General features: G+C 42.5%; 3 protein-coding genes and 1 long non-coding RNA gene across 8 annotated transcripts in view; all 4 read left to right on the top strand.

The window, feature by feature from the left end:
• The window catches only part of LRRC8C (leucine rich repeat containing 8 VRAC subunit C), a 16,094-nt gene extending 9,143 nt beyond the window's left edge, over positions 1-6,951 (top strand). Inside the window, exons 2-3 of the mRNA XM_015870066.2 lie at positions 299-440; positions 2,563-6,951. Of these exons, the coding sequence (XP_015725552.1) occupies positions 303-440; positions 2,563-4,833 (2,409 nt within the window). The 5' untranslated portion in view covers positions 299-302 and the 3' untranslated portion in view covers positions 4,834-6,951. The remainder of the gene's footprint in view (positions 1-298; positions 441-2,562) is intronic.
• Positions 6,952-16,348: 9,397 nt separating this feature from the next.
• LOC116653796 lies at positions 16,349-25,039 on the top strand. Of its 2 annotated transcripts, XR_004308254.1 has the most exons (4): positions 16,349-16,737; positions 17,080-17,369; positions 17,964-22,308; positions 23,125-25,039. It is a non-coding gene; the product is annotated as an uncharacterized LOC116653796 (long non-coding RNA). The 2 variants fall into 2 exon arrangements; XR_004308253.1 differs by having other exon boundaries at positions 17,080-22,308.
• Positions 25,040-28,790: 3,751 nt separating this feature from the next.
• Positions 28,791-74,279, top strand: LRRC8D (leucine rich repeat containing 8 VRAC subunit D). 2 transcript variants are annotated; one of them, XM_015870241.2, is made up of 3 exons: positions 28,791-28,966; positions 37,887-38,019; positions 69,044-74,279. In XM_015870241.2, exon 3 carries the CDS (start codon positions 69,046-69,048, stop codon positions 71,614-71,616), a length of 2,571 nt encoding a protein of 856 aa, XP_015725727.1. In that variant the 5' UTR covers positions 28,791-28,966; positions 37,887-38,019; positions 69,044-69,045; the 3' UTR covers positions 71,617-74,279. The 2 variants fall into 2 exon arrangements, with proteins under 2 accessions (XP_015725727.1, XP_015725728.1); XM_015870242.2 differs by lacking the exon at positions 37,887-38,019.
• Positions 74,280-89,306: 15,027 nt separating this feature from the next.
• ZNF326 (zinc finger protein 326) lies at positions 89,307-109,245 on the top strand. Of its 3 annotated transcripts, XM_015870245.2 has the most exons (14): positions 89,442-89,458; positions 89,931-90,005; positions 91,418-93,024; positions 95,162-95,288; positions 97,352-97,757; positions 100,431-100,629; positions 101,155-101,189; positions 101,987-102,074; positions 103,196-103,310; positions 104,467-104,614; positions 104,835-104,934; positions 105,484-105,614; positions 106,334-106,429; positions 108,526-109,245. In XM_015870245.2, the coding sequence occupies exons 3-14, from the start codon at positions 92,976-92,978 to the stop codon at positions 108,688-108,690; spliced, it is 1,659 nt and encodes a 552-aa protein (XP_015725731.1). In that variant the 5' UTR covers positions 89,442-89,458; positions 89,931-90,005; positions 91,418-92,975; the 3' UTR covers positions 108,691-109,245. The 3 variants fall into 3 exon arrangements, with proteins under 3 accessions (XP_015725729.1, XP_015725732.1, XP_015725731.1); XM_015870243.2 differs by lacking the exon at positions 91,418-93,024 and having other exon boundaries at positions 89,307-89,458; XM_015870246.2 differs by lacking the exons at positions 89,931-90,005; positions 91,418-93,024 and having other exon boundaries at positions 89,308-89,458.
• The last annotated feature ends 27,788 nt before the right edge of the window (positions 109,246-137,033 follow it).

The raw sequence follows: 137,033 nt of genomic DNA, 5'->3' as shown, positions 1-137,033 counted from the left end.
ATCTGAGATCATGGCCAGCGTGGAGCTGGAGGGATGCAGAGGCCATGTTGACCCTCTGGTGGGGTTGGAGGCAGCATGGGGCCAGTTTGTCTTCCTGCACACACAGGGCCTCGGTGCTGCCATGGGGCCCATTGAGGTGGGACTTGTCAGAGGGACTTGGCGGGAGGCAGCTGGGGACCTGGTGCCACTTCGTGTCGAGGGTGGGTTTCAAGCCTTGCAGAAGGACTTTCTTGCTATCTCTTGTGGATGGGGAGCACTGGCTGCTGGAGGCTGAGTGCTGTCCTTGCTCTTTTTCCAGGAGGATGATTCCTGTGACCGAGTTTCGGCAGTTCTCCGAGCAGCAGCCGGCGTTCAGGGTGCTGAAGCCCTGGTGGGATGTGTTCACGGACTATCTCTCTGTGGCTATGCTGATGATCGGCGTGTTTGGTTGCACACTGCAGGTAAATTGGCTGGGGCAGGGCTGGGCGGCTCTTGCAGAAGTGCTGGGAGAGCGGCGGTGCCATGGGTTATTAATCACTTGAATTTGCAGCAAACAAAGCCAAATTTACAGCTACCAGGATTAAGGCTGTTTAGGCAGAAACATTGAATGGCACAGGCCAGACTTTTCACAGCTGCAAATCAGTAGAGCTGTGCTAGGGCCAGTGGAGTGGTGCCAACTTAGATAAGAGCTGTTGGTTTGGCTTGAGCCTGGATGCCTGTTTTCACCACAATTTGGCATGACAAAACAGGTGATCAAATTAAGTTCTCACACATTACCACGTTTTTGCTTAGGAGCTTGAAAATACGCAATTCTGTAATTTCTGTTCTTTCTTTATTTGACAAACATCGATACTTTTATGTTTCAGAGTGATTTGAAATGGATGTGCTTGTTTTATTAATGCCACCCACAACTAATATTATGCTTCCTCCATTCCAAAGCAGCTCCGAGCATGCTTACATGTAAACAGTTGACATTACTGTCACTCACTGTAGCTAAATTTTGCTAAAGAGCCAAAAGCTGAAGAGAGATGGAAAATACTGTCTGGGATGGACTTCACACGAGCAGACAGTTACAGTACTAGCTCAGACACGGGTCTCTCAGTTTTTGGCAGGACTCAGAAATGGAGCTCTCATACTGACAGAGCTCTTATGTCAGGAAGGTTTTGCTCTTCATGTGGCATAATATTTTCTCATACTGTGTCCCAAATTTCATGTGGAATCTACTGTAGTTTTACCTGGATTCACCATTTCAGATATTTTCACTGAAGAAGATGCAGTATCCATGTTTAAAAATGTCTCCTGTACAGTGCTGTATTTTCCATTAACAGCAAAATGTTTGCTTAAGCACACGAAGTAAAGCTTCTCTTGTTTTTAAATATACCTGCTTGGTTGGATGAGGCCCACTGGAAAACACTGTGAGGAAATGCTTCAAACTTATTCCAACTTACTACCAGAAGCATGAATCCAGGGTGTAAGTAACGGTGTCTATCAGAATAACATTTACAGGCAAAGATTAACAGTAAGAGTTTCTGAAGTGTCGACAGTTACTCTTAGAAACATGTAGTCTCATCTCAGCATCTCCCTGCACCAGGGCAGATCATCAAGGAGGATCTGTTTTGGGAAGCTCTTATTGCATACTCTATTCTTAGTGCTTTCAGCAACCACCATGTCAAAGGGTACATCCACACTACAGAAGAAGGCACATTCTTGTTTTGGGCTTATCCCAGTTAGTCACTCAGGGCAAATAGCAGAGCTCCTTGTTTTGTCACGTGGATTCATGTTTTAAATTCATATCTCTGGGGACTGTGGCAAGTAACTCAGGCTTATCCCAAATTAAACCAAAGGTGGTTGGTCCCTAAAAGCAATCTCACCTGAGTCTGCCAATGGGGATGGACAGCCTAAATTAAGGAAGTTGCTCTTTTTTTGTGTTACAGACAGACTCAGGAGCAGATGTACTTTATTCCCACAGGAGTGTTGTGGGAAAACTATATGAGATGCTGAATGTAAAAACATCCAGGTGCATATGCGTAAAACACAATTAACTCTCTAAGTATCCCTATCTGTCCTTACTAAGACTGAAGATAAAGAATGTACCCATGCAGATGTGCTCACGTTGACTCTTTGTCAGCCACTTTGGATGTTATAGGCATCACTGTTTGAGTGTAAAGTCACACAGATGCAGCTGCACTGCTTTCAAACCTAAGCTGTCTGAATACCCGTGTAGCACTTTGATAGGGTGAATACACACAGCAAGAACAGTCTGTCTCTGCAGAGAGCAGTGCAGGAGATCCCTTTTGTGAAAACATTGCCCATGCTTTTCCTTTTTCTGGTTTATCTCAATACCCTCTTATCCAAATAATGGAAAGCTAACCATCGTTGAAAAGGGGTGACCTAGTTCTTGGCGTATAGAACAAGTATCTTCTGGGAATGACAGCAGTAATAGTTATCTCAGACTGTGGGACCAAATGCTAGGCTATGGGGTGGAATGCCTAACAGCTGGAAGAACTCCAAGGACAGTTGCCCAGTCATACTGCCATCACTGTTTGTACATCAGTTTAAAAGATACATTTTTGTGTGTTTCAGGTCATGCAAGACAAGATAATATGCCTTCCAAAGCGACTACAGCCTTGCCAGAACCAATCTAATACTTCACATGTAATTAGCACAATCCCGGATACAACCCCTCTTCCTCCACCCAAGCCATCAACCCCTCCAGCCACAGTTGAAATGAAAGGACTGAAGACTGATTTGGACCTTCAGCAATACAGCTTTATTAATCAAGTTTGCTACGAACGTGCCCTGCACTGGTATGCCAAGTACTTCCCTTACCTTGTCCTTATACACACGCTGGTCTTCATGCTGTGTAGTAACTTTTGGTTCAAATTCCCTGGATCGAGTTCCAAAATTGAACACTTCATTTCAATACTTGGGAAATGTTTTGATTCTCCGTGGACAACCAGAGCCTTATCTGAAGTGTCAGGAGAAGACTCTGAAGAGAAGGATAACAGGAAGAACAACATAAACAAATCTAATACTACCCAACCGAGCACTGAAGGCACTTTGGTCAAGACACAGTCTTTAAAGTCAATCCCTGAGAAGCTGGTTGTGGATAAGGGAACACATGGGGCATTAGACAAGAAAGAAGGTGAACAGGCCAAAGCACTGTTTGAAAAGGTGAAGAAATTTAGACTGCATGTTGAGGAGGGGGACATACTCTATGTCATGTATGTTCGCCAGACTGTACTTAAGGTAATTAAATTCCTTATCATTATTGCTTACAACACAGCACTTGTCTCAGAAGTTAATTTTACAGTTGTCTGTAATGTTGATATAGAAGACATGACAGGATACAAGAATTTTTGCTGTAATCACACAATGGCACATCTATTCTCTAAATTGTCATACTGCTACCTGTGCTTTGTAAGCATCTATGGCCTCACATGCCTTTATACTCTATACTGGTTGTTCTATCGCTCACTGAAAGAATATTCCTTTGAATATGTACGGCAGGAGACAGGAATTGATGATATCCCAGATGTCAAGAATGACTTTGCTTTTATGCTTCACATGATAGATCAGTACGATCCTCTCTATTCAAAGAGGTTTGCTGTCTTTCTGTCTGAAGTCAGTGAAAATAAGCTGAAACAGCTGAACTTAAACAATGAGTGGACTGCAGACAAACTAAGGCAGAGGCTACAAACGAACTCCCATAGCCATCTGGAGCTACAGCTTTTCATGCTCTCCGGATTACCTGACACAGTGTTTGAAATTACTGAGCTGCAGTCTTTAAAACTTGAAATCATTAATAATGTAATGATACCAGCAACCATTGCACAGTTGGACAATCTCCAGGAGCTGTCACTGCACCAGTGTTCAGTGAAGATCCACAGCGCTGCCTTGGCCTTTCTGAAGGAGAATCTCAAGATCCTGAGCGTGAAGTTTGATGACATCAGAGAACTTCCACACTGGATGTATGGCCTCAGAAATCTGGAAGAGCTCTATTTAATTGGCTCCTTAAGTCACGATATTTCCAAAAACATTACATTGGAATCATTTCGGGAACTTAAAAGCCTTAAAGTCCTTTACATAAAAAGTAACTTGTCCAAAATCCCGCAGTCTGCAGTTGATGTTTCAAGTCACCTGCAAAAATTGTGCATCCACAATGACGGCACTAAGCTAGTGATGCTCAACAACCTGAAGAAGATGGTCAACTTGACACAGCTGGAACTGGTTCACTGTGATTTAGAGCGCATACCTCACGCGGTCTTTAGCCTTCTCAGTCTCCAGGAGTTGGATTTAAAGGAAAACAACCTCAAATCCATCGAAGAAATAGTGAGTTTTCAACATCTGCGAAAACTGACAATCCTAAAGCTGTGGTACAACAGTATAACATACATCCCTGAGCATATAAAGAAACTCACTAGTCTCGAACGGCTTTCCTTCAGCCATAACAAAATAGAGGTTCTTCCATCCCACCTATTCCTATGCAACAAAATCAGATATTTGGATTTGTCTTACAATGACATTCGCTTCATTCCACCTGAAATAGGAGTTCTGCAGAGTTTACAGTACTTTTCCATTACTTGCAACAAAGTGGAGAGTGTCCCAGACGAGCTGTACTTTTGCAAAAAACTTAAGACTCTGAAAATTGGGAAAAATAACTTGTCTGTCCTTTCACCTAAAATTGGTAATTTGGTATTCCTCTCCCACTTGGATATTAAAGGCAATCACTTTGAAATTCTCCCTCCGGAACTTGGTGAATGTAGGTCTCTGAAGCGGACTGGTTTCACTGTAGAGGACGCTTTGTTTGAAACGTTGCCTTCTGACGTCAGGGAACAAATGAAAGCTGAATAACCAGCTTCTTCTTGCTCAGTTTTACAGAAATAACGCTTCTACCAAATACCCTGTAGAAAGTGCATACTCCGAACATGCATTTAGTTTGTTATCGTTTCTTTGCTTTCTTAAGAAGTCCTTTCTGTACAAACAAATTTGGAGTAAGGAGTACATATATTTTTAAAATAAAATTTTCTTGTATTTTTTCACTGTTTTAAGATATTTTTAAGTTTATTTTGCCCTGACAACAAGGGTGTTTGTAACTTAATTTTTACTAGCAAAAGTAAACGGTTTTATCTGCTGAGATTTTTTTGTTTGTTTGTTTTGTTTTGTTTTGTTTTTTTCCCTTTGGTAAATCCCAATAGGGAAATTGTATTTCAACTGTATGCTTTGGATTGCATAATCTGTAACAGGTAATTATATTGTCTTCCCGGTTGCTGTTAATCTTGTAGGATGTGGTCTCCATCAGGTAGTCCTGCAGGTGCTGAATGCCTCATTCCTTCTTTATTTTTTGGTGGGAACTGAAGGTGTTCAAGATCTAACAAGATCTGGGTTGACTTCCCTTTAACTTATGACACTGTTTTCTCAGATGGTCAAAGCAAGTTGATATGGTTCTTTCTGTACAAGGGCTGGAGGTATTTTCATAGGTCAGAGGCAGTATGCAGAACTCCTCCAGGGACTTTTGGGAAGTGTAGTCTGTGTCTGTGTTTATGTGCTGTCCGAGCAGGAGGCACTGACTGTGATTTCTGCACCCAAGATGGAGGAGTAAGGGCACAGGTCACAGAGGAGTCCCTACCAAAATGATGCGAGCTGAAGATTTTCTGAACAACGCAGAGGGATTCAGCTGCCCATTTCCTGCTGGCATGAATGGAAAGGGTGCAGTGAATCCACACTGTTGGAAAAGTCAACCCCGGGAGGTAAAACACTACTTTCAAAAACGCTGTACCCATCCTCCACTTAATGTCTGGTCCTGCAAGGGAGAAAGTGTCCTCTGCATCTCTCAGTCACTTCCCACAGGGATGCTTGGCACCGTGCAGGACCAGGATTCAGAAAAAGTGCAATCGTCTTCAGTGAGTGAACCTTCTGGCAAGGAAATGACGTTATTTTTAGCAGTGAACATGCTCCTTATTTGAGCTTTGGCATTACATTGCCAAGCCCAACACAGGAACATTTGCAGATTTGCAAAAATGGGATTCAGTGAATACATTAACTTTTTCAAAGTCTCGGCCTCCAGAGGACAGTGATGAAGGCTCTGGTTTCCTCTCGCAGATAGTCATTAAATCAGAAATCATACACTCGGAGGTCTGTCTGCTTTTTAAAATAATTTAATAGTCAATGGAGTCTTTAATGGATTATGCTTCAAGTTGGGAACTTTGTCCTCTGAAACTGTCCTGTTCTTTATTTATCCAGCCGCTTGCTTTCTTCTAGGCAAGTTTGGCAGACACAGTCCATGATAACTCACGTGCTGCTCGCAGGCTAATTTAAGCTAATAAAAAATAACCATATGATAGCAAAGTATTTGGCTGGGAGATCTTTTCATTCTATCCAGCAATGCACATTTGAGTCAGATGCCAGCACTGGATAAATGCTTTGTGAGAATATCTAGGAGTCACTACTTCTTTCTCTAGGAGACAATGCTGTTTATGAGTTGCAGATTGTTCCAAGTTCTATAACTGTTTGACTGTTGTTGGGTTGGTTGCTCTTAAATGTTTTCTAGCTGCAATCAAGTGTTTTGAACTACCGTCATTCTGAGTTCTTGAGCTGATTGTTGTTTTGAGTCAGACGTACACAGGTGGGAAGGCAAAATGAATATTTCCCCATTCATTCAGGGTGCGATGCACTGTCTGATAAGTGGGTTTGCCCCCAGACCCAGCGAGTGATTTGTTGTGCTTGAGTGTGTTCTAGAGAAGGTCTGTGTGATTAATCAAAGTTGGGTCAGGCATGAAAGAATTAAAATGATTTTTTTTTAAAGTGGTTTGATTTACTTCTATGAAAGAGCTATAACTGATGTAGCTATTGCAAGAGCTACTCTTACTCATATATGGAATGCACTTATTGGAGCAGCTTGGCAGTATACGTATATTCTAAATGTATTTCACTTTGATGTAATGCGGGGGAGAGAAATGTTTCGTTACTCATATTAACCTAATTATGTAAACCAAAGTGCTGTTGTCCCTGATGAATGTAAACTGTTTAAAATGTCCCAGTAATCGGTGGAGCTGTACAGTTATCTTACTTAGATTTGAAATATGGGATTGATTACATTTGAAGTTTTTTAGAAAAAAAAAATCTTTATATTCCTAGATGTCGCATTTTAAGCCTATAATTTATTTTGTGTCTAACGTTGTTCCATGTGCAGCGCTCTGTCTTCTGAACGGAAATTATGCACACCTCGTAACTGAAGGCTGGAGATTTGTTCTGTGCTCTGTTTTTAAATACATCGTGTAGAGGATATGGGGGTTTTGTTTGCTGCTGATTATATTTATGCCAGTGCAATCCCTCATGTGGACACAGTTACATGAGTATAAAGTGCCTTGTGCTGGTATTTCCTTATTTACCTTCTGCATAGGAATAAACCTTACCAGCCTAAGCACTTTCAAGCTAATAACTGTATCTTCCCCAAGGGTTTGGTCTGCTGGGACAGTGAATGGAGCAGCTCGCTGCCCCTGAGGAGGGATTTCCTTGGTGTCCTTCCTCCTGTGCTCCCGTTCCATAGCATCTGACTGCTTTGATATGCCTTTATGGCTCTGGTGCTTGTCTGCTAACTGCACAGGACAAATCAGCCTACTGAGCCAGCAGAAAAAAGCCAGTAAGAAAAAAAAAAAAGGAAAGGGAGGGGGGACATGTTTACTGCAGGCTCAACTCTCTGAAGGATTGATGGACAATCGGGTAGGAGCAACGAGGAGCTGGGGCTGCAGCCAGAGTCTGTGCCAGGAGCAGTCGGATGGGTCACTTTGCTCAGCACTTGCAGCGCCATGTGTTGTGTCTGTAGCAGAGTCAGGTGGCGTGGCTTTCATGGGTAGACAGCCCTCGGGCTTGTGGAGGATGAAAAATTATCAGATCACTGTTAAACTGAATGAAACAAACTCAGGTAGCTGCACTGCTGACTTTTCTATACTTACTATCTAGTCTGTGGGGTGTATTTTCCAAAACTGTATTATAGTATTTTAGAAGTGTGTCAGCTCAGAGAAGATTGTTTCCTATTTCTGTATGACCTCCTGGAAAACATATAAAAGTGCCATATTTACTCAGTGATTCATGTACTGCTCATATGTATACTCACGTGCAATTGCATACTAGAAGAGTTTTCTGTGAACTATAATATTTGGCTTGGAATAGGTGGACTTTTTGTGGATAATGCTTCAGGCATGGTTTGTATGAATTCATATAACTAATTACACTAATCAGGTGCCTAATAACTAATACAATTGCCAGAATATAAGAAAGTCATTTAACATTACTGCTTAAAAATAATACAAGTCTTCCTTGGTAGCGGAAGCAGAGGGGACAGAGTGCCTCAAAAATAAGAATGCAACCTTAACTCTGCATTACGCGTGAAAAACAGAACTACTTTGAGGTCAAAACTGGGTGGTGGGCACTTCCCCCTTTGTCACATTCGGGATGGGTATAATGCTGACCTTATGCATCCAGCCAGTTCAGCAGCTTCTGCAAACTGTGACTGTAAAGCACCCGCTCCAAGTCTCATATCACATTTCTGGCACTTCCACTAATTCTTGTGTTGAGTGGTGACAGGTTCTGTAAGAACGCCAAGGAAAAGCTTCGAGATTTGACCAAATGGACAAACACCTTAATTCTGTAGCAAGAATCTTAATTTGCCAATAGACCTGCCTAGTGTTACATTGCAATAGAGTGCACCCAGGAAAAAAAAAAAAAAAAAGAGAAATAAAATGTTCTTTTATAATAATGAGCATGGTGAGACTGAAATGTGGTTATTTCTTGGGAAACACTTTGTTTCTGGGCTATCTATAGATTGAGTAGCCATCCTTCAGGTTTGATATCTCGGGAGGGAAGTCGGGAAAACATGCTTGAGAAAATATAGTTATGTGTGACAGGATTTGCAGTGACACAGTCTGGCTTCCTGCACTCCTTCCTTCCCATGGCTCCCAGCTTGAGGGCACACAACAACATTATGTAGCAAGGAAGTGGAGGGCCAGGAGAGCTGGTCCACTCCTTGCAGCCCCGCAGGAGATAGCATCTCGGGGCCACTCCCATTGGGATGGGCATGGAAGTGCTGGCCAAACGGCCATGGGGTCCCTGGGGCAATGAGGCCACCCTGTCAGTGCTGATGTCACCTGTTCTTTAAGCACTGTGGTTGCAGGACAAACTCAGTGGAGTGAGCTGAGCTCTGACAAACCTCATCTTTCAGTTTCCTTTGCATGTGTTCAGGGAAGGGGGACCTGAGGCAGCACCTGACCAGCAGCAGCTTCGCATGCTTGACAGCAGACTGCAACACAAGAGCCAGGCTGTCCTTCACATTGCTGCTGGGAGCTGTCAATAACCACCCTGGAGGGTTTGTTTGTAATATGCTGCTTGTGAAAGTGCAGACAACCAGATCACCTGTCCTCTTCTCATTTGGAGAGTGCACGAAACCCTGAGGTAAAGAACAGTGTTGTTTCTTTTTCCCTTGTGATTGTCTGAGAAACACCCCTCCTGTCAAGGGTACAGACATTCCCGTTGCCATCTCCTTCCCAGTCAGCAATGGGAGAGATGGTCCTTGTGAGAAAGCCAGGATCACTGCCGGAGCACAGAAGCAGGACCAGGAGTGCTGGCAGGGATGAGCTTTCAGCTTCCTCCTGCAGCTGGGGCAGCAGCAGGGCAGGGCCAGGCAGGCTGTCCTGCCATGGGGGTGGCTCGATGAGGCAGGTCCGTGCAGGCTGACCTCCACCCACCAGAGCCCGCACAACCTCAGGCTCTGATCCCCATTTCCCATCCCATGTGCTGTCCTTTCTGCAGCCGAGGACCTGGCAGTCAAACCCAGGCTGCACCTGCCCTGTCCCCACTGGGATAAGAGAAGGCCTGTGTGCTGCAGGCAGACGTGAGGTTTGGCAGAGGTGCAATGGGCAGCAACTGGCCCAGTTTCCATACAAGGAGTTCAGCCCATCATGAGGACCTTGCTCCAGCCCTCTGGCTCCAGGTGTGCATTTGAAGGAGTTTGTCTGGCACAGAGGTTTTTATCACTGTCTCAATACTAAATATGCTGTCCTGTGACTGGGCTGTGGACAACTGCATTTGCTCCGTCAAGTAAACTCTGATACAGGTCGTGGTTTGTAGGGCCATGGTGGGTCCTTGCTCTTGGTCTGACTGAAGGTGGTTAGGCCTGAAACTGTCTTCTTCCAATGGGCCAGTGTGGGACTGGACGTACCCAGGGGAACCTCAAGGAGCACTACAGTCATGACCAGAGGGATCTGGTGGCTCCTGGCCAGGGCAGAATTCCCAGGTACTACCATGGGCAGTGCTGGCAAGGTGCGCAATCCCAGGGTGTGGAGGTAAAACACCTGCATTGCAGACAAGCTCAAACCTTTCTGCTGTCAGGAATGATTTTATCAGTCCATCCTCTCCTCTGCTGCCAGGGCTTATGAAGCTACACACCTAAACTGGGGGAGGGTCTGAGCAGCACATCCAGCAGCACTGTACATGTGGCATAGTAACAGCAGTATGGGCAATGGGAAAGGCAATGGCCAGATGGTGCTTCCTTCAAAACCGTTTGAATATCTACAGGATGGCTGGGATTTGCGTGTCTGTGTTCCTTTACAATGCTACCATGGCTGGCACATGACATAGGTGGACTTTTAGTTGCTTCCAAAGACTGGCAGGTCCCTCAGCACAGCATGGAGGTAGTGAGGGAGTTCCCTAGGAGAGCCAGATGCAATGAGAGCCATGGAGTACATGGAGACTGCAGCCAGGACTCTCGCTAACACATGTGTTGTTGCCAGCATTGCTTGATCCTGCAGAACATGCACCGACTTGATGTGTTGTGCTTTTGCATTTCTGGAGTAAGAGGGCTACTCATCTGCCAGAGGTATTTTTTTCACATGAATTTTATGGAGTGTGGTAAATAAGCATTGATGTTGTGTTGAATTAAAATTGAACCCTTGCCTCTTGCCTGTTGGGGTCATGTGGCACTGCTAGGCTGGCTCATAGAGACTGAATACAGTTGTATTTATTCAGTAAAATACTTTGGCAAAGCTATAGCATCCTGCTTCCTTACTGGGAGAGGAGAGTTGTTCAGTGAGCAAAGAACTCCAGGGTTACCCTTCAGAACAGTTGCTGGCTGCAGCTAAAGGCTTAGTGAGATTTTTACAGCTACGGAACAAGTTGCAAACCAAAACAAAGTGCAAAGTAATCCCCTTGGCAGGCAGTTACTTTGGGAAGCTGAAGTGTCAGGAGCTGGTGAGCTCTGCAGCCCCTGTGCCAGCATCTGCTTGAAGATGATGCTGCAGTGAAGCAACTTCCCTGTCCCCTTGGCTGCAGCAGCTCTGCACTGTGGGCGTTCAGCAGGAAGGAACTGCCATGCTCAGTGGGGTGGGATTTATTGTTGTCTTTAAATACTGTTTAATGCAAAGTAAGCCTCTGGGGAATGTTACCCCTGTTGTTTTAGCAAGCTGAAGAGTTTCTAACAAGCCAAAGACCTGAGCATCTGTTTCATACCTTCAAATAGAAGTGTGATCTCCTGAGCCATGCTCTGCAAAGCATGCATACACCCAGCGGAAGAGCAACCCAGCAGTTCAGATCTGGGGCTGGGTTGGGCAGCGCCTGCTCCCCCTGTGCTCACGACATCTCCATGCCAAGGGTCTCCATGTGAGTGACCTGATGCACTGCCATGGGAGCCAAGCCCTTGCTTTGCCCAGGGCAGTGACTGTTTCTGAGGTACGCTGCACCAGTGTGCAGGGGCTTTGTTGGGACTTTGGCTGCTCCTGGGCTCGTGTTGATGATGCAGGGAGTGGGGAAGTGGCAGAAGTAGCAGCGTTGCCATGGCAGTGAGGCAGCAGGGTTATAGGCACAAACCGCTTTTCCTTCCACTTTTTAGTTCACTGGGAGCCAACACAAAGGGCTGCGATGCCTTGGGGATGCAGCAGGATTAGGCTCAGGCAGCCCCAGTGCTGAGATGCAGCATGGCCCTGCTTCCCCAGCACCCAGTCTGCCTTTAGGACATCTGGAGCTTTCATGTAGGGAAAAATGGTCTGTATTTACCTAAGCTTTTTTTTTTTTTTTTTTTTTCCCCTCCAGTTTTGCAGCTGTAACTCCCATTAGGAAGGCTGATTCCTGCTGATAAGGGCAGGAAGCAAAATCCTTGCTCCCAAGGGAAGTTACACCTAAATATGAAAGATATTGATGCTCAAAACTTGGAGATTTAAGGCCTGATTGTTTCTGTGTCCTAGATTTTGCAAAAGATTTACTGACTTCTTTCAGTTTTTCCCAAGAAATAAACCTGACTCCCCCAACAGGCTAGATGACCGAAGTAGTGCATCTCCTGCAGCCAGTCAGGCCGCCTGTGTGTCCTAATTCCAGCGAGGGCAACATGCCTTAACAGACCAGAAATGATGTGGAGAGATCAAGTACAGGTGTTCCCACTGGCAGTGTCACCATAGCTCTCCTTCACACTGCCTGAGGTGTGCTCATTCTGCCAGGAGCAAGCCCTGACCTTGTTTCTGGCTGCAGATATTATGAGCAGGGATTGGAGGATGAGGAATGGTTGCTGGCTGAGCCATTCAGTAGTTTCCAGCTGTATGAGGCTCAGTGGCATCGACAGGGATTGGGTCCCCTGATCAGACCCTTTGGTGGGAGCGCTGCTCCCTCCTCCTCTTCCTCTCTTATCCCTGGCTGCCACTGGCTACAATGGGATGCTCAGTCCTAAGTGCTTACAGCCCAAAGTGCTCACAGTCAGACACTGCCCTCCCTGGGTGCTGAAGAGTGCTTGATTCCAGCAGTTGGGTGTAACCCTCTGTAATGCACAAACCAGCTGAAAAGTTGCAGCCAGGATTTTGGTATGGGTTCAAATGCTGCCCAAACAAAAGTGGACAATGGCCCCCAGATCATTCATTAATAACCGCCGCATGGATGTTTTCCCCTGACAGGAGCAGAGACAAGTCTTAACTTCATCTAAATCCCATTTAATCAGCTTTCCAAGACAGCCTTAAAGAGAGGCTGGAAACCCAATCAGAATCCATCCATTTTGTGCAGTGCTTGTTTAGAATTTATGCTTGCAAAATCTGCCCCAATGTGTGAGCGTACCTTCCTCACAGAGAGACTGCCTTAACATCATCATTCTGTTAAAGATCACTCAGCTGTTACGGATCTGTGCTAACGATGACTTAGAACCAGGTCAGCAAGGAATTCAGACAAACGGCCCCAAGCTGCCTCTATCCCATGTACAATTCCATTTTTCACACTCTTTGTGCCTGCAGCATAGCAGGCTCTTTTGACTCCTGCAGTTACGCGTTTACAGTTGCTTTGGGCCTCCAAATACACCCGGCATCAAACTCTCTCTGACTGTGTAAGAAATGCTTTCAGTTTTAGGAGCTGAAACCAAGTGCCATTCCTGCTGCGCTCTGCCTGCCCTGCAGCTTTGTGCTGGTTTTGGTTCCATCTCGATATGTGCTCAAGTGCTTTGGTTGCCTTCCAAGACAGCCAGGCTGACTCGCAGCTCCTTAATAACATGGTGTCCCTGAGCACTTTGTTTTCAGGTCTTTAATGTATTATTTGCTATGGATGCACAGAGAAATGCAATAGATGCCAGATTTATTATGCCTTACGGAGCATTCTGTGAATTTTTTCCTCATTGCAGTCCACATGAAGAAGTTTGTTTATATTGCAGAACTTCAAAGTGTTTGAATTCAATTTTGCTTTTCCTTTTAAGGCTGTGTAAGGGAGAGGTGAGACCTCAGGGTGTGGGCTTCAATTGTGTCACGGAGGGGCAGACTGGGGGCTATGGGCACTGTGGAGCCCAGGGGGAGGTATGGGTGGGACACTTTCATTGTGTAATGAATTCCCATCTGACCCAGATGGTAACTGCATTTACACCAGACACCAGTTAATCTGATGATAGGAAAGGTACCAGTTGGATATTAAGGAAAGTTTCATCTCAGAAAGAGCAGTGAGGCAGTGGCACAGCTGCCCAGGGAGGTGGTGGAATGGATGTCCCTGAAGGTGTTCAAGAACTGTGGAGATGCAGCACTGAGGGACATGGTCAGTGTTCATGGTGGGGAGGGGTTGGACCTGATTATCTCAAGTACCTTAATGACTGTATGGTTCTGTGAAATGCAGCTCCAACTCTGACCCAAAGGTGATTTCTACTCCTTCTTTACTGCTTCCAATACCACTCTGACGTGTGTCCCTTGTGGGGGACACACACATACTGTCTAGCTGACCCCAGCAGCTCTGTGTGACCATGCAGATGCTGTAGCCCACCCTTTGCAATGCAGAGCTACATGGGCATCTGCAAAGGGCAGAGCTGAATCCTGCAGGGAAGAGGAAGGAGGTTTTCCTGCTGCTTTTAGTTTCTGTTCTTTCTTTTTAACTAAATTCTGAAAGCCATCCAGGGGAACCTCCTATCCTTGCTACCATTCCTCTTTAAACCATTCTTTTTCTCCTCTACTTGCTTTGAAGGATGTTTTATTCCCTCACCTTGTTTCTCAGAGCCCCTCCTTTTCCTGGTTGCTCCATCACTGAGGGTAAAAGAAGTCCCAAAACCCAAAACAACAACAACAAAGGAAATAAATAACCCAGACTTACAGGAAAAGGCCAGCTATTTCTGAACTTCCTCTGCCGGGCTTTATTTCTGGATCCTTCTATACCCAGTGCCTTCTGCCTCCTACCTGCAGGGCCTCAACACTCTGACATCCTAAGTGCTGTGCCTGGGGAAAGAAAGGGGCACTTATGCTGCTCTTAAAAGCAAAGGAAGAGCCTTGACTAGCTGAGGAAGTGTAACCTCTCCTGGAGAGGTGCCAACCCAGAGGATGGGTTCTCCTCTAAAAGATGCTGGAGACATCTTTTGCAAGCTCCCCCTGCTTGCACAGAGTGGAAAATATCTCCATCAGCTGCCAGATGGGATTCACGCAGAAGGAAGAAGGTGGGTCTAAAAGCAAGCTACAGGGGCGGGATGAAGGGCTGCACCTTCCTCCTCCTTCACGCTGCAGGAAGGATGTGAGGATTGAAAAACAGCTTATTTTTCTTGAAACAAATTGCAAATAACTGGAGGGCTTGAAGTGCCTGATCTATTTATAATAAAGCCAGTGGGAGGTTTAATTTGCTTATTTTCCTAACACTTAATAAAATATCTGGCAAACAGAAGTGAGAAAAACACTTACACTAAAAATTTTGCCTTCCCAGTTTTTCAGCAAGCCCTCAGCTGCAGCTCTGCTCATCAGTGAGGATCTGCAATTCAGAGCCTCGAAAAATTAACGCTCCAAAATAATGATGCTAAACGGGCTGCAAGGCCCATTTCCTGTCATCAGAAAGCAACCCCCAGCCCTTCCAAGGTAACTTCAACAAATGTTGTTTATTTATTTATTTAAAGGAGGAGTTCTTACAGAAGAGCCAATCCCTTTCCATCTGAGTGCAGAAGCTGACACAGCACCAGGGGAGCTGCTATGGTGAGCCCCAAAACGTGCTGAAATTCTGTGCAAGGAAGGAGACGTTATGAGCAACTATGTACATTTACAGAAGCTTATGAAGCATCTCAGAGCGTTTAAACCAGGCAGAGGAGCTTTGTTTCTACCACGTGTGATTTTTCCCTTCCTGTGTACCAGGCATGGCTCACAGAGAAAGAGGGACTGTTGCATCAGAGCTGTGAGGGCTGTGCTGCTGCTTGCTCCATGATGGAGCGGAGCTGTGGGGCTGTCCGTGTTGGAGCAGGTAGGCTGGGTTTTACAGTCATTTGTCATTGTCTCTGTGCCGTGCTCCCTTGGGCCGCTGTTTCTCGAGTTCTTCCTCCAGCCAGCGGTTCCCACACTCTCGGCATTTTTGTAATGCAGATGAGTGTTACTCTCTTTCTGCGCAGTACTTGGAAAGCGCAGAGAAACGTTCATCTCCTGGGGGCAGGAAATTCCCAAAGCCCCCCTGCTAGTGGCCTATGATCAAATCCTGGCAGGCCCTTTGGCCCTCTGTCCTGCTTTCTCTCACTCACCTGACATTTACCCATACTTCCCATTGGTGCTGCAGCAGCTGAAAGGCATCTGGTCAGTGTCAGCAGTTATCCGCCTTTTTTCTTCCTACTGTGCCTCGTTAACGTATGCTCACTAACTCAATTCTGTTTTGAAATGAAATATATAAGAAATTAACTGGCAAGGCTTCAGCAGCTGCCAGAACTCCGGGGGAAAAGAAATCCATGAGCTAATGGAGTTAGCAGCAACGCAAACCTGGACACAACTACAAATTGCTTCAGCACATGTGACCCTGAAAACAGAGAGAGGGTCAAAGGAACTGGGAAAGCTGGGAGGAAAGCAGGGGCATTGCCTCTGGTGTATTGCACAGCTGAGTATTTCCACTGCCTTTTATTTTTTCTTCCCTTCTTTATTCTTTTTCTTTGGGGTGCAGGGGGGAGCAGTGTGGTGGGAGGAGGACATTTGACATAGATGTTCCCTAGCACTGAGGAAACAATTGTTGTTTTAAGACTGTCCATCTCTGACCTCAGTGCTGGGGCAGGTTCCTTAGTGTGCTGCAGCTACACAGCTCTGGCCTGGTGCTGGCAGGCATCCCTTGTAATGGGGACATCCCACAGGGAGCCGGCGGAAGGCTGGTTGCAGCCCAGGTGATCACAGTCAGCACTCAGAGCCCTGGGCTTCATCAGCTGCTGCTCATGGTTCCAGCTCCTGTGCCCTACCCAGCAGCTTGAGAGTGTTTTGGTGCAGAGAGATGCTGCTCTTTCCCACCTAGTTTTGTGTCTGGCCAAAATGGAGAACTCAGGTACCTGTAGGTTGATGGTATATGGATGTGCTGCCCAGGACAAGCATACAAATGGTGCAGCACAAGGGACAATGACTCTTTAAACAATTTGGCTGCAAAGTAGCCCTGGATCAGCAGCTCTGCAGCAGCTCTGCACCTTGATGTTACTGTGGGTTGTTCTTTTTATCTTGCTGATTGTAAAAGCAAGAGCAAAGCTTTTCTTAAGGCTTTTTTCTTTTTTGTCCTTTATTTTTTTATTTTTTTTTTTCTTGGAGGAAAACAGATGGTCCAGTGCTCTGCAGGCACTGTGAAGATAAGTGAGTGTCCTTGGCCACAAAATGAAATCTCTTGTTTTTTTTTCAGGTCCCGCTTCCTGCAACACTTGCCTGGCTCAGCACTGAGTCTGTGTGCTGAGATCTGGTGCTGTGTGCTGGGCACAGGGAGAGCTTTCTTAGTTGACTCCTCCTGACTGACTTCCCAAGGCAGGAGTTGGAAACCCCCACAGCATCAGGGTTTCCGTACAAGAGATGCTGTAAATCCCAGTGAATGAGGCTCAGTGTGGAGTGATTATTTTCAGATGCACTGCTACCAATCTATCCAGAGGGACTCTGGGCATCACCAAGAAGACTCGGATAACACAGCAGGAGAGAGAGGTACAGGAGTCACTTAAAAACAGGAAAAATATAATTTCAAAATAGACTCTTCTGGATGTAACTTGAAAAATAAGCAAGTAGAAAATATGAAAGACATGCAAATATCTTCAGGTTTCTAGTTCTTTCAAGAGTGATGATGGTTCAGGTGGGTGATAAGCAGCTATGGAACTAAACTGCTAAATCGAGGGGAAAAGAGAATGTATGTACATATGTACGCACTTTGAAAGACTTATGCTGAATTATAAATACTATTGAATCATAAAATATAGAGCTTGTCAGTGGTTTCTGTCGAAGATTGAACATCTGATTTCATTTGTTCACAGCACAGCCTGTATGAGCTATCACATTAAAACCAGATAGATGGGAGAAAGATACCACAATATCCTGTAGGCTTTAAAAAAGAAAAAGAAAAATTAATGGCAGTTGAGTAATTATTAATGGGAATCTCAGCATGGGTAGGTGTATGCAGCAGGTTCCTCTAGGAATCAGCTCTTTCCATGCAGTCATCAATAGATGTGCTGCAAGAGGCATGGTTCTTTCTTCTCTTATATATGCAGGAATATTTATCACTGTGAAGGCTTATCCTTATTGCAGGACAGTGGGGAGGTGCCACACTTATAGGCACAGCCTGAGGAGCACGGAGATCTGCCCAGGAAGGAAGAATAGCCGCGAGCAGCTCAGGGAAGGTGGAGGAGGAAGCAGCTCTGACAGAATCAGTGACCTGCATTCTCAGAGCACTGAATTACAGGAAGACTTGGAGTCAGAGCAAACAGACAGCAAATAAAGCAGAAAATCAGATTAAGAGTGTAATGAGCAACTGGAAGTCCTTCACCCAGCAGCCAAAGCCTTCTTCTAGGAGGAGAGGGATGGCACTGCCTGAGAAGGCAGTCAGAATTGGGATCAAGCTGGAGAACAACAGAGGCTTTGCAATGCACTTAGGAAGAAATCTGGTTGAGCCAGCAAACATTTGTCAGCTGGACAACATGCAGGAAACAAACCTCAGCATGTGGCCAGGCAGAGATAGCTATTCTGCTCTGAAAATACAGAGGAGGCACAATTATTCCTTGACTCTGCAGACTCCTGTGCTTCTAAGTCTGTGCAGCCTCACTGGGTAGGAACTGGGTTATACAGTAACTGTGCTGTTATTAAGTGTGATGGTATCAATTGGGCTTCTCTTACTGACTTCCATAGACTACTGCTGAAAAGAAAGTGGTGTGAGATGAAATCATTAATGCAGGGACATAAGTGGATTTCTAGCAGCAAGTGGAAAACTGAATGGGGCTCTACCAGGCAAACACCTTTCTGCTCTTGAGGGTATGTATGTATGTTTGTGATGCCCAGGAAGTCTTTGAGTTATCCAAATAACAATGATGTCCAAATAACCAAAAGACCTACAGGAGAGGCTCATGGTGCAGAATCCTACAGATCTCTGCATTATAACTGCTGCAAACTCTCATGTAGATATGTGTATTCACTGGAGAGATTTCTATGTATTTTGTATTGCTTCTGTTCTTGGATGCAAAGAGCAAGTCAAACCAAGGTAATGTCATCTGGATTCAACATGCATCAGAGACAGGGGCCATGCTTGTTTAAAGCAGTACCTTGAGGGCAGGTTTCTTTCATCTTCAGTGAGCAGGGTGCACTGCTTGGAGCTAAGGGCTTCCATGTGCTGTGCTGCCCATGGCCTTTCTGTGCGTTAGCCTGCAGCTGCCCTTTGTCCTGCCCAAGGGCCACTCAGCTCTGAGAACTTGGGGGAGCTGTAGTTTGTCCCTCCAGGGCAGGAGAATGCAGTGCTGGGTAGCAGTGGAGGGTTGGTTATGTGTGTCCTGGTTAAATGTGTCCACTGGAGGCTGCTCGTGCTGCTCCCTTTGCAGAAAGTGCCTGAAAGTACTGAAGCTGAAGCCATGCATGACCCCAGGGAGGATGTTCAAAAGGACTGAGAGATCCACTTCTGCCATCCCAAGACTGACAGACGTAACTGAGGTGGAGTACAGACACAGAATGATGAGCATGGGGAGACCTGACAGCAGAGCAGAGTGCTGTTAGTAAAACCTGCTAGCAAAAGGCTGCAGGTAGCCATCACCTCATCATGTAATGCTCGCATTAAACAGGGGTGCTCTGTCTCTCAGGTCACTCATGTAACACCTGAGGTGGTAATGCTGCTCTGTTCAGCCACAGAATCCTGCCTCCGATAGCACCAATTTGCACCCCCTTCTCGTCTGTCACTCTGCAAAGCATCAGTACGTAGAGTTCCAAAAGAGGGGAAACAGAATATACAGAAGTTCACTAGGAGAGAAATAGTCTGTTTGCTCAGATGTTTTACTTCTCTTCCTTCTGCCGCTCTGAATTACCTCTCTCCAGTTCTCCCTATCTGTAGAGGAAGATACTGGTGTCCAGTGTTGTTTTAGACCACCTTAGGTGCCACCTCTACCCTCCAGCAGCTGCTCCTGCATTGCTGAGTCTCCTTAGGCACTTTGCTGGGTCTGGCAGCTCCATGCTGCCTAAGAAATCTTGGGTTGCCTCAGGTAGTACCAGGCACCACTGGCAGCTCCTTCTCTTTTTTTCTATGGCCCTTTTCTGTTGTTTCTCTTTTTGGTTCAATCTGAGCCTTGGTGGCCCAGGAAGTGGGAAGATGGCTGGTGTTTCTGTAGAACTGCAGCTGTCAGCAGTGTTTATGTTGTAGCCACAGCTACTGCAGCAGTGCAGCAAGTGGAGATAAGTGGTGCCAGCTGGTTGTGGCTCGGAGTGTTCTCCTTCCTCTCCCTGAAAGGAAAGAGCAGGAAGGAAAATGATAAAGCAGAGAAGAGCTCATTCCAGCTGTGGATTCAGCTGCCTATCACAAGCAGTAACCGTCAGCACTGGAGGGCAAAGGCCTTGCACAACATCTTTCCTTTGCTTCGGTGGATGTCCAGAACCCACTGGTGAGTAAGGACAGAGGTCTGAATGGGACAGATCCAGTGAGGATCCCCTGTGAGGGAAGGACTTGCATAACAAGTCCTTGTCACCTCCTTTATGCTCAATATTAGGAAAATTTTTATGATAACTCCATTAATGATATGCGGTTCTTTCTCTGCTCCTCTTCTCTTCCCTTATGTCCCTGCTAGTCTTTTTGAATGTTTAGATGTGCAATGCTTTCCCAACCCAAAAAGTAAAAACAGAAAGAAAACCGAGGTTAAAAACCCAGTGTCACTCTGCAGCTCAGCCCTGATGTAGCACCAACTTAACGGCGCAGAACATTTTCTCCTCTGGCTGCCTGTTATCAGCAATGGAAACAGGAAAATGTTGCTTTTTCCAGACCGTCATCATGAATCCTCTGAGCAGCAGTGACGGATGCAGGAGCGCGATGGCACAGCGGCAGTGTCCCCATAAGGCCTTGCCTGCCTGTGCTGCGTGGGGGGTTGTGCAAAGACTTATCGGATAATTTGTGAGCAGCTGTGACCCAGACAAAGAGCAGTTGTTTTCCCACTCCTTCCCTGCATCCTGTGAGGGAGGTGGGATCCTGGGCAGGGATGTAGGGGGCAAAGAGCATGTCAGCATGCATCTTCCTAAGGCATTCTTCATTTGTTTTGAAGAATTGTTCTCCCTTTTCTGTTAAAGCATATGGTTAACAGAGAAATCGGCTGCATTGTGCCCTAAATCCATGTGGATGCTATTTTTTTTTTCTGATGCAATGAAGCATTCAAACAGTGTATAGCTCCCTATAATGTGGTCTGATAGAGCATCTTCTGTTCGCCACTGTGTATGTGTTTCTTTGATCACTTTGTGACTAATGCAATTGGAAACATATTCCAAACACAATGATGGGAAGAAAGAGAGGCCGAATTTCCCTTCAGTGCTTGCCATGTGATTATCTTTACTCATGCAGCTTTCTGTGATTCTTTTGCGTACAGCTACTCACTGAGTAGAGTGTCTCCCTGCCTTTTTGACATTAAAGGAACCAGAGTGAAGTTTTCCAGGCTAGCAACAGAAATAACACTGCGTTTCTTAAAGCAGACCTTCTGCAAGTGAGGTTTGTGAACACTGCTGCCATGGGTCAAGGTCTGCTTCACCTCCACAGAGGGAGCAAACCATGGCCACTGACCCTACAGTAACCTGCCTCACCTCCAGCTCTTCCAGCAGCAGAGAGGTCTCCCAGGCCCTGTGTCACACATGCACTATTCTGGCTGTTGACCTGTGCCCTTTGTGACACTGTGAGGCAATGGTTTATCAGAGGCATGGTGAAATGCTGCTACTTACCCTAAAAATTCTAAAGACAGAAGGTGAGTTCCTAAGCCCAAGCCGTTCTGCGATTTGATGATTCTATGATCTTGTGTCTCCTGTGGTTCTGGTGCTGTCAGCGGTGCCTCCTCATCTTTCTGAGGTGTTGCTCTGCTCACTCTATATCCAGGAACTCCATATAGGAAGAACAGATGCAAAAAGTGAGACATGGATGAATGAAAGGGATCTTCAGCTTTAGTCCAAACCTGTTTATCAAGCTGAGATTTCATCCCAGACCATTACAATCTCAACCAGGCACAGCAGAAATCACTTCTTCCTTCCTGTTCACGCAGGCCTGGGCAAAGATGCTGCACGTTGTTCGGAAGAATAAACATCAACCAGCATCATGGACAGCTCATTTCTACCGTCATCACTGATCTCAATCTGTCAACTGCTTTTGCTACTTCTTATTTCTTGGCAAAGATACCCAAGCCAAAGTTCCTTTGGGAGATGCAAAGACAATAGAAGGAAGCATTTGCCTGATGGCTGATGTTGCCGCAGAGCTGGCCAGCGCACATGGAAGTATTGAATTTGTGATGGAAAATGTCATGGGAAAACTGCAGCGATAAGACCTACGTTTTTAAGGATCCCTGTGCTTCCCAGTGCACGGTCCAGTCCTGGCTGGAATCAGCCTTTCTTGGCAAAGCTCCCACCTGCAGCACTGAATGGTTTGGGGACTCAGGTAGGGTAGTTCATTGGTTGCAGTAGATCTCATACTTGCTCTGTTTTCTGCTCCTGAGCCCAACTTGTCACACAGATTTCTGACAGGGATGTTCTGATGTGGAGCTTAATTTAAACCCAAAATACTGTCTGTCAGATCTTCCCTTTTCTAGACCATGGAAGGAGCTCTTCCCTCTATGTATTTTGGCTTTTCTCTCTTTCACCAGAAACATCCTCATTCAGACACAAGTGGTGACTGCTCAGTGCTTCTGCTGCTTGTTAGGCTGTCAGATTCCTTTGTACCGAAGAGATCCTATCTATGCATGAAATGAAACTCATTTACAAAAGAATTGAAAAACATGGGTTCTCTGGGGCTGGGGACAAGGCTGTGGGACTGTATTACGCTCTGGTGGATGCATTTCTTTTTCTGTAAACAAGCTCTAAGTGGGAGATGCTGCATAGTGGAGCCAGCTCTTCCCATAACAAGTGTTGCTCTGAGACCCACCGTATGTGAAGGCCTTAACTGGGAAATATTGTTATGGACCACACTTAACACAGGAAACCTGCTGAATGTTACCTACTCAGCTGATATCCATTGGAAAACCAAACTGGTTTTAGTGTAGATTTGGAAAGATGCTGTTAGTTTATATACGTTCAGGTTTATTGATCTGTTTTCCAAGCAAAGGTATCAGGAATAGAAGCAAATGCAGATCAGGACAGTGTATCTGGGTACAAGCACAGCTCCCTTCACACCAACATTATGAGTAGGGTTGTGCTATTTTGAATTTCCATACCTATCTCTCCACTGCTTCTGCACCAGCTTTCATTTCTTTTGCAGATGAACACGTACGGGAAAGATCTGTGTGGTTTTAAAAGGGAAAGACAGAAATGCTTGTTGATAGCACAAGGACGAAGCTGCAGACATTAGTAAGGACATGAAAGGGGAAATGAAGGATGAGCTGGGAAGAAAAAACTGCTGAAAGCACAGGTAAGAAAAGCTATGGAAAAATGAGAGCTGAGAACAACAGCTCAGAAAGAGATGGGATTTATTTCCAGAGATTTGGAAGAAGGGAAGACTATGGAGCCGTCAGCTTCCCCCAGACCAACTATCATCACAAAACGGTGTTTGGAAACTAGGCAGGTAACAAATGTTCTCAACTACTGGAATTCGGGAAAGAGAAGGTGATAAAGCTAATTCCAGAAGCATTCAGGATGTTGTCCTAAGAGACGGTGAGGATACAGAGCTGGAAATTTGGAGCCCAATTCTATGGGTAACGGGGCAACACACTGTGCAATAAGCATCTATAAGAGCTCTGCGAGCAGGCTTTAAAAGACCCAGTAATTGATCATCTTGGGGGCCAGGGATGTTGCCCGCTCTCCTCCCTGCCTCCCGCAGTCTCGCAGCGCCGTACTCGGGCCGCAGGCCGCCTCGCAGCCGGGCGCTGTGGCTGCAGGGGGCGCTCGGACCGAGGAGAGGATGCCCGGCTTCTCCGCGGGGCTCCGGCAGGGAGCGCTGCCGAGCCGGGCGGGGACGGTCGGGTGTATCCGGGCACGGTGCGGCTGGGATGTGAGCGCTGGGTCGGTGTTACAGAGCTGCGAGGAGGGGAGAGGATCCCGGCGGCTCGGGAGTGGCTGATGTGTATAGAAATGGTACGAGCCTGGGGTTTTGTTTTCTCCCCCAAGGAAAACGGCCTGCGCTGAGCACTGTTCGAATTCATTTCAGAAGATTTCAGTGACATTTTGGAAAGCCAGAGCCGTGAATTCACACCAAAATCAAAGCCGTGCAGCAAACATGCCTTGTAGCTGTGTAATGCACCCGTGCTGGAAGACAATGGCGGCTGTGGCTGCATGTGGGGTGGTGGCGGTGCCAAGCGGCCCCCACGGCCACACAAGGCCACGCTGTGGCTGTGACTCGCTGGCCACAGAGGGCTGAGCCGGAAAATGAATGCTGTGGTCTTCCCATGGCTCCTCACATGGCCCTGGGCTGCACACAAGCGCTCATGATTCACTCCGCAGTCTCTGGGCAACCCAAAGGAGAACCACCCACTCGCTGTAGGGCCTGGTGTCAGCAGGCACAATTGCTGTGGCAAAGCAAAGCCTTGTTCTGAGCTGAGGCACAGCCAGATCCTCCTTCTGCCCATTTCTGTATGGTGATAACACAAAACAGGAGGCAGTTGGGGCTGGGCAGGTCTGCATGTTACTGTCCTGTGGTGGCTGCACAGCGCTTGTGGGCAGTGAACCCACAGCCATGTAACGTGGATCAGTACGGTAAGAGCTTTTTCCGATCGTGTTCTGAAGGAAAACACAGAGACGCAATGATTTCAGACGCCGGCTTCCCATTGTAGCACATGTGCAGTGCTCTCAGATACACAGAAGAAGGAGATGTAGCAGGTTGTAGAGGAGTGAGCTGGCTGGAGCCCACATCCCTACAGGTCCCTTTTTAAGCACCCCTGTTTTTAAATACACTTTCTGTCTACAGAATGACTGGAGATTTCTTTGCTCCAAGGAAAAATAGGAAGGCAGGAAAGATGTAGCATGTAAGAAATAAGTTATACACTATTCCCTTCTTTTATTATTTTTTTTTTTCCCCATTTCCCCCCCCTGTTGTTTTTGCCTGGTCTTTCTCAAATCTTTTCTTTATATTAATTTTCCAATGGTCCAGCAGGGTGAATCCTTAATCTCCAGCCATCCGATTGACCGCGATCAGTCATTTGCAGGCTCTCAGCACTTTGGGCCCTCACGTATGTTCTCTCCTCCTGCTGTTCAGAAAACCCTGCCCAGCTGCACACCTCATTGCAGGCTATTTTAGGAAAACTTCTAAAGAACAAAATCAACAGGATCTGACTATTGTGACTGTGGGGCTGGGAAAGTAAAGTGCTAGAAAGGTATAGCAAAGCACTCAGAAGACAATTGACTTGTCCTTTCTCTAAATACCAGCATTTTCCTAGATCCAGGCAGGGCATTTTAGGTTTTGCATCGTGTCATTTGTACGCAGCACCTCAGCCATTTTACACAGAAAGCCAATTGCAATCTGAAGAGGGAAGAAAGGTTTTCCATCGTGATTTGAAGAAAGAAATAACAGACTGAAGTGTGTGGGGGAGGCAGGGGAATAGCAGGTGAATAGGGCTGGGCAAATTGTGCCAGCTAAAACTTCCTTTGGGCTCACTCTGCTAATTCAGGCTATCGTATGTTTTAACGTTTATTTCTTATTCAGCCTTCATGGTTAGTGTTTAGTATTTGTGGAAACGAGCGTGAGCAGGAATAGTAAAGGTCATAGAAGGAGCTAAGTGTTAACTTAAAGAAAATGGGAAGAGGTAAGTAGATTAAGCAGCTTAATCCAGTCCTGCTGGACATGGGCTGACCTCTTCCAGCCCTCACTCCGTAGAGCTGAAATCACTCATCACCACAGTGATGGGACCTGGCAGATGCCAACTGGTTTGCTGAGGAGAGCACTTAGATGCCACGCTGTTAGGGTTGTGCTCGGCTGAGGACACAGACCCTGCTGTGGGATGACCAAGTGATGTGCAGCCCAGTTCTTGCTTCTGCCAAGTTAAGGCCCTGCTCATGTGAGCAACGAGGGTGAAGGGCAGGTAATGGTGTCTGCCTGCAGCAGAGCTTCCTGCTTTACTGCTATGCCTCCTTTCAACTGAGATGGCTCTCCAGGCTTTGTGAATTTATGGTCCTTTATTGGTGCACCCCAGAATGAAGGAAACCAGCCACCAGGTAATATATCCACTGGATAAAAAGTGAAAACTCACACAAACTAGATTTTCAGCAAAATTTGGAGCAGTGAGCGTGAATTGTTGCTCACACCTGCTGCTCTTTTTCCATGGTGTAGGTTCCAAAGGTTGTGGTACTCATTATGAGTAAGGTCTCAAGTCCCAGTCTTCATTCCATCTCAGAAGGCTGTGCTGCACACTGAACAAGTGACTTCCTACTATCTCAAGCAACATGGAAGAGTGGCTGAGCATGCTGTGCTATTCTGGACATAGTAAGAAGGGGAAGGAACTGTGTTTTATCTACAGTAACCATTCTCACATTGCAGAGTGGAAACACCTCCTCATCTCAGCACAAAGAGCGTGCAAGGAGAGCATCCTTTTCCAACCAGGAAGCTCTGAAGCCAGGAGTGAATCACACACCAAGCACAATTCATGCCTTGCGAGGCATCTACAGGCAGCCATATCCTCACCCTCTGACTGCACTGGATGTTTGAAGAGGAACAGAATAGAAAAGTGTCTCTAGACAGTGATAATGCAGGCCTGAGTAAGTCTATGAGGTGGAGTTATAGAGTAGCAAAGGAATCTGGACTGCAGGAAGCAGGGTAAATAAACTATGAATTAACCTAGTGTGGTAGGGACAATGCTTTTACTGTGAAAAATGATGCTTCTTTGTTTCTCTTGGGCACCCCTGGGACTGTCAGTATAAACTGCAGCTGAAGGAGAAGTCAGAGCTCTCTAAAGCCCTGTGCAGGGCACACGGTGCTGCAGGCACCCACTGCTCTTGGGCTGCTTCTCCTGGCAGCAGCCAGCTGCAGGCACAGGCAGCGCCGGCTCTTGCCAAGCTCACTGGGGTGCAGGGGTGGTAAAAGAGCTGCCAGCATATTGCCTAATTTTGTCTGGCAAGTCAGACTCACCACAGCTGCCTGGGGCATAGGGGTGGCAAGAACGGCAGGTGGGTGGTGGCATGGGGAGCACAGCGGTACCTGATCCCTGCAGCACTGCTGTCTTCCTACCACCGTCCTGTTCTGCAGCACTTGCAGACCCTTTTTATTGGGATATGGTGGTCAGTTCCCAGTCAAAGTGACCCATTCACCTTCTTTCCCTTGTTTAAGCAGGAGCTTTTCTCTCCAAGCTTTGTGCGTTCCATGAAGACAAATTATTGTGCCTCTGGACAGGGAAAAGGCAGTTCCCTGGGCTCTCTCCTTTGTTGCCATCTGCATTGCTTCTCACATAAGCGCTTCATCTGCCTCTTTGAAGTGGTAACGTTTCCCTTCATCTTAAATTTGTCTCAAATTTAAAGCCAAAGAGCCACTGAGTCCCTACTTTTGGCAACATCCATTCCCCGTGAGCACCTTCTGCTGTCATCCCCAATGCATGCCCACCCCAGGCTGAGCATGGGCAGCTGCTGGGAAGCTTGTGAGCAGCAAGCCATCCAAAACACAGCTCCTGCATCCAAATGTAGACATATGCTCAGATCAAAACAACAAGAAGGATTTTTCATTTGTGAAGGGCCAACTCCAAACCTGTGCTCAGCAAGGTGTCTGTGATGGCCAAGGGACAGCAGATTCAGCTGGTTTGGACCAACTTTGGCATTTTTTCTTCTGCTTTAGTTTGCCTATCAGCTGCCTGCAAGTCAGGGTTTCCTGGCCAGCAGCTCTCAGTTACCTGTTTTCACTGGCCTTGATGTTTAGCACATCAGAATGCTTTTCTCCCTCTTAATCCCACATCAGTGGGATCCCACAACTGCAGATATGGGGTGGGCTGGGCACTGGGTGGGGGCTACAGTAGATGAATAAACAGGGAGATGAATTCGTTCTGCTGAGGAAACAGAGAGGTCTGAAAAGCTGCCCAAAAATAACACAAGAGCTGCTGATCTCAGAGAAGAAAATAACTGAAAGCTCAAATGAAGGTATTGAAAATCAAAGCTTAAAATAAATGACAACCCATTAGACTAAATCTGAACTGTGCTAAAATTCTACTGGATGAAAAAGCTGCTATGGAAATAGTGCTGAGCAGCTGGGAATGGGACGAGCTGCCCTGGTTTCCTTCGATCTCTGGAGCTGAGTGCTGCTGAGGAGTGATTCCATTGCAACCCTGGATACATCCCACAGATACTGAGATGGGGAGGGCTGAGACTGATTAAAAAATGCTGCTAGGAACATAAAGGCAGAGGTTCTCAGTCTCCAAGGGGCCATAGAGCTGTTCTGAACCAGCACGCACTGGTTGTTTCCCATCTCCTCCCGTTCCTACAAGTCATAGGGAAGGAAATACAATTTGGAATGTCTGTATTTTTTTTTATTATGTTTTAAATTCTATTCTTGATCACGTTCAATAATAATTCAAAACGGGATGGGTCTAATCCAGTTTTAGTTGAAACAAACAAGCGAGCCAACAAAGCGGTGCGGTTCTGGTCCCTTGTCATTGCCCAGCACAGGGCACGGAGCCTTCCCAACTGCAGAAGGTAAGAAGGGCTCCAATAGTTTCCGGTGTGAGACTGGGGCTCGGGGCAGCCGTAGATCCAAGAGCAGTATTTTTATTTATTGATCTATTCATTTTTTGTTTTAATCACCAAACGCAGAGTTTGAAAGCATCGCAATGAGGTGAAGCGGCGTGTAACAGCTCCCTGCCCCGCTCCCCCGGGTCCCACCCCCCAGCCGTGCTCCCGCGGCACCTGAGCGCGGCGGGGCCGTGCCGGGGCGGGCCGTCACATGCGCGGCGCGGCGGGAGCCATTGGTCGCCGCTGAACCGCGGGCGGCGCTGGAGGCGCTGGGCCGGGCCGCCGGCAGCCGGTGCCGTCCGTGCGCCGGGCCATGCGGGTGCGCGTCGCACGCGGGGAGCGCGCTGCAGGGCGCCGCTAGGAGCCGAGCCCGCACGGCCCGGCCTCCCCTCGCCGCCCGCAGCCGTCCGCATGGCAGAGCGGCGGGAGTGAGCGCCGCGGGAACCAGCCGGAGCCCCGGGAAGGTGCGTGTCCGCGCTCGGCTCGGTTCGGCCCGAGGGGTCCCCGTCGCCCCCGGGTGCGGCGAGGCGGGCGGCGGAGTCCCGAGCGGGGGCGGCGGAGGGACCGCGTGGGCAGCCCCGCGCCTGCTCCGCGGTTTCCCGGCGACCCGTTCTTTCTTTATTACCGTTTCATTTTATTTCTCGTTTTCTTTCTGTTATCTGTAATTCCGCCTTCGGATCGGCCGGGCTCTGTCTGCCCGCGTTCCGGGGCTGCCCACGCCGCCGTCCCTCTGCCGGGCCCCGGGGCGCGTCCGCTGCGGCTCCGCGGGGCAGCGCAGCCCTCGCCGGGCGCCGGCTGCGTTTTCTCGAGGCGTCCTCCCCCCGCTCCCCTCTCCCCGGTACGCGGCGATACCGATCTCTCCTTCCTCCGTGAGCCGGGCGCAGCCTCGCGACCTCCATTTCCCCCGGCCCCGTTGGAAGCGCCGCCGTTCCGGCGTCCCCCGAGGGTCGGTCCGGCGGTGCAACGCGACCCCTGTCCCCCGCGGCAGGTTGCTGGGGCTGGAAAATGGAGGGCGGTGGCGTTGAGCGGCCCCGCCGTGCGCTGGGGACGGCTCCGTGTACTTCCTGTAATGGTGGTGCTGAAAGTGATGTGCTGCTCGGCTCCGCCGCCGCCGCGGGGAAAGGAACCACCTCGCCGCTCGCGTTGGGTGCGTGCCGCTCACCGGCATCGTCAGCTGCGGCTTGCAAAGCGACACGGGGAAAGAAGGGTTTTCTAGGGGGCGGTGGGAAGCGGCCATCCTTCATTTCTAGGACTGGAGGTGGGGATGGCTGTGCCCCCTCGTTGGGGTCCTGGATCGGAGCTATCAGAAGGCGTTCGCAGCCCAGGCAGGGCCGAGAGAGCCCCTTCTGTTTGTTTCCCTCTTCAGAGAAAGAAGAGAAAAACGCTTCTTCAACTTGGGAGGAAGGGTTGGTGGTACGGGCAGCATAATTTGCACTTGATTGCCATCTTAAATGAATGCAGCAAGGCTTTCTCCAAGGCCAGGGTCGTGTTTGTTCTCTGTGATTTATAGATTCCCATTAATCTTTTGTTGTTGCGTGAAAGCAATTTATGGGGCTCTGACCCAGGGATGTGCTGCCCTGGCTGTATTTTCTGTGCTGTGCACCATTTTCTTTGATGTTTCTGTGCGAGCGTTGCCTTCACAATCACAGTAAACTCATTTGGAGCTCTACTTGCATCATGCCCGGCATGAAGAATGCTTCTCTGCTATGTCTGCTGGGTCTGTGCTTTTGCACATAATGAAAAGGGAATATTGAGATCGATGCTGTTATTTGCAAGCAGGGTCACTGTGATACAGCCTCACGGAGCCTACTTGAGGACAGGCAGAGCAAGGAGCAGTGCTGAGCAGCACTCCAGGCTGTGGGATGCGGATGTGAAGAGGGATGTGGATGTGCAGCAGGTATCTGCCCCAGGCCCAGCACCTCGGGAGGCAGCAGACAGCTCTGTGCTGTGCTCAGTGCTGGGTGGGAGTTGAAGCAGCAGAACAGCAGCTGAGAATGCCAATGGAGGAAACAGTGCGTGCGTTCCTGTGGTCAGGAGCACTTGCGGCCACGTGTGCTGCGCTGGGTGCGGTTCTGCCAGAAGTGATTGTGCTGAGGCTCCTGGCGTCCAAGCAGCTCTTGTTGCTTCTCTTCATCTTCCTATTGCTCCTGTGCAATGTGTTCAGGTCCCATTCAAACCCTGATGAGGGTAGCACACATAGATAGATACCAAACCAAGCGCTGTGTTGCTGGCTGAGGTTCTCCTCATGTTGCCGGCTGTGTCAGCGCCTCGCTGGGCTGCCAGGGAAGCAGTGCTGGCTCGGCGCCTCGGCTGGGTCTGCTGTGCCTCCCCTGCTCCTCTGGCTGGGGATGCTGCTGATCGCAGGGCACTGATGGGTGTCCTGTGGTTGAGGCCATTTGATCCGTGGGGCTGGTGATGGCTGTTTTACTCAGAAGTGGTTTAGTTACTAGCGGTGCCGTGGGGGATGCCAGGAAACTGTTTTCTCAACTGGTTGCAAACAGAGGAGAGTGCTACGTAGTTAGTGGTGTGGCAGGTGGTTTTGTTTTTGTTTTGTTGTCAAATAATGAACTTGAAAGGCTTTTCTCCTTTTCAAAAGCACAATCTGTATCTTCAGCTAATCCATGAAAATACCTTTAATATTCATAGAGCACAGCAAGCAGTATCTACCTTAGACTCAAAAATCAAATGGAAAGAATAAAACATTAAGTTTCCGCAGTTTAAATTTCTCTTTTATTTTGTTGGATTGAAACTAGACTGCGCTGTTCTCCTTTGGCTTGTTTCGTTTCCTTTTTGTTTTATTTGATTCTATTGTGTTTTTTTTTATCTCTTTGCCATGTGGAGACGATACCATTATGCTATTGATATACTAAAAGAAGTGGAAATAAATTCAAAGTTTCTGGGGGAAATTATGTAAGGACTTATTTGTGCTTTTGCATAACTGGCACATTAAACTCTTTTTTTTTCCCCCTAACAAGCAGTGCAAAGCCTGTGGACTTCACCGTGCAAAGACTTGTGGATATGACTAATTTTCTGCTCATGTACAGTCTCACGAGCACGCCTGCTTGCAGGAGGCTCTCTGGGGTCACGGCAGCGCTGCTTCATCTTGGAGTGTTTTCTCTTGGCTGTGAGTGGGGCTGGACCTGGAAGTATTTACCAGAAAGAGGCTGAAACACAGAGAAGGGTGCCTGTGAAACTCTATTTTCTAGGAACTACCAGCGTTGCATTCATAAAAGCTGATTATGGTTTTAAAGCAGGTCTGCACCTTGTACATTGAGGAGGCTTTGAAACAATATTTTTCAAAGTTTGGCTTTCCTGCATTGGGGATGGGTTTGGCTGGAGATCTTTTGGTCTAAGCAAATTGAGTGCAATTTTCTTTTAGCTGTGTAACGAAGAATAGGTACTGATTGCTTGCCAAACAATGTTTCCCCTCAGGGATTCCATACAAATTTAGGAAAGAACAAAGCCAGCGTTTCTAGTGTTTAACTTGATGAGAATCATCCTGGGGTTTGGCACGTTAAAAAGCAAAGTGCGTCACAAGTCAGGTTGGCACTTTCTAATGCCATCCGTAATACTCATTTCCACATCACTGAACTTACACTGCTTCCATCTTTCCCTCACCACAAATCTCTATAACAAAAAGATTTGAGTCTCTTTTTGGTTGTTTCTATATTTTTTTCAATGATATTCTTCCAGCCTGGCTCCCTCCAGGGGTGGATAGAGGAGGCAGCTCAAAGGCTGGCATGGAGTGCCTCCCTGAGTGCTCAGGAGGCATCCTTGGAAGGAGGGGGCTTGTTTTCTTGGAGTCATCCAGCCTTTTTCCCAACACCTAGAGGGAAGCAGTGCTACGGAAGAGCGCTTGTCTGCACCAAGAACCTGTTTGTTGGCACTGTGTTAAAAGGAACGCCTCCCCTTTTCTTCCTTCTCATGCGTAAACCAGGCTGTGAAAGCATGTTGTTCACGTAGTCCCAGAGCTGTTCTTAACTGCAATTTTACTTTTTTCTACTTGAGCTCATTCCTTAGAAGTGTTTCGTTCTGAGGCTGAAGTACTTGTGATACTGAAGGTTTCTGAAATGATCCCTGTATGAAATACAGCCACCCTTAGGGAAGGGAAGGAGGGAGAAGTTGTTTGTTTTTCAGATTTTATTTTATTTTTTCCTTGTTTGAGGCATCTCGGTGAAGTAGAAAAGATAGCCAGGCTGTAGGTGTGTGGCATCCAGCAGAGGGTGAGAGTAGCGATTGCCTTTATTCCCTGTGGTCCTGCATTTTGTGTTGTCTGATCCTCAGGAGAAATGGCCCAGTTCTTGTGACCTGTCCTGCTCCTTCTTAGCATTAAGATTGAGCTCTCTCTGTGTGTGGTCTCTCCGTTAAACAAAGTTGGGCATCTCAGGTGTTCTGTCTCACAGAGGGTTGCCTTGAGCCAGGAAGCTGCAGTGGAAGATTTCTTTGACCCGAAGAGCAGACATAACAGATAAATGTTATTGCTACCTGTTGTTGTCAAGTGGCTCTTAAAACTGAAAAAAAGGCATAGTTCCCATACCAGAGTTTTAAACAGCCTTAATATAAATCTCTTTCTCCTTACTTGCTCAGAGTCCAGGTTGTGTCTCTGCATTTCCCCAATGCTAGGACCACATCTGTGACTGCCCCATGCAGATGTCCCTTGTTGTGTTGGATGCATTATTTCTGTTGCCCCCTGGATCTGGCAGACATGAGGAGATTGACGGTAGACAGTGTACCCCCCATCCCTGCTGAATAGATCCACTGCGAGAAGATTGGCCCAAATATGGTGACTCTTTATAGCCTTTCCAGTGAAGCAGCAGGGCAGGCTCTTTCCCACCCCCACACAATTAAGCGACTGTAAAGCCTCAGCCAAGATGCAAAGAATGAAGTCCAAGGGGAAAAAAAAACACACTAGTCAGCACTGAGATAAGTTTTTTCTATAAAGTTGTTTGTGTTGCCCTTGGGTTCTGCAGGAGATGGGGCTGCCACACCTTATGTGTTTTCAAGCCTGGCTGATGCCATAGATGCCAACATGCCCCTAAAAGCAGTGTTGGTTTCTTGGTTTGCTTTTGTAGGTTTTGTGTGAAGAACTTCATTTTTGCTGCAGCTTTTCGAACTTCCGATTATAGCTGTAAGGAGAAAACATTGCATGTGGTGTCTGAGTGATGTGTCTGTTCTTCAGCCATCACAGCATGGGAAGGAAGGGGCACCTACACACTTCCAGTTGGTGTGAGTTCTTAAAGAATGCCTGTGCCCATGATAGCCCCGGTGTGAGCTTGCCAGAGCTGTGTGCTGGGGGCAGAGAGGGTTTGGTAACCTTGTAGTACTTTAAGGTCAAAAGAGAAGCCGGTCATGCTGAGGAGATTTTGTGTGTACTTTATGTGTATGTGCTAAGTTGATTTTGGCGTCTTCTGTCAACAAAAGGTATAGGCTGTGTTAAATACAATGATTAATAAGAACCAGGCTTATACAACAGTACTTTGCTAGTCACTGAAAATAGATTCTTGGTTCAAAAGCTTCTTCTGTGAATATTAATATTTTATACGGGAGTATTATGTAATAGACATTTTGTTGTCTTTGCAGTCTTGCACAGAGGAGCACATCTTCCACCTTGTGTCATTCTGGTTGTTCGGTGTAAATTTGCTCATTAAACCAATGCAAATATCAATGAATAGTTTTTTTAAAAGCCCATCTTGCATATCTGTACGTGGGGCTCTGTGTACAGACCATGGGAAGGGAGGGCAGGAATCAGGATCAGATGGTCACTGCCTGAAAATGTGAGTGAGAAGTGGGAAGGGTAATGGGTGTGCTGTCCATTCAAGCTCTGTTGTGGTCACAGACACTTTCTGCATGCGTTAACAATTGCTTTCATTAAGGATGCACAGAGGAACCAGACTTCACGCTTAGTCTGACTGCTGTTTAAAAATACAGCCTCACAAATCTACGTAGAGTTCCTCTCGGTGGCTGCCATCCAACTGACTGTCTGTCTAATTAAGTTAAGAAATAATGCTTGAGCTACCTTAGCCTGAAAGAGGAACTGACAAAAGGAACACAAAACTTTTTATATGTTTGAGCTTTTTTCTTTTTTGGCCCCTGGAATGAGAAGGCAGACACAGAGCTGCAGGGCTGGGTGCTCAGTGTGAACACCCCAGTGGGCAGCAGGTAGCAGAGGGTCTGATAAGGGCTGTGGGGAGGAATGGATCTTGGGGGCAAGAGTAAGCTGAGAGTGAGACTGAGGTGTACAGATAAAATGGGAATGTGGAAAGTGTGGCAGTTTGGACAAGACTCCAGTGGTTGAAAATCATGGTTATGTTTTGTATTTGTTTGGTTTTAGTGTGATTTGACTGAAGATGCACCTAGATTGAAAGGAGAATTAATGAGCGTCCATATTGGCATCAGTTGGTTTAACCAAAATGGATATTTTAAAGGACCTGCTGTGCCAGTGTTGTGGTAGAGCAGGAATGGTAAAGCATGCGTGAGAATCAGAAAATAGAAACACCAAATAGGTGTTTGAAAATGGAAAAGATAATAGCAACAGTGTGGCAAAGGCAAGGAGATGGCAGAATCATTGAGGTAAACATTGAGTAAACGTACAAGGAAATCTTGAAGCATTAGACTGTGCATAATCCTCTGTATGTGTAAAGCATGCTTGTGCTGCTCGTGCTGGGGGTGACTCCTTCTCCAGTAGTAGGGCTGTGTGCTTTGGTATGGGTGGCCAAATCCTGCTAAGTGAAACTAGTCCGGAAGCGTATTGCAAAGCAATATAGACCTGCGTGTAGACTTACACATCCATTACAGCACATTTAGCTGACATGTGTGGGCTTCCAGGTTGGACTGTTAAGAGCCTGGTTTTACCCCCACCATATCTGTACTGTAAAGCTGCAGTGTCTGTGTGCAGGGCAACCCAGAGCTGCAGGCAGCGTGTGGGCAGTGGGGCAAGGACAGACACAGTGCTGCTCCTCCACTTCCTCTCCTCCCATCGCTTCCTCCATCTTGGGACTTCCTCAACGGCTGCTTGCTGACTGAGCTGGTAAGGTCTTGTACTTTGCCTGCTGTGCAGTAAAGGACATTAGCACTAGAGCTGCCACCGGCAGCCCCCGCTCCTGCTGTCTGAGTCAGTGCAGCAACAGAGCATCCTGCCCACTTCCCCAGCGGGTCTTGGTTTGCTCTGTTTTATTTGCCTTTCTTGCTTTGGAAGCAGCAGGAGAGGCATGAAAAAGAAGGGGCAGATGGTGGGGAGCCCCTGAAGTGGAGAGGTGGTGTAGGAAATGCTGCAGCAGAGCTCAGGTGTGGGCTGGGAGCAGAAGCAAGGCAGTTCCTGGCCTGGCTGCAGCAGGCTGCTCACCCCACTGCCTGCCTGCTGCCCCGGGCCCTGTGCTTCACCCAGGCACAGCTGGGGAGTGGGTGGGAGCCTCTGGAGCAGCAGGGTGGCCTCTGTCAGCTGGAGTGGGTTGTGAAACCTCACTGGGAGATAGCAGCAGAATCTGGTATTTATCTGGTTGGGTTACATGCTGCTTTTGACAATGCTTCTGGAGTAGGTTTCTGCGCTGGCTTGGGGGTTTTCTTCACTCGTGGTAGTGTGACATTTTTCCTGTGTGGCGCCTTGTTGTTTGTCTTTCTCATGCAGCAACAAGGGAGGAAGATGGCATTTTAACCAAAGCAACTGTCAAATGTCGGCTGCTGGTTGGGCGCTGGGAGAAGTGTGGAACTGAGAATTACTCGGTTGTTGTGAAACTCAACCTCATAATGAGTGAAACTGCTTCATTTGTAGTTATTCTATTAACTGAGTTCTTTTCCCCAAGATCTGCGATTCTTCCCCCAAAATACTGTGACTTCTCTCACTTTTCATTTTTTAAAGCAGAATTCACGATAATTTGCTCTGCAAATGTGTCATCTGATTTCCTTCTATCACTGTGCTAGCAGCGATTGTTTCTCTTCTGAGCACAAGAAAAGTAGTGCTTTTATTAGTGGGGAAAAAAACACATTTGATTGAGTGACTGCACAGATGGAGCTGCACGTTAGCTGCAACATATAGGACATGGTGTGTAGTGGTGGAATGAGCTGCACCAGCGATGCCCAGTGGGGTGATGCCATAACCTGGTGATCTATATGGCATTTCCTATTTTAGTATTAGTATTTCTATTTCTTTAACCAAATCTTATTCCTGAGTGGTTTTTCTCGTGATTTGTTTCCTTCCACCTTTCTTCTTGGTGTATTCCAATTGGTCTGCTGCTTCTGCCCTGGAAAGGGGATGAGGCAGGTGGTAGACCTCAGCTGGCTTTCAGATTGAAATAGAACTTGTCTGTGAGGGCTTTCCTTCTCTTCATACTGCACTGTTGTGGTCTTGGTGCTTAGCCTCTGCTGACACCTATCCTTAAAGGCTGATGCGTTTTCCATAAACACAGTGCTCTTGCTTTGTCAGTGGGAACTGCCTTTGCCTTCTGCTTTTAAGAGTGGATTGTTGCCTTTGGCATGGCTGCAGAGGAAAGGCTGATGTACGGCAAACCCTTCTGCTGTGGATCTGTGACCTCGCCAGGGAGGTTACAGAAACAGCCAAGGGGAACGGCCCCGCGGCCATCAGAGCGTTCTCTGTCAGAGCTCAAGTACGCTCCAAAGGTCTGTCCTGAAACTGCTCACTGCCGATGTTTGTGTTCACTCAGGGCTTTTTTTCCCATGTATTTAAAAGCAACAAAAAAAAAACAAAAAAAACCCAAAAAAACAAAAAACCTCTGAAGCCTCTGTTTCTGGTGCTGCAATGCGAGTTCTCCCAAGAGACCACTTGGCCACTTTGCAATCCCCAGCCCTTGTGATGGAGGGAAAGGAAAGCCCTTGCAATGTCTGCCCTGTAATTACCTGGTGTTCTTGACAGGACCTTCCTGTCTCCTTATGCAGGTCCCTGTGTGCAGCAGGGCCTGGCAAGCAGCTCCCTGTGGGCTGCAAGGTGGGCTGTGCTGGGAGTGCAGAGGCTCTGGGTGCTGGCTGTGGAGCAATATCAGCACACCTAGCAGCTTGCTCTGTGTTGGCTAATTGGAGGCAGTTACCGTAAAATACTTGATTTATAATGAGGCACACTTAATAAGCAGCAAATGAAAATAAATACTGATGAATAACGTGCCGACACGTGGCTGCTGGCTTTGCTGAGCTGCTGCTTTCCGTCCATGGACTCCGCTCGGCTTGAGCAGCTGGAGGGGACCAGAAGGCAACTCATTTAGGATATTTCTGAAATTATTAATATGAAGGTGTGCTCAGCCTTCCCCAGAGACCAGGGGTTGTGGGGAGAGGATGACTAATGTGCTACTTCTGTGTCGTAGAGCAGTGTTTCTGTGACCCCCTTGTAGCAATACGTCACCTGCCTGCTTTGATTCACATCTGTTTGTTTTTGCACAGGAAGCATCCGTGGCACTCCTCAACATGAGCCAGTGACCAGCAGCGCCTGGCGTGGTGTCACCAGAGCCTTCTGGAGCCACAGCTCAGCCCAGCTGCAGCCAGAGGAGGGAGGAGGAAAGCACAGCCTGGTCAGGTATGGGGCTGGGAGCGGGGCAGGCTGCCAGATGCTGACCTGAAGTGAGATTGTGAACGATCCTTAATTTAGAAAAATAAAATGCAGAGCTCTGTTCCTTAAGAAGTGCTGCAGATGCCACACCGTGGCCCAGGAATGACATCTACATCATCCCTGTGCCTGGTGTGGATGCGTACTGTAAGCTTCTTTCTGTACTGGATTGGAGGTGAACGTAACCAGATGCAGCTTCATGCTTTCTGGGATATCTGATTTAGATATTCAGTGTGTGATGCAGCCCAGTGCTTGCCAATACCTGTATCAAGGCTCCGTGTGGGTTGGAAAGAATTGGCTGGGAATGCTTGTAGTGAGTGTTGAATGCTGAAGAGTGATTTCATGTCTTGAAGGACAGATATTTTTCTTTAAGTGCCAGCTTTCAAGAAGCACTAAGTTGTATGGTACAGAAGAGCTGATGAGTTTTAGGACAAAACCAACTGTCAGCTCGATAACTGTTTTTTTTTTTCTTTTTTTTCTTTCTGAGATTCCCTTAACTGTTCTGGGAAACTGGTATTTATTCTTGTGTGCACATCTTTCAAACTGTCATACAACCAAGGGGCTTTGTTAGGCTCATCTTTGATAAAGACAGTCAGAGGAGTTCAAGGTTTCGGTGTACTGTTATTTTTTTTCCTTACATAACTGCACTTTTCAGTTGATGTGGAGCTCCTGTTCTGAGGATCGTGTTCTGAAATGTCTCGTGCATGTTCTCTGTGCACATCAGCGATTCAGGAACAGGACTCGTGCCGCTCACACAATAGTTGGGACGACCACAGCCCACAGTCCTCTTTTGGAGGAAAGTATTATCTGAAGAGGCACAGTGATTTTCACCTCGGGTGATACTTTCTTTCCAGAAATATCAGCATCTGTCCCTTAGATTGTTCGAATTCATTACAGTCACAGATTGATGTTACTTTTTATTTATTTATTCCATGTCAAAAAAGTTGGATTTTTTTTTTTTAAGATTATTCATTTTGAACAATATTCTTAGTGTTTTTGGGGTGATTTCCAGCTCAGTCTGATTACATCTTTCCTGGCATGGTTAAAAAAGGGGAGGGAGTCTTTCTAGCATGCTGTGGGGAAGCCTTCGCTGTTTTGTCTTGGGAAATAGGAATTAGCATTTATTTGATTCAACAATCAGCTTCCTGCTTCACAGGGAAGAGATAGAGGTTCATTTGCCTGCAAACATCCCTCCTGTGGAGCGTCTTTGTCAGGGAGATAGAGGAAAGCTGGTAGTCACTGGGGAAATAGCTGCATAGCAGGATGAAGAGGGATTACTGAGGCATTACTAGAAAACATATAGCTATGTGCAGGACCTCATGTACTCCGCAGACAAGCTGACCTAAATTCTGCAGCCAAGCCTTCCTGGTTTCTGTATTGATGGGATGTGGCAGGCTGGATGGATAACCCGCAGCAGATCTGTGTTTGAAGGAGAGAAAAAAAAAAAGGGCAGGAGAGAAATTTATATTTGAGTGTAAACACAGACAGGGCTGTCATTACGACTGAGCTTAATCTGCCTAACACTTAGGGTTTTTTTTTTTTTGCTTGTTTCTTAACCATCAGTTCTCAATTTTTAAGTACTTCTCATCAGAATGAAACTGTAGTATAGGTATTCTCATTAGGAAGAGTGGAGAGGTTCTTTAATCCTGGATTTAAAGTAGGTGGATGGTTTTACTCATTAGAGGCTTTTACAGATGGTTTAGCAAATAAGTGCTCGTATGCATCTTATATCAGTATATCATTTCAGTAGAGAAGCAATTAACTGGCCTGACACTTAATCATCCCTTGGAGGGTGTATGGAATAGGATTAGTATTTGTTTGTCAAAAAATGGAATATCTTCCATGTATGTTTTGAGGTTATATGTTTATCTCTGAAGGTTACTATACACAAAAGACCACATGGGAAATGAAATGCCACCTGTGTCAAAGTAAAGTTGTAGATTCTGACCTGCATGCAGAGCTCTGCTGCTGTTACTGCTTATGGTAGGGCTGTGACTTGGCAGTTTGGTTTCTATTGGCACAGACCTGGTGTGATGGCAGTATTTGTTTCCTCCCTTTTTCTGTGGAAGGAAGCTATACTGATGCAATACTCTCCTTCCCCTCAGCCCTCACACATGCATGCTTTTTTAACGTGCCTCACCACTTCCTCCTGAGGTGCCCCTATGGCAACAAGGGACTTTTCAGCTCCTGCTGCTGGAGCTGGGTTTGAGGAAAAGAATGGTTTATGAGTGCAGGAAAAAAAAAAAATTGCAGCCACTGGAAAGGTTTCTGCAGTAAGGTATTTGCTGGCAGAGCTGGGAAGCCTTCCCCTCACCAAAAGAGGAGAGATTCTTGACTGGTACGGCTAAATCAGCAAAACATTGGTGTGTCAGGGGCTTTACTGTGCAAGTGTTCTGGTCTGGTGACTGGGATCAAGTGTGAGTGTAGTATATACTATATATAAATTGACATCTGGAAACCTATTTCACAAGAGTGTAAGCTTTAAGCTCTTTTGAATTTAAGAGGAATTTCTGCAGCTGCAGACTGACGAGGTGCCAGGGGAAATAGTGATACCTTCAAACACGGCTCGTTTATTTTAAATCACATTTCACTGATGTGCTTTTAAAAACAGCTTGTTTGTATGAACTATTTGTTTTACTTTATGCTCACAGCAAGTGGCAGTGTCATTGGGAGTAGAATGAAGGGGACCTGAGGAAGGCAAAGAGTTTCTTGGTTGTTTTCTTCCTTTATTTCTTACTGCAGCACTGGTGAGCAGGGCACGCGTTGTCCCTCAGTGTGGTGTAAAACAGAACATGAGCTCTCTGGAGGCAGGTAAATCGAATGGATTTACTTGGTACACATCAGCTCAGTCTGTGAGCAAACTGTAAGTGCACTGATATCACACTTCCCGTTCAGAAGTAATGTGAGTCAGTGTGCACTGAGCTGCACACCGAGTACCAGGGTCAGCAGTGCTTGGAGTCCTTGGTGCTCCATATGCTGGAGCTGTGAGCCTGCAGCAGGAGGGGATGGTGGCAGTGGCTGCTTGCTTCTGAAAATAAAGGGAATGTGCTCTTGCGGTGGCTTTGACTGTGACTCCCCCGGGGCTGAAATGTGTACTGAGGGAGATGTATGTTTCTAAGTGACCCCCAGCTCTGGGATGGGGCTTTGCTGGCATCCTCACCATTCTGCCTACTCCTGTGTTATGTGGCCATTGATGTCAGCCATGATGTTGGTGTTGCCTGCTGGTTGGTGAGGTGCTGGCAGTGCAGTTGTAGCCAGTTCCAGCCAGCTACTGCTGGGTCAGAGCCAGTCACACTCGTTGTTGGAGCCCACACTGCTGGGCAATAGGCAGGGCAGCAGGCAGTGAGGCCTGGGCTGCTCTGCGGGGCTGTGGGGCACTTGGTGGCCTCATGGAGACAGAAAGCTTGGCTCCAGCACATTGCTCTGCCACTCCACTCCTCAGAGGAACAAGAAACACGGTGAGAACAGGCTTGTGGGTTGGGATAAGGACAGGAAGATGGCTCACCAGATGCCATCACAGGCAACAGGCTCATCAGAAGGGAGATTAATTTTATTTATTACACGTTGATAACAGAAAAAAACAGTGAGAACTAAAAGCACCTTCCTCTCATCCACCCTCTCCTACCTCCTTCCCCCAAATGGCACAGGGGAATGGGGAATAGAATTGCAGTCAGCCCCTAGTGCTTTGTCTTCGGTCACTTTCTGCCCCTGTTTCATGTGGTGTCCCTTCCATGGGATGCTGTCCTTCCAGAACTGATCCTGTGTGAGCTTCCCACAGGCTGCAGCTCTCCAAGCACTGCTCCAACATGGCTCTGTACCACAGGGCCCATCCTTCAGGAGTGCTCTGCTCCAGCATAAGTCCCTACAGGAGTCTGCTCTCTGTGGGCTCTACGTCCTTCAGGCCACATCTGTTGCTGCACCATGGGCACTTACATGGCTGCACATGGACATCTGCTCTGCACAGTGCCCAGGGGCTGCAGAGGGCAGCCTGCTCCTCTGTGGGCCTCTCCTGGGCTGCAGGGAGCTTCTGCTCCGAGCCTGGAGCACCTCCTGCCTTCCTGCTGCACTGACCTTGAAGGCTGAGGGCTCGTTTATCTCTCATTTTCTCTATCTCTCTTTTTATTTTTTTCTCCTGGCTGCTTTATTTCAGTGCTGCTGTGGTTTAGCTGTAATATTGTGTCACTCTGTTCACAGTTTTTCCTGGGCTCCTTATGGAAAACTTTTGCGTTTAAATAAATAATACATTCCTTAGTTTTACTTATTATTTCATGTGCTAGAGTTTGTTTGCAATTAGAACATTCTACTGCCTCTAGTGATTAAATATAATAAACCTGGCTTTTGCTTTCAAGTTTCCAAACTTTCCATGCATCGAACTTTGCATCTCATGTAGTAACTCTTGCTCAGTGTTTTAATGTGAGCTGTAGAAAAGTTTTCTGTGCATAGTTAGAGGCATCAACCTCTTTCCCATGCCCTTAACACTTCCCCAGGAGCTGGGCAAGAGGAGTGTGAGTGGTAGAGCAGAGAGATGTAGGATGGGACAGCAGCCTGGAGCCAGGAACATGGGTAGTGTATTGGTTCGGTGCTGTGGATTCTGCTGACCTGGGATGTGTACCCAACGTGAGACAACCTGGCATGTCTGGCTATTAGCCTGGTAAAATAATCGGACTGCCAAGAATTCCATCATTTTGTTAAGCATCATTGGAGATTTATGGTATGTTCATTCCTCTTTAATACAGCTGATTTAAGACATGCAAATATGTTTCTAGCATTCTGGCTCCTTACAACTCTTATAATTTAACTTTTTTGTTTGTTTGTTTTGCACTCCTCTTCTGTCTGAACCAGAGTTCAATCAGAAGGCAGCATTGGAGGAGAAGCTCTGTTTGTTCCACTCAAACAGTATGTGTAGACTGTGGGGGGTGGGAAGATAAGAACTGGTATTCTCATCCACAAGCATATTCAGCAAAGCTAATTTCAGCTGTGTTCTTGTTGTAATTACTGGAGTTATACCAAACTAAAAAGCCCCAAGCCTGCTTTTCTTAGACATCTGGCTAAATCCTTACAGTAATGTCCTAATGAGGGGAAGAACTGCTTCAGTTTTCTTTATATATTGGATAGATTTACATACATAGCTAGTAGAATTAAGGTGTTTTTTCTACACAGTCACAAGTTACTCTTGTTTGTATGGGTTGCTCACATATCTGTCATAGTAGGAAGAGACAAACACTTGAAATAGAAGAACATGATGAGGCAAGGGCTGTCATGTGTTGGGTATATATTTTGTGCCTTGTGTGCTGGGGCTCTGACCTATGAGTGAAGCAGTGATAAACTGCAGTAGCTGGTAGAGGGATTTGGTGTGCAAGAGCAACACCTGAAGCAACCTTTAATCCTTTATCTGAAACGAGACAGTTTAAAGGTTTTTGTTCCTCTAGGAGGGGCTGGACAAGGAAGGTGTGAGCTGCACACTGCATGGCAGCATGATATTCAGTGGCCAGTTCCTTGACCTAGTCAGCAGTCATATGATTTAGTTACCTTATTTGACCCGTGGTTTTCTGCAAATGTTGCAGTAATTTTTTTGAGTATGTATTAATTTTTCAGAAATAGTCAATATAACAAGAGAAGCCACAGTTGCTAATAACATTTGAAAACAACAACAACAAAAAAAGCAAAAGACGAGAAAGCCCCCAGCAATGAGTTATAATCTGATCAACAAGAGAGCTGCTTGCAACTGATGGTACTCACTAGAGTGGAGGTAGGTTAGGAAAACCTGACAGCCATCTTAGATTTTTGAATGAGGACCAAGTTGTTCTTTGTGACTAAATGTTCCGTGTAGCCCTGTGGCTTGGTGTTACTTCTAACATTAAATGGCTGAGTTTCACAGCTTGTCACAAAAGGCCTTGGGGCATACTTGGTTTTCTGGATGGTTTGATCAAAGATATGATGGAACCAGGCAGGCCAAGGGGTCAAGGCGCTTCAGAAAGAGATCCTCTTGAAAAATAACTCTGTGACCTTTTTGAGTTGGAGGTATCCCCGAGGTAAGTTGTTTCTGATTGATCTGAGGCCAGGGATATGAGTGGTTCTTGCTTATTGAACTGCACTGAACATGGATTGATGTGTGGAGGGTCAAAAGTCTGGGTGGGTTAGCACTTTCTGAAAGAGTTTTCTGAAGTTTGGGTTAAACAGTGATACTGGTATCTCTTTATTTATTTATACTTTGGAATATCACATACTGAAGTAAATGTGCATGTAGGAGATGGGCATGTTTTCTTTCTGTATGACTGGAGGTTACACCAGCAATGTGTATCTTGTTTTCAGAGCAGTCACAGACCAGACCTCAGGAGCTGACTCACTGCTGTTTTGCAAGCAGGGTTTGCTTTTCTTTCATGTGATTCTGCATTTTTCCATTCTCCAGTCCCTGGCAATTTAGATCTTCCCTAAGCGTGCTGGTGTCAGAAAGCCTGCTTCCTAGCACAGAGCCTCATCCTGTCTGCATGGTTTGTACTCTGCCTGATTGATACCAGCAAACCTACTGTTTGCTAGTTTTGTTCCTTTATAGATATGCCTTTGTCAGGTTGTGCTGCAGGGCATTTTCCCTGTAGCCGTGTAATATGATGATTAAGAAATGACTATTAATCATTTGGAGGGGGGGGGAGAGGGTATTGTATTTAGTTTGATAATGTTATAGTCTTACTTCTGTCCGCTTGCTTTCAGTTTTCCCTACACAATGATTGAGACTTTTTGTCTTTCAGACTAAATGACTTGTTAGACAGGTATTTTATGTGGGCTCCTGTGTTGGGATACTCTGGGAGGACAGGACTGGGAAAAATGGAAGGGATGGGGGAGGGCATGGCTCTGTACAGCTTGTGAGTGTTCAAGTTACAATTTCTGGTGTGCAGCACAGCTTGAATTATGGCACTGGATTCTACTGACTTTTAAAACCACTGAAGCTTATTCTTATGCTGTGGTAGCACTTTATTTACGGTAGTACAGCTATTTTCCTATGATTTATAGTAACTTTTTATTGCTTCCTTTTACTTGGTTCAATTCACTTGTGTTTGTTTTGTTTTTTACTGACAGCTTAGGAGAAGTTAAGGTGCCAGAAATCTTCAGCTCTGTCATCTTTTTGTTTAACTAAGAGCTTTTCTTTAAATAGCTGTGCACAAGTGTGTAAATCAAGCTCCCAGCAGGTCTGCTACCTGTAATTCATGTAGCTCTGCTAGAGCAAAGTAAGAAGTCCTAATTGTTTTAAGTGATGTTACCACAGAGCCTGCGTGGCTGTGAAACTGATGAGCGTCATGTGAATTTCACATTACTTCTGTATGATGGAAATTGAGAACATCAATGTGGGTTGCCAGGGGAGATATTCCCAGGGAAGCTATACATGAGAGACAAGAGAAGAGAACCCAACAGAGATTTTGTTATTTACTTGTATATTCCTTTTCCTTTCACTTCACTATAGCAGAAGGGGAAAATGGAAGCCATTCTGATGGAAAAAGGGTGGTGTGATACCACTATTCCTGATAGTAGCCTTGAGGTTGTGGAGAGAGGAGAAACTATAGGAAGCTTTTCATTTCCTGGGAGGAGTTTCACATCTGGTACTGATAAGCGGGACACGGATAGGAAGGCATCAGGCTGCAGAAAGGCAGCACCTTCCCGCAGTGACTGGACTTCAGTCTGGGTGTTCCTGCAGGAAACTCCACCCTCTCATTCCCTATCTGTCTGGTATGTTTTCTAAGCCTTGATGCTGTTCTCTTGTTATTGCTGGCAAAGAAACTTGGTGTGTGGGGGAGATATGCAAATGTATTGCGACGTTCTGATATAATTTTAGCGTAGGAAAAGCAAGCTCAGTACATAGGTGTCTCCAGCTGAGCTCCAGTCATGCAGCTGAGTTTACAAAATAGAGCTGCTAACTCTGAAAAAAGGTTTAGATGGATGTGGAGTGTAGGATCAAGCTCTTAATTCTGTAAACATAAAAAGCGACTCCTGTCAAGTCATGTTTCCATAAAGCTTAAATTCCTTTACAGACAATTGGAACTGTCTGCGTGAGTAAAAGAATGGATTATTTAATGGCATGTTATTGAGGATTTCTGGTGATGTGAATTTTCTCATCGCTTCCAGTGCGTGCCATCACAAGGAGTGTACTGCTTTTCTGTCAATAAATGAGGCAAGCCTTGTCTTCTTTTTTCTCTCAATATGAAAATTCTAAGTATTGATTTTCCTTCTTCTTTTTTTTTTTTTAATATTATTTTTAGGATCAGTGAGAACATTTTTCCATTGCAGAGAGAAATGAAGCTCCTGAAATTCTTTTTCATACGCAGGTTTAAGTATTGCTCTCAAGAAGGCGGCGCACCACTGGAATTGTTATCTTCTCATAACAGTTTAGACTTTGGTAAAGAAAATAGATGAATCACTGTAGAGATTTGACGGCTGAAAGGATTGATTAATAATTAATTTAAAAGCAAAAAGACCTTTCCTTTGTGTCCCAGATTTCAGCCACTCAGAAGATTTTCACATGTGGTTTAGCATTTGAGTGCTATGGACATGTTTGTTTTGATGGCCTTCACTAAACTGCAGATGTTGGATTTTTTCCTTTGCTTTTTTTATGCACTATTTATAAAGATATAAATGTCAAATTTGTTCTAAGTGTTTCTATGAGGTTACAACACCTTGAAAGAGCCAGTGTGACACCCATTATTTTAAGTGCGAGGATGAAGGCTTATTCTACCTGTTTCATAACCTTTTTGGGTGGCACTGGCATGCTCGTTGCTTCCTGGTTTCCTTTGCTTTTCCTCACCAAACATATGTTTTGTAAGGTCTGTGTTGAGCTGGACTCCAACAGGAAAGCTGGGTTAGTGGTAAAACTGGGGAACGCTGCAGACTGCAGCGTCACCCTAACAGGATGACTGGAAACTGGCCCTTTGAATTCAGTTAAATTAGCTTAAATAATCTTGACTTCACTTTTTCAGCTACAGTGGGCCTAAGACAAGGGGTCAATCCAAACCAGTTCATCAAAGGACAGAAGCTTCAGCATCCTTTTGAAATCATTTCTGATGTACTCAGAGTGCTTCTTCCCCAGGCAGCCTTTGATTTGAGGTGCTCATGTGACTGATCCTAGAAGTGGCAGTAAGCTGAGTTTTGTCTTTCTTTTAGTAATTAATTGTCCTGTGCTGGGCACTTTTGATACAAAATATTGAATATCTTGTGTGCATAATGAGCACAGGTAAAGGCATTTGTTTGCTGATGGTGTACAACAGAAACACACTCCAATTTTCTTTCTCTTTTACTTATCTATAACTGTAGATAATTAATTTAAATCTGTAATAATTTTAATTTAGTTTGTTACTATCATTCATAATTTACACCTAAAATGCTTTGTAAAATTCAGTTCAGCAGTTCCTCTTGTCATTAAATCCTCAGTTATGTCCTGGCTTTAGTCTTCTGATCTCACTCCTTTAAAAAGGGGGATGGCTGTCAGATATTTGGCACTGAGACGTAGCTACAGCCTTCTGGTGTTGGTATTTATGACAGTGCATCTTGTCAGATACACAGTGTGCAGCAGCTTCTCAAGGCCTGAGTCTGTGAAGAGCATTCTAGGTCTTCTGGCTGAGAGACCCTAAAGCCTGTTTTAACCATGAACTTCAATTTAGCCAAGTTAGGAGTTAAGATTTAGTTGCAGTGCCAGATGAATTCTTCATAACACTCATTATGTTTTGTACATCATTACCATGAATAGGGTGAAAAGGAAAGGGAGAGTGTGCAACACTGCTTTGCAAGCACAGCATTGGAATTAATCTCTGGTTTGGTAAGAGCAATTGTTTTGTCTTTGTAATAAACAACAGCTTGCCTTGATACAAAGTAAAGAAGGAGTTGTGGTGTTGAATGGAGTGGAGGTGGGGAAGATGAAGGCATCTTAGCTGCGGGGAATGATCTTTAATTTTATCTATGAAACTAGCACTTGAACACCTTTATGTGTAAATGCCATGTGCAGGGCTGAGCAGATGTTCACCTGCTGGGTCTCAGAGGGAGGGCGGGGGAGCACTGCGCTCTTTGGGATTCTTGGAAGCACTGGATGACTTCTTGGCTTCATGAAGATAAAACTTGTTCTGGTCAGGGAAATTTGGCAAGAGGTGGGAGGGGAGAAGGATGTGTGTGACAGGGCTGTTTTTACACTGTGGAAGGAAGAAGCGAGATCTGGAATTCACAGCCTGACATTTCTGAATGTGTAACGTAAGCCAAAGGAAGCTGGTGGGTGCTGACACAGGGCTGATTTGCTCCTGTCTGTCAAGTGATGTGGACAGCAAGAAAGCATTGGGCTCTGCTTGAACTTAAGGGGCAGCTAATGGTGTGAGGACGCTGCTCAGTAGGAAACATCACGAGGTGTTCTAGGCTGCTCGGGGTGCTCGCATCTGAGGGCAGCAGTGCTGCTGTGCTTGGTTCCCAGCTCCAGAGCTGTTTCTCTGCTGTTGGAAATCTCCTAATGCAGAGAAGGCCCTAAACAGTCATAGTTGCAATCACATTTGTTTTTCCTGTGGGAACAGCTTGGAACCCCTGGAAAAATGAGATAGGGATGCAAGGTGACCTGTGTCCCCTCCAAACCTTGATTTCTCCTGCCTGCAGACTTGCCTGTTGGGAGAGATGTGTGGCTTGAGCAATAGGATGGCAAAGGGGTGGATTTGGCTGCCAAAATCTCCCCTGGGAAGTGGGCCCCACCAGAGGAGCTTACCTGGAATGCTTGGTCCAGAGATTGTAAAGTAAGAGTTCACTTTATACAAGTATAAAGTGAGTTTATTTGTTTTTAATGAACTGCAAATAGTTGGTTCCTGTATTTTTTCAAACCTGGCTCCAAGAATGTGACTTGTCACGGGGAGTCACATGCATCAAGAAATCCCAGACAGTAAGCCTGCCTGCATTATCTAATGCTTGTCTTTCTCTTATTCTTGTCACAATTGTTGCAGTGATGAGAAGCCTCTTTTGATGATCATTCAGCCTGACTGCTCTTGTATGTTTTGGTGGTGAGGGTAACAAAGCCTGTGACCTTATGCAGGAAAAAATAATACTCTAAAATATTCCTTTGACTTTTCTAGTGAAATCATTTTTTGCCGTATATTTGTGTTAATAGCAGTTGGCTTTTAGTTAACAAATACAGTGCCCTATGAAAATAATTGGTTATTAGGATTGGACCGGTTCCTGTGATGCCCTTAGTGCTGCGGCTTTTGCTGGCTAGCTGTGACTTTGCTCATGTGCACAGCGGAGTTGTTTACATGCTTGGAATATGCTAGAGGCAAGGAGAAAGGAACGGCCTTAATGTGATGCAGCTAGATGCTCTGTGGGGGAGGCCTCAGCTGTTTGTAACAGGATCAAATGTTGGTCAGTGTTTTGGGAAGAATGAGGTTACTGTTTATTAGAAAACTTAAGAATAATATATTACATGTTTTCCAGCCGTCCTGAAAACCGTGTATTTCTGATCCAGTTGAGGGATGTGTCACTCTCCTGTATTTTTGAACTCTGAGTGTCAGTGGTGCGCAGTAGAAGCATCTATCCAAACCACTCCTGGTTGTCTCTGGCTGCCTCTTGAAGCCACCTTTGGTACAGAAACAAGGAGGTGCCAGGTTTTCTTTTGTGAAAAGCCCAGTGATTGTAGTGTTGAGGGTGCTGCTGGAACATTGTGACTACTGTTGGGTTTGTTTTAAAGGTAGCTGTGAGGATGTATTGGCTCTGTAGAATAAGAAAACGGCCGTTCTAACATTAATGTGAGAAAATGGCTTATTGCAAAATATAAAAGCTAGAAGGAGAAGATGGAAGAAACAGCTCTAGAAGACTGTAGAAAACAGCTGAAAACCTCCTCCTCTCCCTCCAGAGCTATTTTTTGTCAGTGATAAAACTGTGGGATGAGCAAAGCTGATTTGTATCTGCAGCAGGTCGTGGCTGTGATCTGAAAACGTATCCCCAGGAAAAACAGCAAGTGCCTGTCTGCGTGGGAGGGAGCACACCAAGTCGAGCTGGCTGGCTCTGAACCTGGAGTTCCTGTTTGCTCTGCTTTCTGCCATCTTCCAGGTGATGCTTAAAATCTCCCAATAAGGTCCATAAATCGCACTGCATTCTGCGCTAGGCTGTTCACAGCCCATCAGTTGTTGGGTGGCAGGCTGGGTTTTCAGCAGGGCAAGTTGTGAGAGGAAGGAGTTGAGGGATGCAGCTTGCAGGGAAAGGGTGGGGGTGGGGAGGGAAGGAATGGAGAAGTCTTGGAAAACTGTGTCAGAATTAGAGGCTTCTAGAACTAAGGCTGGGGCCTGTTGGAAATCCCTTCTCTAAAACAAACCTGACAAATACAGAGTCTTGTATTCATTTACTGCAATTCAAGCTCGTTTTTATGGTTGTGTGGTTTCTTGCATTCTTAGGCTGGTTTGGTGTTGAACCAGTAACATGGCGCATTGTGTTGTCTGGGCCCATCTCCCAAGGGTGGTTTTTTGAACAGTTACTCCCCAGTAAATCCAGTGTGTGGTTCCGGAGTTAAGGGCTTGCCTTCACATGCCATTGAGAGATTATTCAAGTCAGCCCCAGGTGTGAATTTCATATGGATTGCTTTACATCCAAGGCAGTATAATTGAGAGAGTTACTCTGATTCTGAACAAGAGCTCATGAAGATGGTCTGAAGCAGTTTAACTGATCCATTTTTTAATTTATGTGCGTTTTGTCTCTTAAGAAGTAATCCAAAGTACTTTGCCGCAGACAAAGCCTCAAAGTGGATTATGTTACGCTGGAAGGCTGCTCATAAGGATTTGGGAAGGTTTATGTGGACATAGAAGCATTATAACTCAAAAATAGTGCTTACATTTTAAAGGCACTCTGTTCTTTCATCTGAATTTAATACTCAGGCAACTCCTTCTGGCTCAGCTAACCTTAAGCAGAAATTATGAGAGGAATGTGGACTGACTTCAGTCTTTGCAACAGACCTTTGAAACATTTGTTATGACTTCTTAAAACCATCATTAACTGTGTGATTACTGAGAGTTTCAGTTGAAACTTCCGATGTTGAATCTTTCTAAGTGAGTAGAATGCTGGGTTCCTGTGAGAGTTTCTGAGGTGATGGACAAGAAGATAGGGGAGTCTGGAGAGGTAAAAACCCTCCTGGACTGACAGCCTGACCTGAGATTCTTGTAATCCCTCTGAAAGTTTTTTAGATATCTGAACAGTAAAAAAAGGCTGAATGTTTTGGTATTGTGCTTTTGCCAATGTGTGTAGTTTTGTTTGCCTTCAAGCCTGAGAAAAGGGGGAGGTAGAATCCAGTGCAGGGAGTGTGCGCTTCACAGCCTGAGCTGTCTGAGCAGACTGATGGCTTTGAATGCTTGCTGCCTAACGCCGGGGTAATTTGTTGCAGGAGGTATGGACAGGGTTTTCTATTTTGCTTATCGGTGTACTGCTGCAGTCTCTTTCCCCCTCCTTCACCTTCCCTTCCCTTCTGCTGCTTTAATAGGAAGGGTAAAAGGCTGAATTACTGTAGGAGTTTTTCCTTTGTCATTTTTGGTTGTTTAAAATAAGCTGTGGTGTTTGTGCAGCAGTACCTAGCTTTCTTCCTTTTTGGCCACTGAGCATTGGCATTTGCTAAAAATCATAATGAATTTCTGCTCTAACTGAATGCTTATAAAAAGGTGCTTGTAGGTGTCATGTGGGGTTCTGGATTATATAGAGAAATCCATGCATGCTGCAGTGCAAAATTATCTCAATAGATTGTCGCCATGCTTTAGGATTTATTGGATATATGAATAGTTAGCATGTTTATTTAAATCAAGTTATGCTGGAGACTGGAAGGTTCTGAGTGTTTTTCCTACTATAGTGGCAATTACAAATCCAAATGTTGTGGTTTCCTTGCTGAATATATTAAGTTTTATTGCCCTGTTAAATACTAGGTCCTAGAGGCTAAGGATTGGTTCTGTACTAAGGTTTAATCCCACTGTGTGTGCAAACCAGGGTAGAAGGTGTCTCCCTTGGGTGGATGAGGAATATTTCATCTACGCGCAGTGTGTGCTTTGTGTTGCCTTTCTTCTCCACTGAGGCTGCTGCACAGTATTTTCTGTTGTAGCACTGCTCTGGGAATAGGACTGAGGCCAGTTCCTTTTGCACTGCTCATCAGAAAAGCAGCAGATGGCTGGTAGCGTGCATAAGCTTTTAACCTGTTCAGGCTGGTGAGGAAGGGCCTGTATGTGTGTGTTGTCCGCTTTGGTTGACTCATCAAATTAGTGACTTGCTGAATGCAAGATAATGAAACAGATTGTGCAAAAAACATAAATATCCTTTAATACTCCTTTGTATTTATGAAGGTGCATAATGTGATATCTTGTCACTCTAACAGAAGACGAGTTTAACATCATAAGGATTTGATATTCTAGGGATAGGCATCTAAATTAGCAGTGCTGTAACTCAGCTGTTAAGAATAGCATACTGGAAAGTTTGTTGGCCTGCAGACAACAATCTTTTAATAACTGTTGACACAGAGGGTCTCAAAATTAACGGTGTCAGAGTAGAGAAGGGGAGGGTGGGGTATCTGTGTTAGCTGTATTCCAGACAGGCTGACATTAATCCTCATTAAGGTATTGGAAAAGTTAAAGCAGTGTTGAGTTGATTAAAAAAAAAAACAAAGAAAAAAAAAAGATGTTATACAGTCTAATGCCAGCCTATATCAGTTCATAGGAAACACATCTTAGTGACATGCTGGAAAACACATTTGACTTGGGAAAGGGATTTGCGTGAGATGTAATTCAGCTACATCTTCCAAAGGCATGTGATGCAGCTGCAGGGAGACAGTCCTTCCCTTGAAGGCCACTGCTGCTCCCTGCCTCCTTCCTTCTGCTACCTGTAGTTCACTTCATCAGCAACAGCTGGGGTAGCTGGCTCGGACTTCAGTGTCCCCCTCTGAGGCTCCTGTCCGGGCACGTCAGTGCTATGTGCTGTTGCAGAAGTAAATGAATTAAGAACTGACTAACTGGCATTTAACGGTTAGTCACCGGTGGTGAATCATTATCAAATGTGAATGCTTCCAGAAATCTGTTTTAAGGGGTTGAAATGAGGTGAAACTCTACTGAAGCTTTTCATCATGTGTCTGGAGACAGGGATGGGGTCTGTGCTGATACAGCCAGCAGGTCTTGCTGCTGTAAGCAGTGGTGTGAGAACAAGGCTGTTTATTCAGAGGACTTTGCGCTGTGTGAGTGAGTAGAAGCAATGGACAACAGGAGATGGGAGCAGTGCTGGAGCTGTGTGTGATTCTGGAGTTGGAGCAGCTTCTTTTTACAGAGTGATGGAACAGGCTGACCAGGGGAGTTGTTTAGTCTCCTCCAGAGATATGCAAAATCCAGCTGGATGCTTTCCTGTTGGGAAGGCAGGGGTTGGAGCTAGGTGATCTCCAGAGTCTCTTCCAACCTCTACAATTCTGTGATTCAGTGGAAGTGTCATGTTAAGCACACGAAGATTTGGTGTACAGTTTAAATTAGTCTTCTGGTCTAAATGCAGCAATAGTAAGAGTGCAGTGGTCTCTGTTGTTCTCTTGGCTTCAGTAATTCACAAATGGAACTATAACAACCCTGATAAGTAAGATGTTCCTCATAGGCTGAAACAACCAAGCGCCAGCTGGCATTGCTTGGTAGTATATATTGCATAGATCTATCAATACATGTGAAGCATATTGGGTGGATGGTGCCTCTTCTGTTAGATGTTCTGAGAGCCCTGGAATAAACTGTGGTCCAAAAGTGACCATGTTCCTTAAACATGTGGTATGGCATCTTATGGACTCTTACGCTACGAATGAATTCCTATCTGCAAGGTGAATGAGCCTGTGTGCAACAGTGTGTGAACCGTGCTCTCCTGCACCTGGAGCTGGTCCTTCTTGCATATAACTAGGTTTGGTATCTTTGTGCTGCTCTTGTGAGAAAATCTGTCTGATCTTTCTGCTCCTCCTGTTGAAGAGGAGTGACAGACACAAGTAGAATGAATGGAGTATGTGTAGTGGGAGGCCTTGGAGTAATGAGATTATAGACAACAGATTTTTTTTTGTTTGTTTTGTTCCAAGTTTTCTCTATGACGCATGGTTAACCTCTGGACCTCTCTGCCACATTATATCATTATGGGTAAGAGTTAATTTGATCCTAGAAAGGATTAGAGATCTGAGCGAATGAAATTGTTTGTGAATTTCTATGAATAATGTGATTTTGTAAATTATTGTTTTAAGGTTTAAAAACAGTTGGCAACTGTGGGGTCTAACATAGTGGACAGATTATTTTATAACTGTTTACTAGGAAACTTATTTTGATGTAACATCTGTTTCTACCTACTTCCAACAACAGGAACTGGTGATTCAGAGATCTGTTTCTAAATTTAATATGAGAAAGAGCATAATGTTGGATTCAGGAGCATTGAGGGTGTGTGTAGAAGAGAAGCTGGTGATAAAGGCAGAACTCACCCTGCATGAAATATGTCATTGTGCTTCTGATTGCAGTGCACAGATGCTGATACACAAACAGGATACGTGCGTCAGAGTAACAAACTGGTTCTGAGCATTCAGCTTTTTGGTGATAGTTCTGTGCAATGTCACTCCATTGTATTTAAAGTAATTGATCTACAGAAAAAATGCACAGTCTTTATTTTGGAGATTGATGTCTTTACAAGTGAATGAAGGAAAGGGAGTAAAGCAACAAGATTTAAGATGTGGAAGGAAGAAGGTCTGGCTGTGGTTTTTGATAAGCAAAAGTCTCCAGTTTCCATTATTAGCTGCCTCCTACATTTGCTTCTGTGAAAGCTTCTGTCTTTTCTTAAAAGGAGTTACAAATGTTTCCAGCTTCATTGCTCTACTTTTTTTTTTTTTTTTCCTTTATTTTTCCTCCAAAGGGTACATGCAGGCACGCACATGCACAAACCATAGCTTTGTTTATGACAATTGCATCTGGGAGCTACTAATGGGCAGAAAACCTTGGCAGGCATGTATAGGCACAGGCATAATGCCTTCTAAGGTTTAAAATTTCAACAAATGCAGGATATCAAACTCTCCAGCCTCTTGATCCTCTCAGGTAGGAATGGTTATTTTATGGTCATGCCATTCCTGGCCCAGATATGGGATCTGTGAGAGGACTTTGCTTTGACACTGTGTGCAAGGATGAAATAAACAGCCTAGTAGTGATACCTACTTACACTGCCTGTCTAGCATTGAATAGTACTCCTCTGGCAATGCAATCAAGTGGAGAAGCCGGAACTTTGAAGCATTAAAGTCATAGATGCTCTGAAAAGCAGCATCAAGAATCACAGGCTGAGTGTGATGTTTTGTAGAACTTATATGAAGGCTGCATTTCTCCCCGTGTACGGTCACTCTGACACAAGTTAAATTCTTTGTTGCAGAAAACTCTAAATATTTTGAAATGCCAAGTCTGAAGCACAAATGATATGTTGGAGCAAAAGACTCCAGTGGGATTTTTTTTATGAGATGGATTTTATTTGTTAAATGGGTTTTCAGTAGTTGTTCAGTACATGCTATTGTATTGCTTGCGTGATGTCTTACAGTGTCACTGGTCTGATCTGGACTGTGATGACTGCATAAACTGCATCATTTGCTAACTGTGGAAAGATGGCTGGATCCAAGAGACTTTTGTGTGTGTGTGTATTTTATAGTGTAATTGTAAATTGTAAATTCAAGATCTTCAGTTAATGCCAAAGATTAGTGGTATTCATAGTTCTTGATGTTCTTGTCTGCCCACAGGAGTTCCAAGAGTTGAAGGAGATCACAGAGGAAGCTGAAGTTGCTTTTGTATTTTGTTTGTGAGCAGGAAGAATTGAAATAAGTTATGTAGTCTTAAGACATCTTGAAAACTGAGACTTTTAAGTGGACTTTGAGCTTCTACCAAGGAACATGCTTCTGGCATTCTGCTTTTGTGTAGTATAAGAAAGAAAACTAGAAATCCTTTGCCTTTAATTTATAGAGAAATAAATGTACTTTGCTACTATATATGTTGGCCACGTTGGTTTCTAGTACGCAGTTGTGGTAATTCATAGTTTATACCATGTGATTTTCAGTGACTTAAATTACTAAGAAGAAATAGTTTGGCCTGTGTTGATCGGTGAGATGGTGTTACGTTTGGCTGGGAGACCTTGTCTCGTAGCTGGAGGATCAGGCCTGTGGCCTGTTGTGGTTTTGACAGTGACAGATGTCTCAGGGCAGGCTGGTGGCTATAGCATTGGTGTAACAGGAGAATCTGAGTTCACACTGATGGTCCCTTGCTGACCTTTGCCTTCCTAGATAGAGTTATAGGGCTGCTAATCATAAAGCTTAAGTGCAAGTTTGAATTTTTCATGTTAAGCCTATGCTTTTGCTCATTGCAATGAAACTTTCATTTTGATTATGTGTTATACAGTGAGGGGGTAGAGGGATTTTTATTCAGACCTCTGTTCAAATTGCAGCTATTCACAAGCAGCAACTCAGAAGAAAGAGGACATTGTATGTAACTGGCTAATTTCAAATGTGCCATCATCACATTTCTTTTTGTGTTTGCTGACTGAAGACAGTAAAGATTACTTAATAAATGACTCACAATAGCATTATTACTCTTATTTATATAACTAAGATCCTGTAGTCTAAGTTTGTTGGCATTTACTTCCATGAGAGTTCTGACTTTTGGTGGGGGTTTTGTTGTTTTTTTAAAGCCACTTCACGATTACTCATTTTGTTCTTTTTTTTTTTTTTTTGTATGTATACAGCCAATTGTATATATATCATTATAGGGATGGCAGTAAAGCTTTATTACAATCTATCTTAATTTGACAAAACAAGTGTAAGTGAATGTGGCCTGCTTCAGCATGTAAGTCTATGGTGAGGGCTGAGAGCTCTTATTCCCAGATTAAGCAAACATGGAAACCTACTTGGAAAGCATGACTGCAGCCCATGAGGCCCTTCTGCTGCTGAAAAATACATGCAGCGTCTCAAATAGCTAGATATAAATGGTTCTGAAGTGGATGGGGTGAGTGAGCACTGTTGCAGGCTTACTTTTGAACCGCAGGGAACATACTGATCTGAGTTCCTAGCTGTAAAATGTGTGCGTGTATGTAAGTAGCAAAATTTTCTACTAGGTTATGTCCTGCAGTGAAATCTTTGCTTAAATCGCTCCATGAAACAGAGTCACATGATAAGGAGTAATTCCAGCACACTGCTAACACTTTTAAACTCTTTTTGAATGCCTTAATTCGTGACTTTTTGGGTGGACAAAATGTTGCTAATAGAGAAGATAAAAGGATTTTGTTTCTAGCCCATGGCATAGACTTAAAGGTTCTTCCTGTTACGGTTGGTCAAGCTTGAAACTACTGCTTCCCTCAATTGTCCTGACATGTTATACAGTGTGAAATCTGGCGCAATTCAACTGAACTTTTTGGCTGTAATCTTTTGGAGGCAGGATACTTGGATTGCACAATGTAAGGCCTCGATACGGAATAGGAAATTGAATCTTATACAGTCTAAGTATTAAGTACTAGCAGAGTGCAGGTGTTTGTCTAAAACGTATAGTTTTTGGTTTGTTTATGAAGGAACTCTCATCAAGACCCAGGGCTGAGCCCTACATAAAAAGGTAGGATAAGGAGCACAAAACATACAATACCATTATTGTGAAAGGTAATGGCATCTGATGCTTGGTATGATGAGACAGAGAGAAGACGCCCCTAGTGAGTCAGGAAGAGAGTTTGCCATAAAGTTCTGTTATATAAAGGATATTTTAACCCAGCAGTAACTCTGGCTCTCATGTTGGAGCAAGCAAAGCAGCAAACCAGTAGGCCTATTTTGGGACAAGGCTTCAACTTTGCACTAAACTTAAAGAAAGATGCCTGTCTGACTGATAACCAGCTGTTGTACTGGCTTTTCCCTTTCTCTACTTCAAACCAAGTTTAGCAGCCGTACCGTGCCTGCTTACACGTGGTGAACAAAATACAACTTTGGAATTCCTGAAAAGGAATTCTGTGGTCCAGAATCAGTTCACTGTGAATGTGGCTGTGTCCATGTGCAAAAAACCCCTTCAGCTTGCAGTAGAGATTGGACCTTCTTGCCAGTATCACATTGCATGTTGTTACCATGGGACAGATGGCAGCAGGGGGGTCCTTTGACAAAATGGTGACTAACATGGAAATGCATATGAAAAAAAGGTATGTAATTGAGTTCCTCTGTGTGGGAAAAATGGTACCCACTGACATTCCTTGATGCTTACTGAATGTTTATGGAGACCAGCGAATGTGAGTGCAGTGAGGCAGTGAGTGTTGCCTTTCAGCAGTGGTGGCAGCAGTGTGAAAGACAAGCCGTGTTCTGGGTGGCTGTGCATAGCTGTCACACTACAAAATGAAGAGCATCTCAATGAGCTCATCTGTGTGAGCTGAATATTGGCTTCCATGCACTGAAAACAGTAGTGGCAACGTTGGAATACTTGCAAAGTTTGCACTAGGTGGGTCCCATGAATGCTCAGACCGAAACATGAAGAATACTGTGTGCAAGTTTGACAGGCCATATTGAACCAATGTGAAGTTGAATGTGACAGTTTCTTGGATTGCACCGTTACTGTTACTGAGATATGATATCATCACTACAAGCTGGGAGTCAAAATGGCGATCTGTGGAGTGGTGATGTGTGAATTCCCCATTGAAGAAAAAACTTGAGACATAGGTCTCAGTGGGTGAAGTGATGTGTACTGTCTTTTGGGATAGGAAAGGGGTGATCCTTCTGGATTTCCTGGAACTTGGATAAACCATCAACTCTGACTGCTACATCACAATGCTGACAAAGCTGAAGGTTCAAACTTCCAGAGTCAGGCTAGAGAAGATGACAACCTTTTCTTTGCGTCACAGTAATGCTGGGCTTCGTATCAGTTTGAAGACCATAGAGCACATTGCCTGTCTTGTCTGGACTGTCCTACCACACCCACCATATAGTCTGGATTTGGTGCCTTCTGACTTCCATCTGTTCAGGCTGATGAAAGATGGACTGTGTGGGCAACATTTTCTCAGCAACAATGCTGTCATAGCAGCTGTGAAACAATGGGTCGCTTCCGCTGGTGCAGATTTTTACGAGCATGGCATGCAACCTCTTGTTCATTACTGGCAAAGGTGCATAGTTAATGGCGGTGACTATGCTGAAAAATAATGTCTTGTAACTGAGAATTTGTTCTATCAAATAACGTTGTTGTGCTCTTTGTTCTAGTTTCCGTGGAAATAAATAGGAGGCATAACTTTTAGAGCAGCCTGTGTGTGTATGTGTATATATATACATGCATACATATGGAAAAAAAAAAAGATATCTGTATTCTTGGTCAAAGACAAGTTGTTGCAGAACTGTGATATACATGAAATGGATGGTTTTGTTCATGGTTTGGTTTGGTCATGACAAATCCTAAGCTCTCAACTGATGGTTATAGGAATGTAGTCATATGTTTATTATTGCAGTATACCTAAACTCACAGGCAGCCATCTGGGTGTACAAGAGGAGATGGCAGGAACATACAAGTAAAGCAACTGGCTGGTTTTCCTGTTATTCTTCACTAAATTCATGTTTTAAAAGTGCCAGTCAAACATAAGAAATAGATCTGGTGATATCTAAGACTACTTGAATGATGTGATTGAGTTCACTGACTGGGCACTTTGTGGCCATTTGGAGTTTACTTATTGCTGAGTTATTGATTCAGATGCAAACAGGGTGCTGAAGTAACCCCTGTGTGTCTCCTGATAGTTGCAGGAAGAGAACCTTTCTCCCAGCTCAGTGTGAATCTAACTGTATGATGAGCTTGCCTTGCTGTGTACTCAAGCTTGCTCAGAGCCTTCTGGGCTCACTGAGAAAGTTGCCTTGGGCTGTGTATGGAAACAGTGGCAACAACAAAAACCTGGCTAATGTGTTTTCCTCCAGCAAGAGGACTACTTTGCTTTTATTTCAAGAACAGCTGGGGAGCAGCAGTTGTGCTGCTATAAAGGATGAGTAATTTGCCCAAAACTAGTTCAGGAATCGAGCACCTGGGGCGAGGGGAAAGCATTGCCTGCAGAAAATGAAGAGCTACATTAGTGACCTGATTAGTTGCCCATTTGGTCAGCCAGCCCGCTTACACATCGGTTGTAGGAGTCAGTCGATAGGATGCTGTGTGACTGGATAGTTTTGAAGGCGGCTGCCAATGTTATTGTGCATGTATGGTCATGGGTGTGCTAAGGACAGGAAAAGAAGCGGGAGTTGTGGTGGGGCATCTTTTCCAGGAGGCATGTACTTGGTGCTTTCACTTGTGCTGGGCTGAGCAGGTAGCTGGATGTGGGGCTGGAGCAGGAGTAAGATATACTCACAGATTGGCTAGAATCACATTTCTCCTTTCTGCTGTTTAACTGAAGTATGTACTCAAAGTTTTGTTGTCCTTGATACGGCAGAAGCGACTGAAAAAGGTAGGTTTCAAGAATTTTTACACTTAATGCCTTTTTCTTGAGATAGCATCATCTTCAAGCCAGTAGAAAGGAGGGTGGCTAAGTATAGAGGAAATTTGTAACTATAAACAGGTTTGTCTGGATAATGACGTTAAGCCTTTTCAAAGATAGTGCATTAAATATTAAGATTGCCTTTATTTTTAATAACATTGTTATTCCGCCTTTTTTTTTTTTTTTTTTTTTTTGGAAGCCTGGTGGTTTTTGTTTTCTTGCTTTGAATTTTACAGCCTTGAACATGCTTGTCATCGCCTAACAAATAATCACTTTTAGATTGTAAGACTTCTGGGGCAAGGGTTGTCTGCCCACTCGCTGCTGGAGAGCCCTCGGTGCAGAGGTTACAATTCCAGCTGGAGCATTTGGGTCAAACCATAATATAAACTTAGCAATAGTAAATATTTAAATTGGAGGCTGAATTGGGTATGTTGGTGCTGGTGATTGGCAGCAGGCAACACAGTTGAGCTTTACTAAGCCCTTTTGCAGAGCTGGAAGCTTGCTTGTGGGTATGCTGCAGTCTCAAGAAAGACAGTCTACGTGTCCTTTGAAACTTTTATTTCTGTGTTTAAGGCAATGTTTTGAATGGGATTTGAAGAAAATCCAGCATAAGAAGAAAGGAGGTGTTCTGAATCCATTAGCAAAATTTCAAAGTGACAGCCTCCAGGTGATGTGTGGTAGTGTAATTCTTATTTTTATATTCAAGTACTGAGACTGAAGTACACACCCTGAACCAAACAATTATGGGACTAAATGGACTTAAGTAAATAGCTTACTTCTTACAGAAAGGAGCTTAAGTTTAGTCGAGGGAAAAGAAATATAGTAATCTTAAATCTCTAGGAGGATAAATGGAGCTGAAGGCATTTTGTCCTGGCATGAAAGCACTGAAGTTTCAGCTATTGGAAGCTTGGCAGGAATGTGAAGACATTAATAAGTCACAATTCATCTCTTGTTAAAGTTCTTACACAAGAAATCACCGTTGTTACCCATCTGACCGGTACGTCTGAAGCACAGAAGATTTATTTGCTTGATAGAGAGTAGGTAGGGATGGAGCAGCCTATCTGCTGCTGTCGGGTGTCTGCCTGGGGGATCGGATGGGGGCTGCAGTGTGGGGGGAGCAGGGTCAGAGGCTGCTCAGTGGTTGTCCAGAGTACTTGGTGTGACGTGGCTTTACAGCTACTCCTGGGCTTGAGTGAGGAAGTCGCTTCTCCCAGGGGAGAAAAGAAGCTGCGTGATGTTTAAGTATTAACATAGTCTGTATTTTGTCCTGTTAAATGTGCTTTTGTATCCTGGTTCTCAGCTGAGCTGGCACACCTTCGCACAGATCTTGGCAGGAACTGAGGAACTCTGATATGCGAGTAGGAGACTGGTGTTACATGCAGCTTTTTGTGTTACTGAGTGCTTTTGTGTCCATGTGTTTTAATTTGCCTTTGTTTCAGTTGTTTGTTTTTTTTTAGTTTAATTTAAGTGTGACCCTCTCCTACATAAATTCTTGCTAATAGAAAGTGCCAGTGTGGGCACTTTAACTACAGTACTTCATGTGTGTGCAAATCATATATGAAAGTTTTGTTTAATATGTAAACTGGTGAGAGTCACAGTGTTTGCTTTTCTGTCTACAGAGATGAACTAGCTCAGGTAGGCAACAATGGACTCTGTGCTTTCGTTAAAGGAACTTTTTGTCTGCTCTTGGCTCTGGATGTCTGTGAAGGTGTTGTAAATGTTCGAGTGCAAGGTCACTGGCACATCCATTAGAAGTAAAAAGAAGGAAAGTATTCATTCATAATAACTGGTGTTAGTTACTCAGTAAACCTGCTTACATTCTGATGGAAATGTGGTTTGGAAATGAAGTAAATCTAGACGCTGAGGTGCTATGAGTTAGAGTGGAGGGGTTGCTCCCCTCTGAAGAGGGGCTTTTAAAGCCTGCAGCAGCATGAACATCAGTGATGCGTTTTGTTTTCTTTGGTAGGCGTTCCTTCTCTTTCTCTCTGTAAGTTTTGGGTGTGTAGTTAAAAGTACTAATATCTTCTGTAGTAAGATTTGTATCTTCACAGGCTGTGGCTTAAAAACACCAAAGGAGCAGCTCAATGCCAAGTTTAATTTCTTGCAGCTTTTGAAGTTGCCCCAGTTCCTGGCGAAATCCAGAACAAGATGAGACAGACTGGCAGTGTGTGTGGCTGCAGACCAGAAAAGAATATTTTTCAGAGGAATTGCATGAGTCACAGAGTGCTGTTTCTACCTGACATCGAGCAATTTTATATAACAATCTTTGTAGCCGCAAGGACATACATATGTAAAAGCAAATTTAATGTATTGATTTGTTTTGTCTTTCAGATTTATAAGCTAAAATTAAGATTTCATTATAATTTTTGTCTCTTTCCCTCCCAATTCTTGTAATGATTTTTTTTGTGACTGAAAGTGGTCTGTAGGGGCTGGAATCACAAGATGTGCTTTTATTTTGGTGTAGTTTGCTTCTGCATCTTGATAAATTCCCAATGTGCTCTGGCCAGTAGAAGCGCCAGATGTTTGCTGTGTTCCTGCACTTCTGATGTTTGTCGGGAAAACTGCAGAAACGTCACTGACAAGATATGAGGACAGCAGATTTTGAAAGGACAAAGGAATTAAACATTTAACACTGAAGTGCAAGCAGCCGTTATGGTCTGTGTTGTGTAATTGTTACGTTTTATGTCCATATTGGCACAGGTTAAATCAAAACTTTGAATTGCATTTGAATAGAAGTGCTTTTTGTTAAACTGAGTTTTGTGTGCACAAGTTAAGCTGTCTTGTTGGGATTACTAGCTTGGCTACGTGTTAAGAATTTGTGAACTGAGATAGGAAGCATCTGCTCACTGTTCTTGTTTTTAGGTAAAAGAGAAAATGCTTTTTCAAGTTTGATCCCTGCCTATCTGTCACTGTCTCCATCACTGGTGATGTATCAGCCTTAGGTAAAAGGAGGGTGGAATTACCAGATGTCCTTTTTGATTTTGCATCTTGTTGAATTCCTGGTATCATGTGAGCAGTGGTGCTACTAGCTGCAAGCTAGGTTTGGTGTGGGTGTATGCAGCTATGCTAAGGCATAGTTTTGCCTTCATCCTCAAGGCCCATTTGTTACTCTGCTCTAGAGTTTCTATAGAGAACTGTATACTGCAGAGAATTCATGTTCTCCATTAGGGAAGAAATTGCCCATCAAAGTTCTGTGCGCTCAAGGACTGTTGCTTGCAGACATGAAAAGCATAAGTTCCTGCTGGGTCCAACCTTCGTTGGACAGTTCTGGATTCCTGCCTGTTGCCCTGCTAGGTGATTTGCTGTAGAATGGTAAGAGTACATGTAATTGTCAGACCTGAGCTGTATACCAACTTGTTGAGGCAAGCTCTTCACTGGCTATGCAGAGGGATGCTTGAGGACCACTCTTATTATCTGCTCATTTCCTTTTCCCGGCTCCTCTCTCAGAGCCTTTGTGGTTTCTGATGCTACTAACACGTGAGCAAGGAGCTCAGTGTTGCTGGATGTTCACCTTGGGATCTCTCTGAGCTTTTCAAGGTCGGCAACTGACTAATCATATTCTGAAGAGGCAGAGCCCCTCATCTGCATCCAGAAGCCTTGAGATAAATGTGACTCAAAACGTAAGCTTGCACTTTTGGTAAAAGCAGCTCCTCTCTTAGAAGACCTGTTCAGGAATAGCACAGCAGGCTGAGTGGGAAGTGGTTCATTTTATGTGCTCTGTGGAAACGGAACTCATACGTGGCAATTGCCAACTTAATTGTGTTAATGGCCTTTGGGTGCTTTTAGGAACTACTCAGCAGTGCAGTGTTGGACTTCTGTCTTGAAAGTCATCCTTAAACAGACCTGGTGATTGGTAATGAGGAAAGACTGAGGTATGATTTGAGAGTTTATTGTTAGGGAAATTATGGCTGGTAATACTGCTTTTCAAATACCACATTGATTACAAAACCATCTGTGTAGGAGTGATGTATAGCACTAGACTTCCAAAGAGCTGATAAACAAGGAAGATTGAGTATAAACACTTAAATAGCAGCATCCAAAAGTAGGTTAGAGTGTTATACAACCAGCTTCGATGGGCAGAATTTTTGAAGATTTTAAAAAAAAAAAACCAACAAAAAAACCAAAAATGAATCATATTTTTGTAAATGGGTACTAATTTGAAACTAGTTCTCTAAAGTGAGAATTTCTGTCTCCAGCGTACTGAGGCCTAATGTGTATGTGCAGCCTGAGAGGAATCGTGTTTTGTTACTTGTTCATTTACCGAATAACTGTTGATCTGGTCAGTATTTTACGTAAAGATGACAATTTCCAGTTGTGGAAATGATTTACAGTCTATATCAGACAGATGATATATTCTGTTTCAGTCAAAGTCCAAAATTATAATTGTGCAATTTGGACAGTGGGGTGAAGAAGTGGAGGGGATGTGTTGGTGGTGGTTTTTCTTGTTCTTTTATTTCTCCATGTGTTGAATGGTGCTAATCCGTCCTCCTCCTTAATCATGCAACTATCAAATAACAGCAGCATATTTCTCCTTACATGTGAGTGTATACATTTCACACATTTAAAAGGCATTGTGAAATTCTTGTTCTGTTGCTGAGAACCTCCTTTGCCTTTTATTGCATTCTCTTTATTCAGTTATCACTAATGATGCACACAGGGCATCGTGTAGTGGTACACCATCTCTGAAGTTCTACCTTTGGGTTGAAGCGCTGTTAGTTTTAAGTCATGTAACTCTTCCCATAGCAATTTGCATAGCCTGAAGTATAAAATAGATAACCAGGGCAGATGCTGTATGTGCAGGATACATTCATTTAGTTCTTTGTGTGAGGCATTACATTATGAAGACTCTGGGGCTCCTTCCACTTGTCTCTGTGAGACGAACAGACAGGATGGTGCCATGGTGGCAGTGGTTGCAGCTTGTCTGTGGATCTGCTGGTGCTCGCTGCCTCTGGCTGGAGGCAGTTCATACTGTGTTTGTGGCACATCCAGGCCCAGCTGTCTTTGTAGGATACTGCAGAAGTAGAAAAGCAAAGGAAGTAGGAATGGTTGGTAGGAAGAGAGTAAAATATACAGAGGAAATAAGTAGAGCTCTATGGTGACTTGATCAAAAGCATGAAAGCAAAGCCTTTCAGTTATGGGAAAACTTTTCTTCTCTAAGATTTCCTGTGGGAAGGAAGCAAATGATTTTGGACAGGGCACTATTTTTTTCTTTATAACTAGAAGTGTGTTGGTTTTGTTTTGTTATTTATTTATTTTTTATTATTATTCTTGAATTCTTGACCAGTCGCGGTGACAAAGCTCATTCAAGAATCTTGTTTCTTGAGACAAAGTGCTCTTGTTCAGAGTCTTGGGAACCTGAGAGTGAAATGTGCTGTGATTCTGTTTTTATTTGTTTGTTTTAACTTTGAATTTGCTTTAACTTTAAAGATGCTCTTAAAGCGGGAGGGCCAGTGAATTACAGGGTCAGACAGATGAAGTTTTATCAGTAAGTACAGGAAGAAGTAGGATGTGGATAAACATTAGAGTGACATACCAATCTGCTGCTTCCTTTTCCTCTAATTTATGTGTTTAGGTTGAAATATTTTTTAGGAAATAACCCCAATACGTTCACTTTGTATTTCAGATTTTATACTCTGAAATAAGTTAGAAAAATTCAATAGGTTAATCACATTCTGAGTTCTATTATTGCTTTTCCTTATGATTAATGAAAGCGTGACTTATGAACTTCATTGTCACCCTTGCTGATTTTGCGTAGCATGTAACTTAGAACAATTGTATTTTGATGGTTAGCTCTCACTGCAGTTGCTTCTTTCTGTAATACAAACTAAACAAGGTGGTTTTAATTTTAGAGCTCAATCTCATTTTAGCAGTGGAAAGGGGGATAGGATTTCTCTGCTTTGAGAATTTGTTTTTCCTCCTTAGTAGGTAAGAAGCAGTTGCACTTAGAGCAATTATATTAGCTTATATAAAACAAAAGAGAGATGCCCCAGTGGCTGGCTGGAGGTATTGGATCTGGATGTTCTCCTAGAGAGTCACCCAGGTTACAGAACTGGAGACAAAGGGTTTCGGAGGAAAGATTGTTTTCCTTAAAGTAGAAGTCTTAATTTGTGTAGCCGTGCAACTCTGCATGTTGTGCTGTAACAGGCTTGAGATAAATTTCTTCTAATACTGAACTAATGTGCTATTCTAAAAGGAGACTATGTCCCTACATTCCATATTGGGAATTGAAAGATGCTTCTCTCCAGGAACCACAGTTTGGGTCTAGATCTCTGTGCCTTCTGCTGATGCTCAAGGTCTGTTTGGTGCCTTGTGAGTCACAAGGATGTGTTTTTACTGTGAAAAAATCAGGCATTTCATCTCCTTAGTACTTACTGAGTTGCCTGCTTACAGTTTTTGTGCTGATGTTGTGAATGGAGCCCACAGTGGCCGTGAGGGGAGAAGATAGAGAACAGCAAGTCACAGCTCATGCAGTCAACCACATTTCCAACAGTTTGCCTCTTACTTAGCTATGCCATTCCTATGGCTGGTCATGAAACCCAGCCCCAATCTAACACCCATGAAAGGAGGTGAAAATGAGCAATGAAAAGACTTAATATCAGATCCAAGGAATACTGCAGTTAGCAAGCTCAAAGAACAGGTAATAAAAACTTAAAATAGTCTAAATTCAGTATTGGCATAAGGAAAGCCTCAAAACATGGTACTGGATTGGATCCATTCTTCTGAGTACCTCTTAATATTTTGACTATTTTTGGGCAACTGCAAGTGCAAAACAAAAATTAACTTTTATGGTTAGTATTGTAGTAAAATCGAAGATAGATAAATGTAATGATGGATTTGAGGGAGAAAATAACGAAGTTGCTTACAGCTTGTCAGTCAGAACATGCCTTTGGACTGTGTGTAGGCTTGAAGTTTGCATTCTGTTTTTAAAGGCACAGAGTGTGTGACTATTTTAGATGTGTGGAGGGAAACCAGTTTTCAGATCCCAGAGTTGATTTTGATAACTACAGAATACTCTGCCTTTTCTGTGATGTACACAACTTTAGGCAGTAATACAACATAGGATATTTCTAATGTCTTTTGTAACTGAAAATCTTCACCCACAGAAGAACTATTTTGACATCAGTAACTTGAAAGAGAATATATGCTCAGAGCAATGGATATGGTGTTTGAGTGTAAAGCTCCTGTTACATTATGCTGACTACAGCCTCACGAAGAGGATTGCACAAGCTCTAAACTTTTTTTGAAATAGTTTTGTGTACAACAGAGGTCTGACAGGCAATTTTTAGCTTTTTAAAACTGCTCTTCCAGTTCTTCCCAATTCTAGATGAATTAGGACTTGTTTCTTCTACATTGCTTTGACTGCTTGGAGCAGACAAGGATGCAGTGGTTGGATTGCAGTGCTTTAAGCCAGATGTTCTCATGGCAAAAGCAAAAAAAAATCTCTTTCATTTGGTGAGAGGAGTTCCTGTAGTCAGCAAGCATGTCTGGTCCTTTCTGTGTTGGCACTTGTGTTGATGCTTGAGCATCTGAGTGGAGGGGAAATTCGTGTGGATGGCAAGGTGGATGAGCCCACAGGGAAAGCAGCATGAGATCTCAGAGCATCTCTTCTGAATGGCTTGCATGATAAAAGCATCCATGCAAGAAGTGGCTGTTTGTGTTCACCTGTCCTGGGCAGGCAGCTGTTGTGCCTTCAGTGCAAGGAGGGCCCTTCGAAATGTCTGTTCACATTAGCACAAATGGCTCATGCTGTTCTTCCACACACTGTTGTTACCTGACTGCTGAATGTTCTGGGTAGCAGTTCTGAACTAATCTGCTCTGACTCCATCTAGGTAAGCGCTGGGAGATGTGAAGGCAAGCAGGAGTTTGTAGCTCATGTTATGCAGAGAGGATAGTGGGGGGCTGGAGTGGGGGACCTACCCTATGGTTGAGGTGGTGCCTGCATTGTGAGTTCCTTGCTAGGGTCTGTAACAGTAAGAAATGCGTGCTGGAAATAATGAGACCATGGTCTTGCATATTCATGGCCATCGTGATGCTGTTGTTTAGGATTTGTGCTGTGCAAGTCTGTAAAAACTGGTGTGCTGTAAGTTATAAGTAATGAATCTGATGCATCTTTATGCAGTCTGCTGTGATCTCATACAAAAACAGTTAATAGTGAATTTCACATTTTCGAAGACTCAATCAGTCATTTTTACAGAGTCAGATTTTATGCAATGTAGTCACTTTTTTCCTTTTGTTGCTAGTGTATATCAGTTATGGATCTTTTCAGTTGCACAGACCGGGCCTTGGTGCTTGTACTGTGAAGGGTGAAGTCTACATAAATGTCATCTGGCCTGAAGTGAGAATCTTTCTGTTTTGATGCTAAAATAATGAGTCATTTCCGTACGTATCCCTTGTGAGAACCCTGTTGAGTGAAACAATAGACAACGTGTGATATCCAACAAACTATAATGAAAACATACGTCTTTTGAGGACTTGTATATCCATGGTGTGATTGTTTTTCAAATGGGAAAGTAACCTACTCACTGGTTTCATTTTTGTTTTCTTGTAGGAATGTTTACCCTTGCAGAAGTTGCATCGCTCAATGACATCCAGCCAACCTATCGTATCTTGAAACCATGGTGGGATGTGTTTATGGATTATCTAGCGGTCGTGATGTTAATGGTTGCCATTTTTGCTGGAACCATGCAACTGACCAAAGACCAAGTGGTCTGCTTGCCAGTTTTGCAGTCTACTGTAAACTCAAAAGCACAACCCAGCACATCAGGGAAGGCTGACTTTACCACTGTTGAAACAACCACTGGTCAAGGAGAAGAAGCATCAATGAGAACGGTTTCTTTTGGAAGTGCCCCTACTGTAACACCTGATGTACCTCTGAGCAGAGCTACCTCTCCTCAGTATCAACCCACTGAATCAAGCCAGGAGCCGAAGAAGGTGCAGAAGGATTCTACAGGCCGTAAAACAAATTTGGATTTTCAGCAATATGTATTTATTAACCAGATGTGCTATCATTTGGCTCTTCCTTGGTATTCAAAGTATTTTCCCTATCTTGTTCTCATCCATACCATTATTTTAATAGTCAGTAGCAATTTTTGGTTCAAATATCCCAAGACCTGCTCAAAAATTGAGCATTTTGTTTCCATATTAGGGAAGTGCTTTGAGTCCCCCTGGACTACAAAAGCACTGTCTGAAACCGCATGTGAGGACTCTGAGGAGAACAAACAGAGGTTAACTGGTGCCCAGTCCCTGCCCAAGTACGTTTCCACTAGCAGTGATGAAGGAAGCCCAAGTGCCAGCACTCCTATGATAACAAAGTCTGGCTTCAAATTTTCAGCTGACAAGCCAATGATTGAAGTTCCCAGTGTCACTATTTTAGATAAAAAAGATGGAGAACAAGCCAAAGCTCTGTTTGAGAAAGTCCGTAAGTTCCGGGCTCATGTGGAGGACAGTGATCTGATTTACAAACTGTACGTTGGCCAGACTATCATCAAGACTTTCAAGTTCATATTTATTCTCTGCTATACTGCAAACTTTGTCAACACCATTAGTTTTGAACACATCTGCAACCCGAAAGTGGAACACCTGATTGGCTACACGCAGTTTGAATGTACGCACAACATGGCTTACATGTTGAAGAAGTTGCTTATCAGCTATATTTCTCTCATTTGTGTCTATGGTTTTATCTGTCTCTACACACTCTTCTGGCTGTTCCGAATACCCTTAAAAGAATATTCCTTTGAAAAGGTCAGAGAAGAAAGTAGTTTCAGTGATATTCCCGATGTGAAAAATGACTTTGCTTTTCTTTTGCATATGGTGGATCAGTATGACCAGCTTTATTCTAAAAGGTTTGGTGTCTTCTTGTCAGAGGTAAGTGAGAACAAACTACGTGAAATTAGTTTAAACCACGAATGGACTTTTGAAAAGCTGCGGCAACACGTGTCCCGCAATGCCCAGGATAAGCAAGAGTTGCACCTTTTTATGCTGTCGGGGGTCCCTGATGCAGTCTTTGATCTGACGGATCTGGATGTGTTAAAACTGGAGCTGATTCCTGAAGCGAAAATCCCAGCAAAAATCTCCCAGATGACAAATCTTCAGGAGCTTCATCTGTGCCACTGCCCTGCGAAGGTCGAGCAGACTGCCTTCAGCTTCCTCCGGGACCATTTGAGATGCCTTTATGTGAAATTCACAGATGTCGCAGAAATTCCTGCGTGGGTGTATTTGCTCAAAAACCTCCGTGAACTGTACTTGATAGGCAACTTGAACTCTGAAAACAATAAAATGATAGGGCTTGAGTCTCTTAGAGAGTTGAGACACCTTAAAATTCTCCACGTGAAGAGCAATTTGACCAAAATCCCCCCCAATATCACAGATGTGGCACCGCATCTGACAAAACTGGTCATTCATAATGACGGCACTAAGCTCGTGGTACTGAATAGCCTTAAGAAGATGATGAATGTTGCGGAATTGGAACTGCAGAACTGTGAACTGGAGAGAATTCCCCATGCCATCTTTAGCCTCTCTAACTTACAGGAACTGGATTTAAAATCAAATAGCATACGCACAATTGAAGAAATCATCAGTTTCCAGCACTTAAAAAGATTGACTTGTTTAAAGCTGTGGCACAATAAAATAGTCAACATTCCTTCCTCCATTACCCATGTAAAGAACTTAGAGTCTCTTTACCTCTCCAATAACAAACTCGAATCCTTACCAGCCGCAGTGTTCAGTTTACAGAAACTTAGATGTTTAGATGTAAGCTACAACTCAATTGCAATGATTCCAGTGGAAATAAGTTTGCTTCAAAATCTGCAGCATTTTCACATCACAGGAAACAAAGTCGACGTTTTGCCAAAACAGTTGTTTAAATGTGTTAAATTGAGGACTTTGAGTCTGGGACAAAACTGTATTACCTCAATCCCAGATAAAGTTGGTCAACTGTTGCAGCTGACTCATCTGGAACTGAAGGGAAACTGCTTAGACCGTCTGCCAGCCACGCTGGGGCAGTGTCAGCTTCTCAGGAAAAGTGGGCTTGTCGTGGAAGATCACCTCTTTGACACTTTGCCCTTGGAAGTTAAAGAGGTATTGAACCAAGACACAAGCATTCCCTTTGCTAATGGGATTTAAGCTGAGGTGAAATGCTTGAGTAGCTAACTTCCAAACAGCGAATGCTAAAAAGTGTGGCTATTGTGAGACCGTGCGTCTTTAGAAAGCAGAATTCCTTGGAAGGCAAGGCTACTAGTGGGATTATAAGAGATGTAACCGAGTGTTCAATGTTTGCAGTGTTTTGAAAAGATTATTTCCAAAATTTCCGGGAGGATAAAAAGAACCTTAATAATCTCAATTCTTTTTTTTCCTTAAATTGTTTGTAACTTGGATGCTGCCGCTTTTGAATGTTTACAAATTTGCTTGCCTGCTTAAAGTAAATGATTAAATTGATGACCTTTTCTTACTATGCAAGTTATTCTTTAAGGTCTGGATTTACTTTAGTGCATTGTGGGAGGAAAAACAAAGATAAGTGTTGTATATGGGATGGTTCTAACAGCACTTGAAACACACGTTGGTGTGTTGTTAGGGTTTAGCCATTCTCAGCAAATGAAGCCACCAGTTTCCTGCACTAAGGTATATGGCTTGCATGGGGCCAAATGTGTTTGCCCTCATTCTTCGTTCTCAAGGCCTCATGGATGAGATTTGTCTATGACCTAGTGTGACTCCCTCAAAGCTGCGAGGACCTGTCCTGTTCTACAGCTCCTCTACCCCAGCTTCTTTAAGGCTTCTTTGTCCCAAGTAGCAGGAGCTGGTAGGAGGGGATGTAGTGCCACTGGCCTTCCAAGCTGGGGATAGTTTTGACATTTGAACTGTTCTGTACGGTAACTTTTGAGAGGCATTAAGCAGCAGGTGACTTAATTGCTGGTGTTTTGCTTCTCTTTGGAGTTTCCATCTGGGAAACTCGAGATGTTTTACAAGAGTCAGTGATTGTTTTGTTTCACAGCCCTTGCCTAGGAACAGGGTTGTCTGCTCTATTTTCCAGACTAATGACAGAGACTTAGAATTACCCAAACATGATTTAGCTTTATCACCTATTGTAGCATATCTTCCGCACATAGACTTTAACCGTAGGTACCCTTACCCCAGCCCCGGTAATTTGGTATTTTTGAACATTTATGCACTGTTAGAAAACCCTAAATGTGTGCCAGATAAGTCATCAAATAAAGAAAAAAGCAGACAGCAGTGAGCGTGGGATTTTTTTTGTTTGGTTGATTTTGTTGATGTTGGGGTTGTTGGTTATTTTTTTGCTGTTTTTTGTTGTGTTTTTTTTTTCTTTCCTTTTTTTTTTTTTTTTTTAAACTGAGCTTACATTGCCAGAACCATTAAAGAAATACAATCCATTAAATCTGCAAAATCATCAGTTGTAAATCCTGGCCATTTACATTCCATGTGTGCAGAAAAGAAGTACTATGCTGGGAGATGATTACATGATTACTCATGGTTTAAACACAATTCCCTATTGTAGTGCGGTCAGGACTGAACTAGTCTGACGTTCAAGGGACCGTTCTTCTCACACACAAATCCTCATGCACAGCAATTTCTGTTGCAGCTTCACCAGAGCTGCCCTGACTTACACCACTATTAACGAGGGGATAGTTTAGGCCTGGGGGCATTGAGCAGTCAGAAGTAATTTAAATACTGCTCTTACGATCCTTGCACATTTTATTGTTAATCATTTACTATTAGTCATATTGGGGTGACTGTTCTCAGCTGTAGGTAGCAGTCTCCAAATACATACCTACACCATATGCTTATGTGCATCAGAAGACTGGTTAATGAACGGTGGGTTTTTGGGATACGGTCTGTTTTCTCCTTGCCAGCTGCTGGTAAATGGGATGTTGACAGTTGTGCAGCACCAAGGCACAGGTTTGGCATAACACTTGCAGTTACTGATCTCTTCTCCACTGGGAGATATTTGTGCTAATTCTCAGATGATTATTATTTTTTTCAACTAGGAGTTGTTAAGTCTGCGATGGATTTTTTTTGTTGTGCTTTTAAGAAATTCTTTCACATGTTAATTTTTTTTTTTTGCACATAGATCACTTTAAAATTACTGGACTAATAACTCTTAGAAAAACTGTGGAAAATAATATTGGTGTGTGCATTGTATTTGCTGTTGACTGTCATTTCAGTTTCCAAGAAATTGTGTGTAGGAGGGAGGAAGAGTTGGAAGATGGCAAAGTAATTAAAACCTTCAGAACTATTTTTATTTTTTTCTTTTTTTTTCTTTTTTTTTCTTTTTTTTTCCTCTTAATTTAATGGCAGCGTCACACAGAACGCAGCCTCAGGCTGATCCTGCTTTTTTAAAAGGCTTTTTTGGATGTTCTGATGCTCCTGGTGTCCCTACCGTTGTTAAAAAATAAGCCCATGTTCACTTAATATGAGTACAGTATGAATAAATTAGGTCCCTGTATGATTAGTTGTTAGCCGATTGTACTCATTTAGGCAACCTCCTCCAAATAAGCGTGTTTTAACTTCAGGCTTGTGATGCTTACTTAGCAGAAGCTCCGTTCCTGTTTTTAGGAGAACCTTCTCAGTGTGGGGAGGAATTGCCCATCTTCCCCAGGTCGCCTCCTTCCCCATTCCTTCCTCCTCTCTGTGACTGTTTATAATGTTCCCGTTTCCTGCCTGTCAACTGACACACTCTTGCTTTAAGGTCTTGGAAGTTCATCTCCTTTCCATGTAAGGCATGTGAAACATATTTTGCATTTCTATTTGATTTAATAAATAAGATGTTCATATCTTCTTCTTTTCTGTTCTTTATGGGGGGAAAACACGTTTGCAGAGTGAAGTCTCTGATTTCAAGTGTCTTTCGTTGAACTTGCTCTCTGGTGCCTGTAAATTAAAGGAGAAGATATAAGGCATTCCTAGTAAATCCTGTAGGAATAGTTTCTAACTAAAACAGGTTATATCAAAATGGGTGGGATTGTTTCTTCACATACATAATTTAAATGAGGTACCACCATTTTTACATGGCCAGCAGGTTTTTGTATGGTATACCTGTGGCTCTGGAAGAAAATATGTTTGTGTTCCTTTAAAAAAGAGGAAATAGGAGATGCTTATTCTGTTTGCTGCCACCACTGCAACACAATTCTGAGAAGATCCTTCAGTTTTCCAGTTAGTTGTCCTTTTGGAACACTTGCACCCTGTGGCACAAACTGAGCTATTGCATTCTGAGCAGGCTGGAAGATGTTGCACTAAGCAAAAGTTCTCTGATGCTAAGTAGATGGTTTTGCAGTCCTGAGCTGCTCCCTCTCATCTGGGCTTCCCCTTTGCTACACTGTTAATGTCTGGTCATGGGGGATCCATTCTCCCCTCTCCAATGTCAGTTAGCGGACTGTGTTTTAATACAAACCTTAGGGAAATAGCTATTCTTTCTAACATCATTCCATGTACACAGAATGTAAAGATGTTTCAGTTATGCGAAGGCAATGGTTGAACTGTTGTTCTTAAAGCCAGGTCTAACAAATTAGGTCCTGCTATACAGTGGTGATGTTGACTGCCATCCTTACGCCTTGCAGGAACAATTTTACATTTCAAACCTTCCCCATTCTCAAGAGAATTAACTGTGTGCAGGAACCTGGCAGTACTGAGTAAATCTGTAGCTTGTGATCATGCAAAAATGAGGCTTCTGTCAGGTGTGTGGCATGTGAACCGGTGAGGGAACTAAAGATGAGGATAAAAGACTGGAATTTGCTGAAGTGTTCTAGTGTGAATGAAATACTGTTCCCTAACTTACTGCTGCCAAACATTTGCCAAGACTTAGCAACAGGTTAGTGATGGTGATTCCAGTAATCCTCCTCCCAGTTAACGCAGCACAGCTGGAACATGAGCCAGACAGTGACTCCTAATGCTCTGTTCAGGCCAAACCAAAAGATAAGAAATGTGTTTGTTTGCAGAAGTGCAGACTGAGACAGACTTCTTCCTGAATGTGTTGATTGCCAAGCAGCTCAAGAGGACCGGAGTTTGAGATTCCTTGGAAAAGAGCTGTGCAGGTGCGTTAGCCCTAGTTTTGTCACAGGTATAGTGTGAAACATTGCATCCCCCAGTGACAGTAAGACCATCTGCAACCATGGTGTAGTGCTGTAATGGCCAGTGAGCCTCACTGCGAGGCAAAGGTTGGCAGCAGCGCCCTTCACAGCCTGGGTGCTCTCTTTGGATGTAAATTTTGTGATGGCCTTTAAATTAATCATTTTTGGTTGTTTTTGTTTTGATTAGGAACATGCTGAGAGGTGGTCCTTGATGTTACCAGTCACAAGAGAATTGAGAAAAAATCTTGTGTTTTTAACCTTGACTTTAACCTCTTGTCCACTGCTGTGAGTTGTCAAAACTGCCACCTGAACCGCTGATTAGCTTACAGTCGGGTTCCCTGAACCATGAGTGATTTTAGCAGAAATGTTCCCGGTTCAGACTGGCCACTTGTGCTCGTACAGTGTGTTCAGCACTTAAACCAGTGCCATCGAGCACTGATGTTGCAAAACCCTGAGGGCTTATGCTGTGACCAGTTTCCCAGGACAGCAAATCATTCCTCATGCTGTTAAAGGGCGGGAAGGCTGTGTCACTGAGTTAGAGTTTCTGTAGCAAAGATGAAGCTCTGGAATCGAGCTCAGTAACAGATTTTCCAAGCTGATTACAAACAAGCACCCATTCCACGATAAAAGTCATGGGAGATGTTACATCTGGCAGAGAGATGCTGAAAATAGCTCCTGCAATTCAGCCAGGCATGGGTGCAGAAGGGGCAGCTCCGCAGCGGTGCGCTTCCACACAATGCAGCTGAAGTGGGGGTCAGTAAAACCACAGGCGCTGGAGGGGGGCCAGGCTGCATCTCCCTGCCCCAAAGAGAACAACCCCTAAAGCCCTGTTACAATTGCTGGAGCCAGAACCTTTGTTCTGTCTTGCCTCCAACATCATGCTGCCCCTTGATGCTGGAGGTAACGTCGGGTTGCTGGTTTAATAATGACTGTTTGGGAAGAATGCCATCTTCTAAATTAACACCATAGTCTCTTGCCGGAAGCCTTCCAGCACAGAGCAGGTCTGTTCCCATAAAACGAACACGTTGTGCCCATAAACAACAAAATCATGGATTAGGATTGGGTTGCATAGACCATTAAGAATAAATGCATGAACATGCTGCTGTTCTGGAAACCAGTTCTGGGTAGTTCTGCAGCTTCAGGTGGTTTTTAGAAGTGGAGTTTCAAAACCTTTTCAGAACCAGCATTTTGTAGCACCTCTAGAACAAACACTGCAGCCTGAGGCGGGCTGATCCCCATTCCTGGAGCTGCCCTGGAACAGCTGGGCTGGGGGTGGCTGAAGGGGCAACAGCATCCCACCGGACTCCTTGCTGCTGGGTTTATCTCGCTCCTCTCTGAATATGTTTCTGGGAAACACCATGCAAAATCGTGCCCCTAGCTGCATCATAAAGAGGCTGCTGCTGAGGCTGCCAAGCCTTGTGCTTGGAAAATGGGGATCCTGATAATGGGATGAGATGCAGAAAAAAGAAGGGAATCAACAGTCCTGAGAGGAGATGGAGTGACCATCCACTCCCAAGTGATTTCAGAGGTTTTAGACCATATGGAGTCCTGCCTGCTGCTTCTGCTGCAAGGTGAGCTCAGTCACTGGGCACCCTAACATTCTCTTTTTTGTTTTTTAGTGGTTTTTTTTTTTCCTTTTTGCACATCCATCTCTCAGGACCTTCTGGTGACAGTGTTTCTGCTGCCTGTATGCATCCCTTTCCCTCCCACTGCAGCCCCAGTTATCTACAATAAGCTCAGTCCTGCAGAGCCTTTAATGCTCAGTACCAGCATGGCCAGAACCCTACCACCAGTGCAGCTCTTGACTGGGTGCCCAGCAGCGCCCTGCAGGGAAACTTCTGTGCTCTAACTCGGCCTCTAGCTTCCCCTTGGGGTGGGACTGGGATTCTCCCAGCTCCTGCTAGCAGGTGATGACCACACAAGCAGAGGTGAGATTCCCCCGGGGAGGCTGCGGTCCCCTCCCCAGCTCTGGGGCTGCTCCGTGGAAGTGCTGCAGGGCTGGGGGACACACAGGGCCTGTTTGCCCCAGTTCTTAACAGCCATGGGGAACTGCAGCCCACTGAGAGAAGCAGCCCCCATAACATCACTACCATAGTTGGGCTCATTCTGTTTTGTGTTCTAATGGCTTCCCCTGATGCCTGTTGGAAATGGAGCTGGGTGTTTCTTACACTGTTTGCAATGTGTGTGGCGAGCACCTGGTGCCTGTCTTCATCACAGCCCCCCTTGCAGTAAGTGCATCTTTTTCACCCCTTGGAATTTTTACCTGCAATATATTAAAACCCATTTCTTCAGCCTTTCTTCACATGTTGCTTGGGCATGCTTGTTTTATAATGCTCATCACTCCCATTGTTCTCCTGAGTTCTCTCAGGGTATTTAGTCGGACAAACTTGGCTCGAGTTGCATCGAGGTGGGCAGAGACCCTCTGCAGGGCTTTCGTTACATAGAATGCCTGGCACTCCCCATGGGAAGGGTTCAGATTTTATTTCTTTCAGTGTTTCTTTTGGTCTATTGGTTTGCAGGAAAGAGTGCCAGGGTGTTGCATGCCTCAGTGCCCCCACCCAAAGGCAGGTGCTTGCTGCTCGAGTTTGCTCTTCACCTCCTCCACAGCACCAGGAGCACACTTGAAGGTGGTGGTTGCCAATCCCATCTACTGGGAGCATTTTGCTGTGGGCTTCTCCCCACTCTGTAGTGCCCTTCCCTCAGGGAGACTGTCAGGCCTCTCACAGCCTTGACCTGCAGACTTAGAAGCTCTATCCATCCTGCTCGGAGCAGGGCCGGATGGGTGACCTGCCCCCAAGCAGGCTGCCATTGCTGAGGGAAAGAGGGGGCAATGCACTGGGAGGGCAGCGTGCCTTCAGAGCACAACATTCCAGGTTGCCTTCCCACCCAGGCGAGGTCGTGGCGCCTGCAGGGCTTTGTTTAGTGTTACGCTTGTGTTGATCAGCCTTAGCAACATGTTTAACTCTGAATATATTTGTTTAATTAAATGTTTTTAGCATTCATTATGCTTTCAACGTTCCTAATAGCTGACTTGCTCAGAGGAGCAGAGCAGCAGGCATAGGGCCTCGTGGGGGCTCCCAAAATGAGTGGGTTAGCCCCACCGCCTGTTGCTCCACCCTCACCAGGATGAGAGGGGCTGGCTTCCAAGACCTTGGGGATCTAGCACCACTGCACAGAGCAGCGCTTCTGGAAGCCTAAAGGGCTGCTGCTAACATTAGAAAATGTTTACGGTTTGATAAGCTCCATGCAGGACATGAGTTCAGAGAAGCTTAAAGGATGAACAGGCACTGGATGTAGGTACACTAGCAGCCCTGTGAAATGCAGAAAAACCTGTGTAGGCAGCAGTTTCCTGCTTGCTGGGCTCTTGGAGATCAACAGCAAACCAGGCCCAGTGCCCATCAGTGCTCCTGGCACAGTGCACAGTGAGGTGAGGAGGAGGGGAGGCAACCTGTGCTGGGACCCTGCTCTGGCCTGACAGGGGGATGCCCCAAGGCCTTTGCCCTCAGCAGCCCCCCTGCCAGCAGAACTGGCTCCCTTCCTGCCAGTAGCTGTGAATTACATGTCTTGGTAAACAAACAAACAAACATAAACAAACAACAACAAAAAGCAGCCCCAACATGCTTGCCTTAGCACAAGACGAATGTGGGGGTTTTGGTGCAGTGCTGTTGGATTGAGCTGTGAAATTCCTTGCTATAGGATAGCAGGATGCCATGAGTTTTTGTAGGCTGAAGAGAAAGCAAGGGAAGTTGCTGGAGGTGAAACCCGGTTAAGGATGACTGCTACATGGAATTCTCCTTTCAGGGTCCTGCTTGGCATGGGTGGAAGCACAGCTCATGGTGACAGGCCTGAGTGATGGTACATAGCTGGTAGCCATTGACAGAACATACATTCCTGTGCCATGACAGTGTTATTATGGGCTACTTGCAATAACTGTGGAAGAAGAGCTAGTTTCTCTGCCTTGCTTTCTTCTACCCTCCCTCCCCAGCATACATCCCTCTGGCTTTTCCCAGACCACCCCATGGTGTTGGCACAGAGGTGCTACCTGTTGGAGCTGCTGCATGGTGCCAGCTGCAGCATGGGACAGAGCCCTCCTCAGCTATGCCACCCCACGTGCCCCAGGCAGGCCCATGGCCCACTCTGTTCCACTCTGTTCCACTCTGCTGTTCTGCAGCCAAGGAAGGAGCTGTGGGTATCCATCCCACTGTGCTTGTTAGATAGTCCCCTTAACCCCCTTCCCAGCAGCTCTCCCTTCCCTGGGCCCTCTGATAGAGTGGCTGCTGGCAGTGTGTTCATCCTCCTGCAGAATTCTTGTGCAAAGGACAGTGGCTCAACGGTCATTGAAGTCAGGGCTGGAAATGTTCAGTTTCTAATGTTGTAGAGTTGAAGTCAGGCACAGCTTGTGAGATGACAGAGAGTTTGGAATCAGTCCTAACACCACAAAAAGCGAAGGAATCCTGCAGGTCAGCATGCCAGCAGCTCAGAGGGCTGCTCTGCCTCTTTGCCACTCACCTTCTGAAGCCCTGTCATGTGAAGCGTGTGGGGTTAAATGAGATCTGCTGGAGCCATCCTCCAACGTACTGGGCTGCTTCTCAGGGTGTGATCAATAGCTGGGGTGGAGAGGTGAGCTGCTTCTTGTCCTGCCCCCCTCTTAATGGATTTCTCTCTGTTCCTAAGATGTTTATTTTCCTTTCCTTTGGCTTTACAACCAAAGTGATTCTACCCTTGCTTTTTCCAGTTGCCTCTCTTAAAAACTGCAGCTTTGAGCCATTGTAAATGGGAACTCCTATTTCAACCTGCTAGAAGCTGGACAGCAATCTCTACAGTCTTTATTTTTTCTTCCTCATGATTTTAATTTTTATTTTATTTTATTTATATATTTTTGCTCATTTATTTCTTTATTTTCAGCCTGGAATTTCATCCCTGCAGTCAGATTGACAGTGACCCACAGCGCCTTTATTGGATTAAAGGTCCTAAGGCATCTGGACTGGCCTCTTATAGATTTCTGGATATCAGTTATATCCATGTAAGAAACTCAAGGCTGTCCTGGAGCTGCTGAGATAAATCACTCGGGTGAACACTTTTTCTTCTTTTTTACTGCCAGTCTGGAACAGTAGAGCCTGACTACATCATTCCTCCCTATCAAGATCTGATGCAAAACTGCCACTAATTTGGAGGAACCGTTTTACTGCAGCACCCTGTCAGTTCATGGGAATACCTTTTTTATTTTTAATCCTGACATGACTTTGCTGTACATTCATGCTAAGTTTCCCAGGAAAAAAAAAAAAAAGGTGTGCTTTAAAGCTTGGAGATGAGACCTCAGCTCCTTTGGAGATGCTCTATCTTTCTTTAACTAATTTGCTGGTTTATTGAAACCACAGACTCGTGGGGAACATTTCTATGCCAGGCTTTCTCAATGGGCTGTTTGTGCAAGTAGGCGCTTGGTGTTGTAAGAGTTGCACAATCCAGCCCTTCAGATCCTGTAACAATATCCTTTTACAAGCTCTAGAATCAGGAGTACCTGAAATATTTACACTCTGGTGCAGTTCTCTGTAGAAACGAAGGGCTGTGTGTATGTGATGTTTACTGGGAAACACCATGACTTGAAGCTTCTACAAGTAAAGCTGCAGTGACTGATTTTCACCATCCAAGGCATGCAAAGGGCAAATACAAATACCATACAGAATCAGGGTTCTTAAAATGTCACTTGGGTCTAAATGTTTACAAGGACATGAGTAACAGGCAAAGCAGCATGCTTGAGGCCAAAGATGTTGGAGCTGCATGTTGCCCCTGCCTTTGCTGGTCTGATTCAGATGGGAATGAGCAGCAGTGACTGCCACAAAGCCCTGCCCTGGTGCCCTGAGCCTGGAGTAGGAGGAAGCTGGGCATGAGGCTGAGAAGGCAGAGTTCTTTCTTTGTGTCTGCTCCATGTGTTGCCATCAGCCTTCCAGAGGAGAGCCAAGCAGTGCAGTTTGCTGTAGTGGCTCAGTGATGTGGGCACCAGCCTTAATGGGAAAAGGTCCAGTGCCATCAATTCATTTTCATTTCCCATGAAGCAGTTACAAGGTGAGAGCACCAATTTGATCTGAGAGCTGAAACTGACAAAGCCGTACCCACAGTTGCTGATATGTAACTCTGCCCTTTTTGAGGTATACAGCATACATTCAGGTTTATAGGCAGCCTGCTTTGAGGAGGGTAATGGCAAAGCTCAGTGCATAGGCAGTTGCTGTGTTGCAGCCCTCTCTTGGCTGGATGGATCCTGGACAGGTGGGACACTGCCTTGCTGGTTGCAATCAGTGCAGAAGCAGATGAAATTTGCTCAAGAAAGTGGGTCTGGGAGAGCTCTAAGACTTCATAAGCAACTTTAAGTTCATTTTTCCCTATCCTTGCTCAAATTCTCAGGTGAAAATAAGGTGAGGAGATGCAAAGGTTTGATTCAAAGCCCTGCGTCCTTCACCTGATGTCCTCAGCAAGCTGAAAGCCAGTTCTAGACAGGTAAATTAAAATTGCTTGTAGTCACATGCTGAAAAAACAATGTATGCATATGAGTGCTTCTTGGTGCAGAGAAGTCAAAGCACAGCAAAGAGAAAGCACAAAGGCACCTCATGTTCAATACTGAATTCTCAGATTATAGAATAAACACACTATGTGGAAAAAGGTGATCCAGAGACAGGAGCTGTAAATTCAGGTTTTCTGGGCATTGAAAGGAAAACTGCAGAAGTTTTTGTCATCCTTGAAGTGAATGGGAAGCAGACTGCAGCTATTTACTTATCTTCCACATTCTAAAGGATTCTGCATATGTTCCTTGTTTTTGCAAAACCGTGTGTTGATTCCCCAACAGAGCTTATTTCCAGTAACCTGGAAGTAAACTGCTACATGAAAGCTTGACTGTGTGCCAGTGGGCTCACATTATACCATAAATCTGGCAAAAGCAGACGGCAATTTTCCCTTCCTGCGCTATGGGAAAATACCTTCTGCAGACCAGCTCCCTCACTCGTGCTTACCAGCATAACACAGTTTAATGAACAAAAGCTGAGCGCTCTGATGGCAGGATATATTGAGCCACGTGGAAATTGTTCCTGGAACAGACTACTTGTGGAGTACAGTAAAAAATATCTGCAACGTTATGTCAACCAGTCTGTTGACATTCTGGTGATTTTATCTCAGATCTTGTAACTCCGTGTGTTTGCTGTATGACTCTGGAGTCTGACTCAAGAGAGCATGGAAACCTGAGCTTTAAATAACAATATTGGTGATAAATTAAAGATGAGAGAAAACGTTGCTTGGAGTCACAGAGTTCAAGAATGAGGCCCAAGAGCAAAGGCTCGGGAAGTGGCACGCAAGGGCAAATAAATATAACTTTTTTGTTGTTTTGTTTGTTTGTTTTAATTTTACTCATTTTTAAACTCTGTGTGAGATCTGGGGAGTTCTGAGGATGGAGGCACAGGAGCATAGGCAGGTCCTAAGTTTCTGAATGATACTTGTAGAGAAGTCTACCTCTCAGAATGTTCTAAGCTTGTTGCAGCACAGCAGAATAGTAGCTGTGTTCTCTTCTATCCATTTCCCTACAAAACAAGAGTAACAAATACGTTACTGTGTGCCAGCAGCTCTACAGAGATAAGGCCAGGCATTGGACTGAACACCACAGCCTTCTGTGTGTGTCCTTCTGTTCCTATGACAGGAATGAGTTTTCTTTTTCTGATGGGAGAAGTTATGCACCTTCATGTCTCTCATGCTCGGCATTCTTGTCTTCAGTCACAACAACAATATCTTTGTTAATGGTGACTTTCTTTTTAAAGGGAAACATATACAACATGTCTTTTTACTCTGAGATAGGTTGTCTGACTGCTGCTGTATTGTTTATCTTTGTGGTTTTTATCGTCTTGGTACCTCACAGCTCTTCATACATGCTTCTACCTAAAAAGTGCTTCTAATGTATATGCCTGCTCAAACTTTCTAGGAGAGCAGAGTGAATAAACTCTTGCTGTGAATGGCACATTGATATCTCAGCTACCCTCTGTAAGAAGGGAGTAGGCATCGTGCTTCAAAGCAGAGCTTCTTGTGAGGAAAAGGTAACTGGGTTTGTGACATTTCTGATACATAAATATATACACAAAAGGTTTGAAAAATATTTGCAGTGTGTATATGTTTGTGTTAGTTGTATGTTTGTCTTAGTCTTGAAGGGCAAGGTGAGGATGGGGGGGTAGGTGTGGGACAGATATTTAATGAGGGAGCAAACAGTCAACTGATTGTAATGCCCCAGGACAATGATGGGCTGGCCGACAGTGAGCAGGCAATGACCAAAGACTAGTCCAGGTCAGTCTCCTCTTAGGGCACCTATGTTGCTATGAGTCACTCAGTGTGGAGGCTTTAGGGAAAAAAAAACCCAGAGTCCTGCACATGTCCATCAGCACTCTCCTGCAAGATTAAGTAATGCTAGAACTGGCTTTCAGGGAGTAAGTTGTAAACCAAAAAAGGAATAAGCATAATTGCTTCTAAGTATTTGTATGCACAAAAAGTAGAGCACTAATAATTTGCCAGTTACTAATAGGTTGCTCTGTAAAGATCCTTTTTCCTCTAGAGATGTGTGATAATGGAGCCAGTATTCTCTATTCCCAACAAACCAGCTGCTGGAAATCATGCCAAAATCAAACCAAAGCCTGAAATGTGTTCTGTTACACTCAGTTCTGTGCCATTGTGACTCAAAAGTTAAAGCAATTGCTTTTTCTGGTGACTGCCAGCTGCTGCTTGAGGGTTGCTGATGCAGCTCCAGTGGAGCCATAGCAGCACATGAACTCCAGCAGGCTGGTGCTATGGTACATCTGAAAGTTTCTAGTGTGTTTTGTAAAGGGGTATGTAAGTTAAGTTTGTTTGACTTTTCATTTATGTTCTGAATGTTTGAGGTTTTCTTCTTTTGTTGTTGTTTCTTTGTGTGTTTTTTGTTTGTTTTGGCTTTCATTGTTTGCTTCTTTGTGTTCTTTGGTTTGTTTTTTGGAGATAATAGGTAACATCATTAAGATGCTTCTGCTTTTGAATGTTTCCAGTCCCTCAGTCTGAATTTTGGGACACTTCTTATGCTTCCGTTGTACAGTATATGCATAAAGAGGACATAACATGCCAGCTTTGGAAATACCATGTTATGGCTTTGATTTATGCTGTGATGACAGACATCTGAGCCCACTGAAAGCAGCATGGCTCTGGATGGTTACCATGGTTCTTCAGCTAGGCTCAGATGGAAAGATCTGATTCTGTGTTAACACCTAAGGGAGTTAGATTTCTAGAAAGAATCAATGTGGTGTTCATGTTCCTGTCCAATTCTCCTCTGTCCTAAAATGCAGAGAAGGCTATCCCTTGAAAATGTCACATATGAGTGGATATTTATGTTAAAAAATAATACATCTATATTCCACTGTTGGGAATGCTGTTTTAAAAGCCTGGGTAGTCTGTAGAGATGTAGTTCTGTAGATTTAAACATTATGTCAGTCACAATTGTTCTAAGCAGGGTTAAGAGACAGATAGCTTTCATCAAAGGCCAGAAGAATGATCCTCACATCAAGTATTGTCAACGAGATTTAGATCAGCTTCACTGCATTGAAATACAGCGGATTTGTTAGGATTAGTTGCCAGTACCTGGTTGCTAACCACGGTTAGCTGCAATTGACAGGCATTTCAAGCAGTTTCCTCAGGTTTTAGACAATGCTTTAAATGAAAGGTTAGTAGAAAACACAGCATTTGGAAAGTAGAGGAAAGGGTGTGGGTAGTTACAGCACCAAACTACAGAAGAGCTGTATTTCACAATAACTGTGCTGCTGTGTGTGCCTGGATAAATCACTGATTGTTCTCTTATCCCTGTACTACTCTGAAGAATTTACAAAAAAACACAACCAAAACACAACAAAACAAACCCAAGGAAGTAGCAAAACATGAATTCAAGAGTAGAACAGGATTGTACGGGGAGATTCTGCACTGAAGTGAAACATTCATGTTTTGGATCATCAGGAACTACTGAAGTACAATACTGTTCTGTTCCCTTTCTCTTATTATGTCTCCATTTTGTTTTGCTTTGCTTAGATTAGATTTTTCCTTTTTGGAGTCATGCAGGGAGAAAAGAAGGAGCCTTTGTTTTAAAAAGACTCAAAGCAACAGTGGGCCATTGATCATAATTAAGTCTAAAATAATACGCTTTTGCTGACCTGCTTGTATTGAATCCAAGGACTTGAATGTTATACCTGCTAGAGCCTCACTCTACCCTCAGATCCAGTTTCTTCTCCAAAAGCTTCTGCTTCTGGGACAAGAACATTAAAAGCCCAAATATATCAGTGTGTTTTCAGGGCTGCATGTGAAAACCCCCACTCCCCTGTCTGGTGTGCGGGGTGTTTATTTGGTGCAAGAATAAGTTTTTCGTCATTGGGTGATCTCTTTGTCATGTGCTCTCTTTCCTTTGTCAGATCTCTGTCCCCGTAACAATCACCTCAGTTATCTCTATCTTTCTCAGATGGTTAAATGACCCATAGAATAGCAACAGTTCCTGTCACAACATTTGGATACTGCATGCAATTTCTGAGTAACTTTGCCATGTTATATGTGCATGGGCCCAATTCTGGACTTTCTGAAGTCTGTAGGAATGTCTGTGCTGATTTCAGTGATCATTGGTTTATTGGGGTACTGTATGTAGGCTTTTGTAGCCTGACTTTTAGTGTAACATAAGTAACATAATATAAAGGTTAAGCCCTGTGACTCTGGGCAGTAAGAAAAAGAGAAGTGTGTACTCTTGTAACTTGATTGGCAGTTACACTATTAGTGTTCTGCTGGATTTTTCTTGACTCCTATTTTCCTTGCATGTCCTATTGCATTTATTTTCCAGGATGCTCCAATGAGTAAATATTCTGATGGATTAGTCACAGAACAAATGTTCTTTAGCAGAATAATGGAGAGATTCACAGATGCTTCTTTTGTCAGCATGTCCCACAAATGGGGACTGCTTCTACCCATTCTCTGTCTGTCCAGACACCATTTAGCCAGCCTTATACATCTAAAAGTGATTCCTGAAATTAAACCCAAAGCCTAAGACTGGTTGTGTTGGATTTCTAGGAATGTTAGGTCCTCTTTCAAGTCCAGAGGTATTTATGAAGATCTGCACAGGCATTGCAAATGCTTAGTACTGTTACTATTTTGCAGTATATCCTGCAAGTGCTCTCTGGTCCTGTCAACCTGGAATGCTGTGATAGTTAAGGGTAGCTGAAGGTATGGGACCGTAGGGCCTTGAAGATCCTTTCTCTCCTAGGTGCATGGAGATGGCTCCTTAAACCCCTGAGTCCTACCTTAATATCTTACTTCCTTGTCTTTGGTCTTTCTCCTGAACATTTCATAATTTCTCTGTCATCTTAACAACCTCCTGTTCAGCCCCAATGTTTTGCCCTCGGGCACTCCCTTTGAAATCCTATTGTCATTTGTACAGTAGTCTCTTGTGTAGCTTACTGGAGAGTTTCTTCTGTTGAATCCCTCAGTATGTTTTACACCAGGGCAACAGCTAACTGACCCAGCTGAATAGAGCTTTCTGGATCTTTGTGTTTATTTTGAATAAGCATTAGACAGACATCCTTCCAGTGAATGTGAATCTATTCTGCATGGTACCTTCCCTTCAGAGCTGCTTACTCAGGAGAATTTGCATTAGCATTCTCACTTGATCCAGCCAGATTCAGTGGAAATGGGTGAGAATCCACTTAGTGCATTCCTTAGTAACTCACCCTGCTGCAGCATGAACAGAATTACTCAAGCAGGGATGATGCTTAAGTTTTGACTGCTGCATGTTTCAGGCCACCTGGGAAAATCAGTTTATCCCCACTACATTTCTACTGAATTGTTACCTGGATGTCTTTGGGTTTTGTGCACATTCATGAATTTATTTAATTCCTCACTTTTATGTTATTTATCACTGAGAAAAATGCATACAGCTGTGCCCAGACGTTATCTTGCATGGGGAAATATCTTCAAATATACTATTCCTTGAGAAGAGAGAATGTTTGTGCCAGGTTGTGCTGAACGTGTGTGCAGGCCTTTGGCAAGCTTGCTGAGACAAGAAGCACCTGGCTCTCTCTGCAAGTGCCTTGTAGCAAAACCCCTTGTACTGTACATCAGTGCACTCATCTGTTCATTCCTGCTCACAAGCACAAGACCGTAAATCAGACAGTGTCTAGTAGAGACAGTCTGTGTTGCAAAGATGGGACAGAATCACAGAACACAGGGGTTGGAAGGGACCTGAAGAGATCATCACATCCAACCCCCTTGCTAAAGCAGGTTCTCTATAATAGGTTACATAGCTACTTCCATGCTTGCTCTTGGTAAACCTCACTGGGTTCCCCCCTGTGTAACTCTCCAGTCTGTCCAGGTCTTATTGAATGGTAGCACAGCATTCTGGTGTGTCAGCCGCTCCTCCCAGCTGTAAGCTGGAGGATGTAAGAAACTCGTGTATTTTGCACAATAGTAGATACATAAATGGATGAGTGCACAAACAGATCAGTATATGGACTATTTGGCCCTAGAAATCACTGCTTTGCCCAAGCGCGTTCTTGGTTGAGAAGTCAGCAGCAATGAAGCTAGAGGAAAGACATGTTTTGGATGGGATTAAATTTTATCTGCATGTATTTCTCCAGTGATCATGGGGAATAGATAGGAGCTCAGGTTTAGCAGAATGCTAATCGAGGAAATCCTCATGCTACCGAGCTCTTCACTGAGCCGTTTCCTAAGCCTGTGACTTCGCATCTGCTGCCATCTAGAGCATGGGGAGGGAAAACGTCTGACTGCTGTACCAGACCCAGGTTTTAGTTAATAAAAAGCTTGGACTCTGGACCTTGGTGAGTCAAGTCTTCCTTTCCTGCAATGAGACTTTTATTAATTGAGAGATGCAGAATTGCAGGTTTGACCCAGGCCTGTCATCTATTAAGAATGAAGTAAGTTTCTCTTCCTTGACAAGTTAAGAAATAAGTAGATAATGAATTTGCTTGTCGTTACAACCAGAAATTATGACTATAACTTGTCTACAGAACCAGAGCCCGAGATTTTTTGTGTCAGATGCACCCGCTGCTGCTTTCACACGCCATCCCTCCATGCTTTTCCTGTTCGTTTTGGCTGTGGGGAGGAGGGCAGGTGCCTTGAGACTAAGTTGAAACACACCCTGTGTTTACCTTTGTCGTGTTTCAGTGTATCCATGCGGCCTGTTACATAGGATAAACACCTCCTTATGGGATCTACGGAGGGAATGGATACACCTTAGGTTCATTGGAAGGTAGGAGATGGCTTAAGTAAGAATTGCGATGCCGTTGAGGGCCTGTGCTTCAGCACGGGGTCACTTGTGTTCACTATTTTGGGGGAAAAATAAAGAGTGAAACAGTTATTTACTGGTTTGCCCCAGGAAGGCACCCCAAAGGGCCAGTAACACACGAGGGCACACAGCCATCGCAGGAGGACAAGGAGGACAGGCTCTCTGCTGGTGGTTTATCACATCACCAAGCTGTGCCTCAGACACTACCGAAGAGATGTGTTGTGCCGTGTGTTGGCACAAAGCACCAGCTGTTTCGCCACTGATAACCCCGTTGAGCCTCCAAGCGCGATAAGGCTCCCTGCCATCACCTAAAATGGCGCCTGCCAGCACCTAACATGGCGGCCGCGCAGCCGTCGCGCGTGACCCCTTACATCCGGGCACTCCGCGCGGCGCTCATTAAGCGCCACCGCCGGCACCGACCTTCTCCTTTCGTGCCGGGCCGATCACGTGACGCACCGCGCGCAGGGCCCGCCCCGCCTCGTTGTGCTGGAAGGCGCCATTGACAGAAGCCGGAGCCGCCGCCGTCAGCTGCGAGGGAGCGGGGACGGCGCCGCCATGGACTACGGGGAAGGTGAGAACGAACCCCCGGAGCGAGGCCAGGGCCCGGCCGCCGTCCCCGCTGTCTGCCGCGGGGTCCGGCCGCGTCTCAAAATGGCAGCGGCCGCTTTGTTCCGAGCAGGACGGAACCCCACCATCACCCACCTCCTCGCCCTCCTGCTCGCCGCCCCTCCCGGGCCGGGGGAGCTGTGGCGGCGGCCGCCGGCGGGAGGGCTGCGCGGGACCAGGGCCTTCATGGGGGAGCGGGTGGGACGGGGGGGGAGCGGGAGGGGGCGGCCCTCGGGGGGTGAACGGGCGGCGGGCGGGCGGAGGGAGGGGGCGCGGGCAGAGCCGGGCCGGGGGGAGCTCGGGGCGAGCTCCGTGAGGGGCCGAGTCAGGAGACAGGAGGTCCGACAGGAGAGAGAGCCGCTCCGCCGCGCCTCCCTGTCTCTCCCCTCCAGTTGTCGCTAAGCACTAAGTCATTCTCACTGACCCATCCTCTCCAGCTGAAGACAGAGATTGGAGATTCCCAGATACCCCCATGCATTGTGGTGTGAACATGCCCAGTGGGTCAGTCTCAGGTATGAGCTATAAATAAATCTAACCTGTAAAAAAAAAAGCGTTGGGGCTGAACAGTCAGTATTTACAAAAAATAATTTAAAAAAAAAGGGTTATTATGAATACGTGGCGCGGTATGACTGCAGATGTTGTGTTCTGGAAGAGGATAGCTGGCTTCATGTTCGTCTTGGGCATGTCAACGTGGGCTCCTGCACGTTCCCAGTTAGAGCTGAGGTGTTCGAGGAGTGGGGATGGGAGGAATACAGACTTCCTATGGACTGTGCTTTTTGCATAAGTCAGTAATTTGCTTTCCTATGGACTGCTGTATTTTATTCCTGCAACTTATATTGAAAAGGGTATCGCTGAGGTTTGAGGAATGTAGAATCATTAATGGTGGAAAAGATCACTAAAATCATCTTGTCCAACCATCAACCCGTCCCGTTGATGTTGGTTGGGGGTGGTTCTCCCTTTTATTCAGCTGCGGGGAAAAAAAAAAACAGAAGCTAGTTCTGTATTTGTTTTTAAAGTTACTGTACAAGTTTGGGAAGGAAAAACAGAAAGCATATAAATAAATGTGATAGAGCAGAAGTGAGCTTTTGTTTATGTGTTATCAAAATATTGCATACATACAGCTGAAAGGAATGCACCACTGTAAGATGAGTAAGGTTATGAGTTTAGCAAGACTCAAGTTTAATTGTGCCATTTCATGCCAGCATGCAAGCAAGTACCAAAAAGTTGTTAATGTTGTTCATATAAAACCTTTGCCATAAACTGTACCTGAGCTTCATTTACAGATATCACCAAATAAGTATTTACTATTGGATCTCTTGATGCACTTGCTGGCTGTTATGTGGAGTAGACATGGATTACAGAAGCGTCTTTGGTTGCAGAATGATTGTTTGTGTGACGTACTCCTTGAGTCTTAGCTCTTTTACCAGTAATGCTGTTGTTGAATTTAGCTGTCTTCAGAATGAAAGAAGTAAATAATGAAAAGCTCTGGCACTATTTTATTTTATTTTTTAATTTCTGTATTCATCCCTAATTAAATTTCCCTTAGATATTTTGTAGAAAAGGTTCTTAATTGGCAGTTTTGAATGTCTTATTGGAATGTTAACCTTAGTCAATAACCAGCACCTACTTTTCTGAGATCTGATGATGGTGGCATTAATGAATCTAGGCTGTTCCTATGAGAAGTAACTGATGGAACGTGTATTGTACAATTAGAATATTACTTCAGTGTACCTCTGTAATACTCTTTCTTTTAAGTTATAATTAAGCTGTACATTACTTATAACAATTAAACAAGTTAATGATGATGTATGCAGCTTTTAAACATTTGACATTAATGTTTGTGCACTTTATATACCTTAGTAAGAAATGAATGAACCTTTGTTTTACCCCGATTCTGTACAGTGGACTAAAGGCTGTTTTGCAGGGGGTCCAGTAGATGGCAACAGAGGCTGAATGTTGAGTGCTTTCATCTTTGCCCGGCTCTTGGCTAAGTTCTTCGTGTTGGAAATTTGTAGCCAGTTGGAAGCGTGCCTTTCGTTGGATGGCTGTTGATGGCTGTGATTCTGCCATTGTCCCTTGCTGATGACTTGGTTGGAGATATGGATAATGTGGCCTGTCAAATACACTTTATAACAATGTTAATGTTTTGGTTTCTATAACTATTGTCCTTGTAATTCGGAGGGGAAAATGACATTTGCTGCAAATCTGGACATTCATATACATGGTGCTTTGGTTTACGTGGGCCTTAATAATGCTTTAAATCTTCTATATCTAATGACAAGGTTGTGATCTTAAAGTGTTAAAAACCAAAAAAGATGTCAGTGGGAAAAATGCTGCTTATTGTTGCACAGTAGATCCTTGTTGTAGTTCTTGTGGTTTACAAATGAAAAATGTTATGGACAAGTAGATCTTATTTCAGATCTGTAATTGTTTTTATTGTTTTAAGACTTAGATTAAGTTTGACTGGAATTTTTCATTATTCATTACCGCAAGAGCTTTCTCCCTTCTTGCATGTTTCATGTGAATAACGCTGTTGGAAACTACACCATTTCTTGGTGCTGTGAACATTTTCATTGCCTTCTAATCTTAGTTATTTCTTTACAAACACCTGTCTCCTAGAGTCATTTGTACCAATGGATCCTTATTCTTATCTGCTATGTGTTTATCATCCTACTTTTCTTCCTGAGGAAAACTGATCCTTCTTTGCTGTATAATGAGGCATCATCTTGCAGCAATTTTAAATGATCTTCCACTAGATCAGGCATTTTTTCATTTCTTTCCTTAAACTGAAGGAATACACGTACACTGACATTCTAATTTGTAAACTGAACTTGTCTTGTAGTGACCCATTTGTTTCTAATCTTAGAGGTAATGAATTTTCATCCCCCTTTGTCTTAACTTTTCTTCCTTTCCCTAGGAACCTTTGTGTAATTTGGAAGTGGGAAGTGGAATTGTTTTTTGCTGTTCTATTTCTGTACTTTAGCTCATTGTCTCATTCACCCAGCTGTATTTGTGCATGAGGCTGCTGATGCCAAAACCTGACACATCCCTCCATCAAACAGTTTAGGATACTTCATCAGTGACTTCATCACTTCAGAGATTTACTCCTTCTTTATAAACCTTAGGAGTGACTGTGAATCACTTCCTTCTTTTTCTCTTGGAAGTGTTGATGGATACAGAGATACAATAGTTCTTCAAAGCTTTCCTTGTTAAATAGCTACTCTTTAAACTTAAATAAAACCCAAGTAAAAATCTTCTGGATTGTTTTCAATGTGAGATGCTGTACTGCGATTCCCAGCTGTGCTGTTTTTTCCCCCAGCATTTAAGTATGTGTTCTCTTAGCGCATGAAATATCTTCCCATTTTGTTTGAATAGTTTTCAGTGATAGTCACCTTCTGTGCTTTTCTGCTGGTGGTGATAGCTGATGTGGACATGATGGTGATTGGGAAGCAGGCTGCAGACTGAAGAATTGTTCTGTGCAGATGTTTTTCTGCTCGCTGGCTTTAGTGAGTAGAAGGAGGATCAAAAGTGGTGAGTGCAATGGGATGTTGATGTTGGTGGTCAGGTTTGTGAACTCAGAGACTTTTTATCTTGAGACTGTAATGATCAAAACCGTACAAGTGATTCTTATTTGGCTGCGTGCAGATATTTACTGGCTTCTATACTCCCCCTTTCCCCTCTTAGGACGAAGCCTATCTGGAGAACACATTTCAAAGTAAAGAACTCAGTGCTTGAAGAAGCATTACACTTGTTATTTGAATGCAGTATCTTTGCCAAGCTCTGGGCATGAAGCATAAATGTTGTAAATCTCCTTTTGTTAAGTTTGCAGCTGGCAAAATGACCAAGTGAGAGGCCAGTGGTTGGAACAATAGGTTCTGCTCGACTGTCTGGAACAGCTAATGATAAAGTTGGAAGAAAATGGTAAAAAGCGCCTGTTTTTAGGTCAGGTTGAAGTTGTCTGCTTTCTGCTTTGCCCATGTCCTGCGTGTCGCACTGTCCATTTAGGGATTGGAAAGGAGTGGCACCAGTACTTCTTGAATATATTTATATGCCTTGCTCGATTGGTAGCTTAGAAACTTTCTGTACCACAGAAATCCACATAACTTTTAAGTAACAACTTACAAAGAGCAGCTCTGGGCCTTAAATATCTGTTGTGAAAAAGCATCCAATTTCTGTTTTTTCTTTTTTATTTTTCCATTTGTTACCCCCAGTTTCTTGTAGTAGGAAACAGTGCGGCTGATTGTCTTGTGTCACATCTTTGTACTTCTTTCAACTCCCTGTTAAGTCGTACAGTGTAGGTAAAAGTAGTGCAGTAAGTCTGGGTGGGAGGAATGTTGGGTGCTTATGTTAGAAGTTCTATCAGATTTCTTAGTTTAACTTCTTACGCTTGAAATTGAAGTTGCACGATCAGTATTTTCAGCAGCCTTTTCCCTACTTTGTGTCTTTGTAAGTTCCAAATACAGGAATATGCAGCATGACTTCAAAGTTCTAGAAGTATCATCCATCGATATCTAGAAAGTGTCTGTGCTCATTGAAAGAAAACAACAGCAACAACAGATCTGCATTTCTCGGAGGCTGTTCAGGTTGTTTAAGAACATCTGTGTAACAGTGTCAGATAAGCGCTACTTGCAGAGTTCATTCTTAAGGGATGTATAAGAGTAACTTACAACATTTCTCTGGTCTAAAAGAAGTTACAAGCAGGAGACATCTTGTCTTAAACATGGAGATTTTGAAGACTAGAAACTACTCTCTCTTGTCACTGTGGGCAAGTCTTTTTGTGGCTGTATTTCCGTTCTTCCTGCACTTGCTGACAGTCCTTCTTTTCCGCTACCTCTTCTAAGCGGTTTGACTTGATCGGCTATTGCCAAATGTTAGTATTGGTCAACACTGGGAAACAGTTTGGGTTGCTGGGATGCTGCTGAATAGCAAATGGCGTATCCTAAAGGCTGGATCATGCTTATTAATGCAGATCTATGACACTGTCTTAGGGCTTTTACAGAGGACTTACAGTTCTGGGGAGAAACTTGGTTCTTTTGCCAGACTTCCTTACCAGATACAAAGATGTCATAAGGTGACATCAGTTCAGCTATAAAATACAACCATCTTTGTGGAGTTGGTCAGCTGCAATTCAGTGCTGGTTGTGGTGGGTTTGTGTTGGTGCTAGAATGGAGAAAATTCTTTTGACTGGAGCCTGCGTACAGTGTGTGCATAACAGCGTGGGATGCACTGTGACTTTGAATTAGCACCTCTGTCAACATGTGTTTCTTGTGGCATTGTGTGGCCAGGTGTCTGTGAACTGTGTGTCATACTAGACAGTGGGAAGTGGTCATCATTCTGTGCTAACTTCTGATGTTTTCATCAAGCTAATTCATTTTAATTCTCTTAATTTAACTTGTCTGAACTTCAGCTGATGGAACAATAATCCTGATCTATTCTACAGGAGAAAAAAAAGTTGATTTTGATTTCAATTAAGCGGTGTTTGTATGATGACAAAGATGCACGGCTTCCCTCAGCACAGTACTGAAATTAACTCACAACTGAAAGTTTGGTATTTTGTTTGTAAGCACTGTGGTGAAGATTAAATGCTTTATTTAAGAATATAAGCTAGACTACTATATAAGACTTCTTTCTTGCTTTCTTGATAAACATTTTTCTGCTCTTTTTTTAGACATGGACCGTGATTATGGGCATGGAGGTTATGGTGGCCCACGATCCATGGACTCTTACCTTAACCAGTCCTATGGGATGGAGAGTCATGGAGGTGGAGGCGGAGGAGGTGGTGGTGGTGGTAACAGGTAAAATGATCCTTCAGTTCTCCCAAGAATTGATTAAATCCGATTTTAAGTTTAAATCATTCTGCTCTCTAACTTAAGTGTTCCTGAGGCATGTTGTTACAATTTTTTTTTTTAATGAACATTTTAGTTCTGAATCTTCATATATATTAAATTCTGGCAAATATTAAACTGTAAAAGCTAGATTGTAACAATCAACATTTTTGTGGAAATGTTGGACAGTGAAACAATGTATCTTTGGATGAAAATGGATATTTTTTTGTTTTGTTTTGCTTGGTAATGGTTAGTAATTTTGTAGCTGATTGGCCTGATGTACTGTTTCTGACATAGCAGACCAAACCTAATTGGTTTAGTACCTTAGACTGATTCTATCAACATTCCGTTTTCAAGGAACATTTAGGGTATGTGCTTTTTGGTTTGAATGTGCAGTGCTCAAATGATCTCGGTATTGAATTTGAAAGTCATGTCCAGATTATTTCATTGGCAGGTACCGATTACACTCAAAATTGAGTGCATGTTCTAGGCTGCTTTGTAAGATGGATTGGTCTATAAATAAATTTTCTGATGCAGTGGTCTTAAAGTTGTGTATTCAACAGTAGGATAATATTCCTGTTGCTCTTTCAGATAAAAAAAACATCCAAAATAACCAGTGAGAAGCAGCTGATTTGATTTAGGTTTCAGTACCATATTCAAAAACACGCTTTTTGGAGTAGTGTTTCTATCTCAGAGGAAATAACACGTGAAGAAAACTTTGGTAATCTGATGGTTTTCTTGTGTGCGCCTTTGAAGTCTTGTCTGACTGTAGCCAGCCTACACTATGATTCTTGTTTGTAGTCACTGCAGTGCCACTGGGCAAGGGCAGAACTAAGTAGGTAGGCTGGAGAAATGTTGTGTTTTGCTGCATGGTTCTGTTAAACATTTTAGTTCAGTTTAATATGTTTATTGATTGACTTAAAAGTCTGAGCAGAGATTCAGGAATGAGCTGTACCTACCATACAGTAATCTGCATATGATTGATGTTGAATGACTTTGAACATGGGAATATCTCTTGCCATGTAACGTTAATATGGTGCATGGACTCTTTCTGTAGATAGTGTCATTTTCTGTGTAGTTCTCGTCTTCTGAGACCAAGATGTTTTAAAATGAAGGCGTTCAGTTTCCTGTAGATTCAGGCACTGAGTCTGTTCTAGTCTGTATTTTATCAGTCCAGGGGTTGTCTATCCCAGCTCCTGCTGAATAGCCAACTATGACTCTGTAGGGATACTATGTGTTTCCCTTCCAACTGGTTACACATACAGATGATTTTCAGCCTGACTCTCTCCTAAATAAAACAAACTCTTAGTAAATAGCTAAAGATTTCAGCTCCTTGTTTCTTTACTGTGAATTTTTGAAGGCTGTATTTTTGTTCACTGTGCATGGATTGAGATAGACTTTAAAAATCCTGAGCTGCTAGACTTAATGGTCTGCAAACAAAAGATACTTATATATTGAAGATGGCGAACCTTTAATGGGATAGTGAATATTACAGGGAAGGAGGTTTCCAAAAAGTCTTAATATGAATGGAAGAGCAATTAATTTTTCTTTCAAATCAGAGTTCTGGGATGTTTAAGACTCACAACTGTACCACTAAAAAAAAAATAATGTTTTTCTCTCAGTTGAGAGCTGAGCCGCCTTTTAACTGCTGTTTAACTGTTAAACTATGAGGGCATGATTTTGCAGAAAGGAGAGTTTGACTGGCCTGTGAATGTCTGCAGGTGATTATTGTCACGAGACTAGGGCTGGGCTCCAATAATATTTAAGCAAATGTTGCCGAAAATTTTAACTAAGCAAAGTTCACACATACTGAACTTTAGAATTCCTTGTAGCAAAAATGGCTCAGATAGCTTTCTATCTGGTCATAGTGTCATTTGCCCAGCCCTAATCAAGATTAAGCAATAACACAACTGTACAGACCAGTATAGTAGTGAATTGATTTTAGTTGATAAATGTCAACTGATAATTTGTCTTTGAAATGTATAACATTAGTAAGCTTACTTTTTTTTCTCCTCACTGTGCAACTTTTCCAGGTTTGGACCTTATGAGTCTTACGACTCCGGGTCTTCTCTGGGTGGGCGAGATCTGTACAGATCTGGCTATGGTTATAATGAACCCGAACAAAGCCGCTTCGGAGGTAGTTATGGTGGTCGATTTGACAACTCCTACCGGAATAGCCTTGACTCTTTCGGAGGTAGAAACCAGGGCGGGTCTAGCTGGGAAGCACCTTACTCCCGTTCAAAATTGAGGCCTGGGTTTATGGAGGACAGAGGAAGAGAGAGTTACTCTTCCTACAGCAGTTTTTCTTCACCCCATATGAAGCCTGCACCTGTAGGCTCTCGGGGGAGAGGAACGCCTGCTTATCCTGAAAGTGGATTTGGAAGCAGAAACTATGATGCTTTTGGAGGACCATCAACAGGCAGAGGCCGAGGCCGAGGAGTAAGTACAGAATCTTTTCAGATTCTTTTCACTAGACACTCTTTTAAACCCTTTCAAGACCACTGCTATAAAATTGATACACTGTTTGATACAGTGTGTTGTGTTTTTGTTGTCTTTCTTTTTTTTTGTCCAAGCAAAATATCATGGTTGACGATGTTGTTTACACCTTGAAGCTGTCTTCAAGTAGAACGCAGTCTCTTTCTCTTATGAAAGTAATGAGTAGTAGAAGACTAGTTGATAAGGTTTATTCAATCTCTCCTTTTGTGTGAAAAGTGAAGATAAAAGTACTAGGTTTGGTCTAAAAGGGATTAAAAGGACTTGCATTTTTCCTTGTAAACACTGGCATCCTTCTTGCTGGTGGGGAAATTCTTGAATATTGTAAAAGTTTAATTCAAAGCCCTTTGAAGTTTTGAGTAGGTTAAAGGTGCAATGTATATGCAAAAAATAAAACCCAGGTTGTGAAATGCTAGAGGGAGTAGTTTTTGTTCTCCTGTAAAGGTAAAAATCTTAGCTAAATATTAAATATGTTCAACATGTGCTTGTATATTGAAAAATGCACATGACTTGTGTACTGAAGGAATGATGAGGAGGAAATTGTGAAGGTAGGTGGTTAGCTGTTACAGTGATTCTCATTCAAAACTGAAGTATCATTAAAAGGGGCATCATCAACTTGAAATCAGATTCTTTCACAGACTTGAGATTGATTTCCTGATAATGTTCCTCGTCCTCTTAATTGTATGTTTTATTTTGCAGCTGCATGTTGTGATTCTTTTTCAGTGGCTTCTTTTCTAGTGTAGGATGTAAAAACTATATTGGTATTAAACATACACACATGGTGGATCACAGTTTGGAGGAGTAATGCTTAATGTTAAATGAGTTAGAGGGAAAATTGGATAGAATTAAGAAATCATCTTGACAGAAGTATGAACTTTAAGTTGATGGTGTCCCTTTACATTGGTTTTATAATCTCAATTCTGATATATATACATATATATATTTAATTTCAAAGCACAAAGAGTTCAGTGAGCACATTTCTGCCTATGCCTCTAGGTGCAATTTACCTTTTAAAATTCTTAAGTGTGCCATATTTCTTTGGGAAGAGATTCTTTTAATGTTAAACTTTACAACTTGTGTGTAGCTTGAAGTGTAGAGGAAGATGATTTGTTTATTTTTAATGTTTTTTTTTTTTTAAAGAAGTTCCTAATTGTGTGTTGGTTTTATTTCAGAAGATTTACTCTGCAGCATTCTTGTATACTGTAGTTACCATATTCAAATTTTAGCTCAGTTTTGCACATGGCTGCTAGCTAGCATGTAGCACGGTATTAGAAATAGCCTAATCGTCTTATTTCTTCACTTGTCAAGCTGAAAGCATTTGATTCCTTAGCTTTGATGCCATCCTTTCAGAACTCTTTTGGATCTGAAAGTTTGGTGCAAAATTTTAACCAAGCAACCTTAATTCTCTTTTGTTTTTGCTTTTTTTAAAATCTATCTTTGTAGACCTCTGCATTATCCTTTATTACATAAGAACTAAACCACTTACTATATTTAAAATGCATTGCACCTTTAATAGATACTGTTTTTTTAAAAGAAAGTTCTTGAAATCATTCAAGTGCCTACTTCATATCAAATTTACATATGTACAGTGTAAATACACATGCTAGGTAGTTCTGTAACTATCTCAACTAAATAAATTAACGTGGAGATCTTGTGCATGGACTTCTGATTAAGAAAAGTAACCTGTTCTGGTACATTCACTTTATGATTTAAAGTCTGCTAATAAAATGGGTATACGTTTTGTGGAGAGTATGCTTGAAGTTGTTTTTATGTTCATTTAACTTGGTTAGTGTAGCAGTAATTGTCTTCTCGCAGTGATGGGAATATTTCTGCTTATCCAATATACCCACCCAGTCAATGGGCTCCTTCTGCCCTTTATGATTAATAAGTTGAGCTAGTATTAAGAAAAGTGTTAATGCTTGGGGGGGGGGGGGGGAAGCCAAAAAGGCTGCCTAATTTCTCCCTCTTCAGATTACTCAGAGTTTGTTTTTGTGAACAGATACCCATAAATGTCTGTAGAGCATTTCAGGTATGATAAAAAGGCTTAGTCTTTCAACTGAGTTTTCATTCCTCTGGCTTGGATGGTTTTTGTACAGAGCACAACTTCTGAATTCACTGTCATGCATCATCCTGGAATGATTAATTAAATTCCTTCAAGTTTATCGCTGGACAACCTTCCTTATTAAGTTTTCAGTCGCTGATCATTGGGCATAAAGAAGTTTGTCTTTTTCTTTTTTTTAATGGCTGTTAACTAGAGTGTAGGAAAAATGATTTGGTTAGCTCTGTTTTTTTGCACAGAAGGACAGGTCTTTCATGTAGAAAATCTGAAGAGGGAAACAGATGCTAGACTGAGACTGACAGGCATGTTCATCATCTTGGACAATGGTTCTGAATAAGCAGAAACATAGTTTATATATATGTGTATATATCTGCATTTTACTGGACAAACACTCACACAGCCTTTGCACAAAGCATTGAAATTGGAAGCTTAAATTTCCCCAGCATTTTGCTCCAGGATGCACGTTTTAGTTTATGGTTTAATTGTAAATGCTTGTACCAAGTAATTGTTATATTTCTATTGATATCATATAATAATACCTTCTTTTCACAAATTTCCAGCATATGGGAGACTTTGGAGGAATGCACAGACCTGGAATTGTTGTTGACTATCATAACAAACCCAGCCCTGCAGCAGTTGCTGCAAGAGGAATAAAAAGGAAAATGATGCCACAGCCATACAACAAACCTGGTGGGACGTTTGTCAAGAAACCCAAAATGACAAAACCTATTTTGAAGTTGACACAGAAAAAATCATCCAGTAAGTGATGAAGTGCCAGCATTTAGTTAAAATAATTGCTAATGAGTAAATAGCAGTAATTTAATTTTAATATTCAGGATGTAGTCTGCATGTGCTGTTTTGTAACTATTCTAACAATTAAGACTTACTCCGAAAATGCTCTGAGCAATATTCTGTAGCTGAAAACTAAAAAGTGGATGCCAAGTAACAGAAAACTGACGCACACAACATGGGGTGTATTTCAGGGATGTGGTGTGGGTTCTTTTTTTTGTTTTTGTTTTTTTTTTTTGAGTCTTTTTTAATGCCTAACCTATCTCAAAAAGCTACGACTTCCTTGGTTTTTGGAGATAGGTAGCGGTGATTGTCTCTAAAAGTATTGTTATATGTTTCTATTGATATCTGGTTAAAATATGATGAATTGTAGATATAGGCTGTCTTAAATGCAGGGTATTTTTTTTTTTCTGAATAACTTTTTAAAAATTAATTGATAGTGATATTAAACAGCAGTTTTGTATTTTTTATTTCTTCCTCGTTTCATGCTTATAGATACGAAGTCATCTTTCCAGGATTCTACCATAGAGGTAAGACACTCAGAAGTTTTTGTAAACTTTTTTTTTCCCCATTTTATCTTAAACTATCTTAGTTTGGTGGTGGCATAAAATCTTACTGACTTTGAATGAATGGTGTAACTTGTGCTATAGCTTGCGAAAAGTGAATTTGAAATGTATTTGTAGACTATTTGTAGACAGGCTATTCTCGTAATACAGCTGTGATATGAACACTTCCCATATTATTATGGGCAGTCAGCTTGATTTCACATACCTGTGACCTGCTCGGGGTTAGGAAATTCAAGTACAAAATGTTGGGAACTACTCAAGTGAGGGAGAATGGATCAGAAATGAGGCATGAGAGAAAGTAAATGGAAAGGAGGTCACCGTTAACAGATGGTCTTTGAGGTGCAAAGATTAGTTCCCATGTGCAGAAAGATCGGTTGCAACAGTATACAAGAAATGTGAATATTAAGCTCAGGGTATATATCTTTTCTCTGTGTTGAGACTGAAACATCATTTCCTTCTTGTTGAGTGGAGGTATTAATGTATTCTCAACAAAGTACTTACAAGTTTGAATTGGGAGTCAGAAGGCTTATGTAGAAGATGGTATTTTGCTTCTGGAATTAATTCATAAAGATATGGATGTATTAAAGATTAATGTATAACTTAAGGTGGTTGTACATTAGGACTGTAGGTAGTTACTTTGTACGCTTTATCATATTTGATTAAAATGAGAAAGTAACAAATTATTTGAATTTAAGTGACAAACTTTTTTGGGTTTAGAATGGCGTTGCATCTTTTTCATGAAATTTGTGGTTTTAAATTAGGAAATTGAAGTGGACACAAGTGGTGCTGTTGTTATATATGAAGACTTTACAAGAGATGCTTATGATGTTGGGTACCAGACTTTTGGAGGTAAGTCAGTTGGCTTTGTCAGGTAAGGTTTTGTAGGTGTTTTATTGTGTGCAAAATGCTTCTATTTCTCCATCTTGTAACAGGATGAGTGTTTAAGTTTCTGAGCCTGAGGAGTAAGATGCAGGCTACTTGACTCCACAGAATGTTGTACTGTTTCTGCAGCAGTACAACGAGTGATTCTTTGGATGCTTCAGGGATTGGTGGTAAGACACTAAGTACAATTGAAATACTGAGGCCTGTGGGAATTCTGGTGTTTGTTTTTAACATGCATTTTTTTTAATGAACCTTTATAATAATAAAAAGAATCCAGCAGTTTTGGAAATAAGTTTTTCTTGTGTTTGGATCAGATCAGTTTTTTTCAACTGCTACAAAATGAAAAGATTCAGTGTTAATCAGGAACGAAGGGCAAACTGTTAGTCACTAGAAATGTTTTCAATCTCAGTGAGTTTTCTAAACCTGCAGGGCTTTTCACAAGTCTCCAGTTTTCTTATGCTGCTGTAGGTTCCTTTCTGCTGCTATTTGGATGCAGGCAAATTATATATATTATATATCTATAATGTGTATGTGAAGAATAAGCGATTCCTTTTTTACTGCCCTGAAGCAACTCACTGAATTATATTATAATATTCTCACTGTTTTAGGCTTTAGAAGTAAACATAGTACACTTCTGCAAAAGATCTGTGTCTTTGTAAGTCTCCAGTGTTGCTAAAACATTTTGTAGTCATTTGTCTATGCTCTTACATATGTGCTAGATGATAGTTTAACAAAGTTTTTTGCTGGTGCTTTTTAGTGTGCCTTTTTCTGGTTACTTATTTGGAAAGGCCTTTAATAGCTAGGCATGACAGAAGAGGATTTGATTTACTCTAAATTTTCTTTTGTAAGTGTAATCTAGAACTGTTTGAAGTAGATGTTTTAATTTGTCTTCTGTAATAGAGGGAAAGAGAACTTCTATGGCATTTAAATAGACTTTCAAACCATTTTGGTATAGGTCCTAAATCTCCATTTTTGACTATTTTGTGGGTGTCTGTGGTGGAAACATGGAAGGCAAATGCTTTCCCTGGAAAGATGGATTTTTTGAGGGGAGGTTCATAACGTTTTAAAATCTTTCTGTGTATGTTAAGATTCCAAAGGAGAAGCTAAAAGTGAAGAGGAGGAAAAGCGGCGAATTGAGGCTAGAAGAGAGAAGCAAAGGCGTAGAAGGGAAAAAAACAGCGAGAAATACGGTGATGGATACAGGTTTGTGTTGTAACTTCTGTCTTGTGTGCTTTGGTTTTCTTCTGCCTTATTCTGTAAGAATATCTTTGTTCTTGAAAGGACCTTTTGGACTGATTTTATATGAAAAATAAAACAAACATGCAGAAATAAGCAGCATCCAAATTCCTGGATTTAGAAGACTGGATATTCAGCTCTGAGGCCCAAAGCATGAGAAAGAGAAATGGAACTGTTAGAGAAGGCCCAGAGGAGGGCCCTCTCTGCAAGGATTATTAGGTTAAGAGATCTGGAGTCATTTACCCTATAGAAAAGATGTCTATTTGGAGAGATCTTATAGGAACTTTATTGTACTTAAAGGGGCCTATAAAAAAGATGAGGGACTTTTTGTTCAAGGTTGTTGGGAGAGGACAAGGGGTAACAGTTTTTTCCTGTAATAGAGTAGATTTTGATTAGGGATTGGTGAAGAAATTCTTCATGATGAGGATGGTAAGGCACTGTCTTAGGCAGCCCAGAGAAGCTGGGGATACCTCATCCATGAGCAGTTTTCATGGCCAGATTGGGTGGGACTTAGAGCAACTTGATCTAGTGGGAGGTGTGCCTGCCCATGACAGGATGGCTGGAATATTTTAAAGGGTGATATTTTATAGTCTGTTCCAACCCAAGATGTTTTATGATTCACTTGACTACTACTGTATCAGGAAGTATGTGAATTACGAACCTCTTCCTGATGAGTGCATCACTGAACACTTGAGAACCAGCTTAGAATGGTACTGCTTTTGAAGTATGTATTTCAGTTAGACAAATTTATGTTAATGCTGACTTAAGCTGATACAAAACTGACCTCATTCAGTTTTTATATGTATAGTGAGCTGTTTTGTAGCCGCAAATATTTAAGTAGTTCTAGAACTTAGTTTTGCTATGGTGAAGCATGCTAATGACTTTAAAATGTCTAGCAGTTTTTTTCCTACATAGATAGTTTATCAGTCTTAGAGTAGCTCTTCTTTATAATTGCATCTTGTAGTAGATATGCTTTTTAATGGTAAAATACTGGACTTTTTTCATTTAGAAATGAAAGTATGGAATACTTTTCCATTGCTGATTAGTTTTGTGAAGTCTTCATCTTTGTGAGAGAAGAATGTTTCTTTAATGGTAATATTATTTCTTGCATTTCTCTTGCTAGAATGGCATTTACTTGCTCATTTTGCAAATTTCGAACGTTTGAAGAAAAAGAAATTGAAGCCCATCTGGAGAGTGCAGCTCACCAGGAAACACTGGATCATATTCAGAAGCAAACCAAATTTGACAAAGTAGTGATGGAGTTTCTTCATGTAAGACAAGGGATTTTTATTTTTTTACTTGTAAAAATACTTTTTCATTAGAGTATAGTTAGAAAATATTATTTAGTCTTCAAAATGTGCCTATCATTATTGTTACTATTAAATTTAATATTATTCTGAGTAATATTTTAACCGTATTTCACCCATATGTTCCTACTGGAACATAAACACTCATGTTACATGTGTAACTGTTTTCTCTGGTTCTCTGTAGGAGTGTATGGTGAATAAATTCAAGAAGACAGCTATGCGTAAACAACAGACTAGTAACCAAACGGAAAACGCTCAAGCTGTTGAAAAAGATATCATGGAAGGTAAGTGAATGCTCTTTGTGGTGGCACATGCTGTGGAGATCAGGTTTGGAGAAACAAGGAAAATAAACTATTAATATCAGGGCTGTAACTAATTCAGCTTCTTTGTGAAAAGTTGAGAGTTTCAAGGTTTATTTGTTCTACTAAAATATGTGTTAAGAATGTTGACTAATTTGGATTTTAAAAAACAGGTGGTATTTGATGCTTGAGGGAGATCAAATTTCTTATTGTTGTAACATTATTATTCTATTTAGATGGGTAGATATTTGTTTTATATCCTCAGGCAACAAACATAATTGTCTGAATCTTATGTATAGTCTGTCGAGAGAATGAATTGGAATATCCAGATAAAGTATGTCCTCTTTCAACATTATCTTCAGTGAGCCTAGTTTTGATGCCTGAATTTGCATGAATGTTCCCCTGTGGTTCAGTTTGACAGTTTAACAACTGGAAGTTCTAACTTTCCTGGCATAGAATAACTAATCCCTCTTCTAGTCCTCTGGACTAGGAGACACATTTCACATTAATGACTTGTTACATGTTCTTTGGCAGGGGTTACTGCTGATGACCATATGATGAAAGTTGAGACTGTTCACTGCAGTGCTTGCAGTGTATATGTTCCTGCATTGCACAGTTCTGTTCAGCAGCACTTAAAGTCTCCTGATCACACAAAAGGAAAACAAGTAAGATATAGCATATTACTTAAAAAGAAGAAATAATATTAATAGTAAAGATATAATCTTATGGTAGATGAGCAGATTAAGTAATTTCTAAACTATATTAGCATTATTTCTCTAAAAATCTAGAATGCCCTTTGTAAACATGATGTCTCATTAAGTAGCTGGCATTTGAACACCTACAGTTAATGAACTGATATTGAAATTGGTAGCTGTCAATAGTGAATTGACAAAACTGATGTCTTTTGTCTGATATCCTTTTAATGTGAAAAAGGTGAAAGCAGTGTAGAATTAGCAGCAGTATGGGTTTGGATTCTGTTATAGTTTATGATGTGCTTCTAATGTTGGTAGAAGAGTTAAAGAGTAGCCTGAATAGTAAAATCATCTCAGCTGTCACAATAAGTTGGGTTTCCAAACTAACGTTGCCTGAGCTTCTTCAGTTATGAACTGTTATTAGGCTGTGATGGAGAAATATATATGTTGTCTATAGGTGGGAACAGGTAACTAGGAATAGACAGGTGCATCGTTGTAGCTTGTTATATAAGACTTAAATGCTATCAAACTTAATTCATTTTATTATGTAGTTTGGACTTAAGTGCCAAGAAGTGAGCATTTCATCTTCTATTACTTTCATGATTTACCTTAGAGAAACAGACCACAAATTGAAATATGTGATAATTGGAACAGGCTTATAGTAGTTATTCACTATAAAATCTATTTCCTAGGCCTACAGAGAACAGATAAAAAGGGAGAGTGTTCTTACTGCTACCAGTATCTTGAATAATCCAATAGTCAAGGCACGATACGAGCTGTATGTGAAGGTAAGATGTGGATAAGAAAAATAAATTGCCATCATCTGTAACATCTGCGACATCACCATTTCATCCATGTGGTTGGAATTTAACTTCAGTACCTTGTCTCCTGTTTCTGCCATCTTGGCTGTTCACACTGACTGTACCGTAATGTATTTTCCCAGTCTCATATCACTGTCTTAAGTCGCAGAATCACAGAGTCATTGAAAGGGACCTGGAAAGGTTAACTTGTCCAACTCCCCTGCAATAGACCAGGTTGCTAAGTTTTAATACCATGCTGTCTGTGTGTCTTAGCAAGCACATCAACCAAGGCTGCATGCAGATCTGCAGAGGTGTTCAGCTTCTGAGTACCACCTGTCCCCTGCTGGTGGGGAGGATCACCAAGCTGCACTGTGGGACCACAGGATTCAACTTAGTTCATTTGCAGAAAATGTGTCCACTTTCAGATTTACCAGTTACATTTTTGATTTTGCATTTATAAATGTATCTGGTCAATATTTGATCAGTCATTTATATGAAATGAAGATTTAGGAAAACATTAGCAGTGGCATTACACAGTACTAACTGTAGAGCACAAAGCACTATTTATGAATGAGTTGATTCTTGTTCAGAAATCAAGACTCCTATGTAGACTTTGTAGTAAAGTACCCTGTACACTTCTTGTCTAATATTCTTCAGCATTTCTAGAGTTCATGGGAGTTTATAGAAGTAGCTGTGATTAAAAAAAACTTAAAAAGGCTTGGCAGCCTGCATTGTAAATCCACAGCTTGTCAAATATAGGTGAATTCATTTGGCAAAAATGTTTTTTCTTTTCTGTTCAGATACGTAACTTTCTCTAGTAACGTTGCTGGCTATTTTTGTTATTTATGATTAATTGGCTTATAGCTTTCCTTGTGCCTAACCAATGGGTTCTTTTAGAAAAAGCAGTTTTGCCTTGCAGAAATATGACAGAAATGAGCCAATGCAGAATTTAACTGTAATCTAGAAGATCAAATTTAGTTAGCTCTGAGCAGTTGTAGATGATGGGATGCATGAATTGGTTTCAGACAACTTCTCTAGGAAGAAGAAAAGGTGGCAAGCAGCTAGCACAGCTTTAAATACTTGCATGTATTTCCAGCTGTCTGCTGGTATTTTTTATGGCTTGATGTGTATATGCATTGTCCCTTACAGCCCCCTAGTGGGGGACTGATGGGATGAGGGATGGAAACTTGCTGTTCATCAGCAGATAAAGGGAAGGTTGCCTTCCCAAAGAGGGTGCTACCATTTTGAGTGCTCATCATTGGTATTCCTTGAATATAATACAACACATGCTCAGTGAGATGTGTACAGCTTCTGGTTATGCAATTCCCTTTATACACTTATCTCAGGGTATAAAGAACTGCAGATAGAAAAAGTCAGTTGAGTAGACTTGGTACTAGTGTGAAAGGCAGGTAATGAATTTCATAAATTCCTTTGACAAACAGAACAAAACTACAAGTCAACAACTTCTGATTATTTTTTTGTTAATGACTATTAATACAATTTAATGAACAAAGGCTTTCTTTTTCTTTTCACTTTACACTGTGTTTCACTGTGCAAAGTAGTGAATCCTGATGTAGTGAGTTGTTGATGTCATTTTTACATCAGTGTCAGCTGTTTGAAGATGAAGGGGCAAAGAAGCTCCTAATATTTCATGCTACTCTTTGTTACTGTTTATTCATAGTGTTTAAACATCTGAAAGAAGTGAAAATTGTGGTACATCTTGTGTGTAATTATCCTATGAAATAGGATAACTTTTCTGGATCGGCAATGAAATGAATTTTAGTCTAGCCAATGTAATTTTATTTATTTATGGAATTGTTTGCCTTTGGTAAAGTTATTTGGAATAAACAGCGAATAAAGAAAAGGGATTTTTTTTTTTTAATATCCAGGTTTTATTTGAATGTGGGGGAAAGGAAGCATCTGTAGGTCTTAATAAAAATGTGATTTTAATTTACTCAGTGATGGATGTTGCATTTTATATACTTGGGATTTTTTGAAGTGCTGCTTCAATCACTGAAGTGACAAACGTTGCTTTAGTTTGTTTGGAAAAAAATATTTAAAGTGTTTTAAATTTTCTCCTCCAGGGTGAAAATCCTTTTGAAATCAATGATCAGGCTCAGGAGCAGCAGACAGAAGAAGAAGAAAAGACCGAGGAGCCAGCTGAGGGTGAGGAAGAAGAAGAGGAAGAAGAGGAGGAAGAAACTGAAGAGCAAACTGATTTTACTTTAGACCACACTGAAGATAATTAAATGCAAGAAAATGAGGAAAAAAAATATTGGGGGGGGGGCAAAATGGCTTTTCCTTTCTGCTCTAAAGTGGCTAAGACTTTTTAATAGTCTCAAATGAACGTTGTTGAAGAATCCCCACCCTATGCATGCATTCCATTCTGTGGAGAACTTGTTTATATAATTCCTCTGTGTTTCTGATTTTGTTGAAAATGAAATTAAGATTATTTTAGTTGAGCTTTTTATAGCAACCTGACTGTTAAAGCTGATTAAACATTGTGTTGTATATTTTTTTAAGCTTCCTATTTTTTTGATGTGTGCATTGAAAGTTGGATATAATAGTTTTTGATCTAATCAATTGGAAGGGTCGTCTGGGGGTAAATATTTTAAATGCTGTATGTCGTAAGCTTATATTTACCTCAATACAGAAAGAGTAAACTTCAGAAATTGTGCTGTTGAGTGTGGCTGTTTTGGGAACTGCATTGCACTCTGTATAATAGAATATGTGTTATAATATGCCTTGTAGCTTTTTGTGATAAAATGTACCGGTTTGTAGTAATAAAACATGTAAGAAATGTTTCTGTTTGAAGTGTCTATAGTTAAGTATCACAAGGATTTCCCCATGCAGACTACCAAACAAGCTTTGAATCAAATCTTAATTGATACTATGATTATTTAGAAGTTAATCTTACTGCGTGTTGTTTTTGTTTCTTTTTATGTGTTCAGACTACTCCTAGCCTTTTCATCTTAATATGATAATATTAATAGAAATAACGGCATGATTTCTTGCAGCCATCGTGGGGATTTTTTCCAAGATATCATCATATATGTGGTTTGTGCTCCTTTCTTTTGGAGAATATTTGTGTTAAATTGTAGCCATTGCTGAGTACATGTGAGGAAAGCAGAGGGTGGGATTTACTTCCTACTAGTTAGTGTTTGCAGCTGATTGCTCATCTTTGTGCTCTGTACTTCTCTTGTTTTATGGGCCGATTCCTTCCTAGACAGCATAATAAGAACCGTGGCAGTGTTCTAGAAACTGGCATGAGCTTTTACATGACAACTATTTTTTTGTGACAGTTCAGAGAGCTGAGATGCTGCCCAAATTTCTTCAAGTGTTTTTTTGTTATTGTAGGCATATTTGCTGTTGCCTCAGGATCTGTTAACTCTATGCATTCTTGACTTAATGTATAATCTAAAATGCTTGTGTGTTTTTTTCCCTATATGTTGTCAATTCTATTCGTGAAGCCTATTAAGTGATACCCCAAATGACTTTTTTGAAAGGCAGCTACTGATTTTAGTGGTCATAATTGCATTTTTCTGTAGGTTGAGAAGGAACTTCTGATGGGGCTCTGTGTCTCTTCTGTATCTAATGTTTCACAACATTCAGTTAACTTCCTGCATGGTATTAAGGCATGGATATAATTTCAGACGGAGAGACTGAAGGTCCCTTTTCCAATTACAAATAGTCCTGGTAAGGTGTGCACACACTGGGTTATTCCAGACTGAGTTGAGATAGCATTTGTTTAAAATGTCACATGACAGATGGCAGCAGAGGGGCAGCCTGACAGAATGTGTTGTTTAAAAGATAAAAGGGGAGGGAGCTTGTAGCTGAGAATTTGCTCTCTCAATCAGTGTTATTGTGCTCTTTGTACCTGTTGCCATTTCCGTAGAAATAAATAGGAGGCATTACTTTTGGAGCAACCCAGGTATACTAAAATGATTTATTACCCTGAGTGATGCAGTTTATAAGACAGCAAATGCTGTGGGAGCATAGTTGTATCCTCCCACCATAAGGACCGTGTGAATTAAATGAAAGATTAGTAGGAAAAACCGTGCTTGGAATGTGGCAGTAGATGGGTCCAAAGGATCCAAAGGGAGGATGATTGTTAATGGCATTTCTCTGGAGAAACAGATGGTTTGGGGGAAGCAGGTGGATGGAGCTCAGGCAGCTGGCAGTCATAGCTCCTATCCTGGAGCTGACATCAGAAGCTTTGATAAGGAATTTTGTGGTTAGTGAGAAGTGTTATCAGGTGATGCTGCGTGTTTGAGAAGTCTACAAACATCTTGGGAACAAAACAATGTGGTCCTGGATTATAGGTGTCATCTTTCTCTTTTTTTAGTGTTTTAAATCAGGTCAACAGAGATAATATGGTACCTCTGATCTGGATAGCCAAAATTACATGGGCTATTTCAGGTAAAGATTTATTTTACACAAGAATTGCAAGGATTCAACCTGTGAAGTGATGGTAACAGTATTTTATTTCACCTTGTGTCTTTGCTCCCTTATGGGACATGGCCGTGCGTTGTGGTGGTTGATACTCATTATGATGGAGGAACACAAATACACCAGGCATTTTGCATAGACTCATCTTTATACTCTGTGTAGCTGCGGAACAGTTTCTGTCACAGTCATGCAGCACTTGACTTCATGCTATGAAAACCTTTCATGCAATTAAAATCTTGAAGTATGTCCACAATTTCCCTTCCTTTGGCTTTTCTGGTACTGCACACAGTTAAGTTTAAGTCAAATTGGTTTTCAGATGCTGGATTACCTTCTGCTCTTTTTATGTGGAACCAGAGCTGTTCTTCAACTGTTTTTTCTTTCAGATAAATGAAGGCCTCACCTACTCAGCTCATAGGATTGTAGGGGAGACCATTATTGTAGAGAATATCCATACCCATCAGAGATCTCTCCTAGGTGCTTTCTCCCAACTTAACGTAAAGAAGGGCTTGGTAAGTCCCTCATGTTCTTAGGTCTGCAGCCTGTAATGAAGTCTGTATAAAATAAGTGTATAAATACTGAAGTCCAACATCAGAAACAAAAGAGCTTCTGATCTTCTACGAATCTAAGCTTTTCTTATCACGTACTTCGATTCTTCTAAGCTCACAGGAAAAAGAATAAACATGCAGAGGGTGAACTGGAGCATCAAAATCTGCTGAAGCGAAAACATAAAAGAAAAGGTTTCTCAACAAGACCCCAAAACCACTTGCCATCCTGTGGATCTTTATGATCTACAAAGTCCTTCCTGTGTGTAGAAGTGTGGCTTTCCTTTTTATTTTCAGAGCTGAAGGATGCCGAGTGCTGTGGGAGAACAAGGAATAAATAACTTGCTTGTGTTTGTGGTCCCCTGCTGGTCAAACACTTGAGCCTTCGCATCAAATATGCCTTTTCTATTATGGAAACTTGCTGTCTTCGTCTCTTTTACCCTGTGCATCTTCCACGTGGGCTCTGAAGTGTGTTTTCCAAACAACTTTACAGTGTTTGTATGTTTTTCTACTAACCCAGAGCTATAAAGGTAAGTCACGATTGTTGGGAACTTCTGTATGGTACCAGAAATGTACAACGTGGTGGAAAGAAGAGTGAATAAATGCAATGTATTGGGTATGTAAGTGAGTATTTGTCAGAGGTTATTCAGAGGAGAATGGCTGTACTGACAGAGAAAAAAAAAGACTCAGGTGTCCTCCATTCAAATGGAAGCATTTTACTGTGTTAATCCTTAGATCTTCTTGTGCAGTCCCACTCTGAGGGTATCACAGGTGGGGACTCACTGCAGCCTATCCTTCCCCTGCAGACTTCTGCTGAGTGTCTAGAACATATGAACAGCCATTTTTCCTTTTCCTCTATGGGTTGTCTTAGAACTCTGTAGGAGGTCAGGTCGTGCTGCAAGCCAGTGTTGTTAGCAGTTATTAAGTGCTAGCTGTTAGCAGCAAAATGACTGTACATGATCTTTGGAGCATCCCAGACCTGAATCGAAATATGCTTTTAGTAAGACGTGATTGCCTTGTGAAATAGGTGTGCATAAAGAATGCAGCCTCCCTGCTTCTGAGCCTGGCCCTTAAATACTCTAAGTCAGTGAGGAGTTATCTCTGCCATTAAAATTCCTTTGCATCTTTTGAAAACTATCCATTATATTTCAATAATGTTATGTAATTTCACATGGTTGTTTTTTCTTTAAAGTGCAGCAATTATTATTTTGAAAATATGCTCTATTCTGCCTACTGCATGTCTGCAAACCGAATCTCACCTTGTTCCCTTACAGTGTGCGGCAGCTCTAGCGTTGGAGTTCTCATCCACCGTGTACCAAGGGGTTAATTGGTTTCCATCGCTGGGGATTTGAGTTGCTTGTCAGTACTGAGGTCACTGTCACTGTTAAATGACAGATGTCTTTCTGAAAATCCCTTGCATCTTTCCTTGTGATGTAAAGCTCAGTGACTGCAATAACAGGGTGTTGTTCTTTAATAACTGTTAAATTTATTCTTTAGAGAATTTACAAAGATGTCCTATTGCTCTGGGAGAGCTCCCTTGATGCCGAATTCTGCATTTTCTTTTTGCATAATGCCTACAGATTTAGAGCCACTGTACTCCCAGTTGTATAGCTTCTGTATCCCTGGTTCAGTGCTGCTGAAATACTCGTAAATCTCCTTTCTTCTAGTGGCTTTGTGCAGCAGCTGGGGTATGACAATAAGGTCCCTGATCTATAATTCCAGACAGCCCCTGAGGGCGAACAGATTGACCAATCCTCATCCCCAACGTAAGCCCGAGGAGCTCGCTGTCCCTGGGAGGTAGTCGTCTAATGCTTTCTATTTGTATTCTGTATGAAACTCTTCTTGATGCCGGACTGTTGTTCACTTAGAGAATTATCCAGTGCACAGTATATAAATTCCCGCTGGAGATTGGATGCATGTAAATAAAGCATGCCTTAAGTCTGTCATAATGTAACTTTAAGTGAGAAGAAATAGACTAAATCTGAGTGCCCGGAAAGGCCGCATTCACTGCTCAGATTTGTGCAGTGCTGTCACCATCTGCATTTCTCTGTCAAACGGATGGAGGAGAAGAGGACAGCTGTATAGGTTTCCTAATTTCGGGGATTTCTTGCCTTTTTATTCAATTTGATTAAAATGTAACACTGACTTTTTTGAAATAACAGCTGTTTTACAAATGTTCCTGTGAAATAGCAGCATTGACGTTATAATAGAAAGAGACATCGTTTGAGAAATGTGATTGATTGACCTTTATGCTGCATACGCCAGATGAAAATGTTACCCTATACTCCGTGCTTTCACACCACCCACAAGCCTGGCAGGCATTTCAGAGCGCAGACAGGAGATGATCCCTCCCCTACAGACTGCGATCTTGTAATCTCCAGCTAGATTCATTTTTGGCTGTATTATTTTTTGCAGCTTTGATATCTCCGTAGGAGCACTGACATATATTTTGAATATAAATTATTTAGGAAGGGTCTGCTTGAAAGCCAGTACTCATCTTCTTATGAGCCTCCATTATCTGTTTTAAACTTTGAGATTAATGAAATGTTAAGGGTTATTTTTATATGCAAGGTGTTATGCATATACTATCAGCCTTTGATTACACTTGGCTTATCCAAGCAGATTTAATGCTGACACAATTTTCAGACTAATTTTATTTTCTGCAGCAGCCTTAAAGCAGATTAAACTACTGCTGTTTTGGTGGCTTGTTTGCTGGGGAAAAAAGATAGTAGTATTTTTACTGAAAAGCAACAACTGTGTATTTGATGGGAGCAGGACACCCTATGTGCAGTCCTCATTGTGCTTAGGCCACTGCAGAGCCCCCACTGCAGCGCAGCCAGTGTGGTGCCCAGCATGCTTAGCTTGAGTGCTGGGTGCTCATCAGCACAATGTATATTGTAGGAGTACAATACAGGTTGTACTTCTGTAATATCAGTAGAACAATGCCATGCGCGCTCTATGAAAGATAATCCATAATAAAAATGTACTTTTCATGTATAATTTCACACTGGGTTCTCACACATCCTTCAGAACAGATTATATTTTGCCCAGATGCTCCATAATGGCAGTGGGACGCTGATCTGTCAGAACATGTAACTTACTCCAGAGGACAAACCAGTGGAAACGCAGTCAGATCTGACCTGTGTTTGAGACTTCTCTGTAAACACAGCTCTGTGTTTGTGGTTTCTGTTTATGCTCAGGTGGGAATTCAGGGAGACAAAGAGAGAAAATCTTGCTTTAAATTTCAGTGGTTATGTTCGTGTTTGTTCCTATTTTAAAGCGTTTAGTTGCCCAGATTGAACATGGAGGCATATAAATCCAACCCTACTGGACTTGGATCTGTGATTAAGGAGTTAAGGACTATTAAGGTACAGTAGGCTGTTCGAGGAAGACATTTGTGTGGGTTTTTGTTACCACATAATATTCATTTTCCTAAATTCATTTCCATTCAGAGTTTGAAGCATGCCTAGCTTCATAGTATTGCTTAAATGCAATGAAACTCAGTAGGCACTAAGTAGGAAAGTATACCTAAATCAATCTGCAGAGCACAGTTTTGTACTAAGGTGCTGTGGTTTGCTGTTGGCATTTATGTAAGAACCAAGCATGGTGCTTGGTGGGAAGACAGACACTTGTATGGTCAACCTGTAAGGAGTTCACAGTGCTAAAATGAATTTTGCATCAATGTTCATTTGTCTTTTATCCTTACCACTCTCAAGAGATATCTTTTACCTGGAGATTCACAGCCATATGATTTTAGGGTGCTAGAGATGGTCAACATAAAGAGTTCAGCAAACAGAGCTAGGCTTCTTCCATTTAACAGATCGGTCAGAAAATCTTTTTTTCTTTCCAGAAGTGCTCACGAAGTCTTTGTCCAAACTATGGGAAGCTTTTCTCAATACAGAATGGATAAAAAAAGTTGAAGTGAATGTTGAAATGAGAAGCTTAAAATGTAAAAGGTAAGATAGCACAGGTAGCTTAAAATGCAGCAAGCTGGCTTTCTTAAAGCTTTATTCAAGCAAAAAGACCTGATTTCAAGCAGAAATCAACAGCTTCCCGCCTTGCAAAAGTTATAGTGTTCAGAATTTGAATCTTGCCTGATAGCTGTCTGGATGCAATGGCTGTCAGGTTGCTTTCTGCCCCATGCCGTAAATATTTACTTGATTTCTCTGGAAATATGTGGAGGCATTGTGTTGAAATCAGAGGCAGCTAAATCCTACATCTCGGATAGGATATTTCCCTCTCTTTTGCTCTATTGAGAATCTCTTATTGTTGTTGCTGTTGTTTTGGTCTTTTGTTTAACGTTAACCAAATGTTAATTAGTATGTTGATGTCAGTATTGTAAATAAGGACCAGCTTAGCTTCCCTTCTGATTCTCTGACTTCCATCATATTTGTTTGAACATTTCTGTTCTTGGATTTCTTGTAATTTTTATTCATAACATTTTCTCATAAATTTTATTCATTTTGTTTCGGGTAGGAACTATATAATATAGAAAATAAATATAGATTAAGAGGCTGATTGGCCTCTGTTAATGTTACTGCAAATGTGTGTGAATGTGGACTGTTTGCTAGATGTCACCTTAGAAATACTATAGTTCTAATTTTAGTATCCTTGATGTAAAGGGAAATGTTGTTTTAAAAGTCTCTCCACAAATGTTCCAGGTTCTCTGCTCATATTTAGCCCTTCCAATGGCTTTTTGTGTTTGCGGGAGTTAGTAATGGCTGAAATTCTCTTGTGGAGATGGAGGAATTAGAACAGTTTATAAAGCAGCTGGAAGTATTCTGAGATTCCAGCATAGTAAGCCCCATGATGGAACTGGGTACTTCCTTATTGCAGTAACTTAATGACTCCAGAACAGTTGGAATAGAAAAGCCTTCTTGTTGAAATAGGCAACTTTCATTTAATTACTTTGACTCCTTTAGTTTGAGCAAAAGCAGCGCTAGTTAAGGTTTAGCCAGTATGTTTCCCAAATGGCTCTCTGTGGTTTCTGTTCAGATATTATTATTTAGTGCCATGTGAAATTAATCCAGTTTTCAGTTCCTCTTGAAAGCCACACTGCTTATTTTCCTGTTTAAACAAATAGGAAGCTGTTCTGTGAGAACAAGCTCAAGATGGGGAAAAAAATCACACTCCAACAACAAACCATGTCACAAAATCCAGTTGACCGGGTCTGTGTGGCTGCCTGCCTTAAGGTTTTGTCTCGGCACCTGCTGGTGTGCTTTCTGTGCAGTGGTGTGAATAGCAAAGAGAGATCCCAGGAGATCTTCCCAGAGGCTTTGTCCTTTGTGGCGATAGGCAGCAGAGCCTGTTGTAATCCTGGATGATCAGTGCTGATGTGTCAGCTTCATGGAGAGCAGAGCCTGAGCATGACCCAGAAAAGGCCTTGCCTCTCTCTGGATAGTGTGTGTTCTTGCATATGTCAGCTGTCCAGAGCAGATGCTTTCTGCCAAACTCCTCAGAAATTTTGCTATTAAAGCCCAAGGAAAGCCACTTTTCATTTATGCAGATTCTTATCTTTTGGTAATAATCTGATCCTAGTGGTTGTTAACATCATGAGTGTACAACCCATTAAAGCAGCCATCAGTGGGATGCATGACCAGTGGTCTCTGAGCAGAGGGTAAAACCAATGGTTTACCTGAAGGAGGTGTACTCTCCTTGACATCATTCACACCAGCTCTAAACCAGAGAGGAATGAAAATGGTTCTTGTTTGCATTTGTTTTCCTGAGATGCAGAATGTTTTAAAATACAGACCTGTGACTTGGTGTGCTGCTGTATGCAGGCTGTACAGCCTTAGTGATTTACTGTACTTCAGGGCTTCATTAAAATGCAGTGGACCTTCACTGTGTTCCATGTACACCTGCCTTTTCCTGATAGATTGCTATCAAAGATGAAAGAAGATGGAAGTTATTTCCTTAGTATTTGATTTTATGTTTTGTTGTCCCACTAGCTTTAATCACCACGGTATTGAGGACAATGCTTCACATTCCCCATTTTGTACAACTGGACGAGAGACATATTAGTTGGAATCTTTCTCTGCTCTTCAGTGAGAGGGTGGGATGAATAGGCTGCTGAGGACTTGGTTTTCTTATCATATTATAATTAAGTGGGCATTAAGAGAAAACAATGTACTATCAAGTTCAAAGAGGGTGTGTAAATTGTTGTCCTGTAACTAACAGTGTTTAGCTTCTAATTATTGGTGCTATAATGGTTGTGTTGATCCCATGGTTGTTACCACAAGCGTGATTTGAATTCCTGAAAGAAGAAGGAAGTAAGGAGGAGCACATTTTCACAGCTTTGGGTGTTTGGAACTGGAGATGTTCAGCGCTTCTTAGTACATCAAAAAGAAAATGAGCTGAAGCAGGCTGATTCCATCTGATGTCTTTTGTGGGTCTTGTCTGACAGAGCAGAATGAAACCAGAATGTGTGAAGACTACTGCCTGTTAAAGGGCTGTGCACTCCTGTGAGAGAGAGAGCAGAGGTAGAAGCCTGGTTGTTTTTCTGTATATGCTGGATGAGACACAACATTTAGCAGAAAAGGAAAGGCTTTGGCTCGAGGAAGTCACACTCAGCCCCAGCAGCAGTTATCCAACAGGTAAGCATCTCAGGGGTGCTCTCAGCAGCGTGTAACTGAGTCCTTAGAAAAAGATTTGACTTGCTTAAAATTTGACTTCCTTTATCTATTCTTCCCCTTAGAGCTTTGTAACATTCCATCAATTACAATAAATAAATCGAGACGATAAACATGAACTTGATTTTTCCACTTAAAATCAAGTCAAATTACATAGTTGAGCCCTCAGTATTCTGAGAAACACCTCGGGCTGGGCGTACTTTGATTTTTGTCCTCTCCCACAGTCTGGAAATTGACAAGTAGGGGGCAGCAAAGTCCTATTTTTAAAATTAATTTCCTAGCATTTTTTGTTTGTGTTTTACGAAGCAAAATAATGTTTGCCAGCTTGGTATGTCCAGTAGTGCTCTTAACAGTGAGGAAAAAAACCATAAACTTTCAGTTAACAAACAACCCTCACAACACTTTAAAATATAAATATATTTGGAAAGGAACTTTCCTGCAATGTGCTTCACCTGGCAATGAATTGGGTACAGTAATAAGATACTCATTTGCAAAACCAATTAAAAGACATACAAGAATACCAATAGTGATTTATTTTTATTCTTGGTGCCAAAACCTATTACTGCAAAGTGCTTCCTGGATTGCGTAAAGGGAACAAAATCGTGCTTTGTTATCTCCCGCTTTCTTTAAAGAAGGGAAAAAAAAAAAAGGGAGAGTTCCCTACAGCTCCCCTATGGCTCCAGATTGATTTTGGATAAGTGCTCCATCTTTGCCTCATTTATATCACATTGTGAAATTATTCATACTATCTCGTGGTGACACACTGCTCTGCAGTGCTTCCTTAGGTGTGTTTATGAAATAATGGAGTGGTAACTGATTCCAAACTGAACAAGAGGAACAAGAAAAGTGTTAAAGCAAAAAGTGGAAATGCTGATCATTAATGCAGGCAGTAACATTTGCTTCATCAAATATACCAGATTGTTTATTTTTCCTTTAAGTGGTAATAACTCACCAATTAACTCCTGCTGCTTCTTGATGCTAGTGTTGCACTTTGCTGTGCAATGGCTATGCAGTGAGCTGGGGGCATTTTGGGCTCAGAGCACTGGGTTTGTAGTAAAGAACTGAGTCTAAAATTCGCAGCAGACACGTCACAGCTCTGAAGCAGTGCCATGCAGGCTCTTGTTCATCACTGATGGAAAATATATAACTAATGGTGCTGACTGTGTTGAAAAATAGCATTTTGTAGCTGAGAGCTTTCTCTGTCTAATAAGAGTTATTGCACTCCTTGTACATGGTGTAATTTCCATGGAAATAAATAGAAGGAATTCCTTTTGGAGTGACCTAAGAGCAGATACGTGCTGGGGCTATGCAAAGGGTAAATATGGCCTCCACTTAATTAGTCTTGTTGTGATTTGTAGTTTGGATTGTGTTTTATCTTCCTTCCATCACCTGTTCATTCACCAGTGATTTCTGCAGGACTTCATACAACACTCAGTTTTAAAATGCCTTTTTGGAGGACATGAATTTAGATTTTCCTTGTTCTTTCTTTGTGTGTCTTTTGTCCCCCTTGGAATGTTTGGGCTGCAACTGTGTCTGAAAACGATTGCAAGCATTTTGATCTTGCTTTATCTAAATTAAGATTTTCAGGCACGTTACTTCAATATCTGCTTTATATTAAGAAATGGAACTTCAGTTGTCACTAGGAGGCAATGAGTTTAAGTTTTAAAGTCTCTCTGTTTATGAAACAATGCCGTATATATTTTTAGCTTTATCAGAAATTAACGTTCTTTGTTGCCGCATTTTCCCCTGATTATTTAAGTGTTAGAATAGTAAGTATTTACATATCAGAGTAAGAACAGTGTGTTTAAGTACTAGAATATTTATTGCATAAGTATTTGGATCTGCCAAAGAAGTTAAGAAATGTAGTAATTCTTATACTTAATGTTATCATTAAAAATAATAATAATTACGTAAATCAGAAAAGTAGCAGTACCTGGTGAGTGTTGCACTGTAGTGTGAACTTATGGATATCCAGAACATGAATCTTTCTGCTGTAACAGCATAAGGGAGTTCTAAGGCAAGTTGGCTGTTTTAATTTCTATGTGGTTAATATTTAGGAAATACAATTAATGAATTTTAAAATGATTTTAATATTTTTTGTTTGTTTGTTTTTGTTTTAATTTAAAAGGAGAATGAGGAGGTTAAAGCAAGGCTTTTAATATCACTGCTTTGAACCCAAGGTAGATCTGAGATGTTTCATGTGATCTAATTTTATCATCTAAAAACAAACTAAACTGAAGGACAAAACGACACTTTACTGCGTAGCTTATTTAAAACGTAGATGCTATAATGTGCAAAATATTGTATTTTCCATTGGCAAGCCAAGTCTGTAGTGCTGCTGGTTGGAAAAAAAAAAAAAAAAAAGAAAAACAGATTGACATTTGGTCATTATTTCTTATCAGGGGTGTTTTACTTATAATGCTACTTGACAGCTATATTCTAGGTCTGACAGCATTGAACCAGCTTAATTCCCACTGAACTGCTCTAAATACGTGGTATTGCAATCAGTTTAACAACCCCTGGAGGCAATAAAATCTCTCCTTTGAACACACACAAGGGGAAGAAATCTAAGATTTATAAAGGGCAGCAAGTATTCAAGATAGGGGCAAAGTTTATGTGTGAGCCTATAATTGATGTTTCCTTTGTTGGAAAAGAAAGCTTGAGGATGCTTTAGGAATTAATCTTTAACAAGTTATAATCTGCACTAACAAGATCTGCTCAAGATGAGTGAGAGAGATGTATGATACCGAGAGTTTTGTCAGATTGAGCCAATGATAAAAATTCAAAGGTACTGTGTAGTTCAGGAACACTCCTGAGCAGATAAGAAAAGTCTGCAATTAAATGTGAAATCTGCTGGAGCTCCAGGCCGCAGGTGGGTGAGAGCACAACTGGTAGCCTGGGCTGCTTGATCTCTGCCATCCATCCTATGGCTGAGAGCACTTCCTGTTATCTGCTGAGCATTAATGTAGGTGGAATGGTACTGAAGGTTTGTCTGCTGGTCTCATTCTCACAATGTGTGATTTAGCAAATTGGGCAGTGACAAAACAAGAACGGATGCTGATGAGATTCCTTATTAAACCTCATCATACCTTACAAGGGATTCCCAGGGTTTTAGAAATGTTATGGTAGGTATCTCCCACTGAAAAAGTATAGCTGGCTCTAGGATGAAATATGCTGTCACTTTAAGGGTGGCACTCAGGGTTTAGGATTGAGAATGTAAAATACTTAATTTAATTGCAACTGGCAAATACCCTTTATATCTTCTTCTGCTCTGTCTGAAAGACATCGTGGGAATTCTCTTGAAGATGAACGTCTTCTCTGCATTAACAAACACTACTTTCTTTGTCCCCTAGTGCACGGAGATCCTGTGTGGGACTCTGCCACTTGGTCTGCTTCAATTGTGAGATCTGAAGCTTGCTGTTACACTGAAGGCCTAACAGCTCCTCTTATGTAAAGGGAAGGAGAGATAGGGCCAGCAGAGGAGGCTGACAGAATGTGGGTTACTGTGCTGTAGCAACTCGCACAATTCATCCACGGAAATGTATTATGCAAAACTGCAAACCCTGTCATGGCCATGTGATCTAATAAGGTATTATAAATGTCACAGGAGCTCTTTATTAAAATTTAAGCAAGAATATTTTCCATGTATGTATTGAAAGGCAAAGGGTTTTTTAGAGTCTTCCTAGGTTCCTTATGCAGAACTACACAGTGCAGGGTTAAAATACAGCTGAGTGGGAGAAGTCTTCGGGTTGTGGTCACCACCCAGAAGTTGTAAATCATCACTCTGTGCTTGGCTGTAGTTTCCCAGGTGAGGTGGTAAAATAGCCATGTTGCTAAAAGAAGGAAGGAAATCCCAGGTTGTCGTAACTTGTCAGAAGATCTCAAAGTTTGGAGGTGTGCCTGTTTTCTGTGGTACCAAAGAAGGAGGATGCTTTCATGGCAGTGGGTGTGGAGCTGTGTGCTGCAAGGCATTGGGATGGTTGTCAGACCTTCCAGCCAATGGAACTTGCACCACACAGTTAAATGGTGACAGTGCGCCAGTAGAAGCAGCTGGCTCCTGAATTTGACACTTCATTCGATGCTGCAGGAGACTGATGCAGGACAAGTCAAAGTTCCAGTAACTCTTTATGTGACCTTTTTTTTGAGAAATTACAAAGAGCTTACCTGAAGTAATTTGTATGTCAAAAATATTCCCCTCTAGATCTGGTGCAGAGACCATCTTATTTAAGTAATTGTGTCCTGGAGCTTCTTTGTTACATTACTTAAGATATGAAGCTGCCAGTCTGCCTCAGTACTGGCTCATTATCCTCCAGAAAGGAAGGTAGCTTTCTTTCTAAGGGTTATATTAGCTGGCATTTCTTTTTCTGTGCAAATTCATAGAAATATTTGTAGGTTTGGTGCTAGAATGGTTTGCATCTTAATCAACCAAAAATCTGATAATCCAGAGAAAGGGGCCACTTTGGTATCTGGGTAATGAGCTTCTGCTTTAATGTGAGAGGGGAAAAAACAAAATCCCTCTTCCCTATAGTGAATAGGCAATAACAAGGCAATACTTCTCTACAGTTAATCCTCTAACACAACAACAAACCAGTGAGATGCTACAAACAGTTGGGCACAGTCTTCTATGAGTATAAAGATTACGTTGCTTCAGCCAATATCATTACAACTGAGAGAAATGAGACTTTTCTTTGCATGAGAAACCATTCAGTTTTGTGATACCTTTTTGTGTTTACCTATATTCATCAGGTATTATCAAAAAAAAGTATTCCCAGGTTTGACTGTGTTCTGGTATGCCCTTGGCCATGATATTCTCTGCATGTGAAAAGCTTCTATTCCTTTATTACATCTTTTGGTTCTACACACCTTACAGTTGGTTGGTGTGTGGGTGGAGCTGATCTGCCCATTGCTGTGTGTGGGGCTCCCAAGTAGGCCCAAGAGTAGGGCTGTCTTGATCAAACTATTAGCATAATTATCAAATACACACTGGAAAACACAGTTGCTTTCAGCTGTCCAAATAGACAATCTCTTTGTTTCTCTGACTCCTTTGACTATACTGTATTTTTTGTGAATAACTTAAGTGTGATTCTGTTTGTAAACCAGTTCATAATTATAAAATCAGTTAGATTGTTTTATCATCTTCCTCTTAATGGAATATTGCAGAGAGCAAATAAGACTTCACCGAGTTTGACTTCAGTCAATCTAATGTTATTAATCTGATCAAAACCCACAATCATCTAAAATCAGTAGATTTGTTGATTACTGACAGTAGAGGAGGTCTTAAGCTCCTGCCAACACAAACTAATTCTAAAGAAAGAGATTTCTCTGTTACTTCCATTAAAGTTACAGTAGAAGTTCAGTTACCTTTTTTGTGCCCAGTAGTTTTTGCTTGTGCATGTGTATCTGTCAGGATCAGACTGTCCCTTTCGTTAATGTCAAGTAGCAAGGATCTGTCCTCAGTAATTAAAAAACAGATGAAGTAGAGGCATTAAAATCTGTCTTAAAAGAGGGTTTAGGTAAGGAAAAAAAATCTCAGTGGTGATAAAATGAAATATATATGAGGCAGTGAATCTGGTGGATCATTTCAAATGACTAATCCTACTCATCCAGGTAAGCTAAGATGGCTATAAATTGGGTTAATTACTGTAGCTTGAATTTTAGCTCAACAGCTCTTAATTTCAACTTTCAAAGGCAACACAAACCAATTTTGTACTCTTAGATTATAATGAGCAGTCTTTATTCTTTAATCAGTTCATCCAGTATCTGGCTGTCTACTGTAACATTCCTTTGAAGTCTAGAAAGATCCAACATAATTGAAGAAATGTCGAACTACTTGACTCTCTCTTTTTTAATATAAAGGAATTAAACATTAATCAGACTTGTGCATCTCAATTAAGCCAATTAAAACTATCACAGAATGTGCTGCGCAGTGCAATAGGTAGCTTTAATGTTTGAACACATCATCAACTTTTACCTAATGTTCCTTATTTAAGATATTTGTTACTCAAAAAGAAAATGCATAAAGGGGTGCTACCATTGTTTAAAAAGTTTGACTGACTTCCTTCAAGTAGTGCCCACGTTTATGCATAAGATATGTTAAAATGTGTCGCACTTAGAAGTAATGTCATGGTTTACTTCAGGTCTTCCTACAGCAATCTAATTGCAATGCATTTTGTGCTGATCATTTTGTTTGTTTGTAAGAAAAAATTATATGCTCCATCTGAATTAATTTCTGTTGTAGGAAAGTATGGCTCAGGTTTTACTGGCTGAAGTATACATGCAAAGTCCATATAATTACTAATAATTTGTAACAAGTGTTAATTGATAAACAACTCCCTCTGGTAGCTTAATTAAAGCTTTAGGATAGCAAGGCGATTTACAACTGGGATTGATCTCAATTAGTCAACAAAATCTGTGTAGTCTGTTCAAAGAAGAAGGAGGAAATTTAGCCTAGCGAGGCTTTGGGGATTTTGTCTTTAAAAAAAAAAAAGAAAAGAAAGAAAAAGAAATACAAGAGAAAGAAAATCACAAAGTATACAAATGTTTTCTGCAGTGATCTACCTACTGTATACTATGCTTATTCTTTGTGTTCCCCAGCATCCATTCTTTCATTTGTTTGTTCATTGTCAGGTTACAGAACAATATTCAAACATTTCTTTTCGTTACACACAATGTGATAAAAAAGTCATTTCACACAGAGATGTACATTTTAGAATAACACCCCTGAGAGACCACAAACTAGAGAATGAAAAGCATTTAAAATATGTCAGTTTTTGATCTTACTTAGAGATTTGTTTATAAACTGGCATTATGCAGCTTTAATTAAAAGATAACACAAGAAAGATGGCATTAGGGAGTAACTGGAGATGTGGAAGCATGCTGATCTTATAAAGTCAGCTGTGCTGTTTCAGGATTCACTCCTCTTTTATCATTTGGACTGATAGTAAGAATATAATCTATGAGTACTTGAAATCGCCCATGTGGAATAAAAAATTTTAAAAAAAAGTGTCATCTCTGTTTAAACTAGATCACAGACTGGCTGCAAACAGCTGCTGAAACATTAATTAATTTGTTTGCAAATAAATCATGGATATGTACTAGCTGCAAATACTGGTATAAACAAGCACAAATGTTGTGCTTCTTAGATTACCTACGGATCCCTGGTCTGCTTTCAGTTTTTAAGATGACTTCAGATGCACCAGCAAAACCAACATAGAGACCAAACAAACTGGAAGAGCTGTGCCTTTATTAAAGTTGTCCTCAGCATATGTTGATGTGCTGAAATGCAAATAAGTTTCAGTGCTTTAAAAAAAACACACACACACACACACATCCATTTTACATTTGTGTAGGACTGAACCTCATTTAAGAAAGATTTGTTAATCAAAGAGAATGAAATATTTTGGTGGAGGCAAATGAGTGTGGGTTTAACAAGTTTGCAGCTAAAAATATGGCTTGATGATTTCAGCTATGCAATTTATGTCCTTCTGCATCTTGAATGCTCTTTTGGTAGCTGTGTAGCACTCCTGTATAAATTCTGCATTACTTGTAAGAAAATATCCGATTTTTGTATAGCTCGTAGGAAAAACAAGCAACCACATAAAAACCCTAAAGAAAAAAAAAACCCTTCCTTATTTGGAGGAGCTAATGCTGTGGTTTGGTGATGATGTGAAGTTGATTTTTCCTGCCATTCTAAAGTATACAGTTTGTGTAGCTTTGCTGAATTGTCATGAAAATTCTACTGCAAGGTAGGTCTCACTGATGGGATTTTCTTGTCAATGAGGGACAGGTTTTGTTAGGTTTGGCTGCTAATGTTTTGAGCAGTGCTGATATTTGACACTGCATCAGGCCTTAGTGTCTCTGAGAATGCATGTTGTAGAGCTGGTGCCTTTGACCTTGGGAAGAGCATTCCTGCAAAGCACTTGGGGTATGCTGTTAGCACTCCAGCATTCTCAACTGTAACAGAGCAAGCTGTAGTTTGTTTGATCGTTGTATTTCAGTTAACTACTTTTTGCCCTTTGTTTGGACCCTCAGGAAGCACTGGCTAGAGCAGGAGTTCTTTTAGAATTTGGGGTCTGTTGGCTCTTTGTCACTGGTTAGTTCAATTGCTCCAGAAGGCATCACAGCCATGTTTGCTTACCAGCCCTGCCACATGGTTCACCCACCAGCTCCTCCACATGAGGTTCTTCAGTTGCTTTGGCATAGTATATCTACCAGCCTGAACCATCAGTGATGATATCTTTCTAGGTGTTGACTTTCATCTGTTTAAGGATGAAGACATTTTCACTTTATTTCCACTCCTAATGCCAACTTAATTCAGTCTTGTTCTCTCTGAACCTTTAGGTTTTCCTTTGTGAACTGAGGGAGGAAGCTCTTGTCTGAATACACGGACAGCAAGCGGAGTTGCTTGAGGGCAGCTGTGTGGTTCTGGAAGTTATGTCTTCGCACAGAAGATGGTGATGGTTTCAGGAAGGCAGTTTATGATCACTGGCCAACCTGATCTTCCGGAGCAGGCAGAGTCACAGAGGGAGAATTAAATGACATCACAGGTAGGAGAAAATGTGTTGCTGTAATGCATTTCTAGCAGGAAACACCTGATAAAGCTAATTACTATCACAATTTTTTTATGGAATTAGGGAGACATAAGTTTTGAGAAACATTCTTAATGAAGAAAGATTCAGATTTTCCAGTTCTTCATGGTCTACTTAGGACTTCTGCTGTACACGCAATCAATTAAGATAAAATATAAGATACTTGTGCTCACATCAGTCAACTGGGCACCCCGGGATGCCTTGTAGCTTTTCAGGTTACTCTTTGCCATTAGTTTCTTTGAGAGCTCAGTCACCTCTGTGATCAGCTTTAAAATGCTTTATTTATTTATATATTTGTTTCCAGTTTCTCCCGGCTCTGTGCTCCTTTAGGAGCCCAGGAGTCCCTCTGCCAGCACTACCCACCAGCTGTCTGGAGGGCGTTACTTAGGGGGAGGCATCGAGGCAGGGGGTCCTGAATGTGCTGTCATGGTGTAGCTGCCAGACCACGCGGAGCTGTACTTAGGGCCTGAATGCAGCCCTCCCTCTGGGTTTGGCTGCTCATTGCAGCTAATTATAATTGTAAATTTGCCCTTAAAATCAAATTCTGTTTAAAGAGCAACTTTTGCCTTGGGGCAGCCTTGTAAGCGGAAAATACTTATCCAAAAAGCAGTTTACTTGGCTTATGATTTCCTGTAATCCCTATATTGTTCTCTAAGATATTTGTATGAGATGAAGAGCTGCTTTTCACAACCCAACCTCTCCCATCCCTTTGTGCTTGATCTTGTACAGACATCATCACGTTTTTCTTTATGATCTTGCATCCAATTCCCATAGAACTGGCTGGGCACCGCTGACCGTTACGTCCCCCAGTGGGATCTGGCTTTCAAGCTGTCACTTCAGCAAGGATTGGCTGAGGCTTGTCTCATCAGGAATGTAGGCTCTCAGCATAGGACAGTTTTCATAGAACTGCTTTTCCAATGACAACAGCTTATTCTAGGCTAAAACATAATGCTTATTTAGCCTTGTGGCAACACTATCTGGCAACTTGGGATTAAGAAGCAAAGAACAGCCTCGTACGTAACAAGTTCTCCCTAATCACTTGACTGTCTGAAGTTCGGTTCTCTACCTGAAAGTGGGGCAGGTTTTGTTTTTCCCAGAGATTTAAAGTCCTGTGCTTCTTTGGGAAATTTAGAGAAATCTGGACGCATGAAGCTATTTGTGGAAAATAGGCCATGGAATAATTGTGTGCAGCTGGTGCAGCCACTAGTCCTCCAGAAGGTCTGGAAGATGGGGCTTCAAGTCACACAGCTTCTTACTGGGGAATGAGCCACACAGGTATTGATGCTCATTAGGAGGAAACAGAAACAGTAGCTAAGCTTAGCTAAACTTCCTTGTTAGCCCTTCTCAATTTGGGTTCATTTTATTTCTTTGCTTGTAGATCAGTAAGTTTAAGATCAACAAATGCTTTCAGAGTCAGTCAGGAAAACAAAACAGCTCAGATCCATCTATAGGCAATTTGGTACCAATTTATGTATAGTGGATTAAAACTTTATAAGCTAAAATAAGCATAATTTTAAAATCAGTGTGAATGTGCATGTAGGCAGCAGTTTAGTGCAAGATTTAGGTGGAAGCAGGCTGAGAATAAGCAAAATAAAACATAATTAAAAAATAAAAAGGCTCCCAGAATGCCTTTATATTCTAAAATGCCATATGGTCAATTGCTTGGCATCATCCTCCCAAGCATGCTAGCAGTACTCCACAGGTTGCTTAACACCAGTGCACAGACAGGAGGCAATAGATGAAATAGCATGCTGTGGGAAAGAGATCAGCTTGGATGCTTACATCCATGTGTTAGCAACCCAGCCCCATTGGAGCTCTTCTGCTTCAGAATCTGATGGTTGTGCTCAGTTTTACTTCAGAAGGAATTGTTTGGATATAAGAAAAGGGATGGCATTTTAATACTGTCCACTTGAGTTTAGGTGACAGAAAACTGCAAAATAAATACAAAAACAAACCACCACCACCACCCCCAAAAAACAAACAAACAAACAACAAAACACCTGTTATTTTCTTTTTAGTTTCTAATTATCTATTTATGTAACAAATAATTATCATCCTTCTCATAGGGAGCAAAGCTTACATCAGGCTATTTAAGGGTAAGGAGTAAACAAGGCTCATGAGTTATAATGTAGTCAGAACAATGCATGGAAACAATGAGGGATGTTATTGAAGCAAAACTAATTTCTGTTCTTTTATAACATTCTGACCAGAACAGTGAAGGACATCACAAATCCATTCATTTATTTCAAAATTTGCAAAACAAATCCCTTCTTATACATAGTATTTGTACAACATGAAATAATTATTCAATAAGTTGACATTTTAAACCTATTACTGCCTAAACCCATCTATTACTGAGCTATTCAGAGCACTAAGTTAACATTTACCAGAACATTCATCCTCACATCATGGGGAGATCAAGCTCAAATCCTTTATTTCATATTCAGATCTTGTTGGGTCAGGATTGAAAACTGCTACCTTTCTGATACTTTACCGAAAAGCCACTCGGAAATCCACAAAAGAATTATTATCAAGTTACTGCAGTTATTCAGCTAGATGTTGACTTTGATATGTCAACTCTCTGATCTTTAATAGAAAATTGATGGTCTTGCCCTGAGGGTCAGTCATATGCATGACCAGGACAGGCCAAGGCTTGCATTAAATTACACCCAGCCTTGCATTCTCACTCTCTGGCAGTCAAAGTCAAACAAAGCCAAATGGATCCCTTGTTAGTTTTGTTTTCTTCATTGTTTTGTGTTGGCATATGGATTTAATTCTGTAATAGGTGACTGCTGGGCACAATCTGCTTTATTGATTTTCTGGGGAGAGTTTTTGTGAGAGGACCCGGAAGTATAATAACATAAAAGCAACTGGTGCAATTTTGTTCTTGCTGCAGTATGTGTTTATTAGAGCACTTTTCACACAATTGACTGTCACAAGAAATCAGGCTGATTTTCTGTTTCCAGCCATTTATTCTACAGGATTTGCTTTCTCCAGCCATGGGCTGAAGTTGTGCCTGATGTGGCTTTAATTAGCCCCTATAAATTTCATCCCAGTGGTGGCTGCAATGACTCACTCAAACTTTGGCCCTTTTCCAGTGCTGCTGGTTGTCGCTTCTCACAGAACTGCCTTTTAAACTTTATTGGAGGAAGGAGTGCTATGTGGGAAAAACTAGGACATCCATGGTCTGGGACTGTGTTTCGGATCTCAGCTTCTAAAGTGTCAGCTGAAGCCACAGAGGGTTGGGTGAGCTACTGCTCCATGCATAATTTCTTTGATGGCTGCAGATGAATATGTCGTGTGGCAGCAACTAAAGGACATGAAAGAGAGGGAATACATTTTCCATTAAAAATAACCAAAATGTTCTTCGACTTCTGTTTCCTGCAACTACTGCATTACGTAAACACCACATCAAAATGCCTGCAGAGACTTGGATGGCACAGCAGCATCTTTTGGTCTTATCTACAGCTCCCTCCAAGGTACTCTGGTTTACTGTTCAGTTTGCACTGTTCAGAATAGTGACAGACCATGAACATGTCTGATGTGTGTCTGTCTGGTAGTGGTGGTGGAGTAGGTGCCTTTCCTTTCCAGCTGGAAGTTGGCCAGTGTATTGGGCAACTAGAGCTCATCTGTGCTGTCCAAAGGTTAGTTGGAGTACCCTTTGTGCTAACTAGAACATTTCTTTCCTCTGATGAAATCTAGAGTGATCCTTGGATAGAGAGGAATGGTTTTTTTGAGATTTGGTAGTTTTCTGAGTGATCTGATTACAGAGAGACTTCATTTACCACAGCTCTCTGTTATTTGTGTTGTTCCCACTGCAGTGTTATTTTGTCAGCTAGATTTTTTTGAGGATTTAGCTGGGAGGCTGCCAGCTCTCACTGAAATGCAGTAGGGTCTAAACGTTTAGATAACCCAGCAGATTTAGGAAGACAAGTCTTGTTGACTTTATCAGTAGAGTCTACTTTCTTATATTGCTTAAATGTTTTTTAAATGACAACCTTGGGTTTCAAACGTAGATCCGCAGTGCTTTCACAGAAGCAGACCGCTCAAGCACTGCAAGACCTCATTGTTTCATAACACACATGTATAAGGTGTTCAGCTGTTAGGAAAGGGATGTCAGACCAGATCTGAAGCGGAATGCACACCACAATCTGAGTATTAATATAGCTCTTAATGCCAGCTTAAGAACATCAGGGATTGTATAGGGATGAGTTTTCAGGAATTGCTTTTGTACCTGCTTTTATGTGAATCTCCTTCATCAAACTCAGAATTAATTTTGATGAAGTCAATAGTCTTTGCACCCTTGTAAGTGAATGCAGTCAGACAGCCCTCTAACTATATGCACTATTATTGAGCAAAACATACAGATTATAAATAACATCACAGGGAGACTGGGTCCATTTCATCTTTGCAGTAATTCTTCTGGTACTCTTTGAGTTACATCAGGATAAATTTGGCCCACTGAGATTAATATAAAAAAGCAGGCAGTGTTTCTAAGGTAGAAAGGTGCATATAAATCCCTGTAACTCCAACTTTGATCAGCTTAACACTCAGCTTTCTGTGCGAATCCTTTACTTTCTTTCTTATTTCAGAACAGCTAATGCTGGCAAATGCCTGTTGGACCTACAAAATTACAGTGCTGTACAGCGGAGGTGCTATGAAACTCCCAGAGCATAGAAGTGATGCTCAGATCAAACTGGCTTTCTCCTTCTCTATGTGTGTGTGAGATATGGTGCAGACAACTCCTTCAAATCTCTCTTTCATTTGAGAGCCTGATCCTGTCACCCACTGATTCTTCTCATCTCCTGTTAAAGCTAATTAGAGTCAAAAGTGCTCATTGCCATTCACGGTGCAGGATTAGGCCCTTAATTATCCTTGGAGATAAGCATTCTGTTCTGGGTGATGAAAATGTGGCATATCAGCCTTACCTGGGGATGGTAATAATGCTTTGTGTTTGTCGAGGACATCTAGCTATGGATCTGAAAGCACTTAGTGAAGACAAGGGAAATTTCTGCCCCCTCTATATCATACGGTTCATACAAGGATGTATAGCACCAGCCTAGATTTTTGGTTTGTCCCTTAGGAAAGAAATGATTGTATCCACTCTTTTAAGTAGCTCATCATTTAATACTTTTCTGTATAATTAGGAAATGATGTTCATCTGACAAAGTACATTCATTAAATAATTTCAAAATAAGCCAGGGGCATTGTTTAAACCTAGTGTCAACACAAACTACAAAAAATGTGCAGAATAGTTAAATTCTAGCCAAAAGTGTATGTTAATGGAGCCAGAACACTAAATGTTTTTTCTGCTTTTTAAGGCATCGAACCGTCTTTTAGTGCAAGTTCTGCCTCACAGCCAGATCTGGCCCCGTCTTCACCCTAGCCCTTTCATCTCCCTTTGTTCCGTGTCTATGCTGAGACTGAGATTTTCCCACCTCTCTCAGTCTTACTGTGGCTCTGAAAGATGATTGCCTTCCGGTGAAGCCCTTTCCCCTTCTTCTGTACCCAAGCTCCATGTTCAATGAACATCAAAAAGCCTTATCATACCCTGATGGTTTAAATCTTTAAACAGAGAGTAACAGCCTGAGTACATCCAGACCCCTCACATCCTATAGTCTTGTCACTATGTGTTCCTGCAACAATTACCAGGAGAGGGAGGCTGCGGAGTGAATCAAGTAGCGTGTGTTGTCTCCCTGGACTCCATGCTGATGCTCTGATCAGGACTTCAGCAAAATTCTGTTTGAAATGAGAATAGACTAATTTTCATCAGACTCTTCTCAGAGGAATCCCATGTGGGCTAGCATGCCAAGGGTCATCATTAGAAAACTGCCTTCAAAAGAGCTGAGGTTTCTTGTGGCAAAGCTCTCTCCCTTTGCTAAATTTATAAACATTTATGTAAAAATGTATACATTAATTGTTCGGCTTCCTTGTTTTTGGGCATTACTTTGCAGGAGTGCATACTTGAAGAAATATACTTGTAAAAATAGCCCAAGTAAGGACAAAAATATCCTCGTTCTGACTGAAAATTCAGAATACTGTGATCAAAGGATGCTCTCACTCCCAGCTGTTCAAAGGGACTTATATTAAAAAAAAAAAATAAATCAGATGTGACCAAGAATAGAAAATAACTCATTAAGAGCTTAACTAGATGATGACAGGTGAAGCGATCAGTTGCTTAAACAGTGTAATGTTTTTCTAAGCAGTTTATATTATTTCTTTTTTTTTCCCCTTAGAATCAATTTACTTTCTAGAAATCATTATGAGATAAAGTTTGTCTGCTATGGAAGATAAACACGTACACAAGGCACTGGGCTGTGGAGTAATGAAGACATCGTTGAACTGCGGTTGCAATTTTATAAGCGTAGAGGAGAAATTATTGAGTTTGTTTTACACTCCCTATTTATCAATTTCCTTTCCAAGTAGCTGCAGTTCTTAAAAGGCAAAAGAAGGGTGAAGGGAAGTCTATAAGGAAGGGAATGGTCTCTGGAAGTTTAAGCCTTCAGACATAAAGGAAAGGTCTTTTCTCTGTCTTTTGAGACTTAAAAGCAATGAATAGTAGGTGGATATGATTCTCTCCTCATTTTTATAGCCATTGTTTTGCTACTACAGTGTTTGTAAAATACATTAGAAAATTCTTTATAATTCTCTTAAGCAGCTTAAATCCCTTTTCACTTTCCCCAGGCAAAACCTGATTCACTTGCATGTTTTTGGGCTCTGACCTTCACAATGCTGATCTCCCAACAGTAGTAGCCAGTTTCTTATTCTTTAAGTGCTGGAGGAATCATGAAAAATTCAGACACTGGGTTTCCCTGAGACCAATCTGGTGGCTTTGTCTTTGTGCTAACTGCTGCTTTCTATGCATCATTCAAAAGGTACATACTGTTGTCAGCCCCTGAACTGCTACTTGGTGTTAAACATGAATATTTGTAGCTTAGCAAGGGACTAAATTTAAAAAAATTAATATTTGACAACCTTTGAGAAGGCATTACCGACATGAAACTATATCTATGAAAGACCCTGCTTGTGTAAAATGAAAACTTTCTTCACTGGGGCGATTCTAGACATTACAAGGTTTGCTTTGAAATAGCTCTGATTGCAGGACGTTCTTCTGGATACACAAATTATGGCTGTACCAAAGAAAATATTGTAGCAGAGTTGGTTTTTTTTTTTCCCCCTGTATTCTGCAGGGGAAAACGCATTCTGTGCTTGTGCCACTAATCCTATCTGACCAGAAAGCAGATGAAAGATGGTATATGGCATATTCTGGCTACAGATCAGAATTACATCCAATGGTAAAATTGTCTCTTTCCACGTTTCTTAATTAGAAATAGATTCGGCTTCAACTAATAGAATATCTTATTAGTAACAAAAAGAATTGCTGGCTCTCCAGTTCAAGTGGCATATCTGCATAACTTATAGCCTTAAGAGCTTATAGAGTCACTCACACTCCTGGCAGAATGCCTTTTACTCTCCCATATTAATGAATTGTTCTAAATTTAGTCTACTGTGACAAACTAATATTAATACAGTATTTTATGGCCCAGAGCATTGTTAATGCATAAGAATGAAACACTGAATCAAAGAAAGGGGAAAGGAGGCAAGATTACTTAGTATGATTGTCAAGATAGAAGATAATCCAACTATGTAGATATTAAGACTTAAATATAATACTCTGCTTATAGATTTATATTATGTGAAACATTCTCTATTATTTTAAATCCTTGCAGTATTACTTTCCTATTTTCAAGGGTTTATAACTCGGCCATAAAAATTCGCTCTGGGCTGAAACTTGGCATGTGAGGTCTTAACCCTGGAGCAGTTTTTAAGTAAATTTTCAAACAAAACTGTATTTGTCTTGGGTAAATGTGGGACAACAGTCAACATATGGCTGCTGGCCTAAAAATCCTTTCTTCGTGATGGGTTTCAAAAAACAACGGGAAGTGATAAGCAAAGCCAAGAAGAGCCTGAAATAAGATTTAATTGCTCTTTTTGTGTTATTTTGCTGGATTTTTTTAATTGCAAAATATTTGCAGGGCAATGTATTTGACAGATGACAGTTCTTTGCATATCAAAGTTTCTTCTGCTGAAGTAATGGAGAGTATTTTTGTTCTTTCAAAGGAACATAGGATTGGGTGCTTGGTTTGGTAGCTATTTTACACTGACAATTTTACCATTTTCACACTGATAATTGTTATTAGTTCAGCACTGATCTAAAGAAGTATTTGCATGCTGATGTGTTTAACTATCCCTTTACAGTTTAAGCAGAATTTTATGTGACTTAAATAGCTGTGTTATAAACATATTCACACATGCATGTGCACAGGTACATTCCATTTGTGAAACCTGAAGCCAAATCTGAATGGAGCTGATCCATATGCATGTGAGAGTTAAGATGAAGAAAAGGAAAGGACTAATTGATGGGAAGACCTCTACTTGAAACTATGAAAAGTATGTCTGCTAGAATGGTGAGAGTAGTGAGGTATATCATGGATCTTCATTGTAAGCAGCAGTGAGCAGGCTGTAGCTGAGCAGGAGTGGGACTGGGAGATCAGCACAGTGCCTGCCTACACATGCCATTGATTGATTGATGAAGGAGGAATGGTCAAGTGTTTTGGATGGCTAATGGCGTCATGGCTATTTTTCAAACAAAACAAGCTCAGATATAGTATACAAAAAGTAATTTTTTATAAGGTACTTTAGACCTCGGGTACAAAATCCTCTAATTTGATTGTTTTTCTTTATCCAGGTTCTCTTAGACTACATAGCCTTGTGCCCAGATAAGCAGACTTGTTAGGGATTCTAGGTAGATGTGCAACTTGAAAGGTCTGGAATGTACAGTTCATGTGTGCAGTCTGTTTGGTATGAAGACAGTTCTCATCTCTGATCCTCACTTATGTCATGCTGCAAAGCAATCAGGGTGGAAGTTCTGTGCAAATGGGGGAGTGCTCCACTTGATGTTCTTCCCAGGGACTGTTTAGAGAATGGAGTCTGCCTGCTTTATGGCTGTTGGTGTGCATTTAACCTGGGCCAATTAAATTGCGCTCATCCCAGTTGTTATGAGTTCCTTCAAAACATGGGAAGCAGTTGAATGCTTGAGGGATAGGAAGATTAAATGAGCTTTCTATCTTGATTATATTTAGTGTTTCTGTGAGCAGTGGTGTAATTTGCAATAGGTGTCATCCAGAAAGGAAAAATCTCTTCAAGAAACTGTGTGTGGTTTGAATCATTAGGTGTTGTTTGGATTTTGGCTCTATATAGCACAGATGTCCAGCACAAAATGATTTTTTGTTTTGTTAATTTTTTGCACTAGTCAGATAGGAAACAGAGAAATGAAGAGCCTTTGCTCTTTCTGCAGCTCTCCATGCTGTGGAGAGGGATGGGTTTCAGAGTTGGGTGCATGGCTCTGCCCAGGGGCTGACTGTCAAACTAATGACAATAAGTTTCACGGGTGGTGGCAGATCCATGCCTGACTGGGCAGGGGGAGTGGCAGAAGTTAAGTATAAGTCACACAGCTTGGGTAACAGAGAACAGTGGTAGGGGGCTGTAGCTCGCTGGAGGCAGATTTTAACGAGCTATTTCACAAACTGGGCAGAATCATTTCCAGCACAGCCCTTGTTTTGGCACTGACTCGGTCTCCTGCATGTTGAGAGAGAAACCCTACATGTTGACAAGAGGACCACAGGCTAGAACATAACTAAAACTATTGTGTTTTGGAATAAACCCACAAGAAGTGGCATCCGTGATTAGTTGCCCTGTGTGTTGTATTGCTTAAGCAGCTAAGGTGAGTAAGATGCAGCGAAGGGTTGATTGCATCCCATTCCATAACACGGAGAGTATTTCTGCCAGAGCAAAGCCCCTACTTGTTCAGATTTGCTTTGGCTTCGTTGTGCAGGATGCTAATAGTTTCCATACTGTACAAACTATGGAGTTCACCAGACTTCATATGGTACAGTCTAGTCTGTTTGAGTCTACACTACGGTCTACTACGGTCTCTGGATTCCTTTTAGTGAGCAGAAATGGGCTGCTACTTTCCTTAGTCTCTATGATGGTACTTGGTCTTTACCAAGCAGAGCTAGTGATCCAACCAGCCAAGTTTGTCCCTTGAATCCTGGTCATATATGTGTTCAATGGAGTCTGAGCACTGTATGACCCATGCAGGTTATGAACGCGCAGTTACTGTCCAGTGCAGCATCCGTACACCACCTTCAATAGCTATTTGTGTAACCTGAAGCCTTGATCTTGACACACCAGAAGATAACAGGTAAGAGTTTACATTCTACACAAGATATTTGCGGCTGAAACTTGCTTTATCTGATTTTAATATCCACTTCCTTTTTCTTTTCTTTTTTTTTTTCTTTTTTCTTTTTTTTTTTTTAATAGT

The sequence above is a fragment of the Coturnix japonica genome, chromosome 8 (assembly GCF_001577835.2).
Source record: "Coturnix japonica isolate 7356 chromosome 8, Coturnix japonica 2.1, whole genome shotgun sequence".
Taxonomy (NCBI): Eukaryota; Metazoa; Chordata; class Aves; order Galliformes; family Phasianidae; genus Coturnix; species Coturnix japonica.
Note: the sequence above shows the minus strand (reverse complement) of the source record. Positions and strands in the feature narration are given on the sequence as shown.

What these genes read in the sequence shown, in the direction of transcription:
- ZNF326 (XM_015870243.2), top strand. An exon ending in AAATACGGTGATGGATACAG is followed by an intron (nt 103,311 to 104,466) that starts GTTTGTGTTGTA and finishes TTCTCTTGCTAG; the next exon opens with AATGGCATTTACTTGCTCAT. An exon ending in GATACGAGCTGTATGTGAAG is followed by an intron (nt 106,430 to 108,525) that starts GTAAGATGTGGA and finishes TTTCTCCTCCAG; the next exon opens with GGTGAAAATCCTTTTGAAAT.
- LRRC8D (XM_015870242.2), top strand. Translation starts at nt 69,046, where the DNA reads ATGTTTACCCTTGCAGAAGTTGCATCGCTCAATGACATCCAGCCAACC.